The 144,179-nt window shown below is 44.1% G+C and overlaps 1 protein-coding gene across 1 annotated transcript; it reads right to left on the bottom strand.

Annotated features, from left to right (window-relative positions):
• Positions 1-52,212: 52,212 nt before the first annotated feature.
• On the bottom strand, positions 52,213-112,440 carry lrrc38b (leucine rich repeat containing 38b; the record flags this gene model as incomplete). The annotated part of the gene is made up of 2 exons (XM_084316653.1): positions 52,213-52,469; positions 111,813-112,440. The coding sequence occupies 2 exons, from the start codon at positions 112,438-112,440 to the stop codon at positions 52,222-52,224; spliced, it is 876 nt and encodes a 291-aa protein (XP_084172779.1). The 3' UTR covers positions 52,213-52,221.
• Positions 112,441-144,179: the final 31,739 nt, after the last annotated feature.

Genomic DNA, 144,179 nt, shown 5'->3' with positions numbered 1-144,179 from the left:
ATCTTTTCTGCTTTGTCTGTGAGATCACTTTCAATGTGAAGCAGACTCAGAGTTGTCTCTCCTGGCGTATTGTTGTTCTTAGCCAGTTTCGGATGCGCCTCATTGCTGAGAAAGACCGTTCACAAGTTGCGGTGCCAACGGGCAATGAAGGAAACGTTTTTCGTAATTTGGATCTCATCATGCTTTGAAAACAATATGCATACAGTAGCTCTAAAACATTTCCACAATTTGATGAACTCTGACTCTCATCATGCCCTCGTAGAGCAAGCCCTTGTTTGCCAAGATAAAGCAACATACAATAGCCTCAGGTGATCCGGTGTTATGCCCAGGGTGCTAGTGCTACTGCTGGCAGCTTCTAAATGACTTTGTTTATATGTTGCCTTGGAAAAAGACCATATATCCATTTAGCTTTTTGAAATTTGACTCAAAATAGCGCGCTGGTGTTCGCTACAAAACTATTGGATTGCAGATGTTTACAAGAAATAAATGATGCTTTGCGGCGGGATCAGGATGTGATTATTTAATCTGAGCCTACCCATAATCACCAGATTGTCACCAGGATAACTTGACATAAGCTAGACTTTTCGGTTCCCTGGCACGCGTTTGTCTAAATCACTATGGCAACAGATCCAAACGTTTTAACCTGCTCCAGCGCGGGTTTAGTTCAGTTAGCTGGATAAACTGGCCACGCCCTCGCAAAGAAATGCCAGCTCCCTTCCTCACAGATTCTGAATTATGTTTTTGTGCTTGTTTTTTTAAATGAAAAATAATAGACCTAAAATGCTGATAATAAATCATATTCAGCCTATGGATTTACTTTGTCCTAAATAATGCACGTCATATTACGGCGCTCGTGAGTCGCGACACACACTGTGGTTATTTTAATAACGGAGCATTGCAAATGTGAATCCCGCAGGGATATTTCTATGAATGAAACATATCGGGCGTTTGGCTCTGATTCGTTTCATATTCTCCGCTGTGGATGTATTTGCTTAACGGAGCGCCCGGATTGTGTTTCATTCAAGCATAAATTGAAGCGTCTTTATGCATGGTTTGTGGATGTGAATTACAACAAATCTGAATCTGTGGATTATAGAATTGTATCACTGTCACTCACACGTTATTGTGATATTGTAACTGGGATTAAAATGTCTGAGGAGATGCGTGTGAGGAGGGGGTTTTGCGGAGCCCAATAGCAAACACAGGAGGAGAGAGAATGGAGCGGTTTAGGGTGTTTTAATAGTATTTCCCCAAGCAGACAGTTTACAGGCAAATACAGGAATGTACAGGTACGTGTTGTAATAGGCAAGAGTAGGAGCACTCCTTGTGCAGCACGGGACAACAAGTACAGGGATGTATGATAGACGAGAGCAGGAACACTCCTTGTGCAGCACGGGACAACAGGTACAGGGATGTACGATAGACGAGAGCTGGTGTACTCCTAGTGCAGCACGGGACATCCAGGTTGGAGGTGTACTGGAGCGGTGATCGTAGATAGGCAGTTTAACACTGCGACGAGGGACGACAGGATCCGTCAGGTGATATAGGGGCTGCTGATGAGGGAATCCCTCACAGCCGCGCTGATTGATGCTCGTCTGGCAGTGTGGGAATGCTGCAGCAGGAAGCTGCCCATATATGGGCGCGGCAGGATGGGGGCAGAGGAAGGCCCTGACCATGACAATGCGCTGTTTGACAGATTTGATGACGTGGATGTGACTTGAGAAAAGTTAATGAGCAATTGCAAGCCTTTGACGTTTTGTTGTTTGTTTGTCTTTGTTGCTTGTTGCGTATGAAGCTGCAAATATGAATTGCCCCACGCGGGATCAATAAAGTTGTCTGAATCTGAATTTGAGAAAATGCATTTATCTGTTCAAGCACTGTTATCTGATGATGAACAAGAGGGTGATGAACATGACTAGTGTCACTAGTATAAACCAAAGGTTAATCAATTCAATGCATGTATGGTTGATGTCCGAAACAGATTAAAACCTGATTAATACTAGTGAAACTGTATAGCCTCCAAGCCTCTCTGACATGTTATTTCGGGGGTCCCTTGAGTACAGATATCCTCATAAGTATCTATTAATTCGTATCAATTAGATACTCTTTGGGCTTGTTTTTATCTACTTATTCTGAAAGAGTTGAACTAATAATTTTCACTAGCAAGATCTCATTCGATTATTCATTCCATTAAGCCTACTGCCAGCAGGCACATTTAAAGAAATAGAATCTGATTGATTGGAGTAATGAGGGACTAAAAATTTGCCTATTAGCGATATGCATTTAACTTGTCGGCGAGGCTATTGAGCCGTACTGTATTGTACCCATTCTGCAATCTGTTAATAAAGTTTTCAATCAATCAATGCCGTTAGAAAATCAGGATTTCTGCTATCGACACCTGCTGTTTTTTCAGGTGAGGTGGCCGTGCACAATTATCCTGAGTATCAAGTCTGGTTTGAATTAACGAGACTGAATCAGCGTTCGAGGAACAGGGAAAGCTTGGTTTCAAACATCGGGTTAATTTAATCTGGCTAATGGGAGTTTTGATCGACTTAGTTGAACCAGGTATAGGGAATATGGCCCAGGGGGCTGCACCGAAAACACATACAATATAGTAGCCTATATAATGCTGCGCACATATATTATATATCATTTTCAAAATTCCCAGCACAACATTTGGGTAGGCTTAGCCTACCCTATCCTTCGTTACCCGCCGCCTATGCTGCTGCTTCTACTCTTAAATCTTTATAGTCTATCATTCTGCTTTCAGATTTATCACTGGTGATAGCTCACCTTTGTTTTCTGTATGATGAGGTTGGTTGGCTCTCTTGCAGAGAGACTTAATAAACATTGGCATTCCCAGCGCTTGTTCAAATTTTTGAAAAACTGCCATCTATTTTATTGCTCCATACTCTTGGAACGCCCTTCAATGAATTTTTTTTTTGTCTACTTTTTCTCCCATTTTCTATTTTTTTCCCATCCCAATTTCGTATCGTCCAATTCTACCCTCCCCTGTCTCGAACGCTGTTAGGCCATGCCTCCCACAAGCCGGCTGCAATGTGGACGAAGCCTTACATCACGTGTCGAGGAAGCAGCCGTCACATCTTTTTCACCTGCACAGCGCGATCTCTCAGCATCAGGGGCGTCTTTAGGGTTAGAAAACATTGGGGGCTTCAGCCCAGGGTTTTTTTTTTTTTTTTTTAAGCACAGAAATACGCAATTTTAGATTAATTAGAGATGAATACTGAATAACTAGAATCATTAGAGGTTCTCAAAGTGAGGTCCAGGTCCATGAGAGGGATCTGGGCAGTCCCCATAGAAAATTCAAAGTTAACAGGACCAAATCATCAGTTTCTTATTTATTTATTTATTTAGCCAGATAAAACATTGATCTGGTCCAAGAAGCCCCAACAGGAGTACAAATATACATATATACACATATATATACATATAATATATATACATATACTGTACATACATACACATATACACCAATAACAAAATAAAAACACAGTTAATTGTAGATACACAATCAGGTTTAAGCACTATAAAAATGCAGCAGGTGAGTTCACCTGTCTTCAACCAAAATGGAAGGAGAGTGAAGTACTGTACATACATACAATACATTCACCAAACACTACACAAGACAACCAATGATGCAGACTGATGAAAATATACATTCTCTCCCATTTTCCCAAATCAGTCAACATGGAGAATCACAACAAAAAATTATCTTGCCAGATCCAGCTAGGCAAAGAGATAATGTCTAGTATTTTCTGTTTAAATTTTTTCAAAAAAAAAATGTGTTACTGTAATTTTAACCTGTACTGGATACAGTATTTTATGTTTGTCTGATATTTGCTGAGCTTACAGTGTTATGCACATAGTAGCATGAAAACTGGGACATGTATTGTTGTGATTCTCCATGTTGAAATGTTGACTGATTTGGTTAAATGTAGAGAAAATTTTATTTTTTTCATCAGTCTGCATCATTGATTTGGGTATATGTAGATAAATAAATTATATTTTCATCAGTCTACAGCATTGGTCTTGTGTAGTGTTTGGTGAATTTATTGTATATTTGCACATTATCTGCGTACTTCACTTACAGTACTCTAATCACTGGTTCAAACAGAATTAAGTCATTATGTAACGTGTGTTTCATATGGTAACAAAATTAGTGTATGGTTTTGACAAGTGTTTAATTTAGCAAAGGATCTGAGGTGTTCTGATAATTGTGTGTGTGGTTGTGCTAATTGTGTGTTTTGAAACACCGGGCCCCGTTTTCAAAATCATGCTTAGGCAATCGAAAAAAAACGATTGTGTGTTTCATTATATACATATGTTTCAGTCTTCTCATTAAAAAAAGATTCGATTTTTGGGTCTTTTCCTGCCTTTGGTCCGCTTTGCATTCACATCTCAAATGAACCGCAGCAGGGTTCACTTGCAAGAGTGAATGAGCTTTCACACCACCCCAAACCAACCGGACTATCCGAGGTTCGATTAAAGCTTATTATAGGACACTGGACATGGGTATGGATGGCTCCAGGTGCTGCTGCGTTAAAGTGCACATCTTCAATATCTGTACTATTTAAAAGCACAGTGCAGGACACACTCAAAGGTTATCGCACATCAGAGATGGCAGTGGACATGTATGACAGGACAAAGGCCATATGTAATGGCCTTTGGATTGAGGAACATACTACCAGCCAAAGGAGGAAGCAGAAAAGGATGGACGAGTATGTAGTTGAGTCATCTTGTGGCACAAGCTCAGACCTCAGCTCAGGAGATCAGCTGAGACAGAGACTGTTCTATCCAGTCGTCGACAGAATGCTGCAAGAGCTTGAGAGCAGGTTCTCATGAGTTGGATAACAATTTATGAGAGGCATACAGGCATGTTATCCAGCCTCAGACCAGTTTCTCTCAGTGGAATTGCTGCAACCCCTCGCCACACATTACAATATCCAACTATTGCCAGAGGAGATCACAGTTGCAAAGTGTTTCCTGGTCAGGACAGGCAGAGATGCAGTCCCTACTATCCAAAGTGTCTTTTCCCTCCTGGATGATAATAATAATAATAATAATAATGCATTTGATTTATAAGGCGCCTTTCAGGACACTAAAAAAAAAGTCCACAAATCCGTGAATGAAAGAATTATAGGATCAAATGAAAACTACTTACTAAAAATGTTTAAAAGTACTAAAAACCAACAAAAAATACCAAACACTAACAAACATTCAGCACAAACAATGGGGATGCTGACATAAAAAAAAAAGTAAAAAAAAAAATGTAATTTTTTTTTTTTTTTTTTTTTAGATCCGGGGCTAGGAGAAAAACATCCGGGGCTAAAGCCCCGGAAGCCCAGGGCTAACGACGCCACTGCTCAGCATCGGGGGTCTGCGTGGGAGGGCACGCCGCCCCCGTCGCTTCCTGATTCTGCTGCGCAGGCGCACCAACCGACCTGTAGGAGTCGCTGTCCACAACGTCAGATCCCACCCATCAGCTTCCCACCCCCTAATACTGCCAATTGTATTAGTATGAACGACCAGCCAAGCTGATAGCAATGCGGAGAGCTGGGCTCGAACCCAGCGTCTCCTGCATTGGTGTTGAGCGCCTTGCCCACTGCACCACCTAGTCGCCCATGAACTTTAAAGTTTGATATTCTTCCAACCTTTGGACAATTTAAAGCTTTGATTATTAACACTTTGACTGCCGGATCCACCAGGAGGACCCACTGAGCTCTCTGGCGGTTCAGGAGCGCCATCTGGTGGCCGATCGGCGCAATCGCCAAACAGGAAGTGCTATGGAGGTTTTGCTGGTCGACCATATTACTTCCGGGCACTCTGTTTGGCTCACGGGACTCGATCTCGACACAATACATAGCGATCGATTGCCAATAACTCGATAAACAACATGATTTGGACATATATACTATTATACAAGCTGGAAATGGACCCGATATTTCTACATACCATAATAGGTAAATTACTGTTCCACGCTCATCGCCCAACGGCGCGAGGAGGATACGGTAAGATTCAGCGTTATTTTTGATCGTATTCCATATAAACTGTTATGATGAACATATCACCCACACTAGATGAATGATATAACGCTGCCCACGGAATTATAAACGATCCCCCGCCCATCCGGTCATCATCAGATCATACGTAGATCATTCTAGAAGTACGTCCAATTGAAATTTTTTATATCGCCCCGATTGCCATCAAACTGTATTTCATCATCAATATAATGCATTTGGGGCTATATATCACGTTCTGGAGAAAGCTGCAGAAAGAGATGAAAACATACTTATACATTAGACCATACTTTACTATGAATATGTGAATGAAAAAGTTTAACGTTGCTACACAATGAACAATACATATAGGACTTTGAATGGGCCCTAATAATGGCAATGTAGCAATAGAATTTAAAAAGTTATAGCCATGCAAAGAAGGGGTACTTCTCCATAGACAAATAGAGCCGGCAACCTATGGTATATAATGAATTTAAGTTTAACCCATGGCACCCAAAGTGTTAACCATTGTAAATCATTTTGTAAATATTTGTATTCTGCTTTTCCTGTTTCTTGATTTTTTCTTATTTGATCTTGTTTTTTATCATGCTGATTACTTGCTTTTATCTTTGTAACTGAGGGAAACCTCAGTGTCCTTTGAGTTTAAATACAATTTGAATGAACCTTTGATTACGTTCCCAGAAGGTTCTGAGAAGGTTATTCTGAGAAGTGTAGTTTAACATTCCAACCTAACCTTTTGCAAGTGTTAAAACTGCAGGTTTCTCTGATGTAAAACTAACATCATGACTACATTCAGAATCAGCTTTATTGTCACATCTTTCTATTCTGTTACAGCATAGAGGAGTGAAATACTTTATTCTTGGCTCCTTGGCCTATAGCAGCAGCATCCTCAACATAAAGTAGTACAAAAAAGAATCAATAAAATTGTGCAAATATTAGAATAAGAATAGCAGCGTAGCAATGATAAAGAATTCACTCATTTAAAATACAATAATCACAATGTACTGTAGTAATCACAGTGTGGTGGGTGTTAGAGCCAAATGTATAATTTTGTTTACTTTGTAAACAGTTGTATAGGTCTATAGTCTATATTTCATATATTTCATACATAGCCGATAGAAGCACTTAAAATGCCATAATCTATATAATCACTGTTGGAGCCAAATGTATGGTTTTGAAATAATAATAATAATTAGTATTATTACTGTTATCGGTATGAATGAAGTCATGACTTATATAAATAATGGGTTTTGTGACCATGTATTGTTGTAATTATTATATTTTTGATAAGCTAATTATGGAGATGCCAATTGAGATGCATGTGGCTAATTTGGGGAAACAGGCATCAGGTGTTTAAAATGGGCTGGCCGTCACACAGCCAGTGTTCTAAGAATGTTTGGTATGTGGCGACACGGTTTTTTGACCGCTGCAGAGCAGCCTATGTTTTGATTGTTTGATTCTACAATATGATTTCGCCGTCAAACGGTAAGATAAACATTTCCTAAAGTTCATTGTGGGGATTATTGGAATCCGAAGATCTGCAAGGAAAATCTGAAAGGAAAATGTCATATATAAAATCCGATCTCCCGAGTGCTGCTATCTGATTGCGTCAACCAAGCGCATACCAGTAGAACCAGAAGGTGAATTTACGTTGAATAAGGATTGCATCTTTATAGTAAAAAAAACCCAGCTTAAATGGATGTTGTACATGTTTCGCGCTGCGAATGGAAAGCGAGCGGTATCTGAAATTTACTACGGATCCAAGACTTCCGCGTTGCCGTGTTGTTTATGAATGAATGCGCTCCGCCCTCGCTGAACGGCTGTATCCAACGCGTCACCGCGGTGTGTGTAAAAGCATAAAGGGAGGTTTCAATGCACCCAGAAGGACTGCATGAATGAAGTGCATTTAAAACGTGCAACACGGCTGAAGTAAAATAAAACTAAAACGTTGTGTTGGTGTTTTTGTGAATGGAGAAAATGTCTGATCAATTGAAAAAAGGTGGTTCTGAACAATCGAAGGAAGAGGGTGGAGCTGAGCATGAAGAGATAGAGTTGGAAAGTAAAAAAGAAAAGCTTAATGTTTAAAGGCTTCCAGAAGTGCAAGACTGGGTTTAATAACCAAAATGAAAAATGAAATAACACAATTAATGCAAAATGTGTGCAATGTTGAATTGGTGAGATCCAAACTGGAAAATGAACTTCCACAATTGTGCAGTGACCTGGGTACATGCAATGACTTGCTGTGTGAATTACTGACCACAGAGGAGATGCAAAGTGATCAAGTTGACTGGTATGACCCCAAAGTGGAGTATCTTCTGGAGTACAAGGCTACAGTTAAAAATTGGATTTCTGCTGCTTCCGTTCAGAGTGAATCAAATGTTGTAAAACCACGTGACAGAGTTTCACGGAGGTCAAGGTCAGCACCTCCGGATCATCTCTTGGCTCACTAAAGATTACTCTGGAATGTAATGAGGCAGAGCTTATGGCAAGAGCTGACAGGTTGGCACGTCAGCAAGCTATGGAAAGGGAGGAAGCCAAGCTTGAAGCTGACAGGTTGGCACGGCAACAAGCTATGGAAGTGGAGGAAGCCAAGCTTGAAGCCAAGCTGAAGGCAAATCGGAAGCAGTTTGAACTGGAAACGGAAATAGCAGCAAATGCCGCAAAACTGTGTGTCATAAGGAAATATGAGCATTCTGTTATACAACCTGCCACTGCCATGCTCCCACATCCCACTATGCCCCATGTAGAAGATGGGATGAATGACTATCTGGAACATGGACTACTTGACGTAGAAAATGATGGGCTTGTGGATGTGCACGGTCAGGATCTATTTTCAAGCACAAACCTGGAATCTGAGTTCATTCAGCTGCCTCCCCCAACTGTACAGAGAGCAGCTATCAGAGTGGGTAACCCCAACGATAACACAAGCATCGTCAATGTAGTTGGAGCTACTTCCAACTTCCAAAGTCTTGTACAGAATATGCAAGAAAACACAAACTCCAGTGCACAAGCCACAAAGGCCCACCCAAGGCAGCTGCCACCCCCATCCAGCAGCTCATCTTCTGGCTCTGGAGGAGATGAAATGAGCAACCTGGTAAACATAATGGAAAAACAAAACGTGATAACCGAAACACTCGTTAAACAACAGAAACTGTCTTCATTACCGCCACTCAGTATCCCAACATTTAATGGAGATCCTTTAAATGACCAGTTCTTTATCAGAGCATTTGAACATGGTATTGAGAAGAAGACAAGGACAGGCTTTATTTTTTGGAGCAATACACTGTTAACCAACCAAGAGAGCTGGTGCGTAGTTGCCAGTGCATGCAACCCGACACAGGATACACAGAGGCAAAAAAATTGTTGAAGCATCATTTCGGAGATGATTATCAGATCGCCACGGCCTACATCAACAAGGCTCTCAGTTGGTCGTTTATCAAAGCCGAAGACCCAGAAGCTTTAAAGGCCTTCTCAGTATTTCTCAGCAGCTGTCTGAACACAATGGATACAGTGGACTACATGCAAGAAATGGACCACCCAACTAATATGAAAGCCGTTCTCTCCAAGCTCCCATATACATTCAAAGAGAAATGGCGAGCTATAGCTTGTGACATACAAGAAAGAGAGAAGAGCCAAGCCAAGTTTAAAGACCTGGTGCTGTTCATAAATAAACAGTCAAGGATTCTTTCCCACCCTGTGTTTGGTAACCTCAAAGATTCTCATGCCACCACAGCGGCCAAAACCATTTATACTCCTGCGCCTGCTGCATCCAGCACAACCAGCCTAAGGGCCAAACAGAGTATGGTTTTGCCACAAGTGTAACAACGCTACAGGCAGCTACTGAAACAACAACACCACCAGCAGCAATGGGACCGAAAGACAAAAGGGTTAATCAGCTGCCCAACCGCTGCATGTTTTGTCAGGGAGAGCACACTATTGCCACCTGCCTTAAGATCCTCAAGAAAGCCCACAAGGACAGGCTGGAGTTTCTGAAGACTAAGGGGCTGTGCTTTGGATGTTTGGATCTAGGGCACATGAGTAAGGGTTGTACTCAGAGGCTTACCTGTAAGGAGTGCAAACTAAAACACCTCACAATCTTGCACATCGCTAAAAGGCCACAGCAAACCGAAAAGGCTGTAGCAAGTGCTGCTTCCAGTGTGGACTTGGTGGACAGGGGTAAGGATGGACGGAAGGATACTGGGGCCGGGGAGCCAGAAGGTATCCTAGCAATTGTGCCTGTAAAAGTGAAAGCACAGAAGGGTAATAACATCGTAATGACGTATGCGTTCCTAGACACTGGGAGCACCGCAACATTTTGCACTGAAGCACTTTAACAGCAGCTCCAAGTAACCGGCCGAAAGGCAGAAATACTGTTGAAAACACTAAACAAAGAGGAATCCACTAAAACCTCTGTCGCATTTGACCTGGAAATATGTGGTCTGGAGAGTGATGAGTACGTGCAGCTTCCACACTTGTACACTCAGAAGGAGATTCCAGTACGTAAAAATAACATCCCCACCCAAAAGGACGTGAATTCATGGCCGTACCTGAGGGAAGACATCAGGATCCCTCAGATTGATGCAGAAATTGGTTTGCTAATTGGATGCAACGTGCCAAAGGCTCTAGAGCCATTGAGAGTCATTAACAGCCGAGGGAATGGCCCATACGCCGTTAAGACTATCCTGCGTTGGACGGTAAATGGACCGCTAAGGACGATGGTTCCATCCCGCACTAGAAAACCTGTCATAAGTGCAAACGGAATATCCGTCACAAGAGTGGAGGAATTGCTGCAGCAGCAAGTCAAGCTCGACCTCTCGGAACACGGGCACGAGGAAAGGAAGGAAATGTCCAAAGAAGACCATACGTTTTTGGAGTTAGTCTCCAACTCGGTCACACTGGTGGACGGACATTATGCTATTGGGCTCCCACTGAGAGAAGAGCGACTTGAGCTCCCCAACAATCGTGGTGTTGCGGAACAAAGAGCTTCAAACTTAAAGAGAACGTTTCAAAGGAACAAGAAGTTTGATGAAGACTACAAAGTTTTCAGAAAAAGAAGAAAGAAAAGAAGAAACTTGACAGAAGGAGACGTGGTCCTCATCATCGATGACACCTCCCCAAGAAGAAGAAAGAAAAGAAGAAACTTGACAGAAGGAGACGTGGTCCTCATCATCGATGACACCTCCCCAAGAAACTCTTGGTTAATGAGCCATGCCTTTGATTGGCTATAACACGTTCATTATGCAAAGACCAGCCCTGATCTGCCTCTGATTGGCTCTGATCATCACTCTGATATGACGAGATAAACAAAAAAGCCATGTGGTACTGTGAAACCTGACACCGTGCCCAGGGACGTGCACAGGACTTTAGAGGGGCATGTGCTCAAAGGCTGAAAAGGGCACTACACTTGTGTGTATATATTAACCGAGCGCGCGTAGCGCGCGAGCACGATTTTTAAGGGCCCTTTTCGGGCGGGGGCCCCCTTTTTATGCTTTTTGGGGGGTTTTGGTGATCAAATATTGAATATTGAACTATAATAATCAGTGCAGGAGCTCACTTATCCTTGAAAGACACTTTTATCACTGACTTAAAAGGCCCATACATCTCCATAAATGTTCAGGGGGGAGGGAATAAGTGCTTACCCTACAGACCCCAAGAAGTGCTGTATATTCTGTATTGTTTAATATAAATGCATTTTTTATTCCAATCCCGATTTGTATTTGAGATTCCCAAATCCCATCGGACTTGACTTCTTCGTGTCCCTCAATGAGTGTAATACCAGCATTCAACAGCGGTTTCTATCATCATCATCATCATCATCATTACCCACGCTATGCATAAAATATATAGGTCCGCGGAGAGGCACGGTGAGGAGGCCGTGCAAATGACAATGGAATATGGGGCATCTCTCTCTCTTTACCTAATATTTTGATTCTATCCTGACATTTTTCAGTTGGAAGGGCAGTCTATATGCGTAAGGATACAAAAAAATCAAAAGGGGCACTTTTTTGATGAGGCTCAAAAAGGCAGGTGCTCAGGCACCCCTTGGCCCCTTGTGCACGTGTCTGACCGTGCCCACTTCCTCATTGAGCGACACCACAAGTTTGCTTTCGGAGCATAATAGTTTCAAGACATTGCGTCGGTCTGAGAGAATAATCAAGCATCGGAAATACATTTGGACTGCAGTATTCTGTTGTGGATGGTTAAAACCTTTGTTTACATACTGGTGTACTGTGGATTAAAACGTTCATTTATGGACCAAGCTGGCGAGCTCGTTGAACACAGCTGCCTACAAGTCTCTGTAAGTAAGCTAGCTAATGGCTAATGCATCCTTACACAGTGGCAAGTATTTTCATATCTTAACCAGCGTTGCAACTTGCAAGACGCTTATAATGAAAGGTTCCAACGCCGACATTGTTCATCAATTCATTCAACCTAGAACCTACAGTAAGCGTGCGCTCTCTCTCGCTCTCTCTCTCTCTCTCTCAATTTCAATTCAATTCAAATGGGCTTTATTGACATGGGAAACATACATTTAGATTGCCAAAGCCAAACAAAACAAAACAATCAAACAGAGAAAACAAAAGAAATCAGTACATTACAGAAGGAATTTCTTGTATGGTTGACAGTCTTTATGGTGGTTGTATCAGTGGCGGCTGCTACATTCTTTCCATGGGAGGGCGCTATACCAAACATTTTGCAAACATATGTACCACGCATTGGCATGTCACTGGCAGCAGACAGCTGACCAAGCAACACACAACCAGTCAAATAAAGTACAGTCTAATTCACAACTTGAAACACAATATATAAATAGAAAGGTTAGAAACAAACTCGCTCCGTCTCCAAACACACGCAGAGAGAGAGAGAGAGAGAAGCGTTAGCTGAGAGAGAGAGAGAGAGAGAGAATCACGTTAGTTAGAGAGAGAGAGAGAGAGAGAGAGAGAGAATCACGTTAGTTAGAGAGAGAGAGAGAGAGAGAGAGAAGCGTTAGCTGAGTGGCTGAGAGAGAGAGAGAGAGAATCACGTTAGTTAGAGAGAGGAGAGAGAGAGAGAGAATCACGTTAGTTAGAGAGAGAGAGAGAGAGCGCGAGAAAGAGAGAGAGCGCGCGAGAGAGAGAGAGAGATCGCAAATCTACCTTGTTGTTAAGTTGACAGCTGAGCAGGCAGAAGGGCTTGATAAAGTATATCCATAATCCACTCCATTGTCCAGACTGTGTTGATGTCCATTGTCCATTCATGTCCATCCACACTGCATCCATATAGCTTGTTGTTAGCCAACAACCAACAAGTACTGTGTGAGCTAACAACAAATAACTGCATCACAACACAACAGTATAAACTCACTTTGTTTAATTGAAACGTGGTCCAGCCGGAGGGCTTAATAAAGTGTATGTCCACTGACTGTCCCCCAGACTGTTGTCGATGTATATCCACACTCACTGCCCACTGTCCAGACTCCAGACTTCCATCATAAACATCATATTTCAACGCACAACGCGTTACGCACTGATTGGCTGCGACGGATACAGCGATAAAACAGTGACGCGCACTCAGAGCGCTATTGCGTCTAGCCCGGGCCGAGAAATACGGCTAGGAGAAATGCAGCAGGAGAAATGCGGCAGGAGTGAGTCACTTCCTGTTCAGGAAAACAAGTATTTTTTATTTTATATATTAACGTTATATTGTGCATTGGAAACACAAACATACTTAAAATGAGTAAATATTATTCATTTTAAACATGTTTATATTATTTATAGGGCTATAAAACAAAAAAGTTTTTTTTCTTCTTCTCTCATTTAACAGGTGGGTCGGCGCCCTAGCGCCCTCGGTGGCCAGCCGCCACTGGGTTGTATTCTGTTGGATGTCCTTTTCTTGTCAAAGCAGCTCACAAATCGTGCTGCTGTGTTTGCACATTCTTGTATTTCTCCCAGTAGGTATGGGAGTTTTGAGTTATTGTCCATGTTTTCAAAGTCTCTTTGGGTGTTTGCAATTTGTGCGAAGTATATGTCTCTGATGTCTTGGTATAGTGGACAGGTTGAAGTATATGTCTCTGATGTCTTGGTATAGTGGGCAGGTTGAAGTATATGTCTCTGATGTCTTGGTATAGTGGGCAGGTTGAAGTATATGTCTCTGATGTCTTGGTATAGTGGGCAGGTTGTTAAGAAGTGTAGCTCGGTTTCCACCTCATCTTGTGTGCAGTGGGTGCAGTCTGTCTTCTCTTGGGAGCCAGGTCTGCCTATGGCGAATTTTCTCAATGGCTAGGCTGTGCTCGCTGAGTCTGTACCTAGTCAAGCATCTTCTTAGTTTCGTCTCTCTCTCTCTCTCTCTCTCTCTCTCTCTCTCTCTCTCTCTCTCTCTCTCTCTCTCTCTCTCTCTCTCTCTCTCATTCATCACGGTGGTGAAAAAAGTTAGTCTGGAGCCCATTTTCACATCATTTTAATAATCACAATGTTGGGTTATGATCGGCGTGTGTGGGGATTTTTGGCTGGTGAAAATGCTGAGTGGCTAGTGACTTTGGAAAACCACTAGCCACAGTGGCTAGTGAGCCAAAAAGTTAACACTTTAAGGACCAGCCACGTATATATACGTGTTTCGGTGCCATGCGTTGTGGACCAGAGGCACGTATATAGCCGTGGCAAGTTGTTATTGTTTTATTCCATATTAATAACCGGATCAAGATCCCCGATCGACTCTGCAGATCTACCCGCCTCTGTGGAATCGGCAACATGCAATACCGGCCAGATCCTCTTAGGGGCGCCATCGCTCCACTGCAGTATCATTGTGGGCAAATGGAATTTTGTTTTACCCTCCAACGGAGTATCATATTACTCTGATCACAAACCAACAGCATGCACCGTGTATCACGCTTCGAAGCGGAGATTTCACCATGGAATAAGGGGATTTATCATCAACCAATGGACATATCGATCTACCAGATGCCGATCGATAACGGGGAAATGCTGCCGGGTATCACACGGGCTGATGGTAAGACATTTATCACCTAATTTATAGCCGGATCGGAGCTTGCTGTGCAATGCAAGCAATCGATCTGTGAATGTGGCTACTTACACGGACACTGTATTGGTAATCAATAATACTAATCGATGTCCCCCGCCGCCCCCCTTTCATCCATAGATGCTCTGGGATAGTCCGGATCATAAGCAGTTTATGTTATTTCATTAGCATATATACAACGGAAATGCCGTTGAATATAACGTTAGTAGCCTTTAGCTCTATAACTAGCTTTCCAGAAAATAGATGATACGAAATCTGCGATAAAGCTTATATTCACGGCGCTATAAAATGACAACCTACCGATGGATTTTTTTTTCTTTAAGCCATTCTGAAGGGACGGTTTATGCACTCAATTGACAATGAGAATGGAAGATAGCAACACTATAAAGTATAGATATAGCCGTTAGAAAACCCACATGTTTGTTTACATTCCCCGGTCCTCTAGCCACTAATTAGACTAAGGTCACTTTCACATATAGTTTTGGTGGACTCGGTACGGTTCTGGGGGTGAAGTTGCTACATTGTTGCATTCTTCATTTGGTTCGCCTGCTTTCACACAGATATCTGTCAGGCGGACCGAGACCTTCTGAACAATGTCACGCGGTCGAAAAGGGCGCTTGTCTATTGGACAGTGGAAATGTGTGTGTGGCTGCGATCCTGTGTGTGCGCGCGCGCGTGTGTGTGTGTGTCTGTGTGGACTGCGAGCCCTCCAGATCAGCGGAGCCGAGTTTTGACATGGCATTGATCCATTGTTCTATTGAAGCACATTACCACCATCCTCTCGCTAAACAACTTGTAGACCACAGTGTTTTTATGAGTGCCCACAAGTAGCTGTTTTATTAATAATATAATAAGCCGCGCGCCTCGGTAATAATAATAAGCCGCGTTTTTTCTTCCTTCTTCCCAAGATGCACAGATATATAGATAGATAGATAGATAGAGAGATTAGATGCAGTGTGCTTGTTTTGCAGTGAGTGCTGCGAGCAGTGGTAATAATAATCACTTTCTATATTTGGTTCGCGTTTGGTTCGATGAAGCCGAACCGAGACCTACGTTTTCAGGCGGACCAGAGTTTGACTGTTTGGTCCGCGAACCGAGTTCGACGCGCATTCACACAGACCCGAAAAACCGGACTATCGAATTCGGGTCCGAAAAGCGACCTAAGCCCATCGGTCGTCAAAGTGTTAATGTCAAGCCCTGGAAGGCGACCAGAAAATATATATAGGACACCAGAGAATGAAAAATAATAAATAAAACAAAAACACCAACATACATGGACACTTGCTCGTTCTCCCCCCCTCTCACCCCAGGACCCCAACGTGAGACATTCATATAATACCTTATTCAATACTCAAATTCCAAAGTCATATGCGTTCTTTTAACTTTTCCACCGCAGCCAACCAGATTGCGATATTAACACCTATAACACGTGCAGTGGATATCTCTAGATGAATGACATCAAGGTAGGTGAGAATCCGTACAGAGGTCGGCAATTGAGAAACATCATTTAACAAAGGTCGGTATGGTCAAAGAGAAAATCTTATAGCTGAGAGGTAACATTTTCCCAAAAGATCTCAACCGGAGGGCACTCCCAGTACATATGTTCCAATGGCACCGTTTGGACACAAGGTACATCGAGAGTCAGGTCTGAGACCCATTAGGTTCAATCGCCTGGGGGTCAAATAAGTCCTATGAACAAAATTTAGATGAATCTGTTGGTGATCTGGGTTGCGTGATGATAGCCGAATATTTTCCCAGACTGCATCCCAATCAAAATCTATATCCAACTCAGGGATATCCTTTCTCCAAATCGTATCTAGGGGTCATGCAGGCTTTTCTAACACCGTCTGTTGTGTATATCCTGGATGGGGCGAAGTTCAGAACCACCAATGTTCTGCATTCATGTTATTTTCATATTTTGAGAATGTTGAGGGAAGTTTACCCAAAATGTTACCAGCAGGGAACCTCAGTGGAACATTATTGAAATTACCCCCAAAACACGTTATTTTGTGGTTATTGGAACTTTTTGGGAATATTTTATTGTACAAAAACATTTGTGCAATGTTTTTAGAATACTGAGGGAAGGTACACAATTTGAACAGCAAGGAACCTCAGAGGAACATTATTGAAATGATGAAGTAATTTGTTTGAAGGGAGCTAGAAGCCTTTTGGAAGTGTAGTTTAAAAAAAAATGCCAACGCTTGTTGAAAGCTCTGGATGTCCACTTCTCAAATTACTCAAAATGAGTACATTTCAGCGCCGGTCGCTTTTTCAAAATCACGGATTTTCGCGATCACAACACCACATTTCAAAAACTAAAATCTCACTAATAATACTTTAACCTATTGGTAAACAAACGTATTTATGAAAATATACATTATAACTGCTGTTGTGACATGGTTATGATGTTTATTCTTGAATTCGTTTGAAAGAAAAACGATAATTATGTCAGACAGTCTGGAGAGCTTGATTTATGATGTGATGTCATTTTGGGACCCCGGTACCTGTCCCGTCGGGCTTAACACTTTCCCGGCCACTTGGATCCGTCTAATCTCACGCTAAACGGCCAGCATTTCTAAACAGACTTGCACCAGTCCGTGGGGCTGTTTGTAGAGCTAAATCAATACTTAGTATAGTATTGCTATCTGTCCATTCTCATTGTCAATTGACACCATAAACCGTCCCTTCAAAATGGCTTAAAGAAAAAAAAAATCATCAATACGTTCTCATTTTATAGCGTCTTGAATATAAGCGTTATAAGGGATTTCGGCTGGGATATTTCCTGGAAGGCGAGATACAGGCCGCTAAGCTACTAACGTTAAATCCAATGGCATTTCGGATATACAGAAGCTACAGTTAATGATATGCATATGATCGGTATTGATGGTCCACCATGAATGCATGAAAGGGGGGGGGGGGGGGGCGGGGGACGTCGTTTCTGATTATTGATTACCAATAACGTGTTAGCCTCAGTAGCCACATTCGTTGACCGGGTGGATGGCTATCATAACAAGCCCTGATCAGCATGTAATTTACGTGAAAAAGATCTTACCGTGGGCCGGTTGGATCCCCCAAAGCATTTCCCAGTTATCGATCGCCATCTGGTAGATCGATATGTCCATTGGCTGATGATATATTCCTTTACTGCACACTGAAATCCGCGTCCCAAAACGTAATCCGTGTAACAGGCTATAGGCATCGCTTCAGGTTAGCAGAAAACTACATTGGAAATCCAGAAAAAACAAGACAACTTCTGCCACAGGGGAACACTGCATTATCGAGATAGCGCCCCTAAGAGGATCTGGCCGGTAATGCACTTTTTCGAATTCAAAGAGTAGGGTACTTCTGCAGTGCCGCTCGGTGACATTGAGTAGGTTATTAAAATGGAATAAAAGCCAAAACAACCTTGCCACGGAGGTCCTCAACCGTTGGATTCGAAACACAGATTTATCCGTGGTCGGGCGCCATTGTGTTAAGAGGTTAAGGGGTTAAATGTCCCTCTCAATTTCAAAATACTACAAACATCTAAACAACATCTATTAGACATGATTAGGCTGAAATATGGTTACATTTAAAAGAGAATGTTTACTAGACATCTATATTATAGCTTAGCCCTTGATTAAAGATAATTTAAACATATTTTCATAAATTAAACATAATTTACCATTATTGAAATGGTGTTGAAACAACAGCTACAATTTATCTAGACGTCTAATAAACAAACATTTAGTTTTTTGTACCATAGACAATACATCTTTTAGTCATCTATTAGTCGGAAAATTGCTCAGTGGGTCATATGGTGGGGCTATAGGAAGGTTCATGGGGTTATCAAAATAAAAAATGCACATGAATATGAATATTCACAGCAAATTGTATGGCAATCCAGACATTACTTTTAAGATATGTTGCAGACAGTTTAAGAATTTGCCCTGATGGTGGTGCTAGAGTAAAGGTCATGGGATCACCAAAATCAATGGGCTTCTTCCTCCTGGGTCATGAATGTGCACAGCAAATGGCATGGCAACTCAGCCATTCATTTCATGGTAATATGGTAATTTCTTGTTGAGATACGTTGTGGAAAAGATAACGTGCCAAATGCATCATCTGTCATGGCACCTTGCAGAGTCCAATGTAATCTGAAGAGGATGAAGTGCCTGCACACTGACAACAGTATAGAGGCTCTCTGGATGAAGTGCCTGCACACTGACAACAGTATAGACTGAGGCTCTCTGGTTTAAGTGCCTGCACACTGACAACAGTATATAGAGGCTCTCTGGATTAAGTGCCTGCACACTGACAACAGTATATAGAGGCTCTCTGGATGAAGTGCCTGCACACTGACAACAGTATAGAGGCTCTCTGGATGGTAAATGGCTGCTTTTTTATATAGCGCTTTCGGGATTCGGGCGGGAGTGGGAGGGAGTGGGATTTTTTTTTAAACTCTCACTCGGGAGTGGGAGGGAGTGGGATTATTTCTGTGGGAGTGGGAAGCGGGAGTCAAAATCCACTCACATGTCAGCCTCTACTGCACACTGACAACAGTATAGTTGCTCTCTGGAAGAGGTGTATTTACATAGTGGACAAGAGTGTTCAAGTTTCTTTAATAGTTGTCATACAGAAGTACAGAATACTTTTATACAAAATGCTTCTTACTGTTACGCTCCAGAGACTGTGCTAGACAAGATAAGTATGAAATAAAATAGTATAGCATGTAATAGAAGTAAAAATAGAAGTCAGTGTTCATATGTATGTACAATGTTCGATGCAGAATAGAAGTAACTGAGTTACCATACAATATACAATATACTATGTGTAGCAGGGTGGATTATCCCTGCTTCGTGGGAACTGTGGGGTGCGGTCAATAGGTAGCGAGACACAGTAGCACCCTGGCCAGCTGCACCTCCGTCTTTGGGGTCCGGAGCGTCAACTGGAGGCTGGCAGTGGGGGTGAATGAGGCCCAGGGTTTACAAACCTGGTCCGGTACTCTGGTCTTCCTCCCTCTCTCTGGAGCAGTCAGCAGTACTCCCCAACACACCCTCACCCTCCACAGTTGCCCCTTTTTCCCTCCCACACCTACTGACCGGATGGTAGAGAAATAACTTGGTTCCCCCCGCAAGCAGTACCCTCCCTTAGTGACACCAGAACCCTTACAATGGAAATGGAAAAGGTAGAATAGCAAGGGGTTACGATTACATATATTACCCGTAGCAAAGGGTTAGGGTTAGGGTTAGAAATAATGAAAGACACACACAGTGCTCCCGTTCTGGATGACTGTATTGTAACTCAGCCTAGTTACAACAATGCTACGTCTGGTGATTACTGCACCATGGGTATCCATACAATAATTACTGGCATGAATTATTAGCATAAGTCAATTACAGTATCACACACGGGCACCAAGTGCTCTCGGGTACCCAGACTAAACGCTGCCCACGTCTGGGCGGAACACAGTATTTACCTTCTCTAAGGAATTACACTCTTACTGTCCCCGGTTGAGAATATGGGGAAGGAAGGGGGAAGCATAGGGAAGAGAATAAGGGATTCACAGAACGGGAATTATTTAGGAAATACACGCCTTATCACGCTCAAAGAAAAGGAATAAAATAAAAGAGTGAGCCCACAAAATACCTTGCAAAAGTCCTATGCTAATACCGGTATATATTGTCTGGGGTACCCCTATTGAACTGTGGTTAACAACGTTAACTTCGCCCGCGGGCAGCACCACACTGTATACTGTATATGGAGTCGGGAGCATCAATGCTCGTTTGTACTCATCCGAAATGGCCGCCTCGCCACTCCACTGTTGTCCGGGAGGCAAGATGGCGTCGAACGCTCTCGCTAGGATGTCAGCAGGCGGAGCTAGCAGAGAGACAGCGCTGGCTGAGCTGGTGCCGGCGATGACAACCTCTGCTGGTGGTAAAGAACTCCCCGTGTCCTGCAGGCAGCCGGGAGCAGGTGTGCTGCTGCTCTCCGGTGCAAACAGCTGTTGACGCCCGGGCAGACTGCTTGGAGGTCCCGCACGTCTCTGGCACGCAGACTATACCGTCACTGTAACTAAGTATAACACGAGCAATGCTACTGTGATCCTTAGCCGCACGCTACCTATACCGCTCACTGTAACTAGGTATAACTCGACTGTTAGTGCCTAACTCTGCACTTATTGTTCATATCATAACACTGGTATCCACTAGCCAGTACTTCCTATCACCCGTTGTCCTCTCCCGGGGCACTCCGGCATAAACGTCAGCAACGGGGCTGTCTAGAGCTCCCGTTAGCTGTGTCCTCTCGTTGTCAAGTTCACGGCCGAAGAGAGCGACTTCCGCTGGCCTCCTCCCTTTATCATCTCTCAGCTCTCTCCGCCACTCTCTGCCTGCTACTGCCCCCTGCTGGTCCCACCCGCCAGTCACAAGGGGAGGCGCACTGTAGAATATGAACCAATACTGTCATTTATAATCCGTATTCCAACGCTCTTTGGACGGGGACGTTTGTGTCATTGTTCGTGTGAATCAATGACACTAGTTAGAATGTCTTTGTGTACAAAAAGGGATATAAACACAGTCAGCAGTTCTGAATAATATACCATATTTTCCAGACTGCTACATATTGATAGTTTTAATTCATTGATCTGTTGTCAATATCTTCTTCAGGCTGTACACTGACGTCAGATGTCTCTGTGTAAACACAGGCCCGATGAAACGGTCTCTGTGTAAACATAAGGGCTCCATGAAACAGTTCTAGACACAGGTGCATGATGATATCAGAAGCATGCAAAAGCCCACACACACACCGACACACACACTCACACACACACACACACCAACACACATGCACACACACAAATTATATGCCGTCATCTCAGACATCAATGCACACACATAGAGAGACATACACACCCCCCCCCCTTTTGTGCTGTCGAGAGTGTCTCACTTTAGCACACACACACACCGACACACACACACTCTAACACACCAACACACACACACACACTCTAGCACACTAACACACATGAACACACAGAAAAGCATCTGATAAGGAGAGCGGAGGAATCAGCCCCTCCTTTCCCCCATCTAAGCAAACACCAGCACACACACACACACACACACCACACAGACATCAATGCATACACACCGAGAGAAATACACACACCATTCTGACGAGAAATGTATAAATGATGTGACGATGTATTGACGAGACCACCACTTGGCACTGGCTCGCTCTGTGTGCGGAGGTGCGTGGTCCGGATTGTGGTCTACTTGTGCTGTGACGGTTCAGTAAAACTCTGCAGACTGCCATCTGACTCTGTCTCACTCTCTGTTCACCTCGCCGACATTCAATAAAAGAACTATGAGGGAATTCCTTTCAATATGCAATGTACTAATATACAATACTATATAGTGCAAAGCAGAAATGGGATGAGGTACAATTTAGGTACAATTTACAGTAAGGTGTACGAGTTGTAGTGCAAATCCTTTACCAATAAATATAAAGTGTGTTTAGGTGATCTAAAGTGTGGAGAGTGGGTGCTGCAGTGTGTTGTATGTTTAAAGTGAGTGTGTGCGTGAATAAGAGACAAAAAACAATGGCTGAACGTTTCGATCCTCAGACCATCCTTAGCCGGAAAAAAATGTGTCGTAAGGTATGGGTTCTTACTAGAGTTGTTCCGATACCGATACCAGTATCGGAAATGCCGCCGATACTGCCTAAAATGCTGGTATCGGCGAGTACCCTCTAATGTTGCGCTCCGATACCATGACGTAATTTATCAACAACACTGCGGACGTTGGGCTCTGTAGATATACCCTACTCGCTGAGTGAACATTATAAAACAAACGTGTGCTTAATCGACCGTGAATTAAAGTGTCAATTGCCATTTGTCATTTTAACAGCAGAGCAGATACTTTCTTAAAATACCATCGTCCCGACAGAGCGCTGTTGACAGGGAGCTCTGATGGGTTCACTTGGTGGCTGGTGTTATTAGCATTGAACAGCTAACCGAAAGCTAGCTTTGACGTTACCTTGGCTAAAGTTGGGGCTATTCATAATCCAGCAATAATGGCTGCAGACCTGCAAGCAAAGTACAGCAAGTTGGCAAAGGAGTATTCCAAGTTAAATCACAATGTCACCAGTAACGTTACAGTCTTCTATGGTCTTCCCATCTGCCGGTAGCTCCATGCTAGCTAACCTAGCTCACGTTAGCGTCGTCACTGAACCACCTCGCGTACACAATTAATGACATGTTGCGGACAGCCATATCGGCGTGTTTAGCTTTTAGTGCCAAATGATAAGAGTCTGAGGCGGAGTCTCAAAAGAGAATGTTGAATATTTATTGTGCAAAAATCACAACAGATCCTCTCCAACGGAGCCTTGTAGACTGAGTAGGGTATATCTGCAGAGCCACTGGGTAGCGAGTGCAAAGCGAGTGGATCATTGGAGTAGGGTATATCTGCAGTGCTGCAGCCCCATACTCATTGATTAATGATACTAATACAAATCTATACAATCACCTGTTGAATAAATACCATTACTTTCTAGTTATTACTAAAAAACAGTATATATAAAACAGTATCTGTAAAAAATATATATATATATATATATAATTTATATACTTTTTTTTTTTTTATGTATGCACTGGTATCAGATAAGTATCGGTATCGGCCGATACCCAAAGCTTAGGTATCGGAATCGGATCGGAAAGGAAAAAATGGTATCGGAACATCTCTAGTTCTTACATATCTCGATGTGATCTATCTAGAAATATCTACAGCAAGAATTTTAGGTGTCAGTGAAGCCAAAAGTGAGAGCATATGTATGTAGGGTATTAGATAGCAAGTATTAGGTGTATATCTCGTATACTACATTTATTTAAATGGTGATTTCATTGGATGTTTACTGTTAATGCTTGTATGTCTAACTTTATGTTATGTTTAAAAAATAATTAAAAAATAAAATACAAAAAAAAAGTGTGTTTAGGTGATCTAAAGTGTGGAGAGTGGGTGCTGCAGTGTGTTGTTTGTTTAAAGTGAGTGTGTGCGTGAATAAGAGACAAAAAACAATGGCTGAACGTTTCGATCCTCAGACCATCCTTAGCCTTTTTTATGGCTGATGGGAAGCAATGAGTGCCACCAATTAGCCATATTGTGGCCAAGAGGCCTACAAGAAAACATAAATAACCCATATTCAAATATACATAATTAATACAGGATTTGGAATAAATCCAATGTTGTTACATCATCTACTTAGGGAACATTAGAATGTCAGACATTTATGGAGGACTCACTATAAATATGTAAATACAAGAAGACTCAGACACACATCCACAAGGAGCGCATCACAGCTTGATTGATTGATTGAAAAGTTTATTAACAGATTGCAGAATGGGTACAGTACAGTACAGCTCAATATATACAATTGTTAAGAGGATGCAGACCTGAGAAAGACTTTCGTCTTGTTTCCATCAGGGTCCCCCATTTTCAATTCATCATATGACACACATGACATACAGATAGACAGTACTGCTACATCTATACATTTATGACATACCAGATTTTCAAATACAGTACTGTTTGTGATACTAAAAAAATCCAGAAGAAGAGTATATACATTTGACATAGAAACTGTGCATTGGGGGAGGTTGGGTAGGTGGGGTGGGGCTGTACATTGGAGGTGGGGGGAGGTTGGGTAGGGGGGGGGCACTGTACATTGGAATACTGACATACATTTGACATGGAAACTGTACATTGGAGGAGGTTGGGTAGGTGGGGTGGGGTTGGGTGGGGCTGTACATTGGAATACTGACAAAGCCATGCTTGGTCTTTATTGTACAACTGGGTTAGGACATTTGTAGGGGCCAGTTTTGAATTGCAGTCTCCCAGTCTCAGCGACAGCAGACAGAGCGAGGCAGATAGTGTAACCCGACACTTCCTCAAACAGCGAGGCAGACAACGAGCGAGTGAGAGGGAGAGAGAGAGAGGAGCTTCTGTCGTGGAAACAAACCGCGCGCGAGGAAGCTGGTGTGATGTTATCAAATGTTCTAGTTTTAGTTAGTATCCGTGCACGCATCACCAGCAGCAAGAGCTCTTTCTATGGTAGAAATAGAAGACCAGTACAAAAATGCAACAGCAATCACCAGTCATCAGGCCACGTGAGCGGATCGGCGCGGCCGAGAAATCCGCTCTTCGCTCTTTAAAGCTTGGTCCGCTCCGCTAATCGCTCATGTTGACCCCGCCCCCAAGTCGCTCTCCGCTCGCTCACCACTCACCTTGAATCGAGCGCTCCCCGCGCCTTTTTTTTTTTTTTTTTTTATCATGGTGTAAATTAGCTCAAACTACAACAGTCTACACCCCCTGGGCCCCTTAACAATTGTTTGTATTGAGCCGCATTGTAATTGTACCAATTCTGCAATGTTAAATAACGTTGTTTATCCATTCACTAGCTCTATTAAGCGATGATAGCTAGCCGAGCCACAATGCTATGGTCGCTGCCATTAACGTTAGCATGTAAGCTAACGACAACAACAATGGCGTCGATACTTTTTCTAAAAGGAGTGAGTGACAAAGCCTGAACAGGATATCACAGGTTCACCCTTCTCATTGGTTGAAAATGGCCTTCATGTTTGTACATCGCCATCTGTTGCTTTGGCATTGTACTACATGTATATTAACATCAGTGTTAAACCACTGTGAGCGGCCTGGAGTGGATTGGAGCGGAGGAGAACTCGCTCCGGATGTCGCGCCGACACATTTTTTTTTTTTTTTTTTATCCACTTTTTCTCCCATTTTCTATATATTTTTCTCCCATCCCAATTTCGTATCATCCAATTCAACCCTCCCCTGTCACGAACGCTGTTTCTTGCCTCCCATAAGCCGGCTGCAATGTGGACTAAGTCATACATAGCACAAGTCCCCTCCGGTACTTGAGGTAACAGCAGTCGCATCTTTTCACCTGCGCAGCTCGATCTCTCAGTGGCGAGGAGTAACGCGTGGGAGGCTCACGCTGCCCCCGACACTTCCTGATTCTACTGCGCAGGCGCACCAACCGACCTGTAGGAGTCGCTGTCCACAACGCCCGATCCCCACCCATCAGTTTCCCACCCCCTAATACGGCCAATGTGTATTAGTACGGACGACCAGCTAAACTGAAAGCAAATGTGGAGCGCTGGGCTCGAACAGGCAAGCCCAGCATCTCCAGATTTCGTGGCGAGCGCCTTGCCCACTACGCCACGTAGCCGCCCAACGCGCCGACACATTTTAAAACCCACTCCTCGCTCACGTCAAAACCGCCCGCTCCGCTCCCCGCGCCGCTCACGCTCCGATCCACTCACATGCACTGCCAGTCATCAACGATAGGTGTTGCCAAAAAAAAAATTTAATCTTGGGGATTACCACATTAATATGTCTGTCAGGAATCATGGTTCTACTCTTAGGTGTGCTCCCTGCTGCAAGAGAGACTAAAGCATAACAGCACAGTAACAATGGGGAGCACAGCAAACAAAGTACAATACCCTCAGGGTATTTGCATCCACTACAGATGCAGAACCAAAGCAGATGGTGGGTGAAAACCTTACTTGCAGGTGAAAACCTTACTTGCAGGTATAGCAGCAGCAGCAGCAACTACTGTACTTGGCACAGCATCAGTGCACTGTGTGTGTATGTGTGTGTTTGGATGGACCTCTAGTGGTGAGGGGGGAAAAGAGCAATCAGGATTATGGCAACAAAAGACACTCTTCCAATTCTTCCCACCCTACAGTCAAGGAGAGAGAAGCTGCAATAAAGCTCATTAATGCCATGTCTGAGTCCGATCATCCACCTCCTCCTCCTGAACAGAGGAGTAAAGCTCTGACGGTGGCTCCTTAGGAACCAAAACTAACTCATGCATTGCTGCCAGAACATATCATCCAAAAAATGCAACTCTTGCCACAGTGATCAGACTTTTTGTATACTTTTGTATGCTGAACTGTGAGCATCCATATCGCCTCGAATGAGAGTTTTAAATATTAGTCATTGCCAAATTCATTATCTTTATTTTTATTTGTCAGTTGCTTAGGAGTAACAGATACTGTAGTATAGTCTGAATGCAGTGACACTGCCAAACCACTAGATGGCACTATGTGACTGACTGACTGATCATAGTCAAGTCACACTTGTTGATAATTTGATGAAATACTAACACACATCATATATTATAGTCAAAAGCTAGAACATGGTGAATAAATAACAGAGTAAAGTACCTGTAAGTTGTTGATGAATATTAGATGTTGTATTCTTTATTAGGAACAGTCTTGTGGCGTGAAGTCAACATTTACAAACAGCTGATGTAACATTACATAGCACATTTCCAAATAAAGGTTCCCTAGATAATAACATGTAGATAATGTCTTTATGTCTTTATTTATGTGTGCATACATGTGCCTATAATATTTTCACAATATATTCCAGCATTTCCAGTTGCGTCCAGCCCTTTGCAACCATTTCGTTTGGGGAGACAAAAACTAATTTTTTTTCTCAACCATTTAATGGCTACTACACTTGTTTTTCTCCTATGTGCACCCTCTCATTAAGTGATATTCCTACCTGAGCCGTCAGTCAAAGAAAAGGTGAGGTGCACGGTATGGCCACGTATGCAACGATCAAGGTTTCAGAGTCTGTGTGGGAATGAAAAGCAATTCTGAAGACTGCACATTTGGTTGTTTCAACAACCTTTTTTATATTGGTATATATAGAATAGAATATTGGAATAACGTCTGCCACTAAAAATGAACAGATCAATGGTAATATTTATGACAAATGAAAAGCCACAGAATGCAACTTTTTAAATAGAAATTCGCTTTTGCAGCACTTTTATCCTGATATATTCTATGAAAATATCTTATAGTATACATAAATACTCAACAATACTGTTATAAAGTGTAACTTACTGAATAGTGCTTATTGAATATTGACTGTTATGAATGTGCTGATGCCAACATAGTATGGCTGTATTTCTTTGGCTCACATAACTGACATATCAGAGGCTATGATTGACCTTCAGTATAAGACATCTTGTATAGGACATGCAATAAACTGTTGCAACAAACCCGTGACATTACAGCAAGACACTGACCTTGTCAGTAGTTCATTCTCCATGCCTAGTGGCCCTCCCTTCCATCCACCATCTTGGAGTTTGTGGAGTTCACATTGGGGGCTCAGTGACCGTGGCCCAGGAGGTAGAGCTGTCACCTGGTAATCAGAAGGTTCCTGGTTCGATTCCAGCTCCTCCCGGACAGCATGTTGAAGTGTCCTTGAGCAAGACACTTAACCCCTAACTGCTCCTGATGAGCAGGTTGGCACCTTGCATGTGTGTGAATGTGAGGCATAAGTTGTTAAGCGTTTTGGATAAAAGTGCTATATAAATAAATGGTCCCTTTACCATTTACAGTTGCTTAAACTAAATTAACACCCAGGCATTGCTCATTTTGAAATATTTCAAAACAATGTTCTGTCTTGCCAGATACCTTATGGCTCTATTGCTTGTCACTTCATAATAATGATGTGAAGTGACAGCCACTTCAGTGGAGTCAGGGCCTGACCTCCACAACGCTGCACAGTCTTTACATCTAACAAACTCCAGCTTTGAAAATTCAACAAGCCTATTTCCTCTTTCTTGATGGAGCACTATAGTGAAGACATAGCCACCAGAAAAACTCTGGCCCTGGATCACAGCCAGAACATTTACATATTGCCTATTTTTTCATTTCTTAAATGCCTATTTGGTAAAGGTCATGTTTTGTGTATTGGTTGACATTAAATAACTCTTAAATAACATTATACCAGAGTGATTCTCACTTGCAGCATGCATATTACACTCTCCGAGAACATTCTGCAAATAGCCATACAGGCTGCTGCAAGCTGAAATGATTGGAACGATTTTCATCGTGTTTTTATCATGAAAAACAATGTATAATGCCCCAACCTGGTCACAAAAGCTTCCCAAATGTACAGTAATCTCTAAAGGGTATTTGTGTTGACATCGCTGTCTCTCTCGTCTCTTTCCACGCGTCAAAATGACCAGTGTCTCCTTGCATCTCAGTTGGCATCGGGCCGTTAGTCTATTCTAATAAAGCCCTTGCGCTCACAGGGATATGCCATTCAGCGCTCTTCTCTAATTAGCACGGACAGGCAGGAAGAGAAAGCCTTGCAGAGCTGAGGGAAGGAGGATGGTCAAGATGAAACGCTGTGTGTAAAAATACATGAATAACAACACACCACATCTGAATAACAAGTACAACACACCACATCTTCAGAAAAGGAGGCCAGGCCAGTGACATGCTGGACACAACATGTAGAGTTAAAGTTGCACCGTGTAGTTTCAGGGAAGGGGGATCTGTTTACATCTGCAGAGCCTGCAGTTACTTTACAAAACATATTTATTACACATGTGCTTAGAATTATTCTATCTTATGTCATGATGAATCAAAACTAAATAATTTTTGAAGCACAGTGAACCAAACAGCCGTAGGCCTCGAATAGTATATTTTGTAAATTAAATTGCCGGCCTTTGTAAACAACAGTGGTTTTGCTGGGGGCGGCTAGGTGGCCAGCGACTCCTACAGGTTGGTTGGTGCGCCTGCGCAGTAGAATCAGGAAGCGACGAGGGCGGCGTGTCCCTCCCACGCAGACCCTCGCCGCTGAGAGATCGCGCTGTGCAGGTGAAAAGATGCGACGGCTGCCTCCTCGAGTACCGGAGGGAACACGTGATGCAAGGCTTCGTCCACATTGCAGCCGGCTTGTGGGAGGCATGGCCTAACAGCGTTCGAGACAGGGGAGGGTAGAATTGGACAATACGAAATTGGGGATGGGAGAAAAATGGGGAGAAAAAGTAGATCAAAAAAAAAACAGTGGTTTCACTGGTTTCAGGTTCAACTTAAAACAATATAGTGCACCTTTTTTTTTTGATCCACTTTTTCTCCCATTTTCTATTTTTCTCCCATCCCAATTTCGTATCATCCAATTCAACCCTCCCCTGTCTCGAACGCTGTTTCTTGCCTCCCACAAGCCGGCTGCAATGTTGACTAAGTCATACATAGCACGAGTCCCCTCCGATACTCGAGGTAACAGCAGTCGCATCTTTTCACCTGCGCGGCGCGATCTTTCAGCGTCAGGGGTCTGCACTTTGGAGGGGCGCCGCCCCCATCGCTTCCTGATTCTACTGCGCAGGCGCACCAACCGACCTGTAGGAGTCGCTGTACAACCTCACCTCTCTCCCTCTGACCACCAACATTGGGGTACCACAGGGGTGTGTTCTCTCCCCATGGCTTTTTTCCCTCTACACTAACAACCTCCGTTCAGCATCCCCCTCAGTCAAAACCCTTAAATACGCGGACGACACCACCATCCTAGGGTTGATCTCCAACAACAAGGAGGATGACTACCGGCTGGAGGTGGAGCGAACACTCACATGGTGCAAAGAACATAACCTGATACTCAATGAAAGCAAGACCGTGGAACTCATTATTGACTTTCGCAAAATCACACCCACCAAAACACCCATGCTCATCAATAACCAACCCATTTCAGCCACAGACACATTTAAATACTTAGGAACACACATCAGCAACAAACTCAACTGGGATCATCACACCACTCATTTACTTAAAACAGCCAACCAAAGATTATTTCACTTAAGACAACTCAGGAAGTATAAGGTTAGGAAGACGTTAATGATTCAATTTTACACAGCCATCATACAAAACATCATTTCACTCTCCATCACTGTTTGGTACGGCAACACACCCAAACACACACTACACAGACTAGACAGGATCATCATTAGGGCATCCAAAATCATTAACTGCACACTCCCCACCCTGGACTCCATACACAAACATCACACCATCACACGCGCACACAAAATCATCAGTGACCCCATGCACCCAGCTCATCACCTCTTCCAACTCCTCCCCTCTGGTAGAAGGTTTAGGTCACTAGGTAGTCGCACGGTTAGGTTCAACAACAGTTTCTTCCCCAAGGCCATACAATTACTCAACTCCAACTCATCCTAATTTCACCCCCTGCTGTTTATGTTATGTATGTTATGTTATGTTATGTTGATGTTATGTTGTGTTCCATGTGGTGTATTGTCGCAGCTACCACCTGTACCGTGCCCAAATTCCACCGGCCTGGCCGTGTGGCAATAAAAGAAACTTGAACTTGGTCCTCTCAGCTTGGATAATCCTAACAGATGGGGACCTCCAGCCCCCATGCCACCCCTATCCGTCCTATGCGCCCTATCTCGCATGCACCTAATCTCAGCCATGCCTGTGATAGTAGAGCGCACCATCTGCTGCACTCTAAGATGGGCCTCCACATCTGGAGCCCTGCACGTGCCTCCTCCTCCTCCTCCTCTTCACGCCGCTGTATATGTTATTCTCTATACAGTCTGTCACTATAGGGTTTGGAGAGATTACACACATCAAGAGGTACACTCCTAATGTCTCATCTTGCCGCAATCATGTGCAGCTGGAAAAACCAACACGGGAGTCACTTTAAAATGATTTATTCTTGACATGCAAATGCTGTGTTTTTTTTTTTATCCACTTTTTCTCCCATTTTCTATATTTTCTCCCATCCCAATTTCGTATCATCCAATTCAACCCTCCCCTGTCACGGACGCTGTTTCTTGCCTCCCACAAGCCGGCTGCAATGTGGACTAAGTCATACATAGCACAAGTCCCCTCCGGTACTTGAGGTAACAGCAGTCGCATCTTTTCACCTGCGCAGCTCGATCTCTCAGTGGCGAGGAGTAACGCGTGGGAGGCTCACGCTGCCCCCGACACTTCCTGATTCTACTGCGCAGGCGCACCAACCGACCTGTCGGAGTCGCTGTCCACAACGCCCGATCCCCACCCATCAGTTTCCCACCCCCTAATACGGCCAATGTGTATTAGTACGGACAACCAGCTAAACTGAAAGCAAATGTGGAGCGCTGGGCTCGAACCGACGAGCCCAGCGTCTCCAGCATTTTGTGGCGAGCGCCTTGCCCACTACGCCACGTAGCCGCCTCTGACATGCAAATGCTGTGTTTAATCAGCATTCATGTACAAAATTGTTACAATTTATGAATCTATGTTCAGGTTATCATTAAAATATATTACATAAACTGTTTTAGAGTCAGCAGGAAACATACTGTAATGGTGTTAACACTAGCACAGCCGACAAGGGGTCAAATGACCCCTAGGCATTTTCAATAAATGTATCCTCGTTACTCGGTCGAGCTCCAGCTCTGTCACTCAATGACTTTTCCTAAAATTTTATCTGGCACGGTTTCTGAAATTTCAAAATGACTTCAGGAAAATGTAATTAGAACGTTATTCCACATTATGGGCCGTTGGAACAGACGAAAGTCACAGCACTTTGCAAGCGTCTAGCGCTGAGGTGGCCAACCCGTGGCTCGCCCGTCAAATTGTGTGGCTCTTCCATCCAATTTCTTTTTTATTATAATAATAATATTTCTATTTTTAATTAAAATCTTTTTTTAATTTTGTATGTCACTCAAACCTACATTTCATTGTGGTAAACCTCATATTTTTATATTCAGAGGTAATTATATAGTTTACACTGTTTATTTTTCTCATATTTCTCATATAAGCTGTCGGGTCATCTGACCCGTTCCTGGCGGGAATTAGTGGCATTTTCTCCATGGCTGTGCTAGTGTTAACAGGCAGAGAGATCTCTCCACTACTGAGGAGTAGTGCCACATAGGTTCTTAGGTTAATGATTGAAGGACAGCGACAGCGTTCATTTCAGAAGTGTATGGAAATGCAAACTGTGCATTTTGACACGTAATCTTCCAGATGATGCAGGAGTCTCAAGAAGGTAGGGGGAGTCAGGTCTGACCTTGAACTCGTATAACCCTCTTGACCTGTCAAATCAATGTCTAGCAGAAGAGAGGTGAGCAAACACAGAAAGTGAACAGATATAGTAATGAAATATACAGAGTATTGGTAACTAGCCTTTGCTAAACCCTTTCAATTGGCACATGACACCATGAGCAGTTCCAGTTGTCCCGTGGAGAGTCCTTGAGATCTAATCACATCAGCCACAATTTCCATCTCTAGACTCAAGGACTTTGTGAAATAGAAAACAAACAAGGATGAATTTCTGTAGGTGATGACGTCCATGGTGAGAGAGCCGAAGGGCAAGTGTGCAGACATGATATATGAGGGCGTCTTTGAAGAACGAGGAGGCTCGGCTCTGAAATCCCACGTCGAGCGATTTCAGGTCATACTTAACTGTAATCTTGTAAGCATAGAGACCGCTCTATACATTTGAATACAATCACAATGGAGAGACTTCACCTTGACATTCACAGCGGCATAGGATAAGGGGGTGGGTAAACATTGTGAATGTTCCGACGACTGGAGCGCAGACTAAAACAAATATGCCCTATCTCCAACCTTCCATTGTTCCATTTACTTAGTGCTTTTTTGCTGCCTCAACATAATGCATCTTCAAACTCTAAGTAGGCCATATAGAAACCTATATTTAGTCATGGAACGTCACCAAAATTACGGGCTCAGTCTTTGATGTATCTACGGTATCTCATGCTAAACTATTTCTGAACCCCCTCCCCCTTTATCTTCCTGAGAACACTCCAATCCAAGAACACTGTGCTCTGATTAATAAGTGCTCGGGGAAGGTAAGATGCAATAGTTGAACTCACATCCACACAGCCATTATCATATCCACTATCATTGCCTTTATTGGTGTTTCATTTACATTTTACATTTACATTTAGTCATTTAGCTGACGCTTTTATCCAAAGCGACTTAGAAGTTCTGTACGACAAGACAGGAAGAAGGGTACAACTCTATCAGCTGAGTAACAACATTTTCATGCAAGAGCAGGGCCGGACTGGGGAAATAATTCATACCGGGAGATATAGCGCGAAATATAGCCCCAATCAGGCCACTTTTTAAGCGGGGGGTCTGGGGGTGCCCCACCCGGAAGATTTTAGTTACAAAGACTTAATTTCCTGCATTCTGGTGAATTTTAGTGCATGTGAATCACAAACTAATGAGCCAACAATTGCTTAGTACAATGTACTGTTATGAACCTCAAAAAGAAAAAAGCAAGAGCACAACATATTTTTCTATTTACTATTATAATACAGTTAACCACTCTCTCCACCTATTCAAACAAGTCAAGAGCACAATACCATATTCACTTTACTGATGCACTACCCATCAACAGTTAAAATAGCCCTTTACACAAACATTAAATAACAGACCTTTCATTACAATACTATAATAACAGTAGCCACTGCCAGAATAGTGACACATGTATCACGTGTGGTGAGCACACGCATGCATGCACAACGAAGACAGAAGATTGCGTTGTCTCAATCATTTTAACTATAAAATTAGCTCCAAGTATGAGCTCACTGACTGAAATTTCCAACGAAAAGCATCAATTGTCAAATAATATTGATCACATTAACTAGACTAGATGTTTTTGAGGAAATTAGAAAGGGAACAACAACTTAACCCTTGTGTCTGATCAGATTCTTATTTGTTTGATAACTTTGCAGTGATTATGTTTGTAGCCAATGTGGCAAAGGTGTGTAATCTTTGAATTATCTTGGAATTATTTTGACTCTCTCTTTCATAAATTGTTTATTCAACTTCAGCCGCAATCATAACCACCACATATTGTTTTTTGTAATGTCAGATTTAACAACTCCTTTTGGGAGTGTGTCATCTGCCATTCCATTCGCCGCCTCCACTGTCAATCAGTTGTATCGCCTGGTCCCGCCTCCACCAATCACAAGCGGCAGCACGGCTCCATAACCGTGACTAACCTTACTGTCATGCACTTGTCCTAATAAACTAACCTACACTGTAACACGCAACACTTTGATGAACATTGTTACTCAGCTGATAGAGTTGTACCCTTCTTGCTGTCTTGTCGTACAGAACTTGTAAGTCGAAAAAAATCGAAGCTTCTAATTAAAATCGAAGCTCGGCCCCGAAGCTTCGATTGCCAAAAAAAGCTTCGAAGGTCAGCCCTACTTACCATGCAGCCATGAGGGACAGGGAGGCAGTGTCAATGCCTGGTAAAAAATGCAGGGGTGTGGCTAAAAACCAGGCTCAGCCAATGGACTAAAACTCCTGTGTTTCGGTAGTGACATGAAAACTAGGGACAAGGTTTTTTGAGTATAGTTTTTAATTAAAAAAATTCAACCCACAATAAATCTAAATTGTTCAATTTCTGTTTAAACGTAATCATGAAGATCTTTGAAATTACACCATTGAACTAAATCTAAAAAAAATTAAGTGTTATTTACATACATTGAAATTTACATTTCAGGGTCAGGGTTTGGGAGAGCTACTTCCCAATAGAAAGTACCCTATAAATGATGATTTTGTATATATTTAGCTCATCACAATATAATGTAATGCCTTGGGTTTAAATAGATCATAACATATTCTTAGTAAATATCTATGTCTGAATACTTAATTGTTTTGTTAAATAGTTTTTCTTGTTGTGGGACTGCACTTTGAACTAATTCGGTAGAATGCCCCACCTATGCCTATTTAGGCCACCGTGTGACCATCATCTTATCAACCAGGAAATACTCACATGAAATCTAATTCTATGTGTGAAACACATTAGAAGTTGATAAAAGGGATCTATGCACAACATTTATCTTCAGAAAACCTCTTTACAACAACATTGTGTAAAAGCTAAGCAGGGTTGTGAATATAGGTGAAGTATTTACAATGTTCACCGTTTGGCAGAAGAAGAATTTCATCACTCTCACGGCTCTACACTGCAACTGACGACTTAACATTAGCAGTCCACTAAACTCTTGGAATCAACAGGTTGTCAATTTAAACAGAGAGACCTCGAGACCTTTTTATGTCTCATTGTGGACTCTGCTTGCATTACTGATAGCACAGCAGCAGTGGTGCAGTCGCGGTCACACCCGGTTACACGCCGTGTTACCAGATCACTGAGGCAGAAGTACGAGCGATCGCGCACGGATGTGTACTCGCGTGTACGCGCGCACAAAAATGCGCTGTATCCATTCGTTGTGACTAGTACCCGGCCACCGTTTTACATAACAAAAAGCGCAGGTAGACTAAGTGTCTGGGTGTTGGCTATCTGAATGCATCTCCCCCTTCATTCTGTGTGACACAGGCAGTGGAGGTGAATACTAATGTGGCTCGGAATTCGTGATGGGTGTCTACCTGCTTATGATATTGAATCAAGCGTCTGTGCTGCGCGCCAGCTTTCCACGTGCACATTCACACAAATAGAGAGCAAGAAGAGCTTGTATGATAGAAAGATTGCACTTGCGTATATGCGCTTGTGTGTGTGTGTGCGTGTGTGCGTGCGTGTGTGTGTGTATAAATCAGTTCTGTGCGCATGCACGTACCCGCGCGTGCACGTGGCGTGGCGTGTTACCAGTTCCCATATTAGGACTGCACCACTGCACAGCAGGTAGGCATTTCTAACGGCAGGAATACCGCTTGGCGGAGATTTGTGCTCTACTGAGCGCACTCTTCTAGTTGTGACATGAATTTGATGAATGGCTAATAGATTGACCTCATTAAGACTCCAATGAGTCAGCATGAATGCTGCTGCCGCCTCCTGCCGCTGTGTGCTGCCTAGTGCACTGCATCCCTGCCCGAGCCCGACGGGGCCCTCCTGCCTAGTGCACTGCTGCCACACACTCTCCCTCCATCTATCTATAATGCATTTGCTGTGCTGGATTAACTCCATTATTTCTCCAGATCAACAAACATCAATCACAGGGTGATATATGCTCCCCCTGGTGGGAGCATAAAGTTCCACACATTGTAGCTTCTGCGTTAGATGCTATTAGCCACAAGGAGCAATATATTAAAGGAACAGGCCAACTTTTTTGGGAAATTAGCTTATTTTCCATCTACCCTAGAGTTAGACAAGAAGATACATACCTTTTTCGTCTCTGTGCATGCATTAGGCGTCAGGAACACCCGCACTGTTAGCCTAGCCTAGCTTAGCGTCATTCACTGGAAGTAGGTGTGCCAGGGTAGCCTAGTTCCCAAGACTCAACTCACTCACTCCAAATACACTCAAAATACAACTCCAAAACTCTCCTATACATGTTGTGACCTGTTGTTACAACCTCAGCCAGGGCCTCTCTCTCACCTGCCTGCCAGCAGACTTCCACGCCCTTATATGGGCAGCTTCCTGTCCCTTCTTCCACACGCTGTCTCCCTGGATCTACCTACGCACCTGAGACGCATCAGATCATCACCAGACGTGGATATCAGACCTGCGTTCCTACCACTCCTCATCCGAGTGTTGCTTCACCTGCCTTGGTACTAGGACTCTCTACTGTTGTTTGCTCTGTCTCTAAACCTGCCTTGCCCTAACCTTCTCTCTCTGTGTGTAGGATTGCACACCCCCGGTCTACGCCATTCTCGAGACATCTCCAGCCTGGACGGCTCCTGGGAATCACATGGAGTGACCTCCCTCGCTCCTGTTGCACATTCCAAACATTCCCTAATGTCTGCTTGGTACCTTGAATTAAACATCCTAAACCGCCTCATTCTCCTCTGCCCTTGTGTTCTGCTCTTGGGTTCAAAACCAGACGTTGCCCTAACCTGTGTATTTACCACGTGGAGAAATTAAAAAAAATTATTAGAAATGTCTTTTGCCGAACCACTGCACGTCACCTGTGCACCTTTCTAACATCAACAACAAATCCAATGTGACTAACGTTAGTAGCTACTGGAGCGAGGATAGTCCAGCAAAGTTACGTCCTATTCATCAATCTTACAATATTCGCTAACATTAGACAGATGGAATACAGCCTTCCATCTAAAAACTTAAATGAAAACTTACCACAGTCATGGTTGCTAGTGTCACTTTCTCCGATGGATGGGATAGCCGTATCCTTCAGAAAACGTTGCATGGTTCTGGATAGCATTTTTTCCTAATAGTCATCTTGTGCAAAATGCTCTGAGCAAACACGCGCATTCTTGATTATTTCCATTGGTGTGTTGGAATCTATGTTCAGAGCAAGAAACCATAGCTTCAACCGTTCGGATCTTTAGTTGGAATTGAATGAAACGAAAATGCAAACCCTGGCCTCGATGTTTTTTTTTTGTATCCACTTTTTCTCCTTATTTTTCTATTTTTCTCCCATCCCAATTTCGTATAGCCAATTCTCCCCTCCCCTGTCTTGAATGTTGCTAGACTATGCCTCCCACTGGTCGGTCATAGTGAGGATAGAAGCCTTGCATCACGTGTCCCCTCCGGTACACGAGGAGGCAGCCTGTCGCATCTTTTCACCAGACAGCGCGGACTCTGTCATAATCACAGCACGGGCTTACTTCACTCCCCCTCCTTTTCCCCTCACGTCCTCCACACGCTCCTCTTCATCCCCCTCTCCATCCACTGCGCACTCCTCCTCATCCTCTCTTTCTCCAGTCACCCCTTCCTCTGGTCCGACGCAGTGGACTCCGCCTTCGCCGAGCTGCGCCGGCGCTTCACCACCGCTCCCATCCTCGTCCAGCCGGACACGTCCCGCCAGTTCGTGGTGGAGGTGGACGCCTCCTGCACCGGAGTAGGGGCGGTTCTTTCCCAGCGCTCTGCCACCGACCAGAAGCTGCACCCCTGCGCCTTTTTTTCACGCCGCCTAACCCCAGCCGAGGTCAACTACGACATCGGGAACCTAGAGCTCCTGGCGGTCAAGCTAGCCCTGGAGGAATGGAGGCACTGGCTGGAGGGATCGGAGGTCCCCTTCCTGGTTTGGACGGACCACAAGAACCTCGCCTACGTCTCAACGGCCAAGCGCCTGAACTCTCGCCAGGCTCGCTGGGCGCTGTTCTTCGCTAGGTTTAACTTCACCCTGACATACCGGCCTGGTTCCAAGAACACCAAGCCAGACGCCCTCTCTCGGCAGTTCGTCCCTGAGGAGGGGCCCACACACCCCGACACCATCCTTTCCACTTCCTGTCTGGTGGCCACCGCCACCTGGGAGATCCAGTCCATCGTCAGGGAGGCACAGCGTGCCCAGCCGGACCCAGGTAACGGTCCACCTAACCGGCTTTTTGTCCCTGACCTCGTCCGCTCCCAGGTGCTCGAGTGGGTTCACGCTTCCCAGTTCGCGTGCCACCCGGGGATCGACCGGACACTATCCCTGCTGAAGAGGCACTTCTGGTGGGTCACCATGAGAGAGGACACCCGCGCTTTCGTCCTGGCGTGCACCGTGTGTGCTCGTGCGAAGGCCTCCCATCGACCGCCCGCCGGGCTCCTTCGTCCGCTCCCAGTCCCCGGTCGGCCCTGGTCGCACGTCGCCCTGGACTTCGTCACCGGCCTTCCCCTCTCACACGGTAACACTGCCATCCTCACCATTGTTGACCGTTTCTCAAAGGCTGTGCACTTCGTTGCTCTTCCCAAACTCCCCTCTGCTGCAGAGACTGCTGACCTGATGGTACTCCACGTCTTCCGGCTCCATGGGATCCCGGCTGACATCGTCTCCGACAGGGGCCCTCAGTTCATATCCCAGGTCTGGAGGGCTTTCTGTCGGGCTCTGGGGGCCACGGTCAGCCTCTCCTCCGGGTTCCACCCACAGACCAACGGCCAGTCGGAGCGGGCCAACCAGGACCTGGGATCCGCACTCCGCTGCGTGACAGCCCGGGACCCCTCCGGCTGGAGCGCCTTCCTGCCATGGGTTGAATACGCCCACAATTCCCTGTCTTCGGCGGCCACAGGTCAGTCCCCCTTTGAGTCATCTTTGGGCTACCAACCCCCTCTGTTCCCTGCCCAGGAAGAGGAGATCGCCGTGCCGTCGGTGCAAGACCATCTCCGTCGCTGTAGGACGATCTGGGAGGAGACGAGGGCTGCGCTGCTCCGGACTGCGGACCAGAACCGGCGCTTCGCCGACCGCCACCGGACCCCGGCTCCCGCCTATGTACCAGGTCAGATGGTATGGCTCTCGTCTCGGGACCTGTCACTCAAATCCGTCTCACGGAAGCTAACCCCCCGTTTTGTGGGGCCCTACAAGATCCTGTCCCTCATTAATCCCTGTTGTCAAGCTCCAGCTCCCCCCCCATATGCGCATTCACCCTTCCTTCCATGTCTCCCAGCTCAAACCGGTGGTCTCCAGTCCCCTGTCTCCCCCTGCTCCAGAGCCCCCTCCTCCGCTGGTGATAGACGACCACCCGGCCTACGTGGTCCGGGAGTTGCTGGACGTGCGGCGACGCGGCTTCCAGTACCTGGTCGACTGGGAGGGCTACGGCCCGGAGGAGCGGAGCTGGATCTCCCGGTCGATGATCCTGGACCCAGGTCTCGTCCATGACTTTCATTGGGCTCACCCTGACAAGCCTGGGCTGCCGGGAGGCGCCCATCGAGGGGGGGGTCCTGTCATAATCACAGCACGGGCCTACTTCACTCCCCCTCCTTTTCCCCTCACGTCCTCCACATGCTCCTCTTCAACCCCCTCTCCATCCACTGCGCACTCCTCCTCATCCTCTCTTTCTCCAGTCACCCCTTCCTTCACCCTCATATGCCCAGCTGTATTCCATCCCCCTAATTCACACGCGGTCAAGCACCCCACTCTCCAAAGCTGCACTCAATCCTTCCCTGATGGGGGGACTATTTCTACACCTCGACGCTGACCAGAAGCTGTCGTGGTATTAATTACCACTGCCCAGGACCGCCGTCCCTGCCTGGACGTCACCTGTTCCCGAAGAGGAACACTTGCTCTCCCGCTGCAACCCAGCAGCTCCCAAGACAAGCACCAGGACCGCTTGCTCGCTCACTGCCGCCGCGGCAGCCACAGGACAGAACATAACCCTGTTCTATTTCCCCCCAATTCCTGTGTTGCTCAATTGACATTAAACACCCTTGAAACCGCTCCTATCTCTTCTCGTGTATTCAGCAATTGGGCTGTGCTCCAGACCCCAGTTCTCACACTCTCAGTGGCGAGGAGTAACGCGTGGGAGGCTCACGTTGCCCCCGATACTTCCTGTCTCTCCTGTGCAGGCGTCACCCAACCGACCTGTAGGAGTCGCTGTCCACAACGTCCAATCCCCACCCATCGACTTCCACCCGCTACCTCTGCCAAATGAGATAGTATGACGACTGGCCCAAGCCGAGAGCAATGCTGACACCGGGATTCGAGACTGGAGTCTCTTGCATTGGTGACGAGTGCAATGTCCGCTACGCCACCCAGCCGCCTGGCCTTGATGGTTTTTTAGCACAACTCTTTACAACACACATGAGGCATGATTGTAAAGTTGTAATTTATCTAGATACTACTACTATCTGATGATATCCACTTCTCTTAATGAAAGCGCACCCTGTTGCTCCAGTAGAGCCTAACGTTAAACACATTGGATTTGTTGTTGACGTTAGAAAGGTGCACAGGTGACGTGAAATCACTGTGCCCAGAAGGCAGTGGTTGGACAAAAAAAATATCTTGAGTATATATCTGCTTACAAAACAAAAATGTCTAATAACATTTTTTGATTTCTCCACGTGGTAAATACACAGATCACAACATGTTTACAGGAACGTTTTGGAGTTGTATTTTGAGTGTATTTTGATGGGGGAGTTGAGTCTTGGGAACTAGGCTACCCTGGCACACCTACTTCCAGTGAATGACGCTAAGCTAGGCTAACGATGTGGGCGTTCCTGACGCCTAATGCATGCACAGACACGAAAAAGGTATGTATTTTATTGTCGAACTCCAGGGTAGATGGAAAATAATCGAATTCCCCAAAAAGTTGGCCTGTTCCTTTAAGTAACGAATCAATACAAAATATTATTATTATTAATTATGTTCCAAGGTTAAGAGGCACATTGAACTATAGTGCTTTATAGTGTTAGACACTTCTGTTATCAATCATTACCTTATCTACCTATCTTAATGTCCAGCCAAGACCATCCATCTGTGTTCTTCTTGGTGCTCCTGGACTAATGAGGCTGCGCTTGTTATCCTATACACCCTGGTTTCTCAACCCTCTAAAGCCTATAGACAAAGGTTGGCCTGGACATAGTGTTAGAGTCAGTATCATAGCTTATTGTTTGAGTCAGTATCAAGTGTTATACCTTTTATGATTCAGGGGAACCAACCCTTTATTTCTGGTGCAGTGTAAAGTCACTGTCATACATTTGACATAAAAAAAAACGGTGTTTTTCATTAATTCCATAGTTTACCAGGGAATTCTTGTTCTCTCAACATGTACTCAACAAGTTCCATTTTCGTGTTTTCGAACCTCCATAGTGAAATTAGGTGAAAATACACCTTTTCCTTAGTGAGAGAAATGTATTTGAATATTGTTCTGGGTGTTTTTTTGCAGACTGTGGAAACTAACTAGTATAGTTACACACATGAATCATCAACAGGTTGACCTCACCTCTCCACAATGAGTGACATTACAGTGTTGCTTCTCATACTTCTACTAAGATGGTGGTGGTGGCAATAGTGTGTGTGTTTGGGGGGGGGGGGGCACTCTATGACAGTTCATTTCAGGGGACCAGGGAAAGAACGAGACGAGGCTCTACTTGCACCCTGCAACCTGAGCCCCCCCTTCTCTCACTCACTCACCTGTCAACCCTTAGGGCCATTATTCATTCAAAGCTTCCTCTCTGAGTGTTATCTTACTTCCCTCACTGTTGCCCCAGCTTCCTGTCGGGGCTTCCAGGTCAGAGCAAAGCGCAGCTTTTGGTCTCCTGAGCATAGGTCAAAACAATGTGTGGGGGGTGGGGAATCAAAATGCATCCATCATTTGGCAAGTTTGGCAAAAGATTCAGCCCAATGCGATAGAGAACTGTGCTCCAGCTGAGAACACATAGATGATTGATTGGATGTACAGTACCTTTGTGATGGGTAATACAATGTTCAGTCACAGAGGTCAACACGGAGGCTGACCTTCTGCTTGATCTGAGAGAACATCGTTTTTTTGAATGCCATTATATGGGCTGTACCTCTTCACTGATGTAGATCAGATACAAGATAACCTTAGAGAACCCACAAGGATTGCTTCCTGTAGATAAATCAACGAGGAAGGTCATGTACTGAAGTGGCAGACTGGTTCACAAGGGCACAGCACTGTGGATGTTTTTTTCTTCAAATGCCAGGTCTGGTTAGCTGATGCGTGGAAGGAGAAGCGAGGCAGCCCTGCTGAAGGCCATACTTCCCAGCATCTCTCCCTCTCTCTCTCCCTCCCTGTTCCCGCCTTGGCTTCCAAGTGCTCGGCCCTCTGGCTGTGTCGCCATGACAACCAAATGAGGTAAATGGTTTGCAGGAGAATCCTCATCATCATCATCATCATCATCAGCAGCAGCATTAGCACCACCCCCACCCTTGCAGGCCTTTTTTCAGTGGATCACTAAGGTAGTGTGTGTGTGTGTGTGTGTGTGTGTGTGTGTGTGTGTGTGTGTGTGTGCTTGCATGCGTGTCCATGTGTGTGTGTGTGTGAATGTGTTTTCCCCTCACAGTCCACCGCCTGCCCAAAGCACTATACTGCAGTTGTACATAGTTGGAATTGGCTTATTGTCCACAGATGATTTCTTGGTGGTTAAGATGAGTGTGAGATCCATACAGCTCACACTCTTTTTGCTCACACTCTTTGACTTTAGACCCTCCACTGAAATGCACACTATAGGACACACATGACATAGTCAGGTGTTTGTGTGTACTGAAATGAGTCATCAGCACGGGGGGAGGGGTACTGACTCTAACCAACTATGTTAGTCTGTGCTCTCCTGTACAAACTATAAAACTGTCCTCCTGTCAGAGGTGAAGGCACTGTGCATGCACACACACACACACACACACACACACACACACACACATGTGTATGCATTCAGATCGGACCGCTGTATTACGTTTCAATCCATTTGTCACAGACTCGGTTGTACTTTCATCTTTAGACAAGCACACATGCAACGCAGATGGTGGGGGGGATCCATCATAAACAGTACGGTACATGTTTACCTCTATGCGAGCTGATCCAGTAGAGAGACTCAGAAAGTCTCTAAGTCCTGTGTTTAACACCCTGTCCAAAAATAGAGCAGCATTTCCATACCTGCAGTGCGATAACAGTGCTGTGCTAGATAACAACGTGTGACATGCAGAGAGGTGTTTACAGATGGGCCCATCTCGCTGGATGACTTGACAAGGCAATACTGTATGTCTTTGTGTGTTAAGATGGAATTGGTTGTCATTTGAGTGAGAGAGTTTAAGTTATTCACAATAACATTGTCCAAGGAGGACAATTGTCCTCAAATGTATCTCAAACCATGCCCCCTCTCTTGGGGTTTTAGATCAGGTCAGTTCTACAATATAAAGCTAAAGAACACTAATTTGCATGTGAACGTAATAAATTCATACATTCAGTCTTGGAGTTTCTCCAAGCAACAGTGAGAAGACTTATTACATAATTTTACATTACATCTTTGTATAAATGTATTACATAATATATATATATATATAATTTTATTTTGGGGCTTTCTGTATTTTTTTCACCAATCCCAATTTAGTCGTTGCGCGCATTTCCCCACTGTCGGCCTGGGGAGGATGTAGAAATACCACATGCCTCCTCCGATACATGTGGAGTCGCCAGCCGCTTCTTTTCACGTGACAGCGAGGAGTTTCACTGGGGGAACGTAACGCGTGCAGAGGTTCACACTATTCCCCCCAGATCCCCTCCCTGCTGAACAGGCGCCCCAACCGACCACTGACCAGTAGGAGTCGCAGTTTACAATGACCAGGACACACACCCCACCGACTTCCCACCGACTTCCCACCCGCTAACACAGCCAATTGTGTTAGTAGGGACGACTGACCAGGCTGGAGGATTCGATCCCAGAGTCTCTGCGGTGGTAGGCGAGTGCTTAGTCCACTGCGCTACCCAGCCGCACTACATTACTTTTACCGAGAAAAGCTCAAGAGACTCCCTGGTTTCTGGCTCCAGGAGGAGGTTGTTCATGTTAGCAAGTAGCAGGTTCTTAGGCCATAAGGATATCAAAAGCAAAACCTTAAATGTTATTTGTTATGCAGTTTGTGTGTTTGAAGAAGGTCAATCAATCAGGCAAGAAATATTTTATGTATTAATCTTTTCTTTATTTTGACTCAACATTGATATACAGACATACTCTCTGCTTGACAGTGTTTTTCATTACATGTTTGAATTGCATTCGGGTGAATCAACAACTTTTCGCTCTCTCTCTCTACTGTCATTTCAAATCAGCGAGCAGCCATTCTGACACATCTGAGAAAAAAAAGAAAAAAAAGATGTGTTTAAGATGTGTTGTCATGACAAAAGTACGAGAGCACCGTCCCAATCTGTGCTCTCTGCAGCAGATGATTTCAGAAGTGGCGTTGTGACTGGCATGGTACATGAATTCTCCTTTCTAAAGGTTTTAATAGAAAAATAGACACAAATCTGAATGTATTGGTAACCTTAAACTCACATGCCAGTGCTGATACTCTGTTCCCTAATAAACGGAGTAAAGGAAATGTCATGCTAACATGCTTCAAGCTAACTTATTCACCTATAATGTAATTACACGATAACTACACAGTAGTTGGAAATAATAGGCTATGTATATAAAGTATCTCTGTGACTCTTAAACTAAGATCTTAGCATTATGATACCTTTTTAAGAAAGTAGTCCTTTATCAGTTAGGGGGGAAAACCACCAATTTGTGAATTAATGTGTTATTTTTATGGCATTGGACAACTCCAAACAGTATGTGTAAACGTGAACATCTTTAAAAAAGAAGAAAAGTCAACCAAGCCTCTAATCTGTGATGTCATACTACAGTCCAGAGTTGTTCCACTACCAACGAGACCTTTTATAACCTCTCCGTCCATCTACAGCATGGGAGACGGAAGTGAAAGTTCACACTCATTGTTTACAGTTGACCACAGACCTGTGAATTGTCACGTGTTTGGAAATGTTTCAAATTCAGAAGTGTTCCCCCTTTAAGACCGCTAACAAATCGGACAAACTGTTCCTTTTCTTCAAAGCAGCCTGCGTGATACACAATTCTGACAAAATTGTATTGAAAAGCAAAATAAACAACATGCATTAACAAACTTGAGATGGTGATAATTTTCCAAAAGCCCACTGTGCTTCTAGCGGGAGAAAGAAAAAAGAAAAAAAGATGATGAACAAACAATAAGGCCACATTTTCTTGCCCTCTTCTTTCCTGTCATTTCCCCCCAAAATTGCTAAAGACGCTGTGCGCTGAACCTTATGATATGGCAGCTTTATTGAACAGAAAAGTTTGTTTTGTTTTTTCCTAACCAGAGAGAAATGGGTCCCATGTACTCCCTCATGCCTCCTGTTCCCTGCTTGTTTGTACTCTTCACATTCTTTATGCTTCATATCGCCAATCCAATGAATTATTCATGCCTTTACGAGAACACAGAGAAGCAACGCAAGTACCTTCGGAGGGCAGCAATCTTTTCTATCCACGGCATTCAGCTTTGTGGTTCCCAAATGCTGATGAAAGAAGACTGACATATAGCCTACAAAAGATTGCATAAATCAGCAAGAAAAAATATAAAAAATTTAGCTGGCATTAAGATTCAGAGTGTACTGTGGGACTTGGTGTTTTGATTCAGTGCCTCGTTAAGAGAGGGGCAGCTTCAGTACAAACGTGTTGTGCGTTAGAGGATTTGTAATAAATAATCTATGATTTGATTAATTTATTTATCAGATTCTTGCACTGAGAAATATGGGATGTTATGTTGTGTCATGGACATTAAGGAAGTGGATATTCACTTGTTTGGCTACCATGTAGAAAACCAAAGTAGAGAGCTGGTTAAGTAGTCATGCAGTGAGGAGTCAATTCAAATGTTTCGAGACCATTGGTCTTACTGTTTGTACAATGTGTGCAAATATTGTCATTTGGCCATGTTAGGGCTGCAGTATACTTGCGTTTTACCGTGTGTACAAGTAGTAAGTAGCTGCGCAGTGAACAGTGTAGGTACAGGATATGGTCAGCTGGTCGGGGTCCTAGATGAGTAATAATGACGCACTTCCATATATATATATAAGGATAAACGTCAGACATGTATCACGCTGTACCAAAGATCAATTTTAGTGTCAAATATGTCATCAAGTAACTGTAGCTGATGTGAAATGGTGGAATGAATGGAACGTTATGAGAAATAAACACAGTTTGTTTTTCCTCACTTGAGTTTGCGTTAAACTAGCACAAGGGTTCACAGGTGCAAAACTACACGATTTTGAGACAATGGCCTCACCGTTATGCTTTTCTGCTAGCTTGCTAACGTTAGCTAGCATGCTAATGTAATGAATGAATTGGCTTGGCTGGCACTTTCATTTAGAAGGCAAAATGTCTCCACAGCTACAGATTTTATGCTATCGCCGGAAAGCCAGGTACAGCCAATGATCTTCGGTACAGTGTGATAAGGAAGTGTGTCATTATTACCCCAACCAGCTGACCATATCCGACCATATATTGTACTTACAACGGCATTGTATTTTGCGTGTACCTTGGAATTGCAAGGGCCCACAAGTGGGCCCTCTTGAGGACGATTTGCCCACCGGCACTTTGGCGACCACTAGTGGCTCGGTGTGCATATTTTGTAATACAATATATATATCGAATTAAAGCCCCATTTGTTGCCTGTCGATAGCCCTTTCAGGTGACAAAATCCGTTCAGCGGTTCTCGAGTTACATGCCGATATTTGAGGCTTGTGCAAAGTACACGGTATTGTGCAAATACTACTCCCGACTCTTGGGGCTCTAGTTCCGTCAATCATTTGGCGATCTCGAAAATGATTGGACAGGGTTGTAGCCAATGAGTGTGGCTTTCCAATGATACCCCATCTGGGGATGTACGAATCAGGGATCTAGGTGAAAGGTTACGAGCAAAAACAGGAAGAGAAAAACCGCAGAATTAATTGAAGTCTATGAGAAAACAGCTTTTCTTTTGTACACAGTTTACCAAAATCACTCCTAATCACTCATTTCTGAACAGATCTTTATGAAATCTTTTTGGACATGTACTACATAATACTTCAGGCTATGGATCTTGGGAGTTTTTTAAGCCATACGAATTTCTGGGGAAATACTACTTCTGGACTACTACTACAGAAAAACTTGAGTAACAAGTTTTTCTACAACTCAAGTTCAGACCTATGTTACTCTATTTCATTACCACTAAAGGTAATTTTTCCTTGTTGTATCAGCAACTTCAGAATGTCATCTTTCGAAAGAGCCCAGGCTCATGCATGTGGTATAAGTATAAAGTATAGTATTTTGGTTTGCAAAGAAAGTATGCAGTCCTCAAAAACTAAAAATAAAATGGCCAATTTTGGGGGCGCCTGTTAAGAGGTTAGTCTATCCACTAGAGGGCAGATCAGGGCCGAATCCTTCCTGGCCGACACCATAGAATTATAAAAGAATGTCTTCCTTGTGAACTATCCACTATCCAGATCTTCAATGTAAACATAAACCTGTTTCCATTTATTTTTGCAGCTTTCGATAGCGATCTCTGGCAAGCGTCTACACTGTGGAGTGACACAGCGGCATCATACAAATTGCTGTCAATGTGGACAAATCATTGAGGCTGTCAATGTGGTAGTTTCAGTTTGTTCAGTCTGCTCACCTGCCTGTCACATCCACACTGCCCCCCACTGTTGACCCACTTCATTGCATCTGGCGGACACGTAGCAGCGGTATGTTCCGAGGACATGAACAAAGTACGCTCCAAAGGAATACAGGATAAGCAAACGCGTATTTAAAAGCAAGTACACCATGGCCCTTACTGCGTTCTGTTGGCGGTTTATTATGGGGAAGCAACATGGAGCGCGTCCACGGTGCAACATATCTACTTACGGAGTGCCGTTAGAGAATGTTTTCATTAATTAAAGCAGCAGCGCTCACAAAAGCTGCATGTAGTACCACTCGCCCGTGCAGGTGTCCCGTGACTGGTCTCTATTTTCTGTGTGAGTGGTCTACTTTTTCCCCTCTTTAGACAACACAACCTAGAAATGCTTTGAAAAGAGTATTCAAATGGCTTTCAAATGAACACGCTCCCAGCTTCCTCGTTCCAGACACAATGCAATACAGCACATTATGCATGCCATATTTTTTCACGAGCCAATTCAGTCTCTGTTTCCACAATTACAACTACACACCTTCATACAACCAAGCATTGGAAATGGATATTAGCCCAACAGATGGCATCATTGTTGGTATATTAAAACATTATATGATAAGCTCTGACATATGTTCAAAATATGAACTCACCTTTGAAAAGTGTATCCCTGTTGCTTTACAACAACAGGTGTAGCTGGTAAAAACAAAAACAGTGCCCCACTGCGCTCAGCCCTGATCCTGTGTCACACGACGTACTGTGAAGCTGAGCTGTACCTCACAATAATAGCACAAGACTCTATATGCACACTGTCCCTTCACCACATATATATCTAATATTTGGCAGATGTAGATGCCACTAGTCCACTTAGCAGATTTAGGAGTTACGAAGTTCACCATTTAAAGTGCATTATTTTATACAGTTTCTACATATACTCTATGCCAATACTAGATTTACCATAATTTTCAAGATGATAGATATATATTTTTTTTTTTTATTATTTTACACAATTCACAGTTATCACAGGAGCCTGTACTGAATCCTCTGGAAGATTTATAGTATCTTTGTCTAACATTTTGCTGACTAAGTAAACACTGAGTGCGTTTACAAGGACATTCGTATTCTCATGTTAATCGTGCTACTTGAATGTCTCGCCATGTAAATGGTGTTTCCGGTTTACAATGGAGGATACTGACAGCCATAAACTCCAACTTAATTGCTGGGATATGCTGATATCAGCTATGATACTGAAGCGTAGCCTAGCCTAAACACCTCATCCCATTAACACATTTTTTCTTTTTTACAGGTCTGTGGACATGATATACTCATGTATACAGGGATATTGATGTTTGGGGCTGTGAGGATGCATGCAAACATCTTATCAAGGACACATGTTTTTAAACCTGTGTCATTGTCGCCTTGATTAAAAAATTATTACATCACATTACATCTTTGTATAAATGTATTACAAATTAATTAGAAATGTTTGCCTATTAACCACTGCCATACTGTAGGTTTCCAGTATATTTGAGAATGTGTCCAAAACACCATGGAAGTCACCACCATTGACTAAAGTGCCGCTAACCTCTTTTGTATCACTTTCTTTCTGAAACGTTTTGCCATTGTGATTATAATGTGGTATCTGAGGAATAATCAATCTCCCTTTTAAACACCAAAGGCTATTAAAGCACAATAGGGCAACTTTTCAGAAAACAAATGCCCCTCAGATGTCAGCATGGCATTTTAGTCGTATGATACTGTTGTTTGTGTTTTTATTCTAATGTTATTTATCTTGATTTTATTCTGTTTTTATTGCTAACCCTTTTTCACACAGGATTTTAGCCTGTACCTTCTGGCAGGGGGACTGCCAATGGAAATATGCCTTTTGGCAAAAATGTTGCATTTACATTTGTAAAATGTTTTATTAAAGTACGCTGTTCCCCTTGAACAAATAAAGTAAACCTAGTCAATGTGGTGACTTTCATGTGTTTATGTGGTATTTAAAAGGGATAGTTCTGATTTTTGGAACTTACAAGTGTTGACTGTTAAGAGTCCTTTTCTCAGCACAATCCTTTCCCTCAAGTCAATAGGCTGGAGCTCCTGTCTGTGCAAGCTGACTGACGCTCAATGAAATCTACTTTGTGTGCACTGTGGTGTGGATTTCAGCGAGCCTCAGTCAGCTCAGTCAGCTAACCAGCCAAAGCTATTGTGAGGAACAATGTGGATTGTGCTAAGAAAGGGACTGTACCAGTCAACAACATCATCGTTGATGAAATAGGTCTAAGGTTCCAAACATCTGTACTATCTTTTTAAGATACATTCAGACACACTGGAAGCCTTTGCATTGCGACATCTGCAAACAAAAATTATAATAAAAAAGACCACATTTTCCCATGATGGTAAATGATTATGAAAGATATTTTGGGACTTCAATTGTGTGTCAAGGCAAGAATGACTTGGGACGGGTCCTACTAATCACCACAAAGTACCAGAAAATACCCCAAAGTACCCCAAAATACCCCAAAATATACCCAATTTTTTCACTGTATTTTCTGGTACTTTGTGGTGATTAGTAGGACCCCTTGGGACCTTTATGTAAAAAAAATACTGGTTTATTTAACTGTGATTTTCGCTTGTACCTTAACATTGATGCACTCATTGGTTTATTTGGTATAGAAATTAGTGGTTATATCATGTATATATACTGCAAAAACAACGTGTTGTCCCAATGTTAAATCTACCTGCATTATGTCAGAACTGAGACCTCCATTATCTTCTATGTGCAGCAGGAGCAACAGACACTACTTGCTACTGTCGGTGCTTGTGTACCGTTTTTAAATGCTTGTAAGTGAGGCTGTCCAAAAAGACGGTAGGATATGCCAGTATATGCTTTTAGGCAGTCTAAATGCTAAGGACATTGGTCGATTTGATATCCCCTTGATGACATCAATCAATCTTTGCTCCACAGACGAACATCCAGTAGTAATCTGTCATGACTCTGCCCTGTGGCCCTGCAGTCATGTAAAAGGTCAACCCCATTGTTTGACGTCATCTTACGTGTTTTCAGGTTCAAAACTGGAATAGGCTACTTTTCGTAGTGTCATTACAAGTCTGTAAGTCACTGGTTTGTCTAAGACTTATGTGAAATCACTGTATCAACTATTCTTTATAAAGGTGTTAACCTTTTTTTTTAACTGGCGAATTGCCTTCAAGACCCAATGGCCATGAAAGGATGACCACGTGTTCTCGCGGCCAAAAACAAAAACTTTTTAACACCATTCCACATGTAGGGTAGAGCACTCGCTAAGTGAGACTGGGACTCGTCTTGTCATGGGAATGTCCTTTCTTATCAGGTTTTTCCCAGCAAGACAACAACTCCCACAATACCAGCGCACAACCCTCCTACCCTTTACGTTCTGGAATTCACCAGGGGAAAAGCAATGCGAAACGTGTCAGGTCTCTGGAGTCCTATTTACAGGAGGTGTCAGGAATGGGCAGGTCGGAGCTGAGGCAGCTTGTTCTCCTCCTCTGGAGGCAAACGTGGGTCTCACTCTTCACTCTCCTCCTCGTCCCCCTTGGCGCCTTTGCTCCAGCGCTGGAAACAGTGGACGGTGGAGGCCAGGAAGAAGCTCGTCATGATGGCCACCACGGACACAGAGATGCCAGAGAAAATGATGATGAGCAGGTCCGTCAGGGTGAGGGTGACCTGGCACTCCCGGAAACTGTCCGTGGAGAGCTGCGTCAGGGACACGCGTCGGCCGTCCATGGGGAGAGAGCACTCCATACCCTCTACTCCTGCATGGGAAAAGATGACAGGAGATTAAACTGATATCCTGGAACTAAAGCCAACATAATAAATATTAAAGGTGCTATTTATCCAGTCAGGTGCATTCCACATGGGGAATTGGGAAGCAGGGAGGGGATACATGCACGCACAATGTAAACAATAACATTCATTTTGAACCCGCAACTATCATGAATCTATAATATTTTTTGGGGAAAAGCAATACTTCATGTATTGTAGTGTGACGACCCTCCCCCACACTGTGTTGTCGTCCTCTGCTCTGGCTGGCAGAGCAGAGCTGGGGAAGGCTCGTCAGCTAATTGGGGCACACCTGGGCCGGTGTGTCCAGCAGGATATCAGAGAGAGGCTGCCTCTGATCTCTGGCGAACTCCCCATTTGTTTTTGGTTCTTTGTTTGTCTGGTTGCTGTTTGTTGATTATTTGGTTCTTTGGTCATTTGGCTGTTACTTTTGGTTCATTTGTTTTGGTTGCTTTTCTTTGCTTTTACACCTACACATTCATGCTGCACATACACTCATCCACACACTGCTGACACACTGATACTTAAGCATTACATCACACGCAGGAGTGGTTTGTGACCAATAAACCATGCCTAGGGGTGGTTGTTAGGCCCGAGGCGCAGCCGAGGGTCGTTAGACCCCCCTAGGCATGGTTTATTGGTCACAAATCACGACTGCACGTGGTGTAAAGCTTTTATACAACTGCCAGATTCATCCAACCTTATTTCTATACAATAAACACACATTAATCGAAGATTTATTGAAAAAACCATCCGCCAGAAAAAGTAGTTCCCACAACTCCATGTGGAAGCAGCTTGAAGTGCATCCAACCAAACTAACACATCCAACTGTGTATTATTGGAATGATTGAGAGAAGTTGCCTCATGTGGAAGCAGCTTGAAGTGCATCCAACCAACTAACACATCCAACTGTGTATTATTGGAATGATTGATTGAAAATTTTATTACCAGATGCAGAATATAAAGTAGGTAAAACAAATTAAAACGTTTTCTTTGCCCTATAGGAAAAAAACGTTTTCTTCGCCCTATTTTTTTATTTATTTCTTTTAGCCTAAACTTAACCAGTTGGAAACCAGGGGTACAGTAATAAAATTAGCAATCAACCAATCAATCAATTCAATAGACCATGCTCACTTAAAACAGCGCTGCTTCTCTCTCAGTCTGACTCCCCCGCTGTTGCAGACAGGAGTGTGTGTGTGTGTGTGTGCGTGTGTGTGTGTGTGTGTCACAGTGTGTGTGTGCGTGTGTGTGTGTATGTGTGTGTGTGTGTGTATGTGTGTGTGTGTGTTTGTGGGTACGCCAGCGTCGGACAGTGTGTGAGAGAGAACGCTGCAGTCAGTAGAAAGTAGGAAGGAAGAAATTTAAATCAATCAATTAATCTATCAATCAATCCGCGATTTTTCTTTTGTTCTAGATTGAGTCAAGACCCATCAATTACATCATCCAACATTGTTTAAAGGACTAACACATTCCCCTTGACAGAATCGCTTCATATTTAGTCGTTATGGTGCTTTCAACATAACCATTTGTTGTCCGCGATCTTGTTTTCTCCCGGAGTGAGCCGGGGAGGGTTATGTGATTCGGTTGTGGGCGGGTCCTGAGCCCAGGTCCGTGGATTGTTGCCAATAAAGACGTGTGAATGGCCAATCAGAATCGAGAAATTTGCATGCCGTTGTATAATCATATATATTGGCTGCTCCTTTATATTACTGACAATAAATTCTTTGTTATTTCTTAAATTGTGCCTGTGTCTCCCTATTCTTGTTGCGAGCTTGAGCCAGTTCGTAACAGTAGTACAATACTGGATGTATAGTAAAAAAAAAAAAACTACATAAATATCAAAATAAATAAAAGTCTTCTTCTTTAACTTTTTCCTCCCAAAAAAAAGTATGCATAGGTAAGACCTTGTAAGGCTGTGTCCACTAAAAGCCTTTTTTTCAAGGCGGACCGCTTTTCTGAGGCTCGCGCCAGCCGGCCCTTCCTCGATGAGTTAAATTGATGAGCGCTCCTTTCCAAAAGTTGAACTAGTTTCAACTTTGAGCTGGGAGCGCTCTGACCAAAAACGCTGCCGCCGAGAGCTCATCAAACGCGAGGCGCGGCGCTGGGAAGAGGAGCGCCCCTGTCTCGTCTCCAGCATAGAAATGAATGACAGAAAGGAGCTGACAACTCATAAAACATCCCTGGTGGACACAAGCCCTAAGGGTCCACCTGTTCTAGGACCCTCCCCTCCTGTCTGTACGCAACAGCCCCAACCTTTGCATGTACTCCTCCATGGACTTCCTCCACACTTGAACTTTTTGAACAGTCATGCCAAGTTCATAGACTTGGCTCTACTGCCACTCGGTGGCCTGTCGGCGGTACTACAGACCACTACCCTCTGCATGGGTCTTTGTTTATCTGCAACTATGAATCTGCTTTCTGTCCTTGCGAATGTACTTCCTATGTATCTGCTATCGGTCCTGTGTGCTCCACAGTATATTCATATGTTCTAGTCTAGCCCTGTGTTCCTAGTTTGTGTATTGATATTATTGTTGTGTTCTAGTCTAGTTTATCCCCCAGTGTGTTTTGGCCTTGTGTTAGTTCTGTTTGCTCCCAGGTGTGTCTTGTTCCCAATTACCCTCTTGTGTTAATCAGCCTCTGTATATATGCCTGTGAGTTCCTTGTATTCCCGGTGGCATCATTTCGTTTCCTTGTGTTTTGTTCTGCCCGTGGTCTATTCCTACCGTTTGCGGAATAGAGTTCTTGTTTTTCGTGTTTTTCCTGTTTTCTGGCCTGGTAACGTTTTTGCACCGTGTGCCTTTCCAGCTTTGCTGTATTTTTGTTTTCGTTTGTTTTCTAGTTTCTCAGTTTAGTGTCGCTACTGTTTGTTTTTGGCTTTCTTTATTTGAAGTGTTTCTCCTGCGAGTATCTGCAGCACCGTCGTGTGACGTGTTATTGTTTTGTACGTTTTTGAGACTTGCTCTCTCACCTTGCTTTTCATTTACCAAGTAACTCGAATTAAAGGAGCAGTGCTCATATTCGTGAATCTACCTCTCCTCGTCTCTGTTTTGCATTTGGGTCCTCCGTCAACACGAAACCCTAACAGACCTGATGATTCAAGGGCAAATGCATTATTTAGCATGCGTTTGTGTCCAGAATTATTGGGAACAGCTAGACCCATTTCAAATAGCAAAATGCGTTCTCAAGAAGGGTGAATAGAAGTCAGGAACACCTTGACCGAGCTCAGCGCCTAATGAAAGCATAGTAAATCAGTCTGTTGCACTCTCCGGTTAACTGTCACATTGAGATATTGCGGTTTATTGCTTGAACACCATTGACATGCAGGACAATGGCTTGTCAGATCTCAGAAGCGGCATTTCATTTGTTGATGCATCTTGTGCTTTGAGAGGAACCTTTTCCAAAATTAAATCATTCTTGTATAACATCATCATAGATCGCTGTCACAGTCTCAGAGCTATATATAATGACCTGTTAGCATGATGTGTCTCTGTGCTGATGTGTTACAGGACCAGAGTAGACAGGATTGCAGACTAATACAACAGTATTTATACTGTGCTGCTACAAATGCAAGGGCGTTCAACTCCACATTGTGTGTGAGAGTTGTTTGCAGCCCCCGGCAGGTGGCTTGGTGGCTTAGAGTAGAGACATTGTAGTTTCTAAACACAATGTGCAGAGGATGTAAGATCAGGTGTTTTTTTATAAGCATCCTCATACTATTGTTCTCACAAACAGTAATGTCTTAGCAAACAAAAGGAGTTCCACTCACTTATGACATTAATGATAATTATGCCGTTGCTACCAGTAATTATGCTGTCTTCAATTTGGAATGTTTGCACTCCTAAGTAGAATATAATACAAATGAACAAAAGAGAACACACCAGGGTGCTGCAGGAGTGACCCTGTGGGGATATTGCATTCATATTGAATTTGAATATAATCATTTGTAGGATTTGACCAAAATGCTACCCGGTTAATGCTTGAAGACTTGGATTTTCAAGAAAACTTAAATGTAATATTCAAAAATGGATTTGGTTATTAAAACTGAAAACCAATTCCAATATTTCAGATTCAGCTGTGAATCGTATTACATTTTCACTACACACAAATCCAGCACAAATTATTCCAAATGTATTTAATAATGAATTTGTTTGTTTGTTCATTTGTTTGTTCAATCATTCATTCAGAGATCTCGTATCAGTGAAAACCCTGTTGACCTAAGAGAAAGAGCTGTTCCAACTACGTCTGGTAGGTAACATGCTATTTTCATACTTGACACGTGGGTGAGTTGCCTCTATATTGTGGGATGAGAAAGCTAGACATATTGATGCAAATATTAACTCAGGTGGGCAGGTATTAGGCCTTGCCAACATGGGTTGTTTCCGTATATACTACTGTATAGAGAGAGAGAGAGAGAGAGAGAGAGAGAGAGAGAGAGAGAGAGAGAGAGAGCAAGCCTCACATCTCCCAATATTCCAATTTTTGGGGGAGTTCAATAATGTCTTATTTTCAAGTGAAGCCTACATTGTTTTAAAAGTGTGTGTTTTGAATTAATTTTTTTATATTGATTTGGTCTGTGAATAAACTCCTCAAGGAGTGTGATAATAGGATACTCAATCACTGAGATGTCTGATTAAATACAATATACCATTCAATTACCAGAGAACTCGCAACAGCTTCTTCCTGTGAGCAGCCAGTGGCACACACCAGAAAACCACCAATCACACACACACACACACAAGACACAGCCGCACACACACTTGACTGACCGGTAGATATCTGACTTCCCATACAGCAGACCCGGCTTTGACAACATGACCAAACAACCGGTGCTTGCTGAGACCTTAGCTGGGCACAGATGAAAGCCAGAAGCATCACCAGCATCAAGGGCAAGCTGCTTGCTTCTACACTGATGAAGAGCCAACATCAGCAGCCTTGGAGAGATTGAATGGCGTTATGAGGCAAGCTTCAAAGATACAGAGCAAGTATCTCAAAAATATAGAGATCACTTCTTGGGTAACGCTTTATATTAAGGTCCTTGTAATAAGTGGTAGATAATACAGCCCTTATAAGATGCTTATTAACAGTATTATGTGTTAATAAGACTATATTAACCACTATTAGTTATTAGCCCTATTTTCTGAAAATCCGCCTAAAATACATACCTAAGTAAATGGAAGATTGCTCCGCTTCTACAATGTCCATTTGCATGTTCTTGGTATCTAGGGACATCTATGGACCTCAGTGAATGAATTCCCAGTGACAGAAATATTGTGTCTATTACTAGGCTTGCTTAAATTGTGATGAAACAAAGGAGAATATGAATTATGATTTTTCTTTGCATCTTTGACAGTGAACACCATGCTAAAAATGACCTGACATGAAAAACTGCCACTGAGCAGGCGGCCGGGTAGCGCAGCGGACTAAGAGTCTGTCTACCACCGCAGAGACACTGGTATCGAATCCAGCTGTCAGCGGTACCTCCGGCTTGGTCGGTCATCATACTGACACAATTGGCAGTGTCAGCGGGTGGGAAGCCGGTGGGTGGTATTCTGGTCGTTGTAAACAGTGACTCCTACAGGTCGGTCAGGGCGCCTGCACAGCGAGGGAAGGAACTGGGTAGGGTAGTGTGATCCTCCCACGCGTTACACTTCCCCAGTGAGAGTCCTCGCTGTCAGGTGAAAAGAGGCTGCTGGCTGTCTCCTATGTATCGGAGGAAGCAGCTGATATACTTCAGGGCTCCCTAGACCGACCAGTGGGGGGCACATGCACGCAACGACCAGGAAGGGGAGGGGGGAATTGGCATAACGACAAAATTGGGATGGGAGAAAAATACAGAAAAATAGGAGGAGAAAAAGTTATAAAAAAAATAATAACTGCCACTGAGCTCGTTCAGTACCTTCTTGAGATCACATGTACAAAAATTCTAAGGAATTAGAATAATGAATAAAGAGAAGATGATTAAACAGAAGGTTTTGTAGATACAGTACTGAATTCTGCCATCCGGACCAATGCAATTTGAAATATTATTATAGAATATAGAATATGAGGCCTGACCTTATTATAGCCAACTCGCACATCTATGGATCGGGCCCAATCTCCTCTTTCAAATGGCAGAGTTCAATTTGGATTTAGTATCACCAGGCGTGCATCGAGAATGAAGAATGAAATCTACTGTATGTACAGTTCGATTCTTAGAATGGATATGCCTCCGCCATTTTGGATCAGATTTCAACACAGATGGTTGCTAAATGTTCACAGAAGGTAGACACACTAACTGCGCTCCAATCTATGCCAATAACGTTCAGTTTTGTGATATAGTATCCCGAGAAATAAGAGAAATAAAGAAAATTCATACACAAGTAATTTGCTTCCAGGAGGCTAGAATTCCCTGGGTACTGTAGTTTTTTCGAAATGTCAACGCTCATTGAGAGCTCTGGATGCCCTGTGCTCATATGACTACAAATCATCATCATTCGGTGACGGCCACTAATTCAAAATGGTGGATCTCCGCGAAAATATTATCACATTTAAAAAACTAAAATCTAAACTAATAACACTTTAACCTATTGGTAAACAAACGTATTGCTGAAAATATATACTATGACTGCTGTTCTGACATGGTTAGGATGTTTACTCGTGGATACATTTGAAATCCATTATGTCATACAGTCTAGACAGATTGATTTATGACGTGATGTCATCTGCGGTCCGGTACCGGACGCGTGTATGCTTTCTACAAGTTGTGTTTCCGGGTTCCTCTGATTGGCCACTGAGTTGACCTATGCTATTACACCCCCCTTTACACTCTCGCCTGGGCGCCGGCTTGTCTCACATGACTCGGTCGAGCTCCAGCAGCAGCAGCCGTCTTCCGCCTGCGGTATCCTCCCTCAGAGGCGGCTCGTTCTTATTATTATCCCCCATTGTTCAGGTCGACATGGTCGCACAAACACCCATTGGAGGAGTAGTGGGGGAGAAGAAGAGGAATATTTTTAAATAGCAAGAATTATCGACTGGCAACTCTGTGTTCATCAGACCTGCAGCTGCTGGTACTGTATGGAGAGAGAGGCGGGGGGTCTCATCTCCATGTACAGTAGCCGATTAGAAGACACACAACAACAGCTGGGGGTCTCATGGGGAAACACAACTAACACTCGTCTTTATTAAATGTTGTTTCGGGTTTTCCCCCGCCTCTCTCTTATTACAAGGACATTAATATAGCATTGTATTGTATTTTATCTTAGTATCTTTTATCATGTCTATTTTATTGTATATTATATTTTATTCTATTATTATTTGTATTATTGCGCAATCAAGGCGGGCATGGCCACCTTAATTTCACTACGTGTCTCGTGTATGTATGTGACAAATAAATCTCTTGAATCTTGAATAAAGTGCACCTCATGTCCTGGGAAATAAAAGGTCTAATCTCATATTTGCAGTCTCCAAGGTCTCCATCACACGCAGGCTAACAAGATGGCAAAGCTAACAAGCGTATATAGTATGTTAAAGAATGAGGTCTCGCACTACGTGTCAGCCAAACAGGACTCTGCCGAAGTGATGATCCTGAGCGTCTATGCTTCCTCTATCCTAACGAAGAATGCCTTGCATGTACACCATAAGGTATTCCGACACACATCTGATAATGTGGGAACATATACTTATACTTATAATTTGGATGAGATATGGCTGCCCCCAGGGTGCGAATCATGGGGGACCTGGGTGAGCCATGGCTCCCCTAGATCAGGGGTTCCCAAACTTTTCAGGCCGGGACCCAGAAAATAAGGCGTCAGAGAGCCGCGGCCCAATGCACATCGTCAGGCTTTTATTTTTTTCAGGTGACCGATTTTTTAAGCCAAATATCACTTCAATCCTATTAAGTTAGTTCAAGTTAGTTATTCATTTATATGTGCTATTTATGAGAGGGCTAACTTGTTGCAAAATAATAATGATAATAATAATAGCCTCATTAAAATACTATTGTTGCTTCGGTTGTTTTCAGCGTTTTATGTGCATAATCTGTTATTTAGTTTGAAATGTTCGTTGAAATAAGTAGATTTTTCGTTTTTGTTTATTTATTAAGTTAATATAAAACCATATAGTCACATTTTAGAATACAATAGAATAGAATTTTAGAATACAACTAGAAACACTGTCCTGGCCTGCTTCTAAGTTCAGTGGCCCGACACATTTTTTATTTATTTTTTTAATCATCTCGCAGCCCTCCCGTGGCTGCTCGCGGCCCGACTTTGGGAACCACTGCCCTAGATGAGACATCAGCCCCCCTGAAAACATGATTTGTGAATTTTTGGGGGGTCTCTAAAATACTGACAATAAATGCTATTTTTCCCATGCATTTCAAATTTTTCTGTAATTTTCTGTATTGTCATCATCGTGTATAATAATAAAACAAATTTTGATGTATGATTAATGATTTGCGCACTAATTCACCGTAATAGACAATAGCATAAATCTATGGGGTTGCGGCACTGCAGATATACCCTACTCGTAATAATAAGAACATGCATGCAAATCTTGCGTTTACCATTTGGAGCGTGGCAGTCTGCAGGCACAAATCAACTTCACCCGCCGTTTAAAAAAAGAAAATACAGGTATCCAGGATATCAAAATATTCACGCATCCAGCGTAATGTCGAAAGTTAAACGAAATACAAAGAAGGCGAAGCAGCCTGCTGCGGGGATTACTTCTGTGACATGCAGATTTTGAGAATTGGGCAGATCTTGACCATCAGGTGGGTGGCGATAATGTTGCATTTTTTTGCCTACTATAATAATGTTAGACTCGATGTGTTTGGTCGTGGACTTGTTGTTCGGTATTGGTTCATCCGTGTGTTTATGTGTAAATAGGACTGTTGTGTGTGAATTTCAGTGTTGGATCAGAGGGGTTAATCTGAGCATGTGTATTTAGACACCTGTGTGGTGTGGACTATGTGTGGTTCTGTAATACTCATACCTATAGCCTATGGCCTGTGTCGACCGGGGACGTTTTATGAGTTGTCAGCTCCTTTCTGTCATTCATTTCTATGCTAGAGACGCGACAGGCGCGCTCCTTTTCCCAGCTCTGCACCTCGCGTTTATGCGCTCTCGGCGGCAGCGTTCAACTTTTGGAGAGGAGCGCCGCTCATCAAGGTAACTCTTTTTGACCGACCAATCAACATCGAGGAAAGAAAAATAATGAGCTCCCCCGAAGACCATGGTATGGTTCGCACACTGGCTGCCCCCATGTTTGAAAATATGTTCATCTAACCCACAATGCAAAGGGTTACGGTATGCATGCTCCTTCGCTGTTGTGCAAACATTAGTGCTAACAATGCTACAGTACCAAACATTAGGGCTGCAAGGTCAGCTACCAAACGTTACAGCTGGCTCATTTCTAGATGAGTGCTATTTAGACCTCGTAAAAAAATAAAGATAAGTGAAATATCTGTGGGATATCTGTGCCTTTTTCATGCCAATTTTTTTTTTTTGATCCACTTTTTCTCCCATTTTTCTATATTTTCTCCCATCCCAATTTCGTATCATCCAATTCAACCCTCCCCTGTCACGAACGCTGTTTCTTGCCTCCCACAAGCCGGCTGCAATGTGGACTAAGTCATACATAGCACAAGTCCCCTCCGGTACTTGAGGTAACAGCAGTCGCATCTTTTCACCTGCGCAGCTCGATCTCTCAGTGTCGAGGAGTAACGCGTGGGAGGCTCACGCTGCCCCCGACACTTCCTGATTCTACTGCGCAGGCGCACCAACCGACTTGTAGGAGTCGCTTGTTCACAACGTTCGATCCCCACCCTTCAGTTTTCCCTCCCCGTAATACGGCCAATGTGTATTACTGCGGACGACCAGCTAAACTGAAAACAATGTGGAGAGCTGGATTCGAACACGCGAATCCTAGCGTCTCCACACTGGTGGCGAGTGCCTTGCCCACTACACCACCTAGCCGCCATTTTCATGCCCATTTTATTATGGAAGTCAATGGAGAAATCACTCAAAGAGAGAAAAGTGACTGAACTATGTGCTTTCACTTATAGTGACAGGAAGGTGATTTTCTTTGAATGGACCATAGTCAAAATAGCTTCTTCCGGTGTTTTGCATTGATTTTACAGAATGAGGGGTGAAATGTGAAATATGTGTATTGTGCCTTTTCTGCAGTTCAACTATGACAAAAACCTTCCTTCTTGAAATTGCAGAATTCAGAATTGCAGCCACAATCGCCATAGTTAATAATGTGTGTGTATGTGCATGTGAAGAGATATTGGATAAATGCTCTGTTTTAACTGAGAAAATTTTTAACAGTTTAAGTTTGATATGCTATTGAGTCTTGAGTTCTTGAGTCATATTTGATCTGCCGGTTTGATCAGAATTCAAAATGACTAAAAGTCCCCTTTAAACCCTCTGGGACTGGACTGGATAACATAACACTCAGAAGTCAACTGCATATTGTGTTTGAGTATTCTGATGTCCGCTGTACACTTCAAATCTCATTATGCCCCATTCAAATGTATTGAGGTGCACTGGTCTCTGCTTTAGGACAGACAAAATTGTTTCATTAACACTTAAGGGTTGCAGACTTCAGGCTGTCATTGTTTGCAAAATATTTTCAATCAAATATTAAATAGGCCTACGTCTTTCCAATCCAATTACTTTTGGTCCCCTAAAATGGGGGGGGGGGGGGGGGGGGTTGTGTATAAAGATTACTATAATTCCTACACAGTTCACCCTATCTGGACGTACAGTAAACAGCTGAAAGTCTGTGCACTTTAACCTCATAGTTATTGTTACCTCATTTAAAATCCAATATGCTGGAGTGCAGAGCCAAAACAACAACAAACATGTTTAACTGTTTTACAATGCAGTGCTGGCCATCCATACAATGCTGGGAGTTGCCAGCAAATAAATCCCTTATAGTAGTAAACTGCAAATAGCAGGAAGGGACATGAATATAATTCAGTACAGGGGATGTGGAGCATATGCTCATTATTGCAATTCATTTGACAGTGATAAATCAGGGAAACAAAATTCATATACTGGTTTAAATCTATCACACCATTATTATTAATGACTACGGATAAGTTCAGCAAAAGTTAAATAAACTTGGAGATCCAACACATTGCTTGGAGAGTCCCTCCTGTCTACCTGTGCAGGAGATGAATGGACACTATTTATATTCACAGAGCACTCGTGGCTTGGTAAAGTAACTTATCTCCTCCGAGACTTTAGCCTTTGGCTCTACGCTGGTTATGTCTGGCCCTGCCTGTCCCAGAGGTTTGATTAATGAGAGGAGAGGCTAAAGCTTTTGTGGTTTATGCAAGCCATTATAGTATTACCTTATTATAGTATGATGATCAAATTGGAGAACAGGCCACTACAGTATATAAACACTAAGTGAATTAACACATCCACCGCCGGAAACACTGTAACACGTTATTGCCCGCCATGCTTTGACCGCCAGACCACGCTGTATAGCGATATTGAGATCAATATTGGATTTTTTCGCCATGGCATTCATAATTCATATATACACCTCCGGTGCTGGAGCTGGACCCTATGGCTCAATACCGCCGCCTGGTGGATGGTCGGGCGAGTTACACTCGAACAACAGGAAGTGGGAGGTGTGCGTTGATTAAATTCATCCGGCCGTCAGATATTGTCGCAAGGCTCCTGTGACGTACGTGGGTTGGTCATTATCATTATTACTGTATTTTGGAAGACCATGTGAACATCAGATTAGTATCATGAGTATGGGTTATGTTGTTCTTGGTTGTGTGATGTGTCATCGTTAATTCTGTTTCTTCTCTCTTTTTCCCAGAGACCACTCATCCTCCTGATTGAGCTGATTGCACCTGCTTGATTACACCTGTGGGCAGTTAGTTGGATGAGTGGATATAATCTGGAAGATGACACACACACGGGGCCCTCATTTATGGAAGTCACTGCCACGTTTCAGGGTGGAGTGAGGAGGCTGCCGTCTCGCCTATCTGTTACCTGAGACAACACTGTGTGGCTGGGTGCCATTTATCGCATTGAGTGTGGATTAAACCCCATAGCTGTGGTGTCCTATGATGGGCACGTGGTTGTATTGGCTATTAAGTGTTTGTTTGTTTACATGTATGTATTGTTTGTCCTCCCCTACCTTTTCCCCTTTTTCTTGCATTATGGTGGAGGTTTACATCCCTATCACCATAAATATATAATTTACTATTTGGAAAACGTCTTGTGTTGTGTCTTCTTTTACCTATACCTGGGACCTTGATTTAAATACATTTACTGAGAGAGGCTGCTTTTGCTCATGTGCCGCCCTCCCGTTGTTATTCTTAGACCTTCGTACATGACATGGGGGCTCGTTAGTTTGCGCAATTGTATGGTTCCTTGTTGGTAAAATAACGGGGTGACTTGTCGATTGAAGCATGTCAGGTAGGATAAGATAGCGTTTTCTGATTGGTAAGTTAGTGTGGTTCCATTGTCCGTGCTACACAGTTTGATTGATGTAAACCATTGTTGTATGTGACACTCTTGAACTAATCTGTTTTTTCTGCCACATAGGTAACAGGGGGATCGCCTACTTGGTTAGCGGGTGGGGGGCACGCGTCGTAATTCCGGTGGAGCGCGCAATGAAATCGGTAAGCGACTGAAGATATGTGTAGCCTCATCCCGGCAGGGGAGTAGTTTAGCTGGGGTATGCTAGAGTGACGTAGGTGATCCTAGGTAGATGGTTAGACCAGCATTTATTGTTTTCGTAAATGGTAGATGTGGGCAGTAAATCAGAGTGGTTGAATTGTATACTGCGGAATGTAATGATTAAATGTGTTACGCACGGATATTGTGGAGTAGGTGAGGGGCTATTTTCTTGGCACTTGTGATTCGTTTATTATTATTGTGTTATTTTGCGTAGGTTATTTGTGGTGTAGTCATATTCTGTAGGGACTATGGCTGGGACGGCTTTTACTTTGGATTTGTTTGTGGCGGATCCTACGAGGGATCAGATTGATGTCTGCACGAAAGCTGAATTGTGTGGGGTCGCCAAGCATTATGGCATTACGGTCCAAAGTTCAAAGAGTAAAGAGGAGGTGAAAGCAATTGTGCTCGCTGGGTTGGTAGATAGGGAGATATTAAGTTCGCCCATAGCCGGGGGAAATGACTCGGAGGACGTCACGCATGACGAGGCGTCTGGTGAGTCCAGTGAGGGAACAGGTGGTGCTATACAGGAACGGAGGGGTAGCGGTGCCAAGGCTGAGGAGATTGACAGTGATAATTCTGTACACTCAGGACGTGCCTCTGTTTCAGAGGAGAGAGCTGCTATGCGTGACAGGGAAGAGAGAAGGGAGGAGAGAGACAGATTGGAGAGAAAAGAGGAGAGAAGAGAGGAGAGAGACAGAGAGGAGAGGAGAGAAGAGAGGAGAGAGACAGAGAGGAGAGAAAAGAGGGGAAGGAGAAGGATAGAGAGCTCCAGATTACAATAAGGAGGATGGAATTGGAGAGTGGTGGCTCTTCTTCTCCCTCATCTGAAGGTTACCAGGGCAGTTTTAATATTGGGCAGCATATTTCTATGGTGCCCCTTTTTCGGGAGTCTGAGGTGGAAGCATATTTTTCTGATTTTGAGCAGGTAGCGTGGGCTTTACAGTGGCCGAAGGACCAGTGGGCACTATTATTGCGATATAAGCTCACAGGTAGGGCTAAGGGGGCATGCCAGTTATTATCAAAGGAGGACAGCATGGTATATGAGAAAGTGAAGGGTGCTGTCTTGCGCGTATATGAACTGGTGCCGGAAGCCTATAGGCAACGGTTCAGAGCACTAAGTAAAGCTCCCTCGCAAACACATGTGGCATTTTCCCAGGAACAACGGACAATGTTCACTCGTTGGTGTGAATCATGTAAAGTGGATGGGGTCGAGGCTTTGAGCGAGTTAATCCTCATTGAACAATTTAAAAAATTTGTGCCCGAACGCATGATTGTGCTTTTGGAGGGGCGAAAGGTTTCTACCCTCCAGGAAGCTGCGGTTTTGTGTGACGAGTTAGCAATGACCCACAAATATATTTCTGTACGAAATGATGTGTATGTAGGAGGGGGCACGTTTTCTCCGTCGGGGTCGCCGTTTCGGGGAGGTGACGAGCGACCATTCCGACCTCGTTCACCGCCGTCTGAAAAGGTGTGTCATTATTGTAAAAAAGAAGGGCATTTTGTGAAGGACTGTCATGCGCTAAGGGATCGACAGGAGACCAGGGAGTCAGCCCAGGACCCGAAAGGGGTGGGGTTGATTGGTACGGTGTCATGTCCTGACCAGCATAGCTCTTTTGAACCCTTTTTGTTTGATGGTTATGTGTCCCTGTCGGGTAAAGTTGGGGACTACCAGCAGGTGAGAATACTCCGTGATACAGGAGCCGCTCAATCGTTCATCCTGGCTGATGTATTACCATTGGATGTGGACTCCTGTCAGTCGAGTGAATTGGTGAGAGGTATTGACATGGGGTGTGTGCGCGTGCCGTTGCATAAGGTGCATGTACAGTCTGTACTGATCACAGGTTGCTTTCCGGTCGCGGTTCGCCCATGTTTTCCCGTAAAGGGCGTGGATTTCGTCATGGGGAATGATATCGCTGGGGGTAAGGTCGTCCCTGTGTTGGAGGTTGGAGACGCTCCATTTACTAACTCATTGATTGATAATCACCCCAATGTTCCTTCTATTTGTGCTGTCCCTAGGGTACAGGAGCGGAAGCGAGACCAAGGTCTAGCGTTGGGTGACTCTGTCTGTGGTGAGTTTTGCAAATTGGCGGTGGCGCAGCATTTTGAGGCGGGGGATGAGGTGTTTATTGTGCTGCCCACGCCTAGTACTGTGCTCGCTGCCCGGTTCTCAGGACCTTATGTGGTAAAAGGAAGGGTGTCTGCCACTAAGTATATGTTGCATACGCCCGGGCGGCGGAGGAGGACACGCTGGTGTCATGTGAATAGGCTAATGAAAGGTTCTGCCCGCGTCTCGTCGGAGTTGGGATGTGACAGGGTGGTTGGTTCACATGCTGGGTTGTGTTCTATTGTGCCTTGCAGGACGCATAGTGCTGATGTTGGGAGTGCGAACCCCGGTAAGCGGTTCGCGTGTCGGTGTCCGGTGGCGATGAGGGAGGTCGTGGGGAGAGTGGCTATGTACCCAGACAAAAGAAAGAGGGGGCTGGCTTCACCTGGCCATGGTCCCTGGGACTCTCCTTGCCTTCTAACTCCCATGGCTAATGTGTCTCTCTGGTCTTTTTGTACTACAGGAGGGTGAACGTAATGACGGTGCCTGTCTTGTTCCCGTTATGGCATGTGGTATTGGGAAGGGTGTTGTTTATTTATTTCTGTTCTGTTGGTGCTAATCGGATGTTGGTTAATAATAAGTGATAATGTTTTGCTAACCCTGCGGGTTCGCTCTTATGGGGGGAGGTGTGACGTACGTGGGTTGGTCATTATCATTATTACTGTATTTTGGAAGACCATGTGAACATCAGATTAGTATCATGAGTATGGGTTATGTTGTTCTTGGTTGTGTGATGTGTCATCTTTAATTCTGTTTCTTCTCTCTTTTTCCCAGAGACCACTCATCCTCCTGATTGAGCTGATTGCACCTGCTTGATTACACCTGTGGGCAGTTAGTTGGATGAGTGGATATAATCTGGAAGATGACACACACACGGGGCCCTCATTTATGGAAGTCACTGCCACGTTTCAGGGTGGAGTGAGGAGGCTGCCGTCTCGCCTATCTGTTACCTGAGACAACACTGTGTGGCTGGGTGCCATTTATCGCATTGAGTGTGGATTAAACCCCATAGCTGTGGTGTCCTATGATGGGCACGTGGTTGTATTGGCTATTAAGTGTTTGTTTGTTTACATGTATGTATTGTTTGTCCTCCCCTACCTTTTCCCCTTTTTCTTGCATTATGGTGGAGGTTTAAATCCCTATCACCATAAATGTAACTGAGGGGTACAATTCCCTGACTGTATTGATAAGTATGGTATCATTAAACCACTACCGCTTGTACTTTAACTTCTGGCCATCCAGTACATGATATAGATATGATGAACACTTTCCCACCTGATGAAACGAAGTCCACACAAATGTATAAATTGAATATTTTATATAGCAAAGGGTATATACAACGTTCACTTAATGACATTTATGATTTGAAATGCACTTGTATGGCAAATGAGTATTCGTAGGTAAATCAACATTGAATGTCCAATCTCTGGTTACGCAGGGAGCAAATATACAACCTGGTTCTTTAGGGGACTATAGCGATGGTACTTAAATGATTATAGCTGGATACACTAAGGGGGGGGGGGTCCCGCTGGTTGTAAGACAGTAGGGGGGGGTTAGAAGAGCCGCTGGCGGTATCCCATCTGGCCGACGATTTCTTGGGAGAATTCAGAGTCCTGAACACGATGCCCACAGAACCTCGGTCCGCAGATGAATACAGCTGGACCCTCTGGTGGACGGTAGCTGCCGGTCCACAGATGAAGAGACGTGAGGCGACCTCACTCGGGGTAGAGCGCCGTCTCACCTGGACTCCTCTCCGGGGGGTAGTTCCAACACTCAGTAGTGTTGGCCGTTATCCATGGAATAATCAAAGCACCCAAAGCATGTAGATAATCCAAGCCGTGGAAGGTTCGCCGTCGTCCGGGTAAAGTAATCCAATGTACAGGTCCACTCGTCCTGGCCCGGAGCTCCTCGGATGCAAGCACCACACGTGGTCTGCCCAGCCTGGTTAAGACTCCAGATAACGTCAGGAACGATGGGGGTACTGCTCACTTTATAACTCTAACCGAACGATGCACCATACATAATAGACTATTATTAGCTTAATAGAAATACGTCCAACTCGACGGTATAGTGCCAAACTATGACAATTCAACTATTAATCCACACGATATCTCAATGCCTATTCTGAGGCCAGGTAGGCCTTACTGCACCACACGTGCGTCGTGGGTGAGGCTTTGCGTCTGTTACTTAGTTGGAGGGTAAAGAACTAATGGACTAAAAGAAAGTTCTACTTTACTTGCGCCATATATATATGCGCTGTGAACAAATAGTACCATTCGTATTTCGCCAGACGTATTCCTACGCGGAACCGGGCTTGCCACGACATGTTGGTCGGCACGATTGAACTTGAACCTAGGGGTATGGCTGCTGGCGCCAGGTTCTCGTCCAATGGTAGAATGAAACTATTATGGGCTGTTAGTAGACTAAAGGGATATTCAGTGCATATTGTACAAGGAATATACAGGGGATATCAAACGATATACAAATACTATTAAATATATATCCATAAATAAATATATATATTCGGTTTAATCTGATCTGAATTAGTCCCACCTAATTAGCTAAGCAGAGACAGATTAACCGCACTGTCTACCACTCAAGGTCCGCTGTAAGGGTCAGTCAACTCACAAAGTCATGGGGTCATGGTCATCATCGATAGTGTCTGGGAGTCGGGGCAGTTCTATTAGCCTCGCCACGGGTCGTGTGTAAGTTCGCCCTTGGACGAGCACTTCAGCTGCTCGGACCTTGCCATCGGCACCGGTGATTACTTTGCTTACGCGGCCAGCCAGCCACATAGCTCTGGGTAGTGACTGGTCGATAATCATGACGACTGTTCCTTCTGTCAAATTGTCTCTCTCTTTTACCCACTTCTGGCGGGTCTGTAGAGACGGTAGGTAGTGGAGTAGGAAGCTGCTCCAAAACTTGTCAGCTAGCACTTGACTGTACCTCCACATTCTTCGGCCGTTCGCTTCTTCAGGCCTGTACATTGTCTGGGGTAGCGCGGGGTCCAGCCGCCCCATTAAGAGTGTGTTGGGGGTGACTGGGTCGACATCTGCTATATCACTGGAGACGTAACCGAGGGGCTTGGAGTTCAATACTCCCTCGATCTCCGTGAGGACTGTCATTAGGACTTCTTCCGCCACAGTCTGGGCCCCAAGCACGGCGTACAGGGCTGTCTTTATAGAACGTACTTCTCTTTCCCAGGTTCCACCGAAGTGGGGTGCGTTCGGGGGATTAAACTGGAAGTCAATCTGGGATGGAGCGAGGTGGGTCTTAAGTTCTGGGCCCATAGCTTGGAAGCTCTCTCTCAGCTCTCTTTCTCCGCCTTTGAAGTTTGTCCCGTGATCAGACAACAATGTAGACGGTTTTCCTTTCCGTGATGTGAATCTTCGGAAGGCCATAAGGAATGAGTCTGTGCTCATGGTCGGAAGGAGCTCGATATGTATCGCTCTGGTGGTCATGCATTTGAATACAATACCCCACCGCTTCTCGGTTCCTCTTCCTCTCTTTATATACAACGGGCCAAAACAGTCCATGCCTGTGGAGTGGAATGGCTTGTCGCCGAGTCGGAGGCGACAGGGGGGTAGGTCAGCCATCCGTGGTATGCTGGGCTGCGCGCGCCACTTTCGGCAGTCTAGACAGGTTCGCTGGAAGCGTCGCACCGCTTCTCTTCCTTGAAGTATCCAATAGCGACGTCTGATCTCCGCGAAGACTCTCTCTGCTCCTGCGTGGTGTACATCCTCGTCGTATTTCTTTATGATCAGCTCTGTGACCTTGTGTCGGCTGTTCAAGACTATCGGGTACTTAATGTCATCCGGTAGATCGGGGGCTCTCCGCAGGCGACCACCCACTCTGATGAGATTATGGGCGTCACTCTCGGGTGCCAGGTGGAGCAGTCTGCTGTCTGATGGGACGGGCTTTCCTCCCTGTAGACAGTCTAGCTCATCGGGGAACGAGTCTCTCTGGGCTCGTTGTAGTAGAAGAAGTTCTGCTTCTTCGTAGTCAGCTGCTGAAATGTCAGTGGTGGACTGACTCTCTGGGTGGTGCCACAGGAATGTCTTTAGTTGCGCACTCTGTAGGGTAATGCAGTCATCTATGTTGGGGTCTGTGGAGGCGACTGTGCTCAGTCCACAGAACATAGGTTTCTTGTTCTCAGCCTCCTCTTTACTTGCTTCCCGTGGGGTGGGCGTAGGCCACTCTTCTTCCGGGAGCTTGAGGAATTCTGGTCCGTCACTGTAGATGTTGCGACGGGTGAGGTCATCCAGGGACATTCCCCGGGTGATGACGTCAGCTGGGTTGTGTTTGGTGTCCACATACCGCCAGCTCGCTGCTTCTGTTAACTCTTGAATCTCGGTGACTCTGACTCCCACGAAGACTTTGTATCTGCATGAATCAGACTTGATCCATGTGAGTACTGTCGTGGAATCTGACCACAAGATTGTTCTGTGCACCGGAATGGTGAGTTCACGTTGGATTAACGTGGCTAGATGCGCTCCTGCTAGGGCTGCGCAGAGCTCTAGACGCGGGATAGATTGTTGCTTTCGTGGGGCTATTCTTGAGCGAGCCAGGATGAAAGCAGTGTGTATCTTTCCTCCCTTCTCTTGGGCACGCAAGTAGGCCACCGATCCATAGGCTACTTCGGAGGCGTCGCTGAAGACGTGTAGATCAATCTTGCATGTCTCTGGCCTCACTGTGGATGGGAAGTAGCTGCGGCGTATATTGACGCCTGGGAGTGAGCGGAGTTCCGTCTCCCACTCTCTCCATGTGGAGGCAAGGTGTGCGGGTATTGGGTCGTCCCAGCCCTGGTCCTTGTCCCATAGTGCTCGTACAATCATCTTTGCCCTGGTGGTGTAAGGTAGAATACATCCCAACGGGTCATATTGTCTGGCGAGTGTTCTGTACACACTCCGTCTGGTGGTCGGTGTCGCCGTCGACCTTCCCTGCTCTGGAGTCAGGGGTTTGTGTCTATAGTGGAGCGAGTCTGTTTTGAAGCGCCAGACTAGTCCTAGTGTCATTTCTTGGGCTTCTCCTGGGATGGTCGCCATCCAGGTCTCGCTGCTGGCAGCCTTGTCCGCGGGGGAGAGGCTGCGCAATACGTGCGGGTCACTGCTGGCCCACTGCCTGAGATCAAAGCCGCCTTTGATCAGGGAGGCGCGTAGCTTGATTAGGAGAGCCTCGGCTTCTTCTTGAGTCGAAACGCTTTGTTCTTCACACTGTGTCGGACCTCTTCATCTGCTGCTGGGTCCTCTGCGACGTGTTTCTGTAGTGCAAACAATACTGGGGGGTCGCTGCTGGCCCGCTGCCGGAGATCAAAGCCGTCTTTGATCAGGGAGGCGCGGAGCAGCGCACGACGTCGCCAGTCAATTTTCTTCTCGACATGCTGCAGGAGTGTGGTGTCTCCTTCTGTCGCTCTGGAGTGGAGGCAGCTAGTGGCTGCTGTTCGGTTGAGAGATTTAGCGAGGGGGCCTTGTAGTGTCCACCCTAGGCGGGTCTCGACTGCTGCAGGACAGCCTCGGGGTCCTGTATGGACCCGGTCAATCGGGACTATGAGTTCTGCATGGTCGGAGCCTATCAGCAGGGTCGGGGTGGCGCCGTCTATGAGCGGGATAGGTAGTTGACGCAGGTGCACATATTTATCCATCAGCTTGGCGATGGGGTAGGTGTACTGCGATAGTCCTATTTCTTGGCTGGTGAAAGCATTTGTAATCCTATACCGTCGCTCTGGCTGCCCGCTTGCTGCGATAGTGAAGGAGACATTCTCGCCCTTTATCGTCTTTAAATCTCTTCTTATTGTCCGAATCGTCATTTGGTTCTCGCTCCCCCGCAGTCCCAGCTGGGCCGCAGCGGACGCGAGCAGAAGGGTCTTCTCTGACCCGTCATCAAGGACGGCGTAAGTGTCCATGACTTTATCTTGGTAGCTCAATGTCACACGGACTACCTTTAAGAGCACTTGGGCGCCGCTGCTGCTGGCGGGGTCAATGTACATGACACTTGCCTTGGTGCCGCTCGATGGTGCAGGTGAAGGCCGTCTTCTGTTACTGTCGTGTAGTATATCTAGATGGGCTCCGTCACACCGACTGCACCTTTTCTTTAGGCGGCATTCGGCTGCCATGTGACTGCGCGCACATCGGTAACAGCGCCTGTTGGACTTTATCCATTGACTCACTTCTTCTGCATTCATCTTTGTGAACAGGTCACATTGTGACAGCCAGTGTTCTTTCTCACAGTAGGGGCACACCATCTTCCACTTCTCTTTTCTCGAGGGGGTACTGTGGCTCTTACTGCTCGGTACTGACTCTGATTGGTGCATGACAGTCACCGATCTTCTTCCATGATTTATTCTCCTGGGTCCCTCTCTGGAGCTTGGCGTGCTCCGCCCGAACGTATCCAGTCGTAAGCTGCTGACTTCTCTCGCCAGGAAGTCGGCTAGATCAAGGAGGGATGGTTCGGGGCCGTTAGGATCCCGGTAGTCTCTCTGCCGCCTAAAACGCTCTTGTCTTGCGGGTGGCAGCTTCTCTAGAATCCTCTCGACGTTAGAGTTGGTTGGGGTATGGCTGCTGGCGCCAGGTTCTCGTCCAATGGTAGAATGAAACTATTATGGGCTGTTAGTAGACTAAAGGGATATTCAGTGCATATTGTACAAGGAATATACAGGGGATATCAAACGATATACAAATACTATTAAATATATATCCATAAATAAATATATATATTCGGTTTAATCTGATCCTTCACAACAATAAATATATAATTTACTATTTGGAAAACGTCTTGTGTTGTGTCTTACCTATACCTGGGACCTTGATTTAAATACATTTACTGAGAGAGGCTGCTTTTGCTCATGTGCCGCCCTCCCGTTGTTATTCTTAGACCTTCGTACATGACAGCTCCCGACAGACACTATGTACATAATGGATCGCTTTATAAACTTAATAATCGATATGATTTCGGCGTTTATTGCAACATACAAACCGGAAATGGACCTAGGCGATCGACATCCTATACCTGGGATCTTTCACCGCCAGTCTCATTGGCGAACGGTAAGAGGACGCTAACGTTATTTTCAGCCCAATTGTTTATTCATTTCACTGCAAACCGATCTGATCAATATATCACCCATACTACATAAAGCATTTACTGACGATCACGGAATTATAAACGACCCCCCCCCCCTTTCCTCCGCACATGATGACGCATAATGTATAGGATCATATACAGTTGCATTTTTTAATATAGCGTGTATCGGGAATAAACGGCAATCGATAATCTATATATGCGTTTAGGCCTATAACTCACGTTCTAGGAATTACTGCAGAAAACGATAAAAACACTTATATTCTAGACAGTGTTTCTCAACTGGTGGGTCGCGACCCAAAAGTGGGTCGCGGGGCCATTTTGAGTGGGTCGCGGATGTGCGTGTAAAAAAAAAAATAAACATATTTTTTTTTTTTTTTTACTTTTTTTCCCCCACTACCTATCTTTGTGAAAGTGGCTTCTCAGCTCTGGTCCAGCTGAAGACAAAGCGGAGGAACAGATTGGACATTGAGCATGACCTCAGAGTTGCTTTGTCTACCATCACCCCAGACAATTATCCCATTAGTTCCCTGCATGTTAAGCTAAGAAGTCTGCTAAGAAGGATATATTATTTATTATTATTATTATTTTATTTCATTGTGTTTTTAGCCCTTAGTTGCACTTTTGTTGCAACCCCAGTTATCCCATTAGTTCCCCCAAACGTAGGTCTGTTATGTTAAGCTAAGAAATCTGCTAAGAAGCATAATTATTTATTATTGTTATTTAATTTCATTGGGTTTTTAGCCCTAGTTGCACTTTTGTTGCAACCCCAGTTATCCCATTAGTTCCCCCAAACTTAGGTCTGTTATGTTAAGCTAAGAAATCTGCTAAGAAGCATATTATTTATTATTATTTTATTTCATTGGGTTTTAGCCCTAGTTGCACTTTTGTTGCAAACTCAGTTATCCCATTAGTTCCCCCAAATTTAGGTCTGTTATGTTAAGCTAAGAAATCTGCTAAGAACCATATATTATTTATTATTCTTTTATTTCATTGGGTTTTTAGCAATAGTTGCACTTTTGTTGCACTTTTTTGTGTTTATTTCATGTTTTGAAAGATTGCGTATTACTGCAAATATTTTTTCTTTTACATAAATCATATTGGTTAAAAATTTTGGGTCGCGACTTAATGACTAAGGAAAATGTTGGGTCCCGAGGCTAGACCAGTTGAGAACCACTGTTCTAGAAGGTATTTCTGTATGAATGTTTGAATGAAAAAGTATAACGTTCCTACATCCTGAACGATAGATAATCGATGTTGAATGGGCCATAGTAATGTCAATTTAGCAATACAATTTAAAAATAGCCCTGCAAAGAAGGTGAACATCTCCATAGGCTTAGAGTGGTGGCAGACTGGCTATATTGATGGATATAAGTTATGGCAGGGAATGTGTTAAAGATGACTGGATATTTCTAAAAAAATATGCGACCAGTAGCTTTATAACTCTGTCTGTCAGTCGGTTGGTCTACAAAATTCCTCAACCTCTAGTGGCCTCAGTTTTTGCCCTAGGACGCTCACATTTTGCATGGAGGTCAAATGTGTTTGTGTGTGTGTGTTCATGGCAATTGTCTAAAAGGGGGGGCGTGGTAATGGGAGCGGCCTATCGCAAAAAGAGGCATAACTTCCCAATGGATTTTAAAACATGCACACGAGTTTGTGGAAAGGTTGGTCATGACCCAAAGGACAGCTGATTAACTGTTCATGTCAATTGTCAAAAAAGGGGAATGGCAGTGGGAGTGGCCTATACCAAAAAGGTGCATGACTTCTAAACTGATTCTAAACGGATTCAAGTATCATGGACACAAATACACACACACACACACACACACACACACACACACACACACACACACATATGTTCAGGGTCACTCTACACTATAAGAGGGGACTACAGTTTCTGAAAATGTTTAGAAAACAAAAAAGACAGAACATTTTGTTTTAAGTTGCTTGTTTATATATTATTCATATATTATTATAAATATATACTGGATTTATTATTTGTATTGGCAAGTGGGGACTTGGAACCTGAACGTCATCTACCTAACTAAGGGGTGATATCCATATGCTGCAATAAGACTGTATTTGTTCTACACAAAGGCCTTTTTGGATTATTTAAAGAAGGCATAATATCCCTATATATGTTAACACTTTCAGCGGCAGACGTTTTAGACATCCTTGTACTCATTGTGCCACCGCTGTAAAGGATAGCGATTTTCACTGTGCGTCGCAGTGTTTGCAGGGCTATATCTATATTCTATATTATAGCTATGGAGACAATACTATGGCTCATTTGACAGTAACTATCCCTCGCTCAACATGTGAAAAAGAATAAATGTTTTCATGTATAAGTTTGCATGTTATACCGTGGTGAATATTGTATAGTTTCAGAGTGATGTAAATGTCCAAACCCAACCCCCTCCAATGTACAGTTCCCCCCCTACCCGCCTACCCAACCCCCCCCCCCCCCCCCACACCCAACCACCTCCAATGTACAGTTTCCCCCCCACCCTACCTTATTGTTTAATGTATGTATAAAATGTATAGTGTATACAGTATATTCAATAGTAGTATTGATGGTATATTAATATATATATATAATATAACTATTAATATTGTATTCAATTAATGTGTATGCTACTGTGCATGTTGTTCTGTTTCACAGGTTTTTGACCTATGGACAGTTACCTGTGGGAATTATAACTATAACCTATGGAGAGTTATCTAAAGAAAGAAACTATCTCAACTGGTCTGTTTAAATAAACAAACTAATGACTAACCATTGAGTCATCCATTGTGTGGTACCTGTCAGACCCTTTCGGAGGGATTCAAATAGAACTTTTGATTAGATCCGAACAATAGGTGACTAATGCATTGTATAATAACCTAAACATTATTATTTACATTTGTTAGGGTTCTAATCATATTTCAAAAATATTGAATCAATAAGAATAAATGCCGATTTATTTTTCTGTTCATGTATACATTCTGGAGTGTGAATGTCACATCATGCCATCTAAAAGGGGTTAAGAGGGGTCATCCTGTACCATCCAAGTCTGGAGCATCTTGTTCTGTTATATTATGATCAAATTTTAACTCCAACATCAACATGTAAATTCCCTTAATAGTCTGTACCCTGTTGAGCTGTTTCTGAAATTGGATTACACATTTAAATGTGAGATTTCTCTGAAACGTTTCTTTCATCACAAGGCATACTGTTTCACATAGAGGCCAATAACGAGTACCGGTATACTCGTTACTTGGTCCGCTTTTCTTTTTTTTCTCGATTTTAATATTCTATACACTCTCACGGACCTCAGTGTTATCATTGGAACTCACTCTGAGACCCTGAGAGTGCAATGCTGGCCGAATCCTGCTAGGTGGCAGTATCGCCTACCCTTTGAAACCTTATTTCACACTGTGTGTTACATTTTATATGGTCCGGGCGGAGAATTTGGACCCGGACAAGTGAAAGACTTGATGCATATTTTGTGCCATTTCATGTCAGGGACCCGATGGACATCAATACTGGAAATCGCGATCAGACAATTGGATTATTCATTTTGGAATAACTCCTAGCAAAGATAAGGACTATATGACATCAATCCTACTTTGATCCTACAATGATTTCACATCAATCGCAATGATCAACGTATGTAGTATTCAAAGCGTATGCCGTTGCTGACGATCAGAGCATCACAAAACGACCCCCCCCCCCTTGATGCCTTCATGATGAAACATGATATATAAATATGTTCCCATATTTCAGTATGCAAGCAGACATACACGCACACACACAAAGCCACGGCCCCCTTTTTTTGTTAAAAATATTGTTTACTTAACACTTTGATCGCCATGGGTTAAATTCATAATTTACCATCCCTCGCCATCTCTATTTGTCTATGGAGAAGTTCCCCTTCTTTGCAGGGCTATAACTTTTTAAATTCTATTGCTAAATTGCCATTATTATGGCCCATTCAATGTCCTATATGTATTGTTCAGGGTGTAGCAACGTTAAACTTTTTCATTCACATATTCATACTAAAATATGGTCTAAAGTATAAGTATGTTTTTATCGTTTTCTGCAGCTTTCTTCAGAACGTGATTTATAGCCCTAAATGCATTATATTGATGATCAAATACAGTTTGGTAGGAATCTGTGCGAGATAAAACATTTCAACTGGATGTGCTTCTAGGAGGTACTACGTATCATCTGATGATGACCGGATGGGCGGGGGATCGTTTATAATTCCGTGGGCAGCGTTAGATGATTCATCCAGAGTGGGTCATATGTTCATCATAGCAGTTTATATGGAACACGTTAGAATATAACGCTGAATCTTACCGTGGCTTCCTCGCGCCGCTGGCAGATGAGCGTGGAACAGAATTTTTTCTATTATGTGATGGAGAAATGCCCGATCCATTTCCAGGTTGTATAATAGTATATACGTCCAAATCATGTTGTTTTTTCGAGTTATTTGCACCGATCGATGTTCACTGTATCAAGACGGAGTCTCTCTAACGATAGCGAGTGCCCGGACCACATATGGATGAGCACTACCGGTTCAAAGGGTCATTTCCGGTTGGCGATCTGCCGATCGGCCACCAGATGGCGCTCTTGAACCGCTAGAGAGTTGAGTGGAGCTTTGCAGTGTGTCTCAGGGCTCCGGAGGGAAAATATGATTTCGATCACAGTTTTTTGAAATATTGATATCAAAGACGAGTTACGGCGTCTTCGGCAGAATGAGCATGGCTAGGAATGACGTCTTAACTCGTCCACGGCGATCATAGTGTTAAGTACATTTTCTGAAAGTATACTTTTTATGTATTCAGAAAGTATACTAATGTTGTGTTAAGTTCAAATCACTTAAGTTGTACTTAATATGTGCTTAAATATATTGAAATAATAAATGTTATATATATATTTTATATAATAATAATAATAATAATAATAATAATAATAATAATAATAATAATAATAATAACAATAATAATAATAATAATAATAATAATAATAATACAAATTACATTTACTGCATATTATTGACTAAACATGTGCTTTGAATTGGTACAAAGCACCAAAATATATCGCAAGTATACTCTCAGAATATTACATAAAGGTATAAATATACATTATAATATACTTATATATTAGAACCTAATATACTAAAAATATACTTTCAGCATGAACACATATGACCATAAGTTGTGACTTGGTAATGTAAAATGCATTTTATATGGTTCAATATAGCGTTCTCCCTGAACGTCAGCAAAACAAAAGAGATGATTGTGGACTTCAGGAGGTCGGGGGTCAAGGACTACAGCCCCCTCAGCATCGACGGGGCTCCGGTTGAGAGAGTGAACAGTTTCAAGTACCTCGGAGCCCACATATCCGAGGACTTGACATGGACCACACACATTGACAGTGTTGTGAAGAAGGCACGCCTCTACTTCCTCAGGCGCCTAAGGAAGTTCCAAGTCAGTCAGAAGATCCTTAGGAACTTCTACTCATGTACAATAGAGAGCATCCTGACTGGCAACATCACCTCCTGGTTTGGGAATAGCACTGCACAAGACCGTAGCAGACTACAAAGAGTGACACGTTCAGCCGAACGCATAATTGGAGGGGGGCTTCCCACCCTCCAGAACATTTACAACAAGCGGTGCAGGGGGAAGGCTAAGAGAATCATCAAGGACTCCAGCCACCCGAACAACTGCCTCTTTGAACTGCTGCGGTCAGGCAAGCGATACCGGAGTCTTAAGGCGAGCACAGAAAGACTCAGAAGAAGCTTCTATCCCCAGGCCATCAGGCTGCTAAACGAACAATAAACACTATGCAACAACCATCAAATGCACACAGCACACACACCCACACACACAAACTCACTTAAACAAACAACACACTGCAGCACCCACTCTCCACACTTTAGATCACACAAACACACTTTATATTTATTGATAAAGGATTTGCACTACAACTCGTACACCTACTGTAAATTGTACCTAAATTGCACCTCATCCCATTTCTGCCTTGCACTATATAGTATTGTATATTAGTACACTGCATAGTATTGTATATTATATGGTAACACAGTTACGTCTATTCTGCATCGAACATTGTACATATGTCTATACTGAACACTGTGACCTAATTTTTTTTACTTCTAATTTACATGCTATACTATGTTATTTTATTTCATACTTATCTTGTCTTGCACAGTCTCTGGAGCGTAACAGTAAGAAGCATTTTGTATAAAAGTATTCTGTACTTCTGTATGACAACTATTAAAGAAACTTGAAACTTGAATTCAGATTTCTAGGTTCACCAGTTACAGTAAACACATGAAAGCTGAGACCATCTTGCATTACAACTTACATAAGCAATTAACAACAGCAAAATATAGCCTACATTCCAGGAGAGGTGTTCTTTCAGTGCAGCTACACTCTTGCCTTCCAATTACACAGTGCAAAAGGCCACAGCCTCATTATAGTGTTTGAAATTGGAGGGAATTATTGAACATCTGTGATATTTGGCCAAAAGTGGTATCTTCTGGAGTACACACCATTATCCCAGTCTCTTAGTATTGCATCCTCATCTGTTAGTAGAATTCGCAGACATGTCGTTAAGAGAGAATTCCTGGGCCTTTACTAAGTGACTAAACTAAGATTAAGCACCAATGCATCTCATGCTTCATTACACCGCTTGTCATGGAGGAGGCTTCTCTGTAACTGGGCACCTGTTGTGCAAAGAAATCTATATGGGTAATAGGCCACTGCCAAATGAAAAGTGCTGAGAGACGCTGGCTGTCTTTGCCACATGTTTTGAAATACAAACGAGACATGATGAAGACTGGGGTTTTCACAGTTTTGAGAGGCGCGTGGGTAAATGACCGCATGTTGTTCCATCTTCATGCCGCCAACCCTCTGCCAATGTGCGTCTTGTTTAGGCTTTGACTTCACCCTTATTTCCTCCTCTCCATACGAACAAATGAAGCATGGCCCGGGGCCACAGATTTAAAGACCTCCACAAATCACTGAGATCACAGAGGGAGAGTATCATCTATGGCGACCAATCATGGCCGGGCACTATTGGGTATGTGGAGGCTGCACGCGGGGTAGGTTACAGCCGCTGGTGTGTAGAGAGTTGATGGATTACATTTAGGATTACAGCCAGCCTGGGGGATTGGCTGTCCTCTGGTAACCAACCAGAGGAGAAGCCTCTGGGGTGATTGATCTACCTGGATGTGACAGACCGATATCGTCTCCCCTCCTTCCATCGACACCATGCTATCCGTCCCAATTGATTTCAGCGTCAAAAGTCCCGGCGCTTACATCTCCACCATCTTGCCGCTGCAGTCCCTCCGAATAAATCGACATTCAGATGAATGTGTCAATCTGACTGCCCAGTTGTGAGAACGGAGCATTCTTGGGCTGCGAGGTTCTATATTTAGATGTGTCGTGGAATCTAATGGTGAAAATGAGTTGATAAAAATAAAAAAGAAAGTGGCATTGTGTAAGAGATGAACCTGTCACTGAAGTCACATGAGCAGCAGACTGAGCAAAATGTAACAAGACTGGGATAATGACAGAGATTGGAGAATTACTCAGCTGCAATCACAGACAAGATACTCCGAGGGAGATGTTGGCAAGAGAGTTCCAAGTAGTTCCGAGTGTGCGAGAGTGAGAGAAGAGTGAGTCAGTCGTCGAGGGGGAGAACGTGTGAACACATGACGTGACAAGCTTTCATATGACAGCAGGGGCCAAAGGTAAATCATTCCTCTCTGCACGCTCCCTGACATCACTGTCCCACAGGCAAACCCATCTCAAAAGCACAAACCCCCTATGCACGAGAGCACAGAATCAATTCCCCAAGTGCCGGTATAAAGCAGCAATGAAATGAAGACATCTGTTAGCAGAGTATTCTATTCTAGCTGGGTCTAAATATGCTTCAGCTATCATTATTCTGTCCCACTGCCTGGCACTCTGTTACCTCCTGTCACTACTCTCTCTCTCTCTCTCTTACACACGCGCACACTTTTCAACTTTAAATAAACATTAAATGAGACCAGAGTAAAGCAAGCACTTGGCTCCTATAATTGCAATGGATATGTCTTCTCATCCCATAGCCAGTGGGCGGCAACGATAGAGGTGGTAATGCCGGGCCAATCACATCACGTGTGTGCTATGTCATGCAGGGCAACCGCATCATATTTTCTATGCTGCTCCTGCTCCATGGTAACAGTTCTCCAGGGAGCAACTTGATATGCTGTGAAGGAAAAATTCAGACTTTTGTCCCTGTCACATGAACTGCATCTCTGTACTGGAGCTATGGGTCATGAGTCGTGTTGATAGCAGTGCCACATTGGGCCTCAGACTCGGTCCTCTCATGGGAGTTGGCCTGCCCTGCCCTGCAGCCAGTTGTGGCTCCAATTACCCAGGCCAGTGCGCCATAGAACTGTGTTGCAGTGAATTATAGATGGCCTTTGTTCATCCTTAACCCAGGAGCACTGGAGACAGCAGTGGATCATGTTTACAGACGTGCCTCCATTGAAACATTTATGAACTTGATTGCTGTGGCAAGAGAAACCTGTGCAAATTGTGCAAACACAACATTAGCCCGATTAACCACGTCCGGTGTGCGTTCTTTTGGCACATGTTTTCTCAGAATTCATCGATCATCATTACAGTAGAATGTTTACTTCGCAAAGTGTCCGTGAGACCGTACACCTGAATTAATAGCCTGACAGAAGACTGACATAGTTTTATTTCCCACACGCTGATTTCCCCAATGAGTCCACAGCAGACACCATGCTTCTTTGTTTACATAACTTTGATTACTGTAAGTCAATATGCTGTGTGGGTCGTAAATACTTCAAACGCTAATGGATTAAATCAGTGGAGCTCTCTGGCATGTACGGCACATGTGACACGTTATTGTCAATGAGACCTTTAGTGGCTGATAAAAGTGCCACATTCAAACCGTTAGTCAAAATACAGCCAGTGTTTGTGACACAGAGTAAATTGACCATATTGCTTGTCATTCGTATTGGGGAAATCAGTGTGTGGGAAATGGAATGGGAATTGGGTATACTGTACTATTTGAACTGTAAGTCTCCAGCCCAGGGAATCATTATCACCAAAGTTACATCCCAAATATAACTGGAGCATATGTTATGCATGATTTTATTCATATTGGCTTAACATGTGCAATTTGACTATTCTGCTCCTGAACCCTTCTAGCACAGCATAGTCCCGTATGTATATCCCCATAAAAGACCAGTCACAGCTGATGATGTCACTGGCATCACATGCTGAAAAGTTGACCAATTAGAGCTGATGGTTTTCATTCATGCAACCTTTATTTAAGATTGTCTGAGAAATCATTGAAGGTGACCCTCATTTACGATGATGCCGAGATTAAACCAAGGAAAATACATACAAGATCAACAAAAAATCTGTTAAAATTGTTACATGGGACATACAGCCAGGGCTTACAGTAATTGTTGAACAAGATCCAGGACCTCCCAGATTGGGACCGGTACCTACATGTATTTGATTGGATCCGGCACCTCCTGTGTTACTGTCATAATCTGTCAATACATTTTGTGTAAAGATTTGATGTTTTGTCTTTTGTCATTATTTTTGTTACCATTAAAGTGACTCATAAATAGCTTGTTTAAGTAGGCATAGCATAGTAGACTATTTTGGCTCAATGCTGCTGATCTAAATCAGATAAAAAAAATGATTTAAGAAAGTCAATCAGGTCATGCAGTGACACCCTGAGTGAAGTGTTTGAGTTTTGCGCGCGTGAAGTAGTCTACTGCTGACTGAGTGAAGTAGTCTACTGCTGACTGAGTGAACTAGCCTACTGCTGACTGAGTGAACTAGTCTACTGCTGACTGAGTGAAGTAGTCTACTGCTGACTGAGTGAACTAGCCTACTGCTGACTGAGTGAACTAGGCCACTCTCACCAGCAGGTGGAAAACTGGTCAAATGTAAAACAAATAATAAAAAAAAAAGGCAGTTGTATTTATTTTACTTGTATTTTTGACAAACCAGTCGGACCCTTGCAGGCCAATGTCGTTTAGAAGTATCAACAGGCTGCCATGGATTATCAAAGGACACACAGTAGGCTTGTTCAAGACCCTGGGAATAACGTTATGAAGCAGGAAGAAAGAGGCGGAGGAAGCCATGGCTGTTTCGTGGGCTGTTCCTGACAACAGAAAGGTTCTCTGAGTAGTGTTGATGAGGGATGAGGGACGAGACCTATTGACGATTATGATGAGGAGTAGACTATAGGCTATGACACAGGGCAGATGAGGAGGAGGCTATAGGCTACGACACAGGGCCGATGAGGAGGAAGCTATAGGCTACGACACAGGGCAGATGAGGAGGAGGCTCGGCTACGACACAGGGCCGATGAGGAGGAGGAGGCTCGGCTACGACACAGGGTCGATGAGGAGGAGGCTATAGGCTACGACACAGGGCCGATGAGGAGGAGGAGGCTATAGGCTACGACACAGGGTCGATGAGGAGGAGGCTATAGGCTACGACACAGGGCCGATGAGGAGGAGGCTCGGCTACGACACAGGGTCGATGAGGAGGAGGCTCGGCTACGACACAGGGTCAATGAGGAGGAGGCTATAGGCTACGACACAGGGCTGATGAGGAGGAGGCTCGGCTACGACACAGGGCCGATGAGGAGGAGGCTCGGCTACGACACAGGGTCGATGAGGAGGAGGCTATAGGCTACGACACGGGGCTGATGAGGAGGAGGCTCGGCTACGACACAGGGCCGATGAGGAGGAGGCTCGGCTACGACACAGGGTCGATGAGGAGGAGGCTATAGGCTACGACACAGGGCCGATGAGGAGGAGGCTATAGGCTACGACACAGGGCCGATGAGGAGGAGGCTCGGCTACGACACAGGGCCGATGAGGAGGAGGCTCGGCTACGACACAGGGCCGATGAGGAGGAGGCTCGCAGGGCAATGCATGAGGGAATGCAATGCCCACAAATAGATACACTGTTTGCTGGCAAGAGGTTTAACATTAGGCCTAATGCTTTCTAAATATTTTGGCATATTATACTGTAAGCCCCAGAGCTAGTGGGCGTTTGTGCTGCGTGGTAGTTGATTAATTATAAGTTCCATCGTTGTGTATCCATCGTGTAGCTTCAGAAGATGTCATGTCAGAAAATGCAACAATATTTTCTGTCGGTGCGCTGCACATAGCGTTGGTTATTATGACATTCTGGTTTAGTTTCAGCACAGCAGCACCGTGGTGTTGTCTCTGCTCCAGTCACTGTGGTTTTGATGTGTTCCTTGACTTTCTTTTCTCCCCCGACCCGCCGAATCAGCACCCTCTCTGTGTTCTGGCACCTCCTGATTTACAAATGAAGTACTGCATACAACCATACAAATCAACAGGTAAAACAGTTACAGGCAGGTAATGGATGGTTATTAACACTTTGAGTGCCAACCGATGAGAAATCTCGTTTTTAATCGTTATTTTTTTTATTATCGATTTCCATTCATTTTTCATCAATCTAGCCTCACGTTACCAGTGGGGATCTGTCTGAGCTCGAACAGGGAAAATACCGCCCCCTATCATCTCTCCGGATGGTATTGCACCCCATTGGATTGGACTGAATGAAATGGATGGGAAAAAAAGAGTCCGGATTCCACATTTTACTTGTCAGGCATGTAATCCGAGCCGATCCCATTCATTGCCCACCATCAGAACAGCGTGGAATATGTCTTTCGACCACCCAGCGTTGGATCAATAAACGCGATCAATATTTGGAATGGCGATCAGGAATTGGAATAATCTTTTTGGAGAACATCTGATCTGAGGTAAGGAATCTATTTTACCAGTCTTGGGATAATCAGAGCAATTTTCACCTATATATCAACATGTCCCATATGTGTGTGTGTGTGGCTGTGAGTGTGTGTGTGCTGATCAGGAAATAAGATAATCGATTTTTCAGCCCACTTCTATAGCGTGCATAAGTACACATATACTATCGATAATCTAGCGTTTATTTGAGAACTATTCATAAATAGGCAGAAAAATTACAACGTGTTTTGTGTATTCCAGTCAAGCGTGATTCCTGCAGAATCATTTTTTTTTCTGAAAGTTTAAAAAAAATAGCGTTTTTCAAAATGGTATAAAACGGAAATTAATCGATTAAAAAACAATCCGTTTTCGACAATGTTGACTGCAAACAAGTCATTGATAAGCGACAGATGTATTAGACACATAGCCATAATGTAAGATATAGTTTATGCGTTCGCAAATATGATCGCCCTCCATTGACTACAGCGTTGGCACTCAAGCGCCTATTTCTGGCACCCCCTGCTGGCACGGAAAGTGTTAAGTACATTCCTAAAGTTGTTGTTGAGATGAGTTGAGTTGAGTTGAGTTTATTTTATCTCGAACAATCAACCATATAAAAACACAATGAAAATGAGAAACCAAATATATATTTTTTTATGAAATCTTATTATTCTTCATTAAATGATAAACAAATGAGTTTGAGAAGGAGCAGAAGGAAGCAAATGCTTATCTAGTCCTGCCCCTTTCTCAGAATATCATACATAAACAAAATATCTTACAAATAGATATAAAATATATAAAAATATATAATATATATATATATAAAGCACAAGAGGTATAAGAGTTTTCGTTTTAGGTCACGTTGCAAGAGATTTCATGAGTCTGCTGCACTAATACTAAATTCAGTCTTTCAGAAGATCAGTCCTGGCTGGCACGAGTTACTTGAAGAACCAGCCATCCACTGGAGCCAGTTAAAAGTGGACCAGGGTTCCAATGCAACATAGATGTAATATATGATGGTAATTCTCCGACCAGGGCTTTATAGAGTACTGTAGCTATCACCAGTCCTAAACCGTAGTAACCAGAATCTAAGGGCCTATGTGTGGAAGCAGCAGCATACCTGTAAATTACATCCTCATAATCTAGGAAAGTTGATAAATCAAGCCAGATGCCAATATACTTGTATTCTGTAACCCTTTCAATATTTGAACCGTTGACAGTAGAGATTACTATGTTTTGGATCTTGAGAAAACCATGAACTTAATTTAGTCAGTTTAAGATTAATAAGAGAATGTTGCAATGCAAAGACCGACAGTTTGACGTAGATGACGTCGTAGACGATTATATTATTATAATGCCTACAACATTGTTAAACTATCGGTCTTGTCTTTACTATGTCAGTCATGACATAATGTGTTGCAGTTTATGCAATGCAGAATTTAAGTGGTGACTTTTGGCTCAAAATTATTTGTTCTATGATGGATGTCATGACAGGACAAAACACGCACGTGGATGATGTTTGGGTGAGTTGACAGTATATATTGAGAAGCTTATCATGTCAACCTCATTCACTAATGAGCATCCATCGGTCATTGTATAATCTCTTCCAATAGAGCATTCCAGGGAATAGACCGTTACATTCTTTCCTCTACCCAGAGCACATGCATTATGTTAATTAGGTCTACCCATATGATATCTCAAGCCACAGTAAAATCAGTACATCGGACTACTGCATTTAAAGTGATATTTCACTTTCAGCACATAAGGTCACAAACATTCAACTAATGGGCTGCTCTAGACATCTGTACTGATGTTACTGACTTGTTTTTAAAGTTCAACAACCCAAAGTGAAATATGACTTTAAAGATGGGGTGTCTGGGTAGCAGTAAAAACACTCTCCTACCACCAATGAGACCCAAGTTCAATTCCCGGCAGCGTTCCTACCAACACAATTACAGGTCAGAACACACCAATCCGACATCAAAGAACTATCATGGACAAAAGGCGACTCCCATCTTCTTCAGTCGCCTGTACTCAGGGCCGACAAATTTCACACTGCTCACACCGCAGTCAATAGCGCCGCCAACAGCAGAGACTACCTCCAACAGCGACCTGCGGGTCTGTTTCTGCACCTGTGTGAGATTGAATAACTCCACACCAGCAGGTGGCGGTAGTCATCTCTTTTATTTATTTTTTTCCATTTTTTTAGGGCACTCCATCCACCCCCCCTCTTCGGGGGAGAACTTTATTATTTATTATACGTTTTAATTATTTACAGTGCAAAATAAAATAAAAAGTGTAGTAAAATAAGAAAAATAGTGACATTTCATTGCCCTTTCGGAGGGGGGAACTCAGACTAGACATTGACAAACAAATTACAACTAAGGACAATGAAGGACAACAACGAATACACATGACAAGGGAAAGGGGGGGGGGCAGAGAGGGGAGTAAGTAAAGTAGCGGGTGAGGAGGGGGATTGAGAGAAGGGAGGTTGTGGAGTGGATGGCTCACAGGTCAATCTCATTAGGAGCCACAAGCAATTCCCAGATGCTATTAAATTGTGAGACTTCGATGTGATATACAGTTGAGATTGTTTCCTGTGATATGTAATTTGAGAGAAGGCCCAACCATTGCCCAGTATTCACATTTGTTCTTGTCTTCCAGTTTAAGAGGATAGTTTTCATGGCGACAGCTAGGGAAACAAGCAGGGGTTTGGTGTTCTGGACTATTAAATTGATAGCAGTAGTATCCCCGAGTAGACAGAGGAAGGGGGAGAGAGGAATGCTGCAGCTCATGACCCGGGATAGTGTATTGATGACGGAATTCCAGAAGTCTTGAACAGGTGGGCAGAGCCAGGTGGCATGGAAATAGTTGTCTGGGGTGTTAACACTTTGAGCGCCACGTCTGGTTTTCCGTTTTACCGCTTGAATGCCACCATCGGCGCCAATGTTAGCGTTAATATCGCCTAATCTATGTTTTAAATTATGGCTATGTGTCTAATCTGCCCATCGCATTATCAAAGACTATTTTCCAGTCAGTGCTGTGAAGGCAGATTGTTTTTTTATCGCGTCGTTTCCGTTTCAGAGCAGTTAGAAAAGCCCCCGTTTTGATATAAAAAACAGCTCATTCTGGAGCATTCTATGAAAATCGTCTTTTAGTGGAATATTCCACAACGTTGATATTCGTCAGCCTTTTTATTGAACTTCATCAAACTTACTCTGATTATCCTACCACTGATAACATAGAGTCCTTACCTGACATCAGATGGTATCCAACTGGTATATTCCAATTCCTGATCACCATTCGAAAAAATCGATACGTGTATGGATCCAACGCGATACAGTAGAACTCCATGATCTGCGGGGCTCTGAGGCTCCAGAATGAACTCTGGTAACCCCGGCTGGATCAGTGAACTGGAAAATGTGGAGTACCGGATTTTTTTCCCCATTCATTTTCATTGAGTCCATTCCAAAATCACTTATGTCATCTGGGAGACGACAGGGGGCGCTTTTTTCCACAGTGATCGCCGGCGCCCCTCGCCTATACTCGGGTAGGCTCGGGTGATGCAATAATTTTTCAGATCGCAAAAAAATAAAAAATCCGAGAAATCTCGTGAGTGGCATTCTACGTCACTATTAAAAACCCGAGAAATCTCGTGAGTGGCACTCAAAGTGTTAAGGGTGCAATGGGAGCATACATCTGTGCTTGCAAATCCCATTTGAAACATCCTGTGCTGTGTGATATGTACTCTGTGTAACACCTTATATTGGATCAATTGAAGGTTAGTGTTGTTAGTCATTGTGAATGTGTTGGTGCAAATTTGTTCCCAGGATACGGCATTGGGAGAGAAAGCAAAGTCCTGTTCCCATTTTGTGAAGGGGAGATGGAATGTAGTGTCTGCGCTTGCCAGTATTTTGTATATTTTTATAACAATACATCGTCTGCATAGAGGCTGATCTTATGGTGAGTATTGTGTGTAATGATTCCTTTGGTAAATGGTAAATGGCTGCTTTTTTATATAGTGCTTTTATCCAAAGCACTTTACAATTTGTTACTCACATTTTACCCATTCACTCACACATTAACACACCGACGGCGGAGGCAAATCAAATCAAATCAAATTTATTTGTAAGGCCCGACAACACACATTAATGTCCCCATGGGCCGGACACGTCTTCTTTAATTAAACAAGTCAAGAAGAAACATAACAATAAGTCAAGAACAAAACAAGAACACCATAAGGTCCAACAAATTTAAAATAAATGAATGAATGCAAACACTCCCAGACATACCCCACGCGAAGGTAAGGAAAAACCATGCAAGGTGCCAACCTGCTCATCGGGAGCAATTAGGGGTTAAATGTCTTGCTCAAGGACACATCGACACGCTGCTCGGGAGGAGCAGGAATCGAACCGGGAACCTCTGGATTGCCAGACTGTCGCCCCTTTGATATCATAATTTTGTCTGATTGCTGCTGCGAGAGGTTCAATAAAAAGGGCTAAAAGAGTGTGTATCATCTCAAGGGGAAACGGAAGACCACATGATGTAAACAAACCATTGCTACCATTACACACTCTTGCTCTTGCTCACGGTAGTCTCTCTGAGAAAGCAATGAAATGAACAGTGTTTGTCCTGTTTGTTTGTGCGGTAACTTCAGCATCAGTGCGATCTCTCTTTTCCCGACATTGCACGCTCGCTCCATGCTGATTCGACATGCCGGCTAATCACCCCAACAAATCCTCTGACATTCCAGACGGCCGATAATCGGCTTGGTGTGTACCCACCTTAAAATGTCTGAGGGTGGGAAGCCAGTGTATGAGTCCTGGTTGTTGCAACAGTGACTCCTACTGGTCGATCAGCATGCCTGTTCAGCAGGGAGGGGATCTGGGGGAGATAGTGTGAACCTCTGTGCGCATTACGCTCTCCCAGTGAAACTCCTCGCTGTCGGATGAAAATAAGTGGCTGGTAACTCATCGTGTATCAGAGAAGGTGGTAGTCTACACCCTCCCCAGACCGACAGTAGGGTAGTTCACACCCTCCCCAGACCGACAGTAGGGTAGTCTACACCCTCCCCAAACCGACAGTAGTGTAGTCTACAACCACCCGAACCGACAGTAGGGCAGCGCAATGACCAGGAGGGAATTGGCATAACTACAAAATTGGGGGATGGGAAAAAAGGTATGAAGGCAAAAAAATACCAAAGATTATAAACATAGTATAATGTATTTTTGTGACACAGCCACCACAGAGTGTCATATTAGTGCCCCTCTAGCACCAATAGGAAGTGTGTCACATTAGCTAGGTTGACATGTGTGGCGGACTTTGCAAAAAGTCCATCTCCTGCATAAAGTGTTTTCCAAACTGTCCTTCCAAGCTCCTTTCTTTCTTCATTAGGTGACCGGTTCAAGTTGAGGCTCTTCATACTCTGTCAATTATGTCATAGCATCCATTTCGATGTCCAATTCAAGGGAATCACCTTTTGCCTGTACTACGTTCCACTGAAGCTGACTGGCGCTGTTAGTAACTCAATCACTTATATTATGCTGCCACCTGGTGGACATAAAAAGTTATTCCAAACGGTCGCACTTGGTTATCTCTCCCGGTAGCTAATGAGTCTGCCTGAACCAGAACTACTTCTATAACAATCACTATCACTTCATAAAGTAGTTCCAGGAAAAAGTACAATGCCCGCGTTCATCACAATGATGAATTGCAATACACTGCTAGCTGGTTTACCGGCTACCGCCACCAAGCCACTTCGACTCATACAAAATGCAGCAGCCCGCCTGATCTCCAACCTACCAAAGTTAGCCCATGTTACATGGCTCCCTCCTACCGGTCAATGGTCTCAAGACCCCTACACTCTACATCTTCAGGCCGCCTCAGACCCACTCCTCAAAGAGAAGCAGGCTATTTCCGGTCCTCGCTCCACAATGGTGGAACAAACTTCCCACCACAGTTAGGACAGCCAAAACCCACAGAACTTTCCGACGTTGACTAAAAACACACTTCTTTTTAATATCTTCTTTCAATATCTGAAAAGAAAAAAAAATTCAAATACAAACCTTCATACTTTTACTAGTACTTTGCTACTAAGGAATTTACCTTGCCTATATTTCTAACTACTATGCTAATTATGTATATACTATTATGCACTCAAGACTATAGCACTCAAGTTCAACACTGTTACTTAGCTGCCAGAGTTGTACCCTTCCTGCTGACTTGTTGTACAGAACTTGTAAGTTGCTTTGGATAAAAGCATCAGTTAAATTACTAAATGTAAACAGTATGGCTCTGTGTCTTGTTACGACCCTGGCTCAAAGGGACGCAACCTATGTGCAAACCGACACCAAAACCCGTGTTTAACTCAAAATACTACTCTAACAATGAATTACTTGTACAAACTAAAGAACAAAGAATGAGAGAACGTGACAACTCTCTGTTAACACACACTCCCCTAGCCACAGACAGAGTGCATGTGTGTCTCAGAGATTGGTTTTAACCTGCCAGCAGGTAACCAATCAGCAGCAATGAGCTAATTAGCAGCCCTCACCTGCATGCCCAGTGACACAGGAGTGATCAGGCTCATGGTACATAACACCTCCCCCACCAAAATGGTTGCCCAAGAGGCAACCACCACACATCAAACCCATAAAAAAAAATTGTGACCCATTAGTTGTTAGGGCCACTACCACAACAGCGATAACGGCCAGCCCCTGTCGAACACGACCATCAACCGTGTCGCATGCTCCCCACTGTGGAACATTCGCTAATGCTGTGTAAAACAACAAACAACCCTGTCCCGACTCTCGGGCAAGCTAGACCTCACAAAAGGTTCCTCCACTGCGGTATATGGCTGGAGTGAGGCAGGCTCCTCCTCCACTGGGGCGAAAGACTTAGGACCCCATCGACAAACCAAGACCTTATCATATGAGCTCCCTTTCAACAGGCCCCTCCACCGATACCGACCTGTCAAAAATAGACTGCAAACCAAAATCAATATGAGAGCTAAGCTCACTGCGCTCAACAGGACACAGAAAAACAAAAACCATAGATCTCTGATGCCACCACAGCGCCCATATCCATCCCACCTGGCACTGGCAATTCAGGATACTGCAAACCGTGAACATCCAGAGTAGGATGCACCGCCTCAGGTACAACCCCACCGTCCCTGGAACATGGCAATACATCAGTCACAAAAGCGTCTGGAATACCATCCAAAATGGCGTCACACAAAATAACCTTGTCCTGATCAAAATGGTTGCCACTCATCAGACCAGGTCGCGAAGGCGGCTCCTGCTCCGCAGGACACAAATAACTAGGTTGACTAGCACAACTAGTGCATGGCAGAGAGTCAGTGTGGACATGTGAATCCCTGTCAGAATCATCAACTGACATACTGGGACCATCTCTGCCCACAAGTGAAACAGCAGGAACAATAGAGCTACTGTGGGAAGGTTGGCAGCCTAAGCCAGGCCTTGTAGCCTCTTCAACTAGAACGGTGGCACATGAATCAACAGCATCTCTCATAGCATCCTTCCCACACCCATCCTCCAATTCGTTCGTGGCCTCAGCCACCGTACAGGCTGGGAAGACCTTGAGACACTGCGCTGCCAGATCATCTCCTGCCACATGCACATCCGGCACGCATGTCAACTTTGGTTTCACCACCGGGCCTGACACAAAGGCACAATCAAGAGAATCATTATGCAGAGATACATCCACAGTGTGCTTTCCAAAATTCTCAACAGGTTCACTTTTCAATTCAACAAAGAAGGTGTCACTACGTGTAATGTCACAAGTCGAAGTATCAACAACATCACTTTTGTCCTTTGATATTGCCCGTATCACAGCACACACAGGGAACACTCCTGGATGTTTCTGTGTCAGCTCATCAGGGACCTCAGAAACCACAGGAATGGGAGTTACAACTGGAGTAGCCAGCACTTTGTCACCAGCCAAATCATTCCCTAGAATGAAGGACACCCCTCTTATGGGAATGTGAGAACATACGCCCACAACAACATTGCCTGATACTAAGGGAGAGTTTAGAGTGACCTCATGCAAAGGTGCATCCACAAATCCACGTCCAAAGCCACGAACAACGACATCGGAATGCAAAGAAGACTTTTCTGAAAACGGCAAAATCCCCTCCAGAATGAGGGACTGAAAAGCTCTGGTATCTCTCCAAACTGTTATAGCCTGTTTGGACCCTAGTGCATCAGTCAGGGAAACAAATCCATCCATCATAAATCTTGAGGAACCCTCGAGCTCTTTGTCCACATGTTTTATACTTTCCCCATCACCCTCTAACGTTGGCATAGGTGTTCTGCCTACGGTTTCTACCAGAGCCACCGTTCTGACATTTTTCTGTTCAAGCACCGGGCACCCAGCAACGATATGACCAGGCTCTTTACAGTAGAAACATATAATCCCTTCTGGGAATGTACTAGCAAAACCACCCCGCCTAGGAGGTGAAGTTAACTGACCAGTAGACACATGTTTTGGGAAACGGCCCCCCTGAAAAGGACGCCTATCCCTGGATTCAACACGGTATTCCTCCACAAAAACGGACTTGTGTGTCAACACAAACTCATCAGCGAAGACAGCGGCGTCGCCTATCTTCAATACCTTACGCTCATTTAGATGCGTGGAAACGGTATCAGGAACACATCTTTTAAATTCCTCTAGGAGAATCAACTGCCTAAGCTGCTCCCTTGACTCTGCTTTCTGAGAGGTGCACCACCTGTCAAACAGGTTCTCCTTCTCTTTTCCAAATTCAACATACGACTGTCCCTCCGACCTGCGATAGCCTCTAAAACGCTGACGATAGGCCTCGGGGACCAACTCATAAGCCCTCAATATGGAAGCTTTAACAAGCTCATAGTCAGCACTTTGTTCAAGGGACAGAGCAGTATAGGCTTCTTGCACCCTACCAACAAGAACACACTGCAGCAGCAGTGTCCAGGCTGTATCAGGCCACTTCAATGTGGTTGCCACCCGTTCAAAAAGGGGAAAATACCTTTCCACATCCTTCTCAAAAAAAGGAGGCACCATCCTAATATTCTTGCCTACATCAAAACCGGAATGCGACTCTGACTGCAGAGCCCCCGCCTGTAAGGCAGCATGCTTAAATTCAAGCTCCTTCTGCGCACGCTCGTGCTCCAGCAACATGTGTTTCTCCTTAAGCTCACGCTCCTCTTTCCTCTCCTCTCTCTCCTTAAGCTCACGCTCATGCTCACGCTCCTCTCTCCTCTCCTTAAGCTCACGCTCCTCTTTCCTCTCTCTCTCCTTAAGCTCATGCTCCTCTCTCCTCTCCTCACGCTCTTGTAGCAGCTGTCTTTCCTTAAACTCCAACTCTCTAAGCCTCCACTCCCCCTCCGCACCAGATAGTAGCGGAGACGCGTCAGACAAAGTAGGCCCCTCCACCCTCGCCGCAAGCACCTGCTCCCTAACGAGCAAAGCCCTCAAAGCACCCAAGGCACTCGGTTTCAAACGCTTCTCACCGGCAGTAAGCTCCACCTTGTAGTGCACAGCAAGCTCCAGAAGCTGTTCCTTGGAAAACCTTTCCAACAACTCATCAGAAGGGTGATCAACAAAATCCTTTATGGAAGCCATCTTTACTGCACCAGCGCCACAACCTGCTCACTTTAGAGTCACCAAAAACACCCTAGCATATACACAGTTTACCTGAGAACCACTGAAGAACCACGAAGAACCACTGAAGAACCACTAAAGAGCCACTAAAGAACCACTGAAGAACCACCAAAGAACCACTGAAGAACCACGAAGAACCACTGAAGAACCACTAAAGAGCCACTGAAGAAACACTACAGAACCACTGAAGAACCACTGAAGAACCATAAAGAATGCTAATGCCAATACCAATAACCATAAGGAGACGCAGTGGAAATGTGTGCTCTACTGAGCGCACCTTTCTAGTTTGCAAAAAAATAAATAAAAAAAACAACCACCCTGAAATAAATAGATGTGTCATACGCGCAGGAGGTCAGGTGCTAACAGGTAGGCTATCCAAACACTCAAAACAAACAAAATAAATACAACAAACAAATTCAAACAGGTGCTCCTTATAACCTGATATGACTACTTACGCTTCTACATCTAAACTGCAGTCAAAACGGCCCACCACATGTCTACCCTAAGAAACACTAAATCAGGCCCTACCACACTACCTGTGTTTTCTGGCCCCCTATCCTACCTACCCTTAAGCTAATGCCCTGTAGACCTAACCCTCTTCAACCACACCTGCTACCAGCCAAAGATCATATTGACCATCCACCCGTCAAGTAGATGGTGCTAATCACTTCTCTGACTGCCCCAGGAGTATGTGGTGCACAGGAAGCTAACAAACAACCCACTAAACTATATATTTTAACAGCAATAAGTAGTCACATCAAATTACAAACAAATAAGGGCATACTCACCTGTTTGATGATCGGCTCAAGCCCCCACGTTACACAACATGTAACAAACACCACCCACACTATAGCACCACGACACACCAAACAAATTCCCGTGTTTAACTCAAAATACTACTCTAACAATGAATTACTGGTACAAACTAAACAAAGAATGAGAGAACGTGACAACTCTCTGTTAACACACACTCCCCTAGCCACAGACAGAGTGCATGTGTGTCTCAGAGACTGGTTTTAATCTGCCAGCAGGTAACCAATCAGCAGCAATTAGCTAATTAGAAGCCCTCATCTGCATGCCCAGTGACACAGGAGTGATCAAGCTCATGGTACATAACAGTCTTGACAGGTGTTTGGAGTTCTATGACTTCTGGATATGATCTATAGGTGTTTGCTAGATGGACCATACTTGTAGATGTTTCCATTCAAATCCTCCAGCCGAGATCTTCTGTAGTTTCTGGGAAAGCTTGACGCTTGGTGCTGCTACTACTGTTAGCATGGTTAGAGTGTTCTGTGACACAGACACAGCTATACACTGCCTATCAGCATTGAAATATCATCCTGCTTCCTTTAGTCTGCTGTGATAATAACATTTAGTAAAGAAATACTAGACACTCCAGCTGTAACGTGGAGTCAAACTGCACCAGCTGATATCACTGACTTGTTTGGGTTAGCTGGTGGTAAATCCGGTACATTTTAAATGTATTATTATTATTATTATTATTATTATTATTATTATTATTATTATTATTATTATTATTATTATTATTATTATTATCAAACAGTTCAAATTACCAATGGGGGTAGGGCTATGATACTCCTTAAGTGGTACAATCCTAAATTAGCATATAAGCCTATATTTGTGTTTGTTGTCTAACAATTATAATAATATAACTATAGTTTGTTGTTGTTTTGCTTACAATAAAATATGCATTATTTACTAGTCTATACCACTACTACTGATAATAATAATCATAACCATCATCATTGATTGATTGATTGATTGATTGATTGATTGATTGAAAACTTTATTAACAGATTGCAGAATGGGTACAATACAGTACAGCTCAATACACACAATTGTTAAGGGGATGCAGACCAGAGAAAGACTTTTGTCTTGTTTACATCAGGGTCCCCCATTTTCAATTTATAATGACATTTATGACATATACACAACATACAGATATACAGATATATATCATGATGTAGTGGGCACTTACATGGACTGGACATAATCCACCTACACTGTCACTTTAAGGACACGTGGCATTGTGGGTAGCTAGAGCGGCCATATGAACTCTTTGCTTGGTTTGTTGTGGAATGCACGCTATGCTAATAAATGACGTACACTGATGTGTGGTCAAAGAAACTTTACTCTCTCTGGTCGTGATTTCCCATCTCCTACATTGGTGAACCTGACGTTCTTGGACGCTTTCAAGAACGATTGAACAATGGAACAGGCAGTCGCGCTGAAATTTATGGAAGCAGCAGTCACGCTGAAATTGCCAGAGTTCTGGGAAACGCAAGCTACTGCATGGTTTGTGCAGGCAGAGGCGCAGTTTGCAATAAAGAAAATAACAGAGGATGATACCAAGTACTATCACGTTGTCGCTGTGCTGGGAACTAACACGGCAGCCAGAGTGGTGAGTCTACTCACAAACCCTCCAGCGCACGACAAATATGGCACGCTGAAGGCACACTTGTTGAAGTGTTTTGAACTATCTGAGGTGGAACGAGCTAACCGGCTGTTTTCATTACAAGGTCTGGGCGACAGTAAACCGTCCGAGCTTATGGATAGGATGCTGGCGTTGATGGGAGAGCATGAGCCCAACCACTTTCTCTTCAGACAGCTGTTCTTACGCCAGTTACCGGCTCAGGTAAGGGCTGCTTTGACCAACACAACAATAAATGACTGCCGTATGTTAGCCGCGGAGGCGGATACGTTCTTTTTAGCCAGCCAACAACAACACTGTGCGGCCGTGTTCTACCATGACCAACCCTCTTCCTCTCACCATGGGGATTATACCGTTGCTGCTGCGGTGGCAGCCCCTCGCCAGCGAGGGAGAAATAATGGCTGGTGTTTCTTTCACACAAGGTATGGAGCCAGGGCTAACCAATGCCGTCCCCCATGTACTTACAAGGGGCCGGGAAACGCCCGGGCCGGCGCTCAACAGTGGCCATGAGCATTGGTGGGGCCGGCAGGCTACTGTTTATTCGGGACACCATCTCAGGCAGGCATTTCATGTGCGACACAGGGGCACAGAGAAGCGTGCTGCCTGCGTCAAGGGTGGACACCCTGGCCGACGGACATGGGCTCGCTATGGAAGCTGCCAATGGTACTACAATCCGCACGTGGCGGTTTAGCTGGGACTTCATCACTGCTGATGTGTCTGTGCCCCTGCTGGGTGCTGATTTTCTGTGTTCTTATGGATTGTTGGTGGATGTCAGGAACAATCGCTTGATCGATGCCACCACCTTTTGTTCATTTGAATGTACTGTCGGGGCTGCGCCTCCTGTGGGTTTGTCTAACATGTTGTCTGTTACAGATGAGTTTCACCAGCTACTAGCTGAGTTCCCTGTCCTTACCCAGCCCACTTTCTCGTCCTCCACCAGCAAGCACGGTGTGAAGCATCACATTGCTACGGCAGGTGCGCCAGTCTACTCCCGGGCTCGACGCCTAGATCCTGGCCGTTGCCAAGGCAGAGTTTTCCAACATGGAGAACCTGGGTATTATCCGTCGTTCTGACAGCCCATGGGCCTCACCCCTTCACATTGTCCCCAAGGCTGCCGGCGGGTGGCGCCCGTGTGGCGATTACCGCCGCCTTAACGAGGTAACTACACCGGACCAATACCCGGTTCCACATATTCAGGATTTTTCCACCCACCTGGCCCGGAAACTCAGCGGCAGTGATTACTCCCTTTGGTTTATTTGAGTTCTTGCGCATGCCATTTGGGCTTAAAAACGCAGCACAGACATTCCAGTGCTTGATGGACTCTGTGTTACGGGACCTGCCTTTTTTGTTTGTCTACTTAGATGACATCTTAGTCCCAGTACCTCCAGGGCAGAGCACTTGTCCCATCTCAGGACCCTTTTCCACCGACTCAGTCAGCATGGGCTCATAGTTAACCCAGCTAAATGCCAGTTTGGGCTGTCTGGGATCGATTTCCTCTGGCACCACGTCACCAAAGATGGGGCAGTTCCCCTCTCATCTAAGGTTGACGCCATAGCAAGTTTTCCACTACCACCCACCATCAAGGCTCTGCAAGAGTTCCTTGGCATGGTAAATTTTTACCATCGGTTTGTCCCCCGGGCTGCTCAGCTAATGCAACCTCTGTACGAGGCTCTCAGGGGTAAAATCGCCAAACATGTGGTGGACTAGACGGACGAGAGACGCAAGGCGTTTGTCGATACTAAAACCGCCCTGGCCAATGCAACCAGGCTGGCACACCAGCTTCCCAACGCCCCTGTTGCCATCACCACTGATGCTTCAGACTATGCTGTTGGAGCGGTATACGAACAGTGGGTGAGTGGGGCTTGGCAGCGTTTTTTTAGCCGGCAGCTTCGACCTAATGAGTGCAAATATAGCACTTTTGATAGGGAGCTCCTCGCCCTCTATCTGGCCGTGCGTCATTTCCGTTCCCTGCTGGAGGCTCGTTCGTTCACAGCGTTTGTAGACAACAAGCCACTCACATTGCTATGGCCAAAGTGACTGAGCCATGGTCTGCCCGTCAGCAGAGGCATCTGGCATATATCTCGGAGTTTACTACGGATATTCAGCACGTCGCAGGCAGGGACAATCTAGTGGCAGACTGTCTCTCTCTGGCATTAGTCGGGGCCGTCCATGTTGGTTTAGACTATGCACGAATGGCATCAGACCAGGTTTCTGACCTGGACGTTCAGGCCTACAGGACGGCCATCACAGCACTCAGGCTGGAGGATGTGGCATTTAATGAGGCTAACGGCACACTCCTGTGCGACGTTTCCACGGGACGGCCGTGACCGGTTGTGCCCAGCAGTTGGAGATACTGCTCATATCACAGCCATAACTACAAAAATGGCCAAGAGTATTGGTATTCTTAGAAAAACACGTCACTTGCTGAGCACCGAGGTTGCCACAATGTTATATTACTCTATGGTTTACCCATATATCAATTACTGCAATTTAGTTTGGGGTAGTACTCATCAGACTAAACTTGAGCCCATATACTGTCTGCAGAAACGAGCTCTAAAAATAATCAGCTGTGTTCAACGAAGTCATTCTTCTCAGCCTCTATTCCATAAGTTAGGTATACTCAGTGTTTATCAAGTGAATCATCTTCAGACTGGTTTATTTGTGCATAGTTCTTTAAACAGAGCCCTTCCCCCTTTTTTTTTGCCCACAATCACCAAATTCATAATTACCCCACACGTAGTTCCTGTTTGCTTAGACCACCCCTTTCCTGCACTTCCCAATCTCAGTTTTGTTTGCTCTACCGAGGGTCAAAGTTGTGGAACTCTTTGCCTCCACATATTTTGGAATTTTCTTTTCTGAAATTCAAAAGAGCACTGAAATTTTATATTTTATCTTGATATAATACCAGTGTAATTTAGCTTTCTGGTGAATGCCACATGCAAGCCCCTTTTAGGCAATTCTCCTACACATCCCTTGTGGATTATATTGTATTATATATGTAATTGTTTTTATATGTGTAAATAAAGGTGTAGTTTTTTCCTCTTTTTTCCTCTTTATTATGAGGCTCAAAAAAAGAGTTTGACTTTACGCCTAATGGCGGACTTATTTACCCAAGGGTTTCTTGTTTACTTTTTATTGTTTATATTTAAAATGAAAAAGGCATTAGAGTGTATCTATCTAGCCATACATACTAGATGTTATTTTTGTTTTTTGTTTCTAGTATAACAACAATTTTAATTTTATATCTACATTTATTATTTGTATATTGTGGTAATTTCGACTTAAGTTTTTTCCTCTTTTTTTCCTCTTTATTATGAGGCTCAAAAAAAGAGTTTGACTTTACGCCAAAGGGCGGACTTATTTACCCAAGGGTTTCTTGTTTAATTTGTATTGTTTATATTTAAAATGAATAAGGCATTAGAGTGTACCTATCTAGCCATACATACTAGATGTTATTTTTGTTTTTTGTTTCTAGTATAACAACAATTTTATGTTTATATATTTTATATCTACATTTATTATTTGTATATTGTGGTAATTTCGACTTAAGAATGGACTCTTGGCATCAAAGTACTTCCTGGGTCTAATTCGACCTTATAGCAACTCTCAACACACCTGTGGATGATGTCACTTCCTGCTTTGCTTGGTATATAAACAATATTGTCGGTGAGAACATTTGCTAGCCATCAACACTGAGGAAGGAACATAATTGTTCCGAAACATGTTTGTTTCAGGCTGCCATTAAATAACCAAAATCTGTGAGTGCTGGTCCAAGCGTATTGCTTTCTTATTCTATTATACTCCACGGGATTTCAGCACCCAGTGTTATATTTTGTGAGCGCAGTCTATCTTGACTTATGTGTAAATAAACAAACAAACAAAGTCAACATATAGCAAGAGAGAGAGCGAGAGAGAGCTCCCGTTCTACAGTCAATATACAGTGTACAGAGAGAGAGAGAGAGAGAGAGAGAGAGAGAGACACATTGGAAATAAATTGAAATGCTATTTGGCCCTAAACAGAGAGTACACAGTGGCAGAATACCTGAGCACTGTGACTGAAGATCCTTGACTAGGTACAGACTCAGCGAGCACAGCCTAGCCATCGAGAAAGGCCGCCATAGGCAGACTGTGTGTGTTAGAAAGAGAGAGAGAGAGAGCATGTGTGTTTGTCGTGTGTGTGTGTGTGTTAGAGAGAGAGCATGTATGAGAGATCCAAAAGGACAAATATCAACACTTAAATCCAAAGAGAGAGAGAGAGAGAGAGACACATTGGAAAGAAATTGAAATGCTATTTGGCCCTAAACAGAGAGTACACAGTGGCAGAATACCTGAGCACTGTGACTGAAGATCCTTGACTAGGTACAGACTCAGCGAGCACAGCCTAGCCATCGAGAAAGGCCGCCATAGGCAGACTGTGTGTGTTAGAAAGAGAGAGAGAGAGAGCATGTGTGTTTGTCGTGTATGTGTGTGTTAGAGAGAGAGCATGTATGAGAGATCCAAAAGGACAAAGATCAACACTTAAATCCAAAGAGAAGAGGGTCTATACCAGAGAAAACAAAGCAGCAAGGAGCCAATGGCCGACATCAGCTAAATAGGCTAGCCAGGTACTGTGACACCAGGCCACACAGCTTTGGCCAACGGCCCAACGCTACCCAAGCTACACAAACGACCAAGACATTCACACACAGCACATGTCGTATCTCCAAATGTTGTGAAGTAACATATGTTTTGCCTGGAAAAAAACATCGTTATTAACAAAACATTCGGGAGGGGAAGGAAGGAAGAGTGGGGTAATGTCATTACATTTTCATTCATCTTACCTGCACCAAGGAATGCAGGGCGAAAGGCCGCAACACAGGTCTCCACGTTGACGAAAGGCCTCTCGCTGGCGGGACAAAAAGAAGCTATGCTATGGCTGGAGCCTTGTCATGGTGCAGGCCCGACTACATCTTCTGTCAAAGATGATGTCGTAGTCAGAGTGCCAGAACCCCCTGCTATTCTCACGGCTAATGTCAATGGTCGTAGCACAAGCTAACAGCTAACTCTAGGCTAACTGATAGCATCAAACTAACGTGCACAGCTGGCAGCTAACGTCGTAGCTAAACAGCTAACTGGCTAACAGTTAGCTCAACCCGGCTATCGCTAACCATTAGCTAACGCAGAAGCAAGCTATGCGGCTACCACTGAAACTGTACAACATGAGAAAAGCAATACAGGTGCTGACACCAGGCCACACACCGTTAGCTACTAGTACTACAACAGCTAGTCGACCAGTTTGGCTCCAGAGAGAGAGAGAGATCCACGGCGGGAATAGAATAGGTTGCATGAACTCACCATAACGCAGTATCAATGGTAAAGTTGGAAGGAGACTTTCTTGGCCCACGGTGTAATTTCTTCTGATCCATGCTGCTTTTGAAAAGACATCCACTCGCTCCTCTGAATAGCGCTGAATTAGATCCCTGTACCTCGTGGGTCCGAGAAGAGCCCGGAAACACTATCCTAAAATCTGTAGAGCAGCAGAGCCGCAGAAACCGGAACACTGCAGTCTGCAGAGCCGCAGAGGCAGGAACAAGTCAGACACATTCTACAAACGTGTCTAATGTGAAATATATAAGCATATAAGCAAAACTAGATTTTAGGTCTGTGATGAAAAAGGGCCTCGCGGGAATGTGGACCTGGTGGGTCCATTACCCCCATCGCATGGTTTCACATACCTCCTCACGATGGTGGACAGAACCACTCGGTGGCCAGAGGCCGTTCCGCTGTTATCCACAAAGTCCACTGATGTGGCTCGGGTGTTTATATATACGTGGGTGGTCCGGTTCGGTGCTCCGTCTGACCTTTCATCGGACCGCGGACCTCAGTTCACCTCAGAGCTTTGGTCTGAGATTGCCAGAAACGTGGGCGTGAGACTGCACCGCACTACAGCTTATCACCCACAGGCTAGCGGTTTGTGTGAGCGGTTTCACCGGTCCATGAAGGCCGCTCTCCGAGCTACCCTTAGCGATGGTAGTTGGGTCGACAGGCTCCCAAGTCTCAGGACCGCCCCCAAGGAGGATCTCCAGTCATCGTCGGCTGAGCTGGTCTATGGCCAACCGCTGCGTGTCCCCGGGGAGTTTGTACCTGACACCACAGACCCCTGGTCTGCGACCCAACAGCGGGTTTCACTCTTGGAGAACGCTAGGGCATTTGTGCTGGTCCCCACCTCGCAGCATGGTTTGCCACGGACTCGTGTTCCACCCGGCCTCCAGGCCACGGAATATGTGTTCATACGGCACGATGCCCACCGCAGGTCCTTTCAACCCCCCTACGATGGCCCATTTCGGGTCCTACAGCCGGGAAGTAAGCTCATATGCCGGCTCCAGTTGTTCGGAGCCGTTATGGTCTGGTGGTCCATTTACCGACCCGTTTTTTGAGTTAGTAGGGTGAATTCTGGGGTTTGGACATTTACGGTGTCCAGTTTCGAATTGCAGCCTCCTGTAGGTGCTCTTTGAGAGCAGTTTTGAAGGTGGGTAGGGATTAAAAAAAAATGTATGGCTGTGGGTAGGGCGTTCCACATTGTTGTGGCATAATTGTGAAACGTGTTTAGTCCCTTGTTTGTGTTGAACATGATTTGTGGAACTCCCTCTGGTGTTGTGGTCATGGTATTCACTGACCTTTGGGAAGTATTTTGACATGTATATGGGTACCTTAGTGGTGTAGTGTATCTTGTAGACCAGGCCCATTGCAAGTTGCTGTCGTCTACTCTAAGCCATCCTAGGTTTTCAAAATGGGCAGGGGTGAGGTGGGTTTTAGGAGTAAGGTCAAGCAGTAGTCTGACCAGTTTGTTTTGTGATGTTTGTAATCTTGTTTTTGGTACCATGAGGTGCAAGCATAGTTGTAGTACCCTTGAATGAGTGCTCCTGCCAGAGTCTTCAGGGTATTCTTGTTTACCAGAGAGGAGATCCGGTACAAGAATCTAGTTCGTTGGTTGACTTTTTTTATTACATTGGATGCCATTTGGTCACAGGATCATCACCACCAGGGGCGTTTTTAGGGTTAGAAAACATTGGGGGCTTCAGCCCCCCTTTTTTTTTTTTTTTTTTTTTAAGCACAGAAATACGCAATTTTAGATTAATTAGAGATGAATACTGAATAACTAGAATCATTAGAGGTTCTCAAAGTGAGGTCCAGGTCCATGAGAGGGATATGGGCAGTCCCTAGAAAATTCAAAGTTAACAGGACCAAATCATCAGTTTCTTATTTATTTATTTATTTAGCCAGATAAAACATTGATCTGGTCCAAGAAGCCCCAACAGGAGTACAAATATACATATATACACATATATATACATATAATATATATACATTTACTGTACATACATACACATATACACCAATAACAAAATAAAAACACAGTTAATTGTAGATACACAATCAGGTTTAAGCACTATAAAAATGCAGCAGGTGAGTTCACCTGTCTTCAACCAAAATGGAAGGAGAGTGAAGTACTGTACACAGAGAACGTGAAAATATACAATACATTCACCAAACACTACACAAGACAACCAATGATGCAGACTGATGAAAATATACATTTTCTCCCATTTTCCCAAATCAGTCAACATGGAGAATCACAACAAAAAATTATCTTGCCAGATCCAGCTAGGCAAAGAGATAATGTCTAGTATTTTCTGTTTACATTTTTTCAAAAAAAAATTGTGTTACTGTAATTTTAACCTGTACTGGATACAGTATTTTATGTTTGTCTGATATTTGCTGAGCTTACAGTGTTATGCACATAGTAGCATGAAAACTGGGACATGTATTGTTGTGATTCTCCATGTTGAAATGTTGACTGATTTGGTTATATGGAGAGAAAATGTTATTTTTTTCATCAGTCTGCATCATTGATTTGGGTATATGTAGATAAATAAATTATATTTTCATCAGTCTACAGCATTGGTCTTGTGTAGTGTTTGGTGAATTTATTGTATATTTGCACATTATCTGCGTACTTCACTTACAGTACTCTAATCACTGAGAAGTAGAATTGCTAAATGTGTTTTAGGTTAAGCACAGCAGTGTGTGTAACTGGTTCAAACAGAATTAAGTCATTATGTAACGTGTGTTTCATATGGTAACAAAATTAGTGTATGGTTTTGACAAGTGTTTAATTTAGCAAAGGATCTGAGGTGTTCTGATAATTGTGTGTGTGGTTGTGCTAATTGTGTGTTTTGAAACACCGGGCCCCGTTTTCAAAATCATGCTTAGGCAATCGAAAAAAACCGATTGTGTGTTTCATTATATACATATGTTTCAGTCTTCTCATTAAAAAAAGATTCGATTTTTGGGTCTTTTCCTGCCTTTGGTCCGCTTTGCATTCACATCTCAAATGAACCGCAGCAGGGTTCACTTGCAAGAGTGAATGAGCTTTCACACCACCCCAAACCAACCGGACTATCCGAGGTTCGATTAAAGCTTATTATAGGACACTGGACATGGGTATGGATGGCTCCAGGTGCTGCTGCGTTAAAGTGCACATCTTCAATATCTGTACTATTTAAAAGCACAGTGCAGGACACACTCAAAGGTTATCGCACATCAGAGATGGCAGTGGACATGTATGACAGGACAAAGGCCATATGTAATGGCCTTTGGATTGAGGAACATACTACCAGCCAAAGGAGGAAGCAGAAAAGGATGGACGAGTATGTAGTTGAGTCATCTTGTGGCACAAGCTCAGACCTCAGCTCAGGAGATCAGCTGAGACAGAGACTGTTCTATCCAGTCGTCGACAGAATGCTGCAAGAGCTTGAGAGCAGGTTCTCATGAGTTGGATAACAATTTATGAGAGGCATACAGGCATGTTATCCAGCCTCAGACCAGTTTCTCTCAGTGGAATTGCTGCAATCCCTCGCCACACATTACAATATCCAACTATTGCCAGAGGAGATCACAGTTGCAAAGTGTTTCCTGGTCAGGACAGGCAGAGATGCAGTCCCTACTATCCAAAGTGTCTTTTCCCTCCTGGATGATAATAATAATAATAATGCATTTGATTTATAAGGCGCCTTTCAGGACACTAAAAAAAAAGTCCACAAATCGGTGAATGAAAGAATTATAGGATCAAATGAAAACTACTTACTAAAAAATTTTAAAAGTACTAAAAACCAACAAAAAATAGCAAACACTAACAAACATTCAGCACAGACAATGGGGATGCTGACAAAAAAAAAAAAAAAAAAGTAAAAAAAAAAATGTAAACAATTTTTTTTTTTTTTTTTTTTTTTTTAGATCCGGGTCTAGGAGAAAAACATCCGGGGCTAAAGCCCCGGAAGCCCAGGGCTAACGACGCCACTGATCACCACCATCATCATCATCATAGCATGTGCATAAAATATATCAGCCACATAACAAACACCAGTGTGTTTAACCACTTGTGAATTGCAATATTTGACTTATTACTTAGATTTCACTGACTGGAGTGAAGTTAGTGAACGGAATTCATTCAACCTTTATTTTGAAAGGCACGGAGGTTTCCTTAATTTTCAGCGATGACAAGATTACATAATACATAAAAGTGCGGTGCTTCCGTTGAGTCCTCTAACAGGAGATCGCTAACCCGAATCTTTGAACGAGTCTGAGTCTGCGGTGCTTCTGGTGAATCCCTAACAGGAGATCGCTAACCCGAATCTTTAAACAAATCGGAGTCTGCGGTGCTTCCGGTGAGTCCGACCGTAACCGAGTCATTGAGCGCATCTGAGTCCGTTTCAGGATCAGATGAAATATGAACTAAATTAAGATAGAAGCACAATAGAATAGAATATAATTATGAAATAAAAATAGGCCAGGGCTGTACAACTGTAAAATAAAAAGGTGGAATCAAATTAAATGAGATATAAACTAAATTAAATAGAAGCACAATAGAATATAGTTATAAGTAAACATTTAAATAGGCCAGGGCTGTAAAACTGTGCAAGATGTGGTCAAGTATACACTAATTAAAATTAAAATAACAATTGTGGGATGAGATATATAGCAGGGCTGTGTGTGTGTGCAATTGGGCATTCTGTGTGTACTTAGCAGGCAGCACTACAGCAGCCAGCCAGTCAGAGATGGACAGAGGACTCATCGGATCTGGGTTAATGGAGACCTCGGACTCGTGATTCCTGATGCAGTACAAAGATTTGGATCTTTAACCCGGATGAGTCAGGAACCGCCCAGCACTATTAGCTACATTACATTAGCCTATAGACTTGTGGCTCTCAAAATCTTGTGTTAGGGGCAACACAGTGATTTGCTAGCAGGCCTTTTAGATTTGTTGTTCACAAAATTGCAATCATTTTCAAATATATAGGCTATTTGAGTGTAATTATTGGAAACGTTTAAATGGTGTTAAGATTTTGTAACAGGAGACTGAACATATTCAAGAACCACTTTACCCGAGTGAAATATCATTGAGCTTTTCTAATGGTTAAATATGGACAGAGCGTGCACACTCTAATACACATACGCACACGCGCGCAAGCACACACACACACACACACACACACACACACACACACACACACACACACACACACACACACACACACACACACACACACACACACACACACACACACACACACACACACACACACACACACACACACACACACACACACACACACACACACACACACACACACACACACACACACACACACACACACACACACACACACACACACACACACACACACACACACAAACATTTCAGTCCTAATTGCAGAAAAATGGTTCCTGGTTGTAAATATAGTCTACTGTACTCTTTGATCATTTTAACGGAAAAGACAGAGTTGTGCTTTGAGGTTTTTGAAGCGATGGAAGTAATAATTTCTTTGTCTTCTCTGACCCTCAGAAAAGTGGTTTGTTGTGTAGGAGGGCAGTCAAATAGTTCCTTGGCAGAGAAACACTACGTCCAGATTTACGGCGTTATTAGCATCGCCAAGTGCATCCCAGGCACCTCTTTTTATTGATGAACACAGCGGCACAACTGTATAAATGTATTCTCCAGACATGAGTATATAGTATACAGTATAATAACTCTCATAAATAATAATACAAATAAAAATCATCAGTGTGTGTGTGTGTGTGTGTGTGTGTGTGTGTGTGTGTGTGTGTGTGTGTGTGTGTGTGTGTGTGTGTGTGTGTGTACACGCATATGCATGCTGCGAGTGGATGCACACATTTGTGCGTGTGCGTGTAGTTTTGCACACACATGCATGTTCCCCTCAGTCAGCAGGTGGTTAACTCCAACCTCGTAGTGTCTCCAGGGCCATAAAGCAAACACTCACTGATGGGAATGTAAGCACTTTATAAGAGGTGAGATGCACATATACTAACTCAATTTGAGAGTGCGTACCCCAGTTGGCAGCGACGCTGAGGGCTTGGCTCGGCCCCCGTGTCCCTTGTTTACGGTGGACGTCTCCTTGGCCCAATGCAGATGATTCATTACATCCTGCAGCAGTCAACACTAAGGACTTGGTAATCAATGCATTCGCAGCTTCTTACTCTTGGGTGGGAACAAGGTATTTCCACCAACTTTTTTATCCACTTTTTCCACCTCTATCAACTTTTCTCAGCCCCAAACTTTTCCCCAGAGTGAACGTGGAGTTTGCCGGAGAGGGGAATGAGGGCAGTATCAATATCAGGGCAGCATGGCCTGGATGTGTGAGAGCTCGCTTTTGTTAGTTGTCAGCGGTTTTGCATCATACACCCGGCCTTAGTCCTTAGGGAGAGTGTGATAAAGCTATCGCAAGCAAAAGGACGACTATGTGGGACTGTAATTTGGTCTTTCATTTTGGCTAGTGGAGTAGTGTTCAAATATAGATCATGCAAAACTCTCAGGAAACAGAGGAGGTCATTACACATTGAATTCTGTATTAAAAATAAAAGAACGAGACATGGATTATCATGTCTCTATCCAGAGATTGTAATATTTAACTTAAATCTGATCATACGGTTTGAATGGATTGGTTCTTTATCTTCAAGAGGGAATCATATTATACAGGAGCACATAGTACCCATGTAGTCTATGATGCTTTTCTCTGTCTGTGTCTTTAACAAACAGTGTTGGTGTCCTGTGTGTTTATGCAGAACGACCTTGGCACAGACACAGTGAAAGATACTGGATCTGTTCCTAAACCAAGATAACAGCAGTACTACTACATGTACATGTATTCGTGAATTGAGTGTTTTCTTTTCTTTCTTTTTTTTTTATAAAATTTAGCAAATTATGTGCACAGACATATTCATATTGATTCTCAGATTAAAGGCAAACTCGAGTAATCTGTTTAATCTATCCCCTCATCGGAACGTGACAGCATGTGGTGCAACGGCCCCACGTTGTCTGGATCATCAATTCTATCAATTTTTGTTGCCTTGGCTGTCGCACGTTATCTCACTCTGATTGGATAACCTCTGTGATGTCCTCTGCATTGTGAAGGACGGTGATATCCATTCTCTCTGTAGTATGTGAGAGGCCAACCTTTTCCTCTCATCCCACTGAATAAAACATAGTGGTAAGAATTATGTGTCACATAAGTGAAAATCTCGGATTCAGATTACAAGGTTTCATGCGGTTAGGGTGCTACTGATTAACATACTGTCATGCCGGGGTCTACAGCTGGGGTGGAAGAGAGAATAATGGCTTTTTGTTTCTCACTGAGCCTAAATCTAGCGGCGACATAACAATAACCACTGGGTTAGGGTTTTTGTTGTTGTGAAACTAATCATCTCCATTTAAGTAGATTTTACCCTCTGTGCAGAACTCCTGTGGGATCAGATCCCCTTTGTCTTGTGTTTTTCCCCAAATTTGCACACGCGCGCACACACACACACACACACACACACACACACACACACACACTGTTCAGCCCTGTTACCTAACTAACCCGTCAGGGCTGGATCACAGTGTTAGATCTGGCTTGGGTCAAGGCAAGAAGAGGGGAGTGGCTGGCAACGTGTTTGTCATGTAAACAAAGCTCCTATTTGATTGATCTACTGTAAGGATAATAGACAGACCGGCTCTGTGAGGAAAACAGACAGCTACCTGGTCTGCCTGCATGGAGATATGTGCAGCTAATATGGAAACAGAGACAATGTGAGCTAAAACAACACGTAACATGACATGAGTTGATGTTTTTTTCTTCCTCATTGGATGAGGCGGCACTGTTTTGAGATGTGGCTTTGTTTGCAGTCGAATATGTGAGCACCCCCAAAAGGTTTCCCCTCTAAGCAAATCCCATTGTCTCTTATTACTCACAGTCCCCCACACTATGGGCTATATGGGGGTGGGTGAGGAAAGCACCAGAATTAGATCAGAGGAGGGGGTGGGGGTTCCCTCGGAGACATAAATAGAACAGAGCAATGGCATAGCAGAGGATTTGCAGATAATACCAGCTTTGTGGAGCATGGATTCTTTAGGGGGGGGGTCAAGTACGGTGAAAGTAAATGGTTCCCCTAACCAGTTTACTTACCATTGGGAAGCTTGTGACTGTTTTCCATCAGCCATTCAAACAGGCTGGCAAAGTTGCAGTTGCACACCCACGGGTTGCCCTCCAGCTTCACCACCCGCAGAGAGGGCAACTGGCTCAGCGCCCCCACCTTCAGGCCGGACAGAGCGTTACGCTCCAGCTCCAGTACTCTCAGGGAGGTGAGGCCAAGGAAAGCGTCCTCGTTGACCATGCTCAGGTAAGGGTTGTTGCCCAGGCGTAGTTTGATCAGACTGCGGGACTCCCCGAAGGTTCCTTTAGGGATCTCAGTCAGATTGTTGCTGCCCAGGTCCAGGAACACCAGCCTGGAAGAGGTGCTGAGAGTGCCTGGCTCTATGTGGGAGAGGGAGTTGTTCCGCAGGTCCAGGTACACCAGGTCACTGTACAGAACCAGAAAATCTGAGGGGATGCGGGGGATCCAGTTGTCAGACAGCAGGAGCCTGCGGACATCCAAGGGGATCTTGTTGGGTAGACGGGTCAGTCCGCGGCCGCTGCAGTCCACAGTGTGAGGGTCCGGGCACAGGCAGGTCGCTGGGCAGTTCTCCCCCAGAGTCCGTAAGACAGAGAACAGCAAGACAAGGAGAGGCTGGAGCCAGCAGACACATGGCAACATGGTCAAGAGGTGAAATGAAGTAAGGGGGGGGGGGGCAGAGGCTTTGGGGTAAGGGAGAATGAGATGTGGGGGGGTAGGGGGTAGAAAAGGGGGTAAGGGTCAGAGGGCAGGAGATTATAGGAGAGGGGAGGGGAAGGGGAGTGTGAAAGGGGAAGAAGGGGGATCAATCCTCTTGAAGGAGCATCCTGCCGCTCTCGAGATGGAAATCTGGAAGGGCTCGGGAGCTGAGCGGCGCGAGAGCAGCGACGAGCGCTGTTTTCCAAGAGATCATGTAGCAGGCAGCCAGGATAAAAGAGCAGACCGCTGGCTTTGAAGTAGCAAGGGGAGGGAGGCAGCAAGCAGTGGGGAGACGGAGCGCGCGAGAGACTGAGCTTAGTTGAAAAGGGGAGGGCAGCTTAACAGAGGTAAATAGAAACACGCCGACTGGGACCGCTCAGAAGCTGGGGGCATGGGCGAGCGAGGTACAGGAGGGGGCTCTGTCCGCCAGCCTAACCCACAGTCGACCTGGCGGCAGTGACAGACACTGGGATCTCTGACACAAAAGGATACTCGGCAGGCTGATTCAGGCATGACAAGTGAAGAGTAGAATAGTTGCATCCCTCCATTAGTCCCAGTTGTGTCTGTGGGAATGCCCGATGGTCTGAAAGGAGAGGGAGAATCCCACAGAACATCGCTGGAGTGTGTGGCAAGGTCCCTCCCCCCCCCTCCCCTCTTACTCCCCCCCTCTGTCTCCCTGTGCTCTCCAACACGCTGTCAGAGCAGAGCTCGACAATGCACTGTCCAGCTGGGTATGGCAGCTCTGTTGCTATGGAGAGCAAATCCAAATGTCCAGAGAGGAGCCATATGCATGCAGATTGCAGTCCTGAGCTGCACACAGCCGTGCCAATCCAATGTTTGTCTGTGAATGTGCCAGGGTATCTCCTGCCCTCTCTTTCCCCTCCTCATCTCCATGGAGGCGTGCCTGAACCATGTTGTCAACACATGATGTCACTTCCTATAGTGGGAAGGAATGAGGATCACAAAAAAATATATATTAAGAGATATTAAGATATAAATTGCACTTTACCATTTCAAATTAGAAAGGTGCGCTCAGTAGAGCGCAAATCTCCACCAGGCGGCAGCATAGACCAATGAAAGGAAGAAACAGGAAGTGACAGACATTATTTTATTTTGAAAAACCCTGCCCGGAAGTGGTAGCTACTCAGGTTCCATGTAGGAAGTAAAACTGGGGTAAACAGGAAACAGGTAATGAGTGACAGACGAAGAAGCAGAATGGTTCTCACCTTTTAGCATGCTAACACTAGATGATAATGATTCTTCCTGTGCCTCTTCAAATGAAGATTTTGCCATGGGCACTGGGCAAGTAATGTGTCTTTGACAAGATATTCTCCAAAACAGTGATGTAACAAGAAAAAGTCTTCCTCTCAAAGCATTGTCATCTGGGTTTACAAGGCAGGTGAAAAGTGGGGGAGAATAAAGATAATTAAAAAAAAAATCAATAATTGTATTTATTATTAATATTATAATTTTTTGTTATTTTCTTTTCTTTATTCTCCTCCAACCTTCACCTGCCTTGTAATCCCCAGATGAGATTGATAAGACAATATTTTGACAGGAAGCCTCACCCTCTTTTTACATCACTGTTTTGGAGAATATCTTGTCAATGGTAGAATATTCATTAGATAACATTAAGATATTCCTTTATTGATCCCCTTGGGGAAATTCGGGTGTCATAGCATGGGGGACGGGGGGTACAGGTTTGCAGGGTAATAGAAGAAAGACATAAATATAGGCAATACGTTTAAATCTGAATATAAAGTTGAGACAAATTTAACAGTATAAACAAAGGTGCAGTCTGTATGTCCGTCATATCAGTCATAATATATGTTACAATAAATGTAGGCAATACAAAAATGGAATCTGAATACTGTAGATGTGACCAGGCACAGGTAACAGGTCTTGTTACAGTAGGCAAGCTTCAAATTTTTTTGATAACACAATAGCCCGTTTTGAGCTACAGAGCTTCAAAAGAGCTGTTGGCTGCTCTCTTAAAGGGGAACTATCTTATAAATGGCCTTTTTGAGTGTTTAGCATCGTTTCCTAGCTATGTGAACTTATATTAATATGATCTATGTCTCAAAATTCTCATATTGGTGCATTCTTCCAATTCTCCTCTCACAATATTCACCCTCACTGAACTGAGTCATTTGAAAATGTGATGATATGTGAGGTCATAAAGACACCGCTGCATGTTAATGTTGAGATACAAGATGAGCTGCACACAGTGGCACCTGCACCTGCACCTGCAGCCCAGGCTCAAAACGGCTCGAGATCTTGAGGTAGAAAAATGCCGTTTTTGAGGACTTGATTAGAAATACAAAACAATGAATAAAAAAAATATATATATTACAGAGGTGTTCCATAGACTCACAGGAATTGTGTAAAAGTGCCCAAATAGTGAAAGAAATAGTAAAATAGTTCCCCTTTAAGATTTTTTTTTATTTTTTTTTATAGTAAATAGTAAAATAGTTCCCCTTTAAGATGCATGCAGAACTACAAATGCCCACTGGCCTTTGCCACCTAACCCTTCCCCCACCTAACACATTTTCCAGGTGAGAGGCATTCACTGGTAGGGGATACAGTAGGTGCGCAAAAGTTACCATAGCTCAGCGTATCTGTCTATATGTGTTCGGGAGACTCAGGTGCATAAAAACCTGATTATGATAATGTCTCTACCACAACCACAGCCCGGGCTGTGAGTGAATTACGCGAAGGGAAGAATTATAGCAGGAGACTTATTTTATGAAAAAGAGTGAGGTGCGGGAAGAAGTGGCCATTTTTTGTAAAATACCCGGAAGACTAATGAAAATTAAATACATTTCCTTTTAAACAACTTTATTCTTTCTTTGTGGCCCGGTACCAAATGATCAACGGCCAGGTACAGGTCCGCGACCCGATGGTTGGGGACCTCTGCTATACCTTTCTTTACTCTGTTATGCGCAAGCTTACAGACTTGCGTACTGGAGTATTATTCAATGCGACTGCCAGCCAGCTTTTGTGTGACGGAGAGAAGATCATCTCCCGATTCAGATATTTAACACAAACGGTTCCAAAGATGTTTCTCAGGATATTTTCACACCGCCAACACAGTACTCGGCCCGTTGTCTGGGAATGGATTTTGGTGTGTCTCCTTTCCTCTCATTTCTGTGTGTCTCCTCTCCGACACCTGAGACAGAAAGTACTTAGCCAGTACTCCCCTCAGACGCAACTCTAGTTTTTTCACACACCAAGGAAAATAATACTGTCGGACAATCTAACCATAATTAACACATTTACAAGTCGTATTAATTTGAGCAAATAAGGAGACATATAGAGAACATTTCAAAGCACTCAAAATTGCCAATATCTCCATTTCAACCTTTTTCTGAATTGCGCAACATTTTGGGGTTTTCTGAGGAATCGTGAGCTAGACAGATTAGACTGTGCCGGGTCACATATACCATAAATAAAAGTAAACAGTATACACAACATGCAGATGAGGGGCTGTATACCCTATTGGTCATGATATATGTCCGTGCAGGTTTTAGTGGTTAAGAGTCAGACACACTTAGTGAGTCAGACATTCCTAATAGTTCTGCTGCCGTTAGTTCTCCAGCTCTGGTCGTGGAGTAAGTAATCATAACATTCATATCTCGAGTACCGTTATTTGTGTTCAGCTGGGAATGACCATTCATCACTGCATACAACTTGGTTTAATCCAAAAGTCAGTTTGGAAACATATTATGAAATAAGACATTCAGGGGATGTCTGGTCACTACTATTATCAGAGTACTATGTCAGAGTGATTCAGGAATGTAAACACACCAGCCACCGGGAGGAAGTAAAAGTAACTATGGGACGTGGTTGGGGTCAAAAAAGGTAATGTGATTAATTGAAGGTTTTAAAATTAATTGAAAAAATGTACATGTTAATATTGACAGCCCTATTTTTCATAATAACAATCAGCATTTATTTTCCTTGACCAAGTCCCGCAATTGTACCACAAAAAGAAACAACCAGCTACGGCAAAATCAAGCATGTTTTGAATTTTGATTGACCTTTGTCCTTGTTTTGTCCAGAAACAGCCAACGCCGGCACATTAAGTCAGTCCTGTTATACAATCATGATAGTGGATGCACTGCCACCGCAGATCACCTGGCAGATGGTAAAGAGCTTTTTTTCTTTGTTTATTTTTTTATATATTTATTTTATTACCCATCTTACCCAACCTTTTCTTTTTTTTATGACCGATATGTTTAATGTGATAGTAAAACCAAATAGCTCTTAAACCACAAGTCTAGCAAAGATGTTTAATTCAGAATGTCAGCTGAATGTCCCGAATGAGATTTGTTGCAACAGGCAAATGCAATTAGACCAAGGTTGCAGTGGGACAAAGGAGGCGTGTACATGGGAGACATGGGTAGAATGAAATGTGGAAGTGCTCTCTGTCTGTCTGTTTGTCTGTCTGTCTGTCTGTCTGGGCATGTAGGCCTACTGTGTCAGAGACACTGTGCTCAACAACTGTGGTGGTGAGTATGCATTTCTAAATAACATTCAATTGATACATTAACCCTTTCACTACCACACTACAGATGATTAACGGTTAAACATGATTGATTGATTTTGTAGTGTGGTAGTGCAAGGGTTAACCTTATGTAGTGTGGTAATGCAAGCATTAACCCTTTGTATTGTGGTAGTGAAAGGGTTACATACTAATGTATGTCAGTGCGTCGTTGCTAATAAACTATAGATTTATAATATTAAATATATAGCCTACATGAAAGGAAAGGGGTGTGCTGAGAGCAGAATGTAGATGTGTCCATTTGATTCCACTATAGCTATAGCTAGGGAAGAAATTAGGAAGGCTATCAAGCAGCTGAGGAACGGAAAGGCTGCAGGACCAGACAACATTCCCGCGGAGGCACTGAAGTCAGATATAGAAACCATGGTGAAGATGCTCCACCCACTCTTCATGAAGATATGGGAGGAAGAACTGCGCAAATTACAGAGGGATCACACTGCTATCAGTGCCAGGGAAGGTTTTAACAGAGTCATCTTGAACAGGATGAAGGACTTCATCGATGCACAACTCCACAATGAGCAAGCTGGTTTCCGCAAGGACAGATCCTGCACAGACCAGATTGCAGTGCTGCGCATCATCGTGGAGCAGTCGATAGAGTGGAACTCGCCCCTGTACATAAACTTTGTGGACTATGAGAAAGCCTTTGACAGTCTAGACAGAGAGACCCTCTGGAAGCTTCTCCAACATTACGGGGTGCCGACCAAGATTGTTTCCATCATCAGGAACTCTTATGCGGGACTGACATGCAAGGTGGTCCACGGAGGGCAGCTCACAGAGGCATTCCAAATGAGGACCGGGGTCAGACAAGGTTGTCTGCTCTCGCCCTTCCTCTTCCTGCTGGCCATTGACTGGATAATGAAGACCTCCACAGCACAGAAGGTACGGGATTCAGTGGACACCTTGGACGACTTGGACTATGCTGATGATTTGGCACTACTGTCACACACCCAACAACAGATCATGCAGGAGAAGACCAACAACGTGGCATCCACTTCCGTGCAAGTGGGACTCAACATCCACAAAGGCAAGACTAAGATCCTCAAGAACAAAGCAGAAAACAACACAACACCTGGATGGCGAGGCTTTGGAAGAAGTTGAAGCCTTTACCTACCTTGGCAGTGTTATCGACAAGCAGGGTGGCACACATGCTGATGTTAGAGCATGAATAAGGAAAGCACGTACAGCATTCGTGCAATTACGGAACATCTGGAGCTCAAAAGAACTGACTTCCAACACCAAAGTCAGATTCTTCAACACCAACGTCAAGGCAGTCCTACTATACGGAGCAGAGACATGGAGAACTACAGCTGCAACCATCAGGAAAGTGCAGGTCTTCATTAACAGCTGCCTGCGGAAGATCATCCACATCCGATGGCCAGACACCATCAGCAACTGCGAACTCTGGCAGAGAACAAACCAGCTGCCAGCAGAAGAAGAAATTAAGAAACGCAGATGGTGCTGGATAGGCCACACCCTGCGAAAGCCTGCAAGTACCATCACCAGACACACTCTACCATGGAACCTGCAGGGCAAGCGGAAAAGGGGTCGCCAAAGAAACACCTGGCGCAGAGACCTGGAGGCAGACACCAAGACCATGAAGATGACCTGGAACCAACTGGAGAGAACAGCTCAAGACAGAGATGCCTGGAGATCACTTGTTGACGGCCTATGCCCCAGAAGGGGTAGCAGGCATAAGTAAGTAAGTAAGTAAGTAAGTAAATAGCTATAGCACGATTGAGTTTAGTTCTTATTTATTTAATTATTTATTTATTCACTGTCATTTGCAGTGTTTGTTTAGTGCTTATATTTATAATATCACGATGCCGAAAACATAAAAAAAAATTATGATACAAATATTGTCATATTTATTATTATTATAATTATTTAAATCCAAGGATGTCTGTAGAATCTACATGAACACAATCACCATTTCTCCCAAATTAAGCCGTTAACACTTTGAACGCCAGCCGTGTTAGCCATCCTTGTACTCAGTGTGCCACCGGTGTAAAAGATAGGGATCTTCACTGTGCGTTGCAGTGTTTGCAGGGATATATCTATATTCTATATTCTAGCTATGGAGACAATACTATGGCTCATTTGACAGTAACTATCCATCGTTCAACATGTGAAAAATAATAATTTCTTTCATGTATACGTTCGCGTGTTATACGTGGTGAATATTGTATAGTTTCAGAGTGATCCTGGCTAATTACAGGTAACTGTTACGGAGCGATATGTGAATTTTGCTAAAAGCGATCGTGTTGCTCGTCTGGACACGCTACTATTTCCAAATCAAAGGTATACAATAGGTATTATGTTTCATCATGAATGCAGGGGGTCGTTTTTTTATGCTTTGATCGCCAGTAACGGCATTCGTTTTGAATACTACATACGTTGATCGGCCGGATCGATGTGAAATCATTGTTGGATCAAAGTAGGATTGATGTCATAATAGTTCTTACCTTTACTAGGAGGTATCCCAAAAAGAATATTCCAATTGTCAGATTGCGATTTCCAGTATTGACGTCGATCGGGTCCCTGACATGAAGTGGCACAAGATATGCCTCAAATGTGCTGAAGTGATCGGATGAACCGCTAGACTTGGCTTGGTCTAAATTCTCCGCCCGGACGAAATGTGACACACAGTGTGAAATAAGGTTTCAAAGGGTGGGCAATACTGCCACCTAGCAGGATGCGGCCGGTATTGCACTCTAGGGATCTCAGAATGATTTCCTATGGTAACACCGAGGTCCATGACATTGCATATAATAAAAAAATCGAATAAAAGAGAAAACGATGACGAGATAACCAGAGAAAAATGTGTTAAGAACATGGGCACACACCAGGCTGTCCGACTTACAACTGCCTTTCCGTGCTTGAAAATCCTGCTCTTAGTTACGAGCGAATCCCCGAGAAGGAACCATTCGAAAATGCCAAAATCAGCCCGAAAAACGTGTAAGTGGAGTTACGACGAAATTTGCTCGTAACTTTTCTCGTAAGTTAATTTGTGAATGAGGACCAATGTGCGTTTCTGGTACCTGCTGGCATCAAGCGGTACTGTCTCTGTGTTTTCAATACTTTCCCATGAGCCTCTTTGCTCTGTTGCCTCCGTGTCCTTTCTTTTTTTACATGCAGACAAGTGGTTGCTCATTTGTTTTACACAAAATATATCGTGTCTTGTTCATTCAAGGCTGACTAAGCATGTCTGACCAGACCATTTTGAGGCAGAGCAGCGAAGGTGAGTGCCGTGTTGAAGCGCTGGTGGTCTCCATTTACTTTGTACATGCTCCAGAACCTGATTAATTAATAGAAACACTTTAAAGCCCCAATCTGTGATCTGTGTCACAACTAAAACAAATGTATTTAAAACAATGTCTAGTATTAATCCTCAAATCAAGAACAATCAAATAAAGAATAAAAAATATGCCTCCATTCTTATTTCTTATTTCTGGTGGTGGGGTAATCCATTTGATCATGGCCTTTAATAGACGGACACACACACACATAGCATTGCACATTTTAGCAGTAAATAACACGCTAATAACTAGGCAGTAGGTTGTAACATTTAACACCGCTCATCACAGGTAATCTAATATCTCCAATTCCTGCTCCAGGCATGTCCCTGAAGTGAGATTAATGCGGTGTAAAGCACGGCAGCAATGTCAACACTACGCACAAGAAAGGATGAGAACAGCTTCTTCATCAAACCATGACACAGGCTTGTCTCATCCGGCACCCTGAAGGAGTACTTCACATAAAACTAAAATGAACAATGCAGCCATCTTGATTTGTAGCTTCCGTTATGGATTGTTTCATAAATTCATAATGATTTATGCTTAATCAACTCCATTACATGGCTGGGGTCTGGCAAAAAGCAATAAAGCATCACAGATGAGGGATATTCTATAATAGGGAAGAAATAAAATGTGTTTTGGGAGAAAGATGAAAAAGGCTCTTGAAAAGGCTCAGGTGGTAATCAAGACAAAACAACACGCTTCCTCTACCTGTTTGTGCCAGCTGAGTAATAGTCGCATGGAATGCTTATGTAGTTCTCTTTCTGTGAGGGCTGTGGGTGTGTGTGGGTCACAAGCAGATAATAGGGACTCTTAAAGTTATCCGTGAAACAAATAACCACTAAACTGCTTACACAGACGTTTTAAGAGAAGGGGAAAAATAACAACACAAAACCTCAAAGTGAGTATTTAAGAAAATAAATCAAGTCCCAAAAAACAGGACTACACTCAATAAAGAGGTATAGTAGAAAAGTAAATAAGCCACAAAGGCACCTCCTAATAACGGAGTTTATATTGAAAGAAGTAAAACAATAAACCTCCACTAAGGGAGTTTATGTGTAGAATAACGCCAGTAGCCTAAAAGAAGAATGACTACAATAAAGGCTCAATTCTGAATCAGAAAGCAGCACTACACTTCAATATAATAAGCGTGGCCAAAAGGATAGCCAACACTACGAAATGAATAAGCAGTTGACACTGCGAGATCCAAACTTAAATAGACTCAACATTGCCATAGGCACAGCTGCACTGAATCAGGTGCAATCAAGCCCACACACCTGCCGACCCATGAGGCAATTAACCACAGAGACCAGGGATTGACAGCTATCCCTCACAGGAGATGAAATAGACAGCTGTCCCTCACCGAAAGGTGAAATAAAGCAAAAACCATGACACTTTCATCCAGCATGGCTGCCGGTAACGTTATCCTGTGCATGGCAATGGAAGAGACAACGGTTGCTATGTGCAATACGGTTACTATGTGTTGATATTAGAGATATACATCAACAAAAACATAATCATGTGATGCCTTATTACTTTATCTTGTAAACAAGTCACAGTAGAACAGTAATATCGTGCTTTTACAGTGTTTTACCACTACACAGAAATTAGGGATTTTCTTTTGAAAGTGGTTACCATTGGTTACAAGCGGCCATACTGAAAGAAAGAGAACTACACAAACATTACGTGCAAGACTTCTATTGTCAACCAGGTGAGGATTGTCAGCAACATTTCTTCATGATGGAAGGAGAATGGTGATGTTGCCATTTCACATGGTTTGGAATGAGGGTGCATGAATAACAACACATAGGCTACCTAGGTGAGCTGGTGGTGCAGGTTTCCTCAGGATTCATTGTTTCATTAAGCTGAGAAAATATTTATTGGATCTCTAGCACTAATGTGTTAGAGTCAGTGGAAAAAAACACACATTGTCTCATCACCCATTGCCCACATCTGAGGGTCCGGCTGCGGAAAGGCTATTTATTTAGAACGTCCGAATCAGGGATGGATAAAGCACTTTCTTGACACCTGTTTGCACATATCAATCTCTCCGTGATTAGAACCATGTGAAGTCGCTGAGGTGTTCACAGTGTAAAGGCGACACGAGAGACAAATAAACCGGGTCTTGAAGGTGCAGTGACCTTCTCTCAGCACGAGAAGGAGCATTGATCCATTTAGCTTGTCCCCAGGTAGCTGTTCAGAAAACAATAACCGTCAGGATATAGTGTGAAGACCTTTGCTGTTAACATGGCAGCAACCACAGCTGTATTCTTGGAGTCTCGGGAGGTAACATTTGATCTTTTCAATGATCGAGCTGCAATCTATGTGGTTAAATTAATCCCATTAGACAAAAGGGGGATACTGGCCTGGTTATGAGTTTGGCTACAGGGGTAACTGAAAAGCAGGACCATGTGGTATGGGTTCTGTCTAGCATATCACTGGCACGAGAACGTTTGCTGGAATTTTGAACATGTTTTAAGTTAACATTTAAAACAGCACAGAATAACCAAGATCTTGACTTGCCTTCCTATATTTCACCTTGTGCGTCACACGGATTAGAGTCACTGCTTAACGTGCCCTCGATCAATCTCACACATCAATCAAAGCCCTCTCCCATCCCATTCCAACTCGGTGGTTCATTATTTCCTCTTCCTGCCTTCTGCCGCCCCATAGGCTGAATGGAGCCGGATTGTAGGGAGTTAGTATAGCGTGTGTGGAGAGTGAAATAAGAAGAAGAAAACAGCAAGGCATATTTGCTGCATGTCACAACAATTATATAAACGAACGATTGAGCTCCCGGCGTGTTTGGGTAAATGCAGGGCCTCGCGGGAGGGGATCCCCTATGGTGCAGCCAGCGTGGGAGCGGAGAAGCCAAACACTGTGCAATTGAAGAACAGCTCATCAATAAATGATGAATGTCAAGCACAGCGTGCTGTTTTGCCCGGCGAGGAAAAGAGCGCCCCCATGTAGGTTCATGGCCACGTGGCAGGGCAGGGGGGCACGGGGTAGGGAGGATAAAGACTGGCAAGGTGGATGTCAGAGGACCACCCTGCAAATGTCACTTCTCGGAATGTGGTGGCGGACATTTAAGATGCAGGGGCAGCTGTCGTTTCTTAAAGCCAAACAGTTGACATTTGGGATTCTGGGCTGCTTGCCCATGCGTCAGCCCAGGAAGTAGGGGTATAGGGGGGAAAGGGGGGAGTTTTATCAGCCAAGGGCACAAGGGGGACAGGATGGGACATGGCCACATCACCGTCATACAAACAGAAGCCAAACTTTCCCCCAATATAACCCTGGTCACCTTAGGGCAAGCCATGTGTTCACACACAAGATTCTCCCCTGACCTGACCTTTCAGTACAGGAGAAATACAGCAGACAATGCATTTGTTCTCCTATCTCTTCAAAGAACATGCTGCTGTGTCACCACCATACAAAGGCACATACAGTGTGCTGTACAGCTGCCAACATGAATGACAGTCCCGCTGGCCAGGTGTGCTGGTGCTTTATACTGTAGATGCATGAAGGGATTGTGTGGGAAGTTGTGGATATGTGAATGAAGAATCCAGTGTCGGCGTATATATTATTATTACTATTTCTTCTATTATTATATTTCTTCCTGCCAGTACTTCCCCTCCCCCTCCCCCATATTGCTATGACACCTGCATTTCCCCAAGGAATTTAATAAAGGAACACTTGACTTATTGATTATTGGAACACTTGATTATCTTATTTATAGGATTAGCTAATGGTGTTGAAATTCCCTGCATCTTATCAGTCCATGCTGTTGTTGATTGACAGGGGAAGATGATAGGTAAGTTAATTTGTGTGTGTGTGTGTGTATGTGTGTGTGTGTGTGTGTGTGTGTGTGCGTGCGTGCGTGCGTGTGTGCGTGCATGCGTGTGTGTTTTGTGTATGTGAGTCTTAGGGATGTCCCCTCTTAATTGATTAATCGGTTAGTTTGATCTCAGTCGACCAATACTTTTTTAGTCAGTTGTTTGTTTTGTATGAATGAGTTATGTCCTGAAACATGATGAGCACATCACTGGTACGCATTAACTTTCTGTAGCCTATGGTTGCATGTGGGAAACACATTTTTACAGATTTGTTGATTAAATCAACAAATCCATTAGTCAACTAAATCCATGACTATTAGTCGACCAAGAACTTCTTTAGTCACGGACAGCCCTGTTAACTTACATGAACTACTTTAGCTGGGCTGTTGTGGGCATCATTGTATTCTACTTTATTCTATCCACTAGGGTTGAGTACCGTTCACATATGAACCGATACTGACCTGGGAATCTGTTTATTGATGTAACACACCACACAAACTAAAACCCCTCCCAATTTGTATGTATTATAACATCCTCAGTGAATAATATCAAACTCCTCTGACCTCATCTGGTCTTTCCCCCAAGAGATATGGGACAGCAATATGCATATCACACACACACACACACACACACACACACACACACACACACACACACACACACACACACACACACACACACACACACACACACACACACACACACACACACACACACACACACACACACACACACACACACACACACATAAAGGGAGAATGGCTTATAGCAGACTTAATGATTTTAGAATATTTCAGATTTTTTTTTATAAAATAAGTTTATACTATCCAGTTCGTTTTTATAGTATAACGTTTGGCTACTTAAGAACATCGAACGTAGAGAGAGAGAGAGAGAGAGAGAGAGAGAGAGAGAGAGAGAGAGTGAGAGTGAAAGAGAGAGAGAGAGAGAGAGAGAGAGAGAGACAGGCTCAGCCTCTCTGGGTTCATTACCAGCTGCAGGTGGGTAAGATGAGCATGGGGAGTTATTAGGCTGATTGTCGTGGGGCCTCTCTGATCTGTAGTCAAAAGGCTTTGGGTTAGAACTCACTGTAACGAGAAACCTTCAGCCTGATGCAACACTATAGGCCCACTCTGCCAGCTTACATTATATACAATTAATCACTGTGCAAAACACGACAGACATGCAACCTCTAATATCAGCCTTTCACATGCAGTTAGTGTAGTGCAGCTTAGTGTATGTGCCATTCTCCAGCATCCACCCTTTTATGATTACAAGAATGTTTGGTAGTATTTACATAGAGTAAGTTGGCACTTAGATGGCAGATGTATGTTCTGTTCTATTTAAACCTACATCTAATGAGGATATGCTCTAAAAGGCACAAAGGCACAACATTATCCTCCTCAGCTTAAGTCAAGTGAAAGGACCATCAGATGTTTACTGTAAGCGCTATGCATGGCACGACCCCCCCCCCCCCCCCCCCCCGGCAACCCATTAAGCTTCAGTTCATACTGAACATGAGTGAAATCCCTCAGTGCCAAGTGATTAATTTAATCCAGAAATGAAATAGTATGGTGAGATAGTAAGTAGTACTGGTGGGAACATGCTGGCGTGTGTCAAAGTTATATTAAAAAACCCAAAGTGTGTCCATGTAGCACAGCTTCATCAGTGGGCAGGTGTATAAAATGACAGCCTCCTTGTTTGACCTAGTTTCTTTCCGCTGTGCAGGATACAAACATTAACATACATTCTCAGCAGTTTGACAATGCTGGGTGCATGGTGTATGTGGTCCTGGAGGACTGGGTGTCTTCAATATGGAGGTCACCATCCTTATGCATCTCAGTCATTCAAATGTAAAGAAACCCAAAAAACTGTTATGGCCGATGTGTATGATGTGTTCTGACTTCTGACAGTAATCCAATTTAGTAAATCAAAGGGATAAGCCATGAATATATTGGAAAAGGAAAGATTATTTAATTCTGTTTCTTCAGTCTGTTTCAATGTTGTTGTGCACATGCAAGAACCCAAACAAAACCCACATGGCAAAAGAAAAACTCAAAAACCTGCACAAGTATAATAGTATATTTATTTTTTTTTTTGATCCACTTTTTCTCCCATTTTTTTTTCTATATTTTCTCCCATCCCAATTTCGTATCATCCAATTCAACCCTCCCCTGTCACGAACGCTGTTTCTTGCCTCCCACAAGCCGGCTGCAATGTGGACTAAGTCATACATAGCACAAGTCCCCTCCGGTACTTGAGGTAACAGCAGTCGCATCTTTTCACCTGCGCAGCTCGATCTCTCAGTGGCGAGGAGTAACGCGTGGGAGGCTCACGCTGCCCCCGACACTTCCTGATTCTACTGCGCAGGCGCACCAACCGACTTGTAGGAGTCGCTTGTTCACAACGTTCGATCCCCACCCTTCAGTTTTCCCTCCCCGTAATACGGCCAATGTGTATTACTGCGGACGACCAGCCAAACTGAAAAACAATGTGGAGAGCTGGATTCGAACACGCGAATCCTAGCGTCTCCACACTGGTGGCGAGTGCCTTAGACCACTACACCACCTAGCCGCGCGTATAATAGTATATTTATATACTTATTCTGCTCATTGGACCAATACTGATGAAACTTAAAAACTGACTTATTGGCCAATACAGTTGCTGATATATTGTGCATCCCTAGTATAAATTGTGAAATTGTGTGTGTCATGTCCCCTGTGTCCTAGTGGCGTTGTCTCTGTGTGGGTGTGGGTGGGAAGTGATTGCAGAATTGGAACCTGGTGTGGAGGCAGTCCCAAAAAGAAAAAAATATATACAAAAATACTAGTACCCAGCCCATACTGCAAGACGGCACTCAGCTAACCCAGTCATCGTTTTAGCTTGTAGCCTGTTTATTCCTGGACCTGTCCTGCCATGTCTAACCTGGCTGTCCTCCCTTGTCTCTAGTCCACTACCTGGCTCCCCTCCCAGTGTTCATCCTGTATCCTGTGTATGACCCTCGCTCTTTGGACTACCCTGCTCCTGGATCTCCCTGTGAACTGTCTGTGTTGCCCGCCTCATCTACGAACCTCCGCCTGTTGGACTACGATTCTCCCGGATCATCCCACGCACTGTCTGAGAACCCGGCCTCGTCTTTGACCTCACGCTTGTCCAACTACTCTGTCTGCTCTCTCTCTGCGCTAGAGTGTCACGGTCAAACCATAACAGTGTGATTGTGATGTCATACAGTATAATGCATATGCAGTTTGAAGCAGATGTGTATTTCAGTATGTGGTATAAAACTGTGGAATTCTCTAGATAATAATTTAAAGAGATTTATAAAGTTCAGTTCAAGAAAATGTATAAAGAAAGAACATTTAGACTTTTACGTGTATTTATTATGTAGTTTATTCTCTCATGTTACTGGCCAAGATTGTAGTGCACCACCGAGGCCATGGATCAGCTTCTTACCGTCTTCTGTCCGTGGTCTGTCAACATGGTTTAGATGTTGAGTTCATTGCTGGGTTAAGTACTTCTATTCTATTCACATAATATGCTTACTGTTGTGAAGGGCCAGATTAAACTGAGAGTCTACCTTTATTGTTTGATATACTTTGTATATTATTTATATATATACACGGTATATCCCTTTACCTACGTTCAAACCAGAGAAATATTCGCTCTCCTTATTGGATAGTGCCCTAGGCTCCAGGCAGTCTCGCACTCAGACAGGTGCAATGGGCGAGTTTGGGGCATGTCAGAACATGCCCAGAGGCAGTGTATTGATACCAGACAAGAACTGAGGTTTGGTACTAGATTGTCACTTAAGTATATATGCTGGCGCAGGTGTGCCCAGCAGTAGTTCATTCAGTTCGTCTAAAGCAGCAGTGTGACAAGTTCGGTAACAGTGAAGTGAGCAACCGTGCGTTGAGAACATGTGCGAATAGTTTAGTAAAGTAACGTCAAGTTCGACCTAGTTTAATGTGAAGTAAATAGTCGTTCATTTATTGTATATCGTGCAACCACAGTTCGTTCATGTGTAGCATTGGACATGTGCACAGGAGAACCAACGGCGACGATTGCAGAACCATTACTGGTTGGATTATATTGATTTGGAACGTGGTACCCGGAGAAGAGCATCGTTGATTTCCACTATCGTTTGGGATTCAACCTTGTGAGGATTACAACTCGGGCCTGCCTCGTGGACGGGGCTGGCTAGCTGTCATCAATGCTGTCGAGCATCTGGATTACAATTATTACTTTGCTGCTGATCAAGGGAGTTTACAAGGACCGACTCCTGTACCTGGAGTCTCTTTATTCCTCATTGAATCAGACTGAGTATCCGAGCATTCCTCTACCCTCCAGGCCTTACACCCCCGGAGGGAACCCATTGTCTCTAGTCGGTACCAGTGTTGCCCTATCTAGTTGCTACTATACGACAGGTGGTGTCAACTTAGACCCATCGTAGGATTCCTGCTATTCTTAGTGACTCATGCTCTTGACTGACTTTACGTATATTCTTCGCCATACAAGCGCGACCCTAATTCTCATTCTGTAACCTAACGTTGCCTAATAATAATAAATTACCCTCAAATACTATTTCCTTGTCAATGCCGTGTTCTTGTGGGTGTTCACCATCTATATTTGATGTACTGTCTGGCCAGTAATTAAAGTACATAACTAGCAGTGGTTTAATCTATCACAATCTTTAATACAGTCAGGGTTTTGTAACCCCTCAGTTACAATTGGTCCTTCGAGCCGGAGGGTATCAGTGTAATATTTAATATAATATTAATATTGACATGGCCAGCGGTGAACACTCTACAAGCGGCTCCCCCAAGCTAGAACGCCTGCAGCGCAAACGTCAGCTACCTTCATATCTGGAGGACTTCGCTTTCGTTTTACCCCCTAGCTTATCTAAACAGACGTTAAATACGGATAAAACGGATAGTTTAAGCATGCCCACTCCTATCGACTTGGCGGCCCCGCCAGTAGAGAACCCAGTGGGTTCAAACGAAACTGACTTAGCTCACGGGGGGGACCAAGCAGGACATGACGTGACTATACCTCCAGACAGCGTCACCGGGATAGACCCCGGAGCGCTCCAGGATAAAGAAAGCGCTCCAGGGATAGACCCCGGCGCCCAACCAACCCAAGAGCGCGTACCCGAGACAGACCTCGGCGCGCAACCAAGAGAAGAGTACCGCGCTCAGGGGATAGACCTCGGAGCGCGCCAGGAGAACAGGTCTCCACCAAGCCCTGTCTGCGCCCGATCACCTCCGTCAGTGTCATCCCCCAGCGAGGCGGACCAGAGACTGGCGCAAGCCTTGATCGCCACGCTGACAGCTTCAACCGAAAGAGACCGACTCCAGGGTGAGCACGACCGTCTCCAAGCACAGACGCTTAGTGAGCGCGAACACTCTGCAGCGGAACGAGAGCGCCTCCACGCGCAACTCCAAGCACAAGCCCTTAGTGAGCGCGAACACTCTGCAGTGGAACGAGAACGCATCCGACTAGAAGAGAGTTGCCTCCAGGCTGACGCAGCGATGACCATCAGACTGGAAGAGAGGCGCCTCCAGGCTGAAGAAACCATTCAGCGAGACCGTACCAATGCACAGCGCGAGGCGGAACGAGACCACGCCAATGCACAGCGCGACGCCGCCAATGCACAGCGCGAAGCGGAGCGTGACCGCCTGCAGGCGCAGATGATAGAACAATTGATCCAGAGGGCTACCCCCCACTCCTCCGCACGGAGCTCCCGGAGATCATCACGACAAGGGTCTAGGGCACCTTCCCCTACCCGACAAAGCGACCCGGGACCCGGCCAACAGGAGGAACCTGTCTACGTCTCCGAGCCCCCTCCCCGACCGGTCCATACGAGACCCAGCCAACGGGAAGAACCGGCCTACGTCACGAGAGAATGACTAGAAGACTCCAGGACCTAGAAGAGGAAGAGGAAGAGGAGGAATATCAAGCCCACCAGCAAGAACGTACTCTGGACCAGGAGGCCCAGTACAGCCCCGACTTCAGCCCCGAGCCACTGCGTTACGAACCCCCGACCCAAACCAAGGTTGAGTTTAATACACAGTCAGCACCGAAGAGCAGCACCTGGGGGCCCGGCCTCTGGTACCCACCAAGTACTAACCCACGATCACACGTACGGGGAGACTCGCCCAGGAGGCCTCTTCCCCTACGCTCACCAATGTACCAGCCATCCATGGCATCGTACCTTGGCACACCGACGTTCCCAGACTTTACGCGCGAGGACAGAGCACAGTACACGGAATTACGCATGTGTTTGGAGACTATGATGTCCGATGTCCCCGACGAATCGTACAAATATGCCATTCTCCTCAAGCATCTCAAGGTGCCCAGAGCGCATAACATAGCGCTGGCATATTCCTACTCAAGCACCCCATACTCCGCGGCTCTGGTGGCCCTCGACCAGCGCTATGGACGCATATGGGATTACGTGATCCAAGAAATACGGGATATCGACCGCCTCCCCCCAGCCAAAGACAATAGAGCACTGGATGACCTCTCTATCAAGGTACAATCCCTCGTGGGGATGCTGGGGTCCCAAAAGGAGAAGGGGAGACATGAACTGTATGCAAATTCTAACGTGGAGCGGATACTGGAGAAGCTCCCTCCAGCCCGTCAAGAGCGTTTTCGGCGGCAGAGAGACCACAGTGACCCCAACGGCCCAGAACCATCCCTCCTAGACCTAGCTGATTTCCTCGCCAGGGAGGTCAGCAGTCTACGACTGGACACATTCGTGTGGAGTGACTCTAGCCCTAGAGATGGACCGCGGAGGTTCAACGACAACCGCCGGTCCGTGACAGTTATGCACCAAGCCGAGGTTGAGCCACGGCAGACGAGCCACAACACCCACGTCAAGGAGAAGTGGAAGGCTGTCTGTCAGTACTGTGAAAATGAACATTGGCTGTCTCAATGTGACACCTTCAAGAGGCTGACCGCTGACGAGGTGAGTCAGTGGATCAAAGTAAACCGCCGCTGCTTCCGCTGCGCGCGCAGCCATATGGCAGCTGAGTGCCGCCTAAAGAAAAGATGCAGCAAGTGCGACGGCGCCCACCTGGAGGTCCTGCATGACAGCAACAAGCGTCCGCCAGGACAACAAAGTAGGCCCGTCACGGTGATGTACCAGGCCGAGGCGGTGTCACCACAGACCAGTCCTGAAACCACCCCCTGGTGTCCCGACTGTCGCAGCAGACACGGGGACCCACAGTGCCACCCGTACTACCCCGAGTTGGCGCCACCACCGCCGAGTTACAACTCCCCCGCCAGAGAGGAATGGGAGATCGTCTTTACTTACTGCGACGGCGGACACTGGCTGGCACAGTGCGACGACTACAAGACACTGAACCCCGTCCAAATTGATCAGTGGCATGTGGCGGACCAGGCGGGCGCCGCTCACCGCGCATCACTGTGCGGGGCCCACCAGCGAAGATTAGCCAAACAAGGCAACCGACCAACAGGAGTGCTCCACATAGACCCCAAGCATAGCGGGACCCCCCGAGTGCTCATCAAAGTGGTCAGAGTGCTCCTGAGCTACGAGGATAAGGTCATGGACACTTACGCCGTCCTAGACGATGGGTCAGAAAAGACTCTCCTCCTCGCATCCGCCGCAGCCCGGCTGGGTCTGCGGGGTAACAAAGAAACAATGACAATCCGTACTATTCAGCGAGACCTGAAAACCATAAAGGGCAAGAACGTCTCATTCAAAATAGCAGCGGTCGGGCAGCCCGAGAAGCGGTACAGCATCACTAAAGCATTTACAGGCCATGACATAGGTCTGTCAAGCTACAACTACCCCATCCCACAGCTAATGGCGAAGTACGAGCACCTACGCAGACTACCTATACCGCTTATCGACGGCGCCACACCGACCCTGCTCATAGGCTCCAACCACGCGGACCTCCTTGTCCCAATCGAGGCGGCCCACATCGGACCCAAAGGATGCCCAGTCGCGGTCAAGACCCGCCTGGGCTGGACGCTCCAAGGCCCTCTCTCCGGGCCTTCCAGCCAACCCACGTCTACACGCTGCCTGCACACAAAGGTGAGCGACACCGGCCACTCTCTCGTACAGCCCGTTGAGAGGCTATTGACATTAGACGAGAAGCCTGTGAGAGAACCGTGGGCTCAAGAAGAGGGAGTTCCGAACTCCACCCCCCTCAGCTGCGCTCCAAGCGACGTAGCTGACCTCGAACCCAGCACCCCAAACGACTTCTTGATGGGGCGGCCGGAACCGGCCCCTCCTCAGACGGGGTACAGACCGAACAAGAGGAACAGACGGAGGATGTGGAGACACAGCCAAGCACAGATCAACCAGTCTCAGGCCCGCTTCCTCCTAAGCTCCCTACCATCCCTTCCAGCCCATCAGAAGCGGGTCAAGGACAGGGACAACTTAAAAGTGGACACAGTCGTTATGATCATAGACCAGTCACTACCCCGAGCTATGTGGCCGGCCGGCCGCGTAAGCAAAGTGATCACTGGTGCCGACGGAAAGGTCAGAGCGGCAGAAGTTATTGTCCAGGGGCGGACCTACACCCGACCCGTGGCGAGGCTGATAGAGTTGCCGAGGCTCCCTGACCCCCCTGATGACGATCATGACCCACTGACTTTGTAGATTGCCCTACTCCTCACAACAGATATTGAGCAGTTGACTGGACTATTAATCTGTCTCCCTTAACTAATTAGGTGCGGACTAATTAGGAGGCGGCTGTTGTGAAGGGCCAGATTAAACTGAGAGTCTACCTTTATTGTTTGATATACTTTGTATATTATTTATATATATACATGGTATATCCCTTTACCTACGTTCAAACCAGAGAAATATTCGCTCTCCTTATTGGATAGTGCCCTAGGCTCCAGGCAGTCTCGCACTCAGACAGGTGCAATGGGCGAGTTTGGGGCATGTCAGAACATGCCCAGAGGCAGTGTATTGATACCAGACAATAACTGAGGTTTGGTACTAGATTGTCACTTAAGTATATATGCTGGCGCAGGTGTGCCCAGCAGTAGTTCATTCAGTTTGTCTAAAGCAGCAGTGTGACAAGTTCGGTAACAGTGAAGTGAGCAACCGTGCGTTGAGAACATGTGCGAATAGTTTAGTAAAGTAACGTCAAGTTCGACCTAGTTTAATGTGAAGTCGTTCATTTATTGTATATCGTGCAACCACAGTTCGTTCGTGTGTAGCATTGGACATGTGCACAGGAGAACCAACGGCGACGATTGCAGAACCATTACTGGTTGGATTATATTGATTTGGAACGTGGTACCCGGAGAAGAGCATCGTTGATTTCCACTATCGTTTGGGATTCAACCTCATGAGGATTACAACTCGGGCCTGCCTCGTGGACGGGGCTGGCTAGCTGTCATCAATGCTGTCGAGCATCTGGATTACAATTATTACTTTGCTGCTGATAAAGGGAGTTTACAAGGACCGACTCCTGTACCTGGAGTCTCTTTATTCCTCATTGAATCAGACTGAGTATCCGAGCATTCCTCTACCCTCCAGGCCTTACACCCCCGGAGGGAACCCATTGTCTCTAGTCGGTACCAGTGTTGCCCTATCTAGTTGCTACTATACGACAGGTGGTGTCAACTTAGACCCATCGTAGGATTCCTGCTATTCTTAGTGACTCATGCTCTTGACTGACTTTACGTATATTCTTCGCCATACAAGCGCGACCCTAATTCTCATTCTGTAACCTAACGTTGCCTAATAATAATAAATTACCCTCAAATACTATTTCCTTGTCAATCAATGCCGTGTTCTTGTGGGTGTTCACCATCTATATTTGATGTACTGTCTGGCCAGTAATTAAAGTACATAACTAGCAGTGGTTTAATCTATCACAATCTTTAATACAGTCAGGGTTTTGTAACCCCTCAGTTACACTTACTACATATATCTATTTTATTCACATATATGCTTACCACATGTATCTATTGCTATGTCCGCCCATCACAAGCACGCAAACTGTCTAACACCTGTCCCGTCTCCCTGTCTCCCTGTGAGTGGCGGTCTCGTGGTGATGACCGGAGTGGTGGACGTCCTGTGATGATGACCAGGAGGATGCGACCCTCTCTGTGCCGCCCCCATGCCTCAAATAGATGCGCCATCAGCTCTATTTTTCAATCTTTCAAAATGTCCAGTTGCTATTGCATGCACTTAGCTGTGTTTCATTACACATATGTGCGCAATTTGCACATGCTTACCAACAGTTTCGCTGTTTTATTGCAACACTACTATCACCGACATCTAAGAAGGGTGATCCCCCCTTGAACGGCCCTTCTAAGGTTTCTTTCCTCCACATTGCCTGCGGTGCATTTTTTCCTATTGCTAGGTTTTAGTGAGTTTTTCCTTACCTTCGCGTGGGGTATGTCTGGGAGTGTTGCATTCATTTATTTTATTTATTTAAAAATGTTTGGACTTCATGGTGTTCTTGTTTTGTTCTTGATTTATTGTGATGTTTCTTCTTGACTTGTTTAAAGAAGACGTGTCCGGCCCATGGGGACATTTAACGTGTGTTGTCGGGCCTTACAAATACATTTGATTTGATTTGATTTGATTTGTTTTGTTACTGTAAGGATTTATTGTTAAATAATTGTAATTGACAGACGATCTATTTCTATTGTTCATTCATGTTTTGAGTAAGGGGCAGGCAAAATAAGATCTTCACTCATGGAATGTGCAAATTGAGATGTGCTTACTCTGCATTACCGGAACAAATCAGAATTAAATAAAATATATTCCAGGAAGTAAAAGTGTATCTTTTTACATATTTTTGTATGGAATACTTGCTAGTAGTGTAGTTGATGCAATGCCATTAGCTGACTCACCCAGTCCCGTGGTCAGAGTTCTGGTCTGTCGCCCAGTTCCAAGCCAACTGGGAATTATCAGACAGAAAAAAGTGTGGATCCACACCATACCACGCAGGAAAAAGTTTAAATTATCAACAGCAAAAATCGGCCCTCGAGCATTTCTTATGCTTCGGAGTGATGCGGTATGTTGGAATTCGTCCCAGCGTGATGTAGTCACTATGAATGAAGCTTCAAGGACTGCAGATTATTGTTTTGTTTTTGAAGCCTTTGCCTGCATGTTATAATGGCAAATAAGTGTGTTTCCCAAAATGTTGGAGTGTTCCTTTAACTATTTGGTTTGTGCTAACTAGCAAGACTTGCATTTCCTATCTCTGTAGTGCTTACTTAGGTTAGAATAGGCTTTCTTACATAAATAATTAGGTAGCCTACCGGTACCATAATGATATGGTCTGCTGAGGCACAGACACAGAGATGTCTGTTCTGTTCCGTTTGACTAGTCTCGAGGCCTCCTCCTCTCTGTGCGCTCTTCAGGCAAGGTCAAGCCACTCTAGCTGCACGTAAGGGAGGCGGGAGCAAAGCAAACAAACATCCAATAGAAACGTATCTTCCAGTGGCAATATGAGGGAGTTAACCCTTCGTGGAGCTGATGGACATTTTATTTGATAAAAATGTTTGGCCTAGTAGGGACAATTTTAGGTCATCAGAAAAGTGGTAGAAATATATCCCCACCAGCCCTATCTTAAATGATACCCATCGGTTCACCCAATATGGATGGAAACATCCTCAAATTAAAGCTGAAAGCGCACTTTAACCTCGTAGTTATGGTTCCATTTCACATCCGATGTCAAACAAAATGTCACTGTACTATGGTACACGTTACGGGGCGACAGTAGCTCAGGAGGTAGAGCACAGTTTGATTCCTGCTCCTCCCGGGCAGCATGTTGAAGTGTCCTTGAGCAAGACACTTAACCTCTAATTGCTTCTGATGAGCAGGTTGGCACCTTGCCTCTCCCATCGGTGTGTGAATGTGTGAGTGAATGGGTGAATGTGAGGAACAAAATTGTAAATCGCTTTGGATAAAAGCACTATATAAATGCACCATTTACCATGTTCCATTTATGTACAGACGTACATGAGGCAGGGTGCGTCAGAGGGTCCTGATCTCCTGACCCCATCAGCCTGGCTACAGGTGATTTTTTTTATTAGATTTTTATTTTAAATCTTTATTTCGATGTAAATAAAACAAATACAAATCTTTAATCTATAGCAATGAAATGAAAAAAAATAAACTTAAAACTAAACAAAAAAGAACATAACTCAATTTACATGAAAAGGAGTAGGAAGAAGTACACTTATTTAATCCTACCCCTTTTCCACTACTCAAAATGTATGTAATTCCTTACTGATTTAAATCATTACAAAACAAATATATATACAAATATATGTAAAACATACACACACAAAAAAGTTAAACATGAATAAAAAAAAATATTGGAGGGCGGTCAGGTGGCGTAGCGGAGATTGCGTTCGTCACCAACGCCGGATATGCTGGATTCGCGTGTTCGAACAACAACCTGGAAGGGTGGGATGGGAGAAAAATCGGAAAAAGAAGGAGGGGAAAAAAGATAATAGAAAAAAATATCAAAAAAAAGAAAATATTGGATACACCCGTGAATGTCAAATACCTTCTTCATCCCTGTACCTTGTGAAAATAATTTCTTTATAACTCTGTTTGAATTGTATTATATTTGGACATTGCACAATATTCAGACTGTTCCACAGGTGAGGCCACGCTCAGAAGTAACCAGGATAACGTAAAGAGAAAGAACATGCAGACAGAGATACACTGTTACAGCCAGAGGATGCGTTGTGACTAACCAGGGCTCTAACTATGTCAGATCAGCTCACAGCAGAGAGAGAGAGAGAGAGACATTCAAACTATATACATACATTAGGGAGAGAAAAGGTTTACATGCACAAATCTGTGACTTTCCTTTGCACTTTCCATTGTGTCACGTTGTTCACCACTCGTTCCAGGAGTCCGCCTGTCAACCTTTGACTGTCCACCGACTTGTCAACCACTAACTTGACACACACAGAGACACACACACCTCCCTCCCTCGCCAACTGCCAGGGCAGATGAGATGGTCGGTTGATCTCACGGAGGGTTTGTATTACCCCTATGTAACAGAAATACTCCACTGCAGCCTCTCTCGCCTGTGCTATTGAAAGAAGTGTTTATGTGGTAATCAGGGCTCAAACATTGCCCTCAGACACCTGAATTTGTAAAATCTTTCTTAACATCTGGTTGCCATCTGGTATTAGCACCGTGATATAACCATAACAGTCACGTCACGTTAACACTGTCAGCGTGAGGCTGGGGCCTAATATATATATACACAAGACATGTATGTTTTCTCAGGAATTTATATCTTGCATGTTGTTTCGGTCATTAAATGTAAATGCAGGCCTATATCTCACAGTGATTAATGTATCTTGACTGCTGCGGTTGTCGAGCGGAATAACAAAAGCTAGTTGTGGTGGCTGTATATTAACCCTTTCACTAACACACTACCAAATGGTTAACCCTTTCACTGCGACAATACAGAAGGTTAGCCCTTTCACTAGAGCATATTTGTTCCTACCACACCAACGCTCTAAAAGATAGGAATAAGTGGCAGTGTTTGCAGGGCTATATATATATTCTATATTATAGCTATGTATACAATACTATGGCCCATTTAACATCAACTATCAATCGTTCAATATGTGAAAAAGAATAAATTTTTTCGTCAATACGTTTGCGTGTTATACCGTGGTGAATATGAGTACAGTTTTAGAGTGAACCTGTCTAATCCCAGAAAACGACGATATGCAGCAAAATGTGAATTTCACTAAAAGCGTTGCCGTTTCTCGCCTGGACATGCTACTATTTCCAAATCAAATATATATAATAGGTATTATGTTTCATCATGAATGCATGAAAGGGGGGGGGGGGTAGTTTTTTGATGCTTTGATCGTCACCAACGGCATACGTTGTGGAGTAACGTTACACACACACGTTGCGATCAAGGTGAAATCTTGGTTGGATCAAAGCAGGATTGATATCATTTAATCATTACCTTCACTAGGAGGTACCCCAAAAAGAATATTCCAATTATCTGATCGCGAGTCCAAGTACCGGTGTCCATCGTGTCGCCAACATAATCCACCACAACAGATGCATCGGAGGCATTTGACGCTTCTCAATGGGATTGGGATACTCGCCCGACAAACAAAAGTGCGCCCGGAGACATTTGATCGACGCACACCTGGGTGGATGCGGCCGGTATTGCACTTTGGCATTCTCAGGATGATTCCCCATGTTAACCCCGAGTCTGTGTGCCTGTAATGAATGGAAATATTGAATAAAAGAAATAACGATGAAAACCTAGCTAAACTATACTCGGGTTTTCGGGGGTCCTGGCGCTCAACGCATGGCGAGATAACCCGACTATCCTCGGGTCTGGCGTCCAAAGAGTTAAAAGAACACGCCAACATTTGGGGGAATTAGCTTATCATCTTCTCCAGAGAGAGACAAGAAGATGGATACCAGTTTCCTTTCTGTGCGTTCAGTAGAAAGCTATCTGGCTGCATGTTAGCCTAGCTTAGCACAATGAATGGAAGCGGTTAGCCTATAGGCATTGTCCAACTAACACCTCTCCCGAAGGCTAACCGCCCATGTCCGCTTCCATTCATTATGCTAAGCGGTGGTGAGAGTTTTCAAGCTACACTGTGCGGTAATCATTCACTCCCATGCAATAAAAAAGATTTGCAGAGAATTTTGTATTTTTGTATGTTTGATTTTATAAAACAGGGAAAGTTCTTGATAAGCCTCTAGGCTTCTAACTTCTCCTTCACAATCGTTATAACTTATTATGTATTGTTTTTACTTCTGTTTAACTGTGTTAATAAACAAACAAACAAACAAACAAACAAACAAACCAACCCTGCAGCCCCCAGGCCCCGCGGAACACTGATAGTGTGACCGGCTTCCTAAGAGATGCCTGTCTTTGAGTCTGGAAAGTGGACGTTGGAGAGCACCAAATAATACATTTATTCATTAATCAAATAAGGACATATGATGCTTGTGCTGCTCCAGACAACACATGGGGCACAAATGGACCGATGAGGTAAAGATTAGGAGCATTTGTTTCTTACTCTAGTCGTGATGTGGTTAGTACAGGGACAACAAGACTGTCTCTACACCAGTCCTGTTTTACGCTACACAGGTCCTGCAAATCAGTGGCCCTGACCCAAAACCCTGAGTCAAAAGAAGCTCTTATCTTATCTGTTATCATTTGTTCACTCCAGATAATAGTATTTTCATACAGTTATCACCTGTTACAATAGTTGGAACAATCAATACTTGAAGCAATATTTAAACCTCTATGTTGTGTTTCTATCCTCTGACTGAGACTGAAGTACTACCATACATCCTGACACATGTCTCTGAGTTGGCCCACTCCTTGTTGGCTGGTGATATGTCGTACAAGTGAAACAGAAACGTGTAATTAGCTTCTTGAAATACATGTGACAGATTTCATGTGTGATATTGATATTGTTTTCGGGAATTTTTGACATAGGACAACACAAGGAAGTTTGGCATGTGGATATCATGGGAAGCTTGAGAGCTAGCATGGAGGGCCCAGGGGGGTGGTTCTGGGACACTGGAACTAACTGTTGAGCCTTCCCGAGGTGTTGTGGGCCTAACTTGATGAAACACCAGTGAAAGGAGGTGCCCACTTGATAACCCTGGTGATATGCTGGCTCTCACTGCCTATCTATCTACAGGTTGGGGTGTGGTGGCCATTAGGGGCCATGTGGTAGGTAGGGTATGAAGCATCTATCTATCTATCTACACGTTGGGTTGTGGTGGCCATTAGGTAGGGTTGCCACCTTTCACTAATCGAAATAAGGGACACATTTCCGCGAGCGTGCGCGAAGCTCGTGCGAGATTTTTTTTTGTCGTTTTTGGGGTGAAAATGGGCGGATTTTGTAACTATTTTATTTTTTTTACTTTATTTCGGTTTTAGGGTTAGGGTTAGGGTTATGTCATTTAATTATTTAGGGGAGCCAGCCCCCCAAACTCCTGAAATGCATAGAAAACAAACAGTCAGCAGTGTTGTAGCTGAGGTTGTGTTTAACCGTGTGGTATACCTGTGTCACCTCAGCTGCAGTAACCTAGAGGGGAGGAGTGGGATGACAAAATTGAAATGAAATGAAATTGAACAGTATGACTTTTATATTGTTGTCTGAACACTATTTATTTATTCATGTTTAAGTATTTATTTAAGTATTTTTGCATTTATGAATTATATTATTTATTCCATTATGAATAATTCCGTTTTCCAGATGAGCATAACAACATAAGAGTTTAAATGGGCACACTATTTAATTATATTGATTAATATAAATAGGCCTACATGTTTATTTATTAGACTTTAAAAACTCAACATTAACACTTTGACTGCCGGAAAACGCTTTAGAGCGTCATATTTCAAAAATCTGCGATCGGATTCATATTTCCCCTCCGCTGGCCTGAGATCCACCAGGAGGACCCACTGAGCTCTCTGGCGGTTCAGGAGCGCCATCTGGTGGCCGATCGGCGCAATCGCCAAACAGGAAGTGCTATGGAGGTTGTGCTGGTCGACCATATTACTTCCGGGCACTCTGTTTGGCTCACGGGACTCGATCTCGACACAATACATAGCGATCGATTGCCAATAACTCGATAAACAACATGATTTGGACATATATACTATTATACAAGCTGGAAATGGACCCGATATTTCTACATACCATAATAGGTAAATGACTGTTCCACGCTCATCGCCCAACGGCGCGAGGAGGATACGGTAAGATTCAGCGTTATTTTTGATCGTATTCCATATAAACTGTTATGATGAACATATCACCCACACTAGATGAATGATATAACGCTGCCCACGGAATTATAAACGATCCCCCGCCCATCCGGTCATCATCAGATCATACGTAGATCATTCTAGAAGTACGTCCAATTGAAATTTTTTATATCGCCCCGATTGCCATCAAACTGTATTTCATCATCAATATAATGCATTTGGGGCTATATATCACGTTCTGGAGAAAGCTGCAGAAAGAGATGAAAACATACTTATACATTAGACCATACTTTACTATGAATATGTGAATGAAAAAGTTTAACGTTGCTACACAATGAACAATACATATAGGACTTTGAATGGGCCCTAATAATGGCAATGTAGCAATAGAATTTAAAAAGTTATAGCCATGCAAAGAAGGGGTACTTCTCCATAGACAAATAGAGCCGGCAACCTATGGTATATAATGAATTTAACCCATGGCACCCAAAGTGTTAATGAACAATCAACCATATTAGTCAACTGAAATAGCAGCCAATATGTAGGCTCCTGGCTGCCAGGGCAGGTAAATAGAAATACTGACATCTAGTTAAAAACACAACCAGATAAATAAGATGTAATATCCCATACTGAATCAATCTCAGGAGATGTTTCAGTCATGAAGAACTGTGAAACCTGTCAAGTCAAGTCAAGTCAAGAGTTTTAATTGTCACGGCATACAGGTATACAATAAAATGCGGCTGGTCTTGCCCGCGACGATGTGCAATACAGTGGTACAACATATAATAGAATCCAATAAAAATACAGTGGTACAACATATAATAGAATCCAATAAAAAACAACAGTGCAATAAACAGGTAACATGGTGTGCCATCTCGGTATCTGTACATAGTATTTACAGAGCATATAGGACATGCTAGGTAGCTTTAGTAGTGCAATACACTGTTCCTGTTGTTTTACTAATTTAAAGTGGCCTTTCCTCTGGCCATAAGTGTGCGTGTGTGCGGCATGAGTGTTAAAGTGGCTGCTAGTGTGTGAGCGTGCTCAGCGTGCGTGTCATTGTGTGTGCTTGTGTGTGCTTGTGTGTGGATAGTTCAGTTTTCTGTGTCTCTCAATGTTCATTGTTCAAGGCTCTGATGGCCTGGGGGAAGAAGCTTAGCCTAAGCCTCTCCGTCCTAGTAGCTGGGGTTCGCAGGCGTCTGCCTGACCTCAGCAGCTGGAACAGGCTGTTATTGGGGTGGTGGGGGTCTTTCATTATCCTGCAGGCTCTGGATTTGCTTGGGTCCTTTGAGTTCTTATATTTCGGGAATATTTTTGTTCTCCTGAGGCATGCTGTTCGACGTCAGTTAGTCCACCATGCACCACAGAAAACACACAGGTCTACAATACTTTGCAGTTTGCTTTATAAACATCTCCACTAACGCTATCAAGCCAGGGGTTTCCCACTCACGTCTGTACTTCTGGAGGCGTTTTGTCTTTTTAGGACACGCCGGTGGAGTAGTGTCTGCTGTATTCAAACAGCCCGGTGATGCAGTGACTGACTGAGCTGAGCAGAAGGCGTCTATACAAATAGTAGCTCTAACCTTAACCATAGAAAGAATATTGCCATTCTCTAAGACAAACTCTAACCTTAACCAGCTCCTTAACAGCGCCTAAACTTAACCGTTCTAACCTTAACCAACTCCGAAACAATGCCTAACCTTAACCTTAACCTTAACCATGCCTAACCTTAACCGGCGAAAGAATACACGTTAAAAAAAAAATCACGTTAAAAAAAAAAATTTGATGGGATTCGAACTCGTCAACAACGGACCGCAGGACCACAGGACCGCTGCTCTGCCAGGTGAGCTGAAGCGCTGAATGAAAATCATGGCGGATTCCGCGATAAGCACCTCAAAGCACCTCGATAACCTTACGCGCGAGGGGCTTCGCTCAACCAATCAGAGAGGGGGCTGCAGAAATGGAGCTCAACCAATCAGAGAGGGGGCTGCAGAAATGGAGCTCAACCAATCAGAGAGGGGTCTGCAGAACTAGAGCTACTATTTGTATAGACGCGAGCAGAAGACCGCACAGAACTCTTCCTAGCAACGTGAAAGCGCGAATTCTCATTGGTCGTGAGCTGCTGAGCGCCGCCCATCATACCAGAGTTGCCACGTCTGTTTATTTTCCGCAACTTTTGGACACAATTTTGCTTGTTTTTGTAGGTCGGCTGGCTCATTCCTCTCACAATACTGGCAACCTTAAAATACGGGACGAAGTGCGTCCCGTATCAGTTCAATACGGAACGCGTCTTTATTTTCCAATTACGGGACGATTCCGTATTTTACGGGACGGGTGGCAACCCTACCATTAGGGGCCATGTGGTAGGGCAGTGGTTCTCAAACTGTTTACACCAAGTACCACCTGAGAACGTAGCTGGCTCTCCAAGTACCACCATATGACCGGCGTTAAAATACAGTCTATTCAGCTATGCACAGTTCACGCAGGAGGCAAATGTATTCCTAATACAATTATTTATTGTTAACTTTTGTCAGACACAGCCACAATGTACAAAGGGATAGCACTAGAACTAGCAAACTCTTCCACACAACTCATACAATGCAAGGGGCATTGAGAACATAATAACTAACATTCTCACATAGCAAGTGAGAAAATTAAGAACAACTGTATTTCAGCAAATGTACATAATTCTCTCTCTCTCTCTCTCTCTCTCTCTCTCTCTCTCTCTCTCTCTCTCACACAGCAAGCAATTGTCCGTCATTCTCTCTCACACTCACACACACATACACACACACACACACACACACACACACACACACACACACACACACACAATTATTTTGTTACAAAAACTTAATTTCCTGCATTCTGGTGCAGGAATCTTTGAATATTTACCCTTTAAATGCCAGTGTTTGTGATGGGCATCACAAATTATTGTAAAAAAGAAAAGAAAACACATATTCAATACATTTTTGAATGTTTACCCTTTAAATGCCAGTTTGTGTGATGGCATCACAAATTATTGTTAAAAAAAACACACAAAAAGTAAAATATTTACAATATATCAAATGCAAAGTACATTTTTCTGGGGGGGATTATTACAGGCTAGGCATGTGTCAATGATTAGCAGCAACACATATTTTGATGGATTTTTTGTAATGTCAGATTTAACACCAACTCTTTTCAGAAAAGTGGGAGTTTTATCTGACATTACAAGAAATCTAAAAATAAATGATCAGGGCTAAAGTTGAATTAAAGA

Source organism: Notolepis coatsorum (assembly GCF_963971535.1).
Source record: "Notolepis coatsorum genome assembly, chromosome: 6".
Taxonomy (NCBI): Eukaryota; Metazoa; Chordata; class Actinopteri; order Aulopiformes; family Paralepididae; genus Notolepis; species Notolepis coatsorum.
Note: the sequence above shows the minus strand (reverse complement) of the source record. Positions and strands in the feature narration are given on the sequence as shown.